The sequence below is a fragment of the Narcine bancroftii genome, chromosome 14 (genome assembly GCF_036971445.1).
Source record: "Narcine bancroftii isolate sNarBan1 chromosome 14, sNarBan1.hap1, whole genome shotgun sequence".
NCBI lineage: Eukaryota > Metazoa > Chordata > Chondrichthyes > Torpediniformes > Narcinidae > Narcine > Narcine bancroftii.
This window is the reverse complement of record NC_091482.1, coordinates 2,053,005-2,171,533: the sequence shown is the minus strand read 5'-3', so window position 1 is coordinate 2,171,533 and position 118,529 is coordinate 2,053,005. Positions and strand designations below refer to the sequence as shown.

The 118,529-nt window shown below is 50.7% G+C and overlaps 5 protein-coding genes and 1 long non-coding RNA gene across 12 annotated transcripts; 5 read left to right on the top strand and 1 right to left on the bottom strand.

Annotated features, from left to right (window-relative positions):
• The first annotated feature begins 12,733 nt into the window (after positions 1–12,733).
• LOC138749149 (Na(+)/citrate cotransporter-like) lies at positions 12,734–30,916 on the top strand. Its single transcript, XM_069910140.1, is given in 13 exon segments — positions 12,734–12,956; positions 13,640–13,768; positions 14,351–14,487; positions 15,195–15,409; positions 16,139–16,177; positions 16,503–16,713; positions 20,117–20,239; positions 21,435–21,650; positions 24,391–24,525; positions 25,717–25,834; positions 28,932–29,093; positions 29,599–29,736; positions 30,667–30,916. Coding segments are annotated over 13 exon segments (1,911 nt in total). The 5' UTR covers positions 12,734–12,797; the 3' UTR covers positions 30,796–30,916.
• A 274-nt stretch (positions 30,917–31,190) lies between these two features.
• LOC138749776 (tRNA uridine(34) hydroxylase-like) lies at positions 31,191–52,061 on the bottom strand. Of its 4 annotated transcripts, none has more exons than XM_069911620.1 (4): positions 51,745–52,061; positions 35,742–35,884; positions 32,707–32,815; positions 31,191–32,126 (listed from the first exon to the last, which is right to left on the bottom strand). In XM_069911620.1, exons 2-4 carry the CDS (start codon positions 35,850–35,852, stop codon positions 31,882–31,884), a joined length of 465 nt encoding a protein of 154 aa, XP_069767721.1. In that variant the 5' UTR covers positions 35,853–35,884; positions 51,745–52,061; the 3' UTR covers positions 31,191–31,881. The 4 variants fall into 4 exon arrangements, with proteins under 4 accessions (XP_069767721.1, XP_069767722.1, XP_069767720.1 ...); XM_069911621.1 differs by lacking the exon at positions 51,745–52,061 and adding an exon at positions 41,901–41,918; XM_069911619.1 differs by lacking the exon at positions 51,745–52,061 and adding an exon at positions 40,588–40,684.
• On the top strand, positions 39,240–48,282 carry med31 (mediator complex subunit 31). 3 transcript variants are annotated; one of them, XM_069911623.1, is made up of 4 exons: positions 39,240–39,451; positions 43,951–44,025; positions 47,082–47,178; positions 47,271–48,282. In XM_069911623.1, the coding sequence occupies exons 1-4, from the start codon at positions 39,421–39,423 to the stop codon at positions 47,461–47,463; spliced, it is 396 nt and encodes a 131-aa protein (XP_069767724.1). In that variant the 5' UTR covers positions 39,240–39,420; the 3' UTR covers positions 47,464–48,282. The 3 variants fall into 3 exon arrangements, with proteins under 3 accessions (XP_069767724.1, XP_069767725.1, XP_069767723.1); XM_069911624.1 differs by lacking the exon at positions 39,240–39,451 and adding an exon at positions 39,489–39,716; XM_069911622.1 differs by lacking the exon at positions 39,240–39,451 and adding an exon at positions 40,618–40,818.
• LOC138749778 (uncharacterized) lies at positions 49,353–51,058 on the top strand. Its single transcript, XM_069911625.1, has 3 exons — positions 49,353–49,833; positions 50,273–50,381; positions 50,647–51,058. Exons 1-3 carry the CDS (start codon positions 49,459–49,461, stop codon positions 50,913–50,915), a joined length of 753 nt encoding a protein of 250 aa, XP_069767726.1. The 5' UTR covers positions 49,353–49,458; the 3' UTR covers positions 50,916–51,058.
• Positions 52,062–57,150: 5,089 nt separating the features above from the next.
• Positions 57,151–78,498, top strand: LOC138749635 (scavenger receptor class F member 1-like). The gene is given in 13 exon segments (XM_069911297.1): positions 57,151–57,511; positions 66,193–66,254; positions 66,559–66,660; positions 67,179–67,222; positions 67,224–67,340; positions 67,342–67,703; positions 68,498–68,716; positions 68,916–69,044; positions 71,141–71,244; positions 73,911–74,013; positions 76,738–76,859; positions 77,023–77,166; positions 77,760–78,498. Coding segments are annotated over 13 exon segments (2,163 nt in total). The 5' UTR covers positions 57,151–57,506; the 3' UTR covers positions 78,410–78,498.
• Positions 78,499–104,207: 25,709 nt separating this feature from the next.
• On the top strand, positions 104,208–107,392 carry LOC138749791 (uncharacterized). 2 transcript variants are annotated; one of them, XR_011348865.1, is made up of 3 exons: positions 104,208–104,294; positions 105,308–105,556; positions 107,191–107,392. It is a non-coding gene; the product is annotated as an uncharacterized lncRNA (long non-coding RNA). The 2 variants fall into 2 exon arrangements; XR_011348867.1 differs by lacking the exon at positions 107,191–107,392 and adding an exon at positions 106,187–107,178.
• Positions 107,393–118,529: the final 11,137 nt, after the last annotated feature.

The following is a 118,529-nucleotide window of genomic DNA, read 5'->3' as shown; positions in this document are numbered from 1 at the left end:
GGAATTTTCATATTATTTGAGTAGGCACAAAACTTACTCAAGGATTGATATGTTTTTGTTGTCGGCCCATATTCTTTATTTTATTTTTCACACCATAAACCACATTAACCATGATACATACTTTTTCCTTTTCAAATATATACAGTGCCATTTTCTCCCCCACCCCCACTCCCATCCCACCCTCCCTACCTCCTCACTCCCGTCCATTTAAAGTACAAAATCTAGGATACATTAAACCAGTCAAACAATGTTGTCATTCAATAAAAATAAACAAGAAATTCCACTGAGTCAATTCTTTTCATTTCCTTCTCCTTTCATTAATTTAGGTAGTGAATGTCCCCGGTAGGTTTTCGCTATTGTGTTTCATGTAAGGCTCCCATATTTGTTCAAATATTTCAATATTATTTCTTAAACTATATGTTATTTTTTCTAATGGAATACATTTATTCATTTCTATATACCATTGTTGTATTTTCAAATTATCTTCTGATTTCCAGGTTGACATAATACATTTTTTTGCTACGGCTAGAGCTATCTTAACAAATTTTTTTTGTGCATCCTCCAAATCAATTCCAAATTCTTTGTTTTTTATGTTACTTAGGAGAAAGATCTCTGGATTCTTTGGTATATTGTTTTCTGTAATTTTATTTAATATTTGGTTTAGATCTTCCCAAAATTTTTCTACTTTCTCACATGTCCAGATTGCATGAATTGTTGTTCCCATTTCTTTTTTACATCGAAAACATCTATCAGATACTGTTGGGTTCCATTTATTTAACTTTTGAGGTGTAATGTATAGCCTGTGTATCCAGTTATATTGTATCATACGTAACCTCGAATTTATTGTATTTCTCATCGTTCCCATGTTTCCTTTTTTATCTTTATATTTATAATAATCTATTTCCTGAAAAACAATTTTCTATTCTTTTGATCCCTTTTTTCTCCCATTCTCTAAATGAAAGGTTATCTATTGTAAAAGGGAGTAACTTGTTTTGCGTCAATATTAGTTTTGGTAATTGATCATTTGTTTTATTTCTTTCTACATGAATCTTCTTCCAAATATTGAGTAGATGATGTAATACTGGAGAACTTCTATATTGTACCAATTTTTCATCCCATTTATATAATATGTGTTCAGGTATCTTTTCCCCTATTTTATCTAATTCTAATCTAGTCCAATCTGGCTTTTCCCTTGTTTGATAAAAATCTGATAGGTATCTTGATTGTGCGGCTCTATAATAATTTTTAAAGTTTGGCAGTTGTAAGCCTCCTTGTTTATACCATTCTGTTAATTTATCTAGTGCTATCCTCAGTTTCCCCCCTTTCCATAAAAAAATTCCTTTTTATTTTCTTTAACTTCTTGAAGAATTTCTCTGTCAGGTGTATTGGCAATGCCTGAAATAGGTATAATATCCTTGGAAAAATGTTCATTTTAATACAGTTTATCCTTCCTATTAGTGTTAGTGGTAAATCTTTCCAATGCTTTAAATCGTCCTGTAATTTTTTCATTAGTGGATAATAATTGAGTTTATATAATTGGCTGAGGTTTTTATTTATTTGTATACCTAGGTATCTTATTGCTTGCACTTGCCATCTGAATGGTGATTCCTTCTTAAATTTTGAGAAATCCGCATTATTCATAGGCATTGCTTCACTTTTATTTACGTTAATCTTGTAACCCGACACTTCTCCATATTCCTTCAATTTCTTATATAATTCCTTTATTGATAGTTTTGGTTCTGTTAAGTATACTATAACATCATCCGCAAATAAACTGATTTTATATTCCTTGTCTTTTATTTTTATCCCGTTTATATTATTTTCTGTTCTTATCAATTCTGCTAGTGGTTCTATAGCTAACGCGAACATTAAAGGTGATAGTGGGCATCCCTGCCGTGTTGACCTGCTTAAGTTAAATTGCTTTGATACATATCCATTTACTGTCACTTTCGCCAATGGTCCCTTATATAATGCTTTAATCCAATTAATATACTTCTCTGGTAAACTGAATTTTTGCACTACTTTGAATAAATAATTCCATTCTACTCTGTCAAAGGCCTTCTCTGCGTCTAAAGCAACTGCTACTGTTGGCGCTTTACTCCCTTCTACTGCATGAATCAAGTTAATAAATTTACAAATATTGTCTGTTGTGCGTCTTTTTTTAATAAATCCAGTTTGGTCTAGATTTACCATTTTCGGTACATACTCTGCTAATCTGTTTGCTAATAGTTTAGCTATTATCTTATAATCTGTGTTAAGTAAAGATATTGGTCTATATGACGCTGGTGCGAGTGGATCTTTCCCTTGCTTTAGTATTACTGTAATTATTGCTGTTTTACATGAATCTGGTAAGCTTTGTGTTTTATCAATCTGGTTGATTACTTCAAGGAGGGGAGGAATTAATAAATCTTTAAATGTTTCATAGAATTCTATTCGGAATCCATCCTCTCCTGGTGTCTTATTATTTGGTAATTTTTTTGTTATCTCTTGTATTTCTACTATTCCAAATGGTTCTGTTAATTTATTTTGTTCCTCTATTTGTAGTTTTGGTAGTTCAATTTTAGTTAGAAATTCATCTATTTTCCCTTCTTTCCCTTCGTTTTCAGTTTGGTATAATTGTTCATAGAATTCTCTAAAGTTTTCCTTGATCTCCTTTGGATTATATGTGATTTATTTGTCTTTTTTCCTTGATGCCAATACCATTTTCTTAGCTTGTTCTGTCTTAAGCTGCCATGCTAGAATTTTGTGCGATTTTTCCCCTAGTTCATAAAATTTGTTTTGTCTTCATTATATTCTTCTCCACCTTATATATTTGTAGTGTTTCATATTTTATTTTTTTATCTGCCAATTCTCTTCTTTTAGTTGTATCTTCCTTCATTGCTAATTCTTTTTCTATATTTACTATTTCCCTTTCCAACTGCTCTGTTTCCTGATTATAGTCCTTCTTCATCTGGTTACATAACTTATTATTTGCCTCTAATGAACGCTTTCATTGCATCTCATAGTATAAACTTATCTTTCACTGATTCCGTGTTTATTTCAAAATACATTTTAATTTGTCTTTCAATGAATTCTCTAAAATCCTGCCTTTTGAGTAACATGGAGTTTAATCTCCATCTATACATTCTTGGAGGGATGTCCTCTAACTTTATTGTCAATATTAAGGGTGAATGGTCTGATAATATTCTAGCTTTATATTCTGTTTTTCTTACTCTATCTTGCATACGAGCTGATAACAAAAATAGGTCTATTCTTGAGTATGTTTTATGTCTATGAATATTCCTTTTCCTTTGGGTGTTGTTTCCTCCATATATCCAAAAGTTGCATTTCTTCCATCGATTTAATTATAAATTTGGTTACTTTGTTCTTTCTGTTATTTTTTTTCCCAGTTTTGTCCATATTTGAATCCAAATTCAGGCTGAAATCCCCTCCTATTAATATGCTCCCTTGCGTATCTGCTATCTTCAAAAAAATATCTTGCATAAACTTTTGATCTTCTTCGTTAGGTGAATATACATTGAGTAGATTCCAAAACTCCGAATATATCTGACATTTTATTATTACATATCTCCCTGCTGGATCTATTATTTCCTCTTCTATTTTAATTGGCACATTTTTACTAATTAATATAGCTACCCCTCTTGCTTTTGAATTATACAACGCTGCTGTTACGTGTCCTACCCAATCTCTCTTTAATTTCTTGTGCTCCAATTCAGTTAAATGTGTTTCTTGCACAAATGCTATATCAATTTTTTCTTTTTTCAGTAAATTTAGCAGTTTCTTCCTTTTAATTTGGTTATGTATTCTGTTAATATTTAAAGTCATATAGTTCAGCGTAGCCATTTTATACTTTGTTTATCTTCCCTTTCCGTTTCTCCATCATTACCTTTCCTTCTTATCCATTTCTGCTTTCTTGTTTAGAACACTTTATAAGACAACATTTCTAAAACATCAAACATTTTCCCTATTCTCCTATTTAAAACTTCTTTAACCCCAATCTCCCCTCCCCCTCCTGAATTGTCCTTTATCCCTTTTTGGACAACCACATCTCCCCTCTCCATTTGGATTTGCGAATTCACTCGCAAACGTCAACTGATTTTGCAGTGACCGTAACTCCTCCCCACCCAGCCCCCCCAGAAAAGATTTCAATTTTCATATGTAACAAAGGTCACTCTTTTAATTCCCTCCTTATTCCCTCTATTCCATTTCCCTCCCTTATTAATTCTTGTCTATACTCTATATATTTTCCTCTAAATACGGATACATTCATGTATGCACACTATATATGTACACACATATACCCCTTTACACACATACATATAGATCATGGTCATTTTTACTCTTATTACATGTCTTCATCTCTCTGCTTGTTTTGTAGTTGTTCTGCAAATTTCCTTGCTTCCTCTGGATCCGAGAATAGTCTGTTTTGTTGCCCTGGAATAATTATTTTAAGTACCGCTGGGTACCTTAACATAAATTTATATCCTTTTTTCCATAAGATCGTTTTCGCTGTATTGAATTCCTTCCTCTTCTTCAGGAGTTCAAAACTTATGTCTGGATATAAAAAAATGTTTTGACCTTTATATTCCAGTGGCTTTTTGTCCTCTCTTACTTTCTTCATTGCTTTCTGCAATATATTTTCTCTTGTTGTATATCTTAAGAATTTTACTAAAATGGATCTTGGGTTTTGCTGCGGTTGTGGTTTCAGGGCTAAAGTTCTATGTGCCCTCTCTATTTCCATTTCTTCCTGTAATTCTGGTCTTCCTAGGACCCTGGGGATCCAATCTTTTATAAATTCTCTCATATTCTTGCCTTCTTCATCTTCCTTAAGGCCCACCATCTTTATATTATTTCTTCTATTATAATTTTCCATTATATCTATCTTCTGAGCTAACAGCTCATGTGCCTCTTTAACTTTTTTATTAGATTCTTCTAATTTCTCTTTTAAGTCCTCTACTTCCATTTCTACGATTATTTCTCATTCTTCCAAATTATCCACTCTTTTTCCTATCTCTGATATGACCATTTCTATTTTATTCATTTTTTCTTCTGCATTCTTAATTCTTCTTTTTATCTCATTAAATTCTTGTAATTGCCATTCTTTCACTGATTCCATATACTCTTTAAAAAAAGATACATCCATTGTCTTGCCTTTCTCCTCTTCTTCCACTTCTTTCTGTTCTTCTTCTTCCTCTGGGTTGACCATCTGTTGTTTCCTTGTTTTCTTTTTACCCTCTTCTTTCTTGTTCTCGTTATTGTCTGTGTTCTGCACCTGTTGCTGTGCTGCAGGTGTCTCTCTCAGCTGTGGAGATTGACTCTGCAGCTGTTCCCCCCTCCCGTCAGTGTGGTTTTTTTCATGCGCGGTTGCGCACTTTTACTCGGCTCTGCGAGCCATTTTTGTAGTCCCGAGCCCTGGACTTCCACTGACCTGAGGGAGCGGGCTTCTCTCTCCGCGGCGGGCCTCCTCGGACAGGTAAGGCCTTCACCTTCTTCTTCCAACGTCTTTCCTTCTTCTTTTCTTCCCGTTGTTTTTGGTTTTTCTTTCTTCGCTGCCATTGTCTTCACACTTTTACTTTCACTTTGTTTTGGTTTTTAAGTTTGTCCCTTTGTTTTTTCTCTATCTTTTTTTAACTTTTCTGGAGAGGGCTGGAGTTCCCCGACCGGCCACTACTCCATCACGTGACTCCTCCTGTCGGCCCATATTCAAGGGAGAGTTAGGAAAACTGAATATAAAGCTAGACTACTATCAGATCATTAACCCCTGTTATTAGCAATAGAACTGGAGGACATCCCACCAAGAACATATAGATGGAGGTTAAACTCCATGCTACTTAAAAGACAGGAATTTAGGGAATTAAATTAAAATTAAAACATATTTTGAAATAAACACAGGATCAGTGAAAGACAAATTTATATTATGGGACGCAATGAAAGCCTTCATTCGAGGACAGATAATAAGTTATGTGACTAAGATGAAAAAGGATTACAATCGGGAAATAGAGCAGTTGGAAAGGGAGATAGTAAGTACAGAAAAGGTATTAGTAAAAAGGGATGATATAATGAAAAGGAGAGAATTGGCAGACAAAAAAAAATGAAACATTACAAACGTACAAAGTGGAGAAGAACATAATGAAAACAAACCAAAAGTTTTACGAACTGGGAGAAAAAACACAAAATATTAGCCTGGCAACTTAAAACAGAACATGCTAAAAGAATTGTATCGGCATCAAGGAAAAAAGACAAACAAATTACATATAACCCAGCAGAGATTAATGAAAATTTTAAGGAATTTTATGAACAATTGTATCAAACTGAGAATGAGGGGAAAGATGATAAAATAGAGGAATTTTTAGCTAAAATTTAACTGTCAAAATTGCAAGAAGAGGAACAAAACAAACTAATAAAACCATTTGAAATTGAGAAAGTACAGGATATATTAAAAAAGCTGCCAAACAATAAAATACCAGGAGAGGATGGATTTCAAATAGAATTTTATAAAACATTTAAAGAGTTATTAATTCCTCCTCTCCTGGAAGTAATGAACCAGATAGAAGAAACACAAAACTTGCCAGATTCATGTAAGAGAGCAATAATTACAGTAATACCAAAGACAGGGAAGGATCCATTAACACCAGCATCATATAGACCAATATCTCTACTTAACTCAGATTATAAGATAATAGCGAAATTATTAGCAAACAGATTGGCCGATTGTATACCTAAAATAGTAAAACAAGATCCAACTGGATTTATTAAGAAAAGACTAACAGTGGACAATGTCTGCAAGCTTATTAATCTAATCCATGCAGTTCACGGAAATAAGAAACCAACAGTGACTGTTGCTCGAGATGCAGAAAAAGCCTTTGACAGAGTAGAATGGAATTACTTATTTAAAGTATTACCGAAATTCAATCTACCAGAAAAATATATAAATTGGATTAAAGCATTATATAATGGACCATTGGCGAAGGTAGCAGTAAATGGATATGTATCGAGTCACTTTAAATTAAGTAGATCAACTAGACAGGGATGTCCATTATCTCCTTCATTGTTTGCCTTAGCAATAGAACCTTTGGCAGGACTGATAAGAATAGAAAATAAAATAAAAGGGATAAAAAAGAAGGGGTATAAAATCAGCTTATTTGCAGATGACATTATAGAACATTGGAAAGAACGACCACTAACGTTGATAGGGAGGGTAAACTGCATTAAAATGAACGTGCTCCCAAGAATACAATACTTATTTCAAACGTTACCAATTCTTTTAACAGAAAAATTCTTTAAGGAACTAAAGAGAATAATAAGGAAATTCTTGTGGAAAGGGAGGAATCCAAGGGTAGCGTTAGATAAATTACCAGAGAGGTTTAATCAAGGTGGTTTGCAGTTACCAAATTTTAGAAATTATTATAGAGCTGCACAATTGAGGTACTTATCAGATTTTTACCAAAAACCAGACTGGACTAAGATAGAACTAGATAAAATAGGGGAGAAGGTACTGGAACATATACTTTATAAGTGGGATGAAAAGCTGGTGTAATATAAAAACTCACCAGTACTGTATCATTTACTTAATACATGGAAGATCCACTTAGAAAGGAAAAAAAATGAATGATCAAATACCAAAATTACTATTGATGCAAATTCCGCTAATCCCTTTTACAATAGACAACCTTTCGTTTAGAGAATGGGAAAGAAAATGAATCAAAAGAATAGAAAATTGGTTTTTTGGAAATAATTTATTAACATTTGAACAGTTGAAGTACAAATATGGAATAACTCATGGTACAATGTTTGCATATCATCAATTTATTTAAAGTATTAAATAATAAAAAAATATTTAATACTTTAAATAATAATAAATTATTATTTAAAGGATAAATTGGGAAACAGCTTGAGATTATCTGAAGGAAGCAGCTTTGAATAAGTGATTACAGACATAATGATAATTAAAAGATTTATAGCTAACATGTACATTAAGCTGCAAGATAAGGAAAATGAAATAAACTAATAACCTAAGCATAAGTGGGAAAAGGATCTAAACATAAAGATAAAAAATGAAGTATGGGAAAAGTTATGTTCTGGAACTATGAAGGATACAATAAACACAAGGTTATGCATGATACAGTATAATTGGTTACACAGGGTATATATCACTCCTCAGTAATTAAAAAAATAGGATTCAACATTATCAGAAAGATGTTTTCGCTGTAAGAAGGAAATGGGAACAACATTACATGCAACTTGGGCATGTACGAAACTGAATATGTTTTGGGAAGAACTAAATCAGATACTAAATAAAATTACAAAAAAATAACATACCAAAAAAACCAGAGATATTTCTTTTGAGTAACTTAAGAAGTGGAGAATTAGGCCTCAAATTGGATAAAGTGCAAAAAAAATTCATTATGATCGCCTTAGCGGTAGCAAAAAAAATGTATAATGTCAACTTGGAAAATGGAAGAGAGCCTGAGGGTACAGCAATGGTACATGGAAATGAATAAATGTATTCCATTGGAAAAAATAACATATAATTTAAAAAATAAAGTCACAATGTTTGAACAAATTTAGGAACCGTACATGGAACATATCAGAGAGAGTTTGCCTACGATCTCCATCCCCTAAAATGAGAACGAAAATGATAAGAAGACAAAATGACTAGATTCAGTGTGTAATAAATAGATGAGGCATTTTTCTTGTTGATTTTCCTTTGTGTGAAGATATTGTTTTATGGTTTTATTGTATTGTACATGTTGAATATTTATGGGTTTTGGAGGGGGGTGGGTAGAGGGGAGGGAGGGAAAGGGGGAGAAAAAGGGGAGAAAAGACCACTGTGTAAATTTAATGAGAAACGTTTGTAATATTTTGGTTGATATGGTTCATAGTGTGAAAAATAAAAAAATATTAAAAAAGAGAAGCCATGGGTGAAAGTTTACCAAGGTAAGTGGGAACCCAGCGCTGATGCTACAGTCAGATTGTTGGTGATCCAATGGAATGGGTGGGTGAGGGTCTGTGTGGCCCACTCCTGTTCCTGTGGCACACTGGCTGTAATTGGCCATCTCTCTATCTGATATAAATCCATCCCCCTGTCCGTGATTGGCTCATCTGGGATGAGCCTGTCTCAGCACGTGATTGGCCTCCCTCCCTGTCTGGGATTGGCCTGTCTCTCTGTTTGAACGTGGTTCATCTGTCTCTGTGATTGGCCTGCCGTTCTCCCTGTCTGCAATTGACCCATCTCCCTGACTGCGATTGGCCCATCTCCCCAGCTGTAATTTGGCCCATCTCCCTGGCTGTGATTGGCCCATCTCCCTGTCTGTGATTGGCCCATCTCCCTGTCTGTGATTGACCCATCTCCCCGGCTGTGATTGGCCCATCTCCCTGTCTGTGATTGGCCCATCTCCCCATCTGTGATTGGCCCATCTTCCTGTCTGCGATTGGCCATCTCCCTGTCTGTGATTGGCCCATCTCCCTGTCTGCGATTGGCCATCTCCCTGTCTGTGATTGGCCCATCTCCCTGTCTGTGATTGGCCCATCTCCCCATCTGTGATTGGCCCATCTTCCTGTCTGCGATTGGTCATCTCCCTGTCTGTGATTGGCTGACACACTGCCCACAGAAAGAAGCATCAAAGTTAGTGAAGGTTCTGTAACTCCAAGAGGCAGCTGATAAATCGGCACTATTTGCAGGTTTAGAAGTGAAATGTGATTTATTATTGTCAGGGCATTTTAAAGAAAAGAATTTGGTATTGGAGAGAGTGACATAATGTTAACAACATCTGAGCTGCATGTATTAGCTTTTATTTCTCTTCTGGCTGGGCAGGTGTTGTTGTTCAGATGGAGGGACATTACCCCGACTACTCCCACTCAATGGTTCTGTGACATCACGTCATGTTTAAACTTAGAGAAGATTTGATGCTCAATTTCCGATTTGAATGTAAATTTTCAAACACTGGGGACCCTTTTTGAATCACTTTTATAATCTTTGATTTGTTATGAAGGTAGAACTGTTGACTAATGAGGTAATTTATCACTATGTTAAGAATTCTGTCTTTCTTTTCCTTTTTTTGGCCAAACAACTTCTTTCTTGGTCATGGGTTTAGATTTTCCTTTTTTATTATATTCTTTCTTTGGCTTGGCTTCGCAGACGAAGATTTATGGAGGGGGTAAAAAGTCCACGTCAGCTGCAGGCTCGTTTGTGGCTGACAAGTCCGATGCGGGACAGGCAGACACGATTGCAGCGGTTGCAAGGGAAAATTGGTTGGTTGGGGTTGGGTGTTGGGTTTTTCCTCCTTTGCCTTTTGTCAGTGAGGTGGGCTCTGCGGTCTTCTTCAAAGGAGGTTGCTTCCGCCAAACTGTGAGGCGCCAAGATGCACGGTTTGAGGCGTTATCAGCCCACTGGCGGTGGTCAATGTGGCAGGCACCAAGAGATTTCTTTAGGCAGTCCTTGTACCTTTTCTTTGTGCACCTCTGTCACGGTGGCCAGTGGAGAGCTCGCCATATAACACGATCTTGGGAAGGCGATGGTCCTCCATTCTGGAGACGTGACCCATCCAGCGCAGCTGGATCTTCAGCAGCGTGGACTCGATGCTGTCGACCTCTGCCATCTCGAGTACTTCGACGTTAGGGGTGTAAGCGCTCCAATGGATGTTGAGGATGGAGCGGAGACAACGCTGGTGGAAGCGTTCTAGGAGCCGTAGGTGGTGCCGGTAGAGGACCCATGATTCGGAGCCGAACAGGAGTGTGGGTATGACAACGGCTCTGTATACACTTATCTTTGTGAGGTTTTTCAGTTGGTTGTTTTTCCAGACTCTTTTGTGTAGTCTTCCAAAGGCGCTATTTGCCTTGGCGAGTCTGTTGTCTATCTCATTGTCGATCCTTGCATCTGATGAAATGGTGCAGCCGAGATAGGTAAACTGGTTGACCGTTTTGAGTTTTGTGTGCCCGATGGAGATGTGGGGGGGCTGGTCGTCATGGTGGGGAGCTGGCTGATGGAGGACCTCAGTTTATATTATTATATTAAATAATATAATATCAACACAATATAATCTGTTTGAGTGAAATGTGGGAACCTTGGATAAAATGATCGGATTTAAGTGTAATGTGTCTTTTTGAAATTTTGGATGTGAACTTTTGGACTGATCCCATAAAATAATTAATTTTTTTAATGTAGTCGGTGAGAGAGACGTACAGAAGAAACCAAAATGTGACAGCTTCACAGGGAAGGGGGCCCATAAACTTTGAGCAAATTCCTGGAGGGTGGGGGGGGGCATAGCTACAAAAGGTTGAGAATGGCTGTTCGAGTCCATAAGATACAGAAGCAGAAGTAGGCCATTCAGCCCATCAAGTCCACCCTGCCATTCTATTGTGAGCTGATCCATTCTCCCACTCAGCCCCACTCCCCTGCCTTCTCCCCATAACCTTTGATACCCTGACTATTCAGGGAGCCAGCAGTCTCTGCCTTAAATACACTGAGGTTCTTGTAGCTGGGCGACAGAGGGAAGAAATCAGTTGGGTATCCAGTGAGGAACTGTGAGCTGCTCTCCTCCAGAAAATGCCCATTGCTGGAGCTGCAACCTTCCAGGAAGGAGGAGAGAATACCCTTGTTTCCTGTCCTGTGCCTCGTAGATAAAGGAAAGACCATGGAATCTCAGGAGGTGAGTTAAGTCGTGACCTATCATGGACACACATCATCTCCTTACTTGTCAGGAAGATGCATCAGTGACTGCACTCCCTGGAAGACTGAAACGGGCAAGGCTACTGTCCACTATCATGTCGACCTTCTACAGGAGCTCTATCGAGAGCATCCTGGTCACTACATCACAGTTGCTGCAGAGAAATGGATCAGAGGTCAATCCACAGGACCATAAGAGTGGCAGAGTGGATCTCCATCACCTCCTCACAAATGTGATCTAGCAGGATCATTATTTAAAGAGAACTTGCAAAATCATTGAGGACCCAACCCCATCCCATGAGCCTTGATTTTGCATGCCAGTCGTTTATGTGGAACCTTATCGAAGGCCTTTTGGAAATCCAGGTACACCACATCCACTGACTCCCCCCCATCTATTTTACCTGTCACCATCTCAAAGAATTCCAGTAGATTTGTCAAGCACGATTTACCTTTTGTAAATCCATGTTGACTCTGTTCGATCCCTTCTCTGCTAGTCATATGCTCCGCTATTACATCCTTAATAATGGATTCCATCATTTTGCCCACTACTGATGTAAGGCTCACCGGCCGATAATTCCCCGCTTTTTCTCTACCCCCCTTTTTAAATAGTGGGGTAACATTAGCTACCCTCCAATCCACTGATCCTGAGTCTTTCGAGTTGTGGAAAATAATTCTTAAAGCATCTGCTATCTGAATGGCCATTCCTTGAGTTCCCTAGGATGTAGATTATCAGGTCCTTGGGATTTATCGGGCTTCAATCCCATCAATTTCCCCAAGACCATGTCCTTAGAGATACTGATTTCTTTCAGCTCCTCCCTTGCATTCGTCTCTATGTTTCCCAACATCCTTGGGAGGTTATTTGGATCCTCTCTTGTGAAAACAGAACTAAAGTAAGAATTTCATTGGTCTGCCCTTTCCTTATTCCCCATTATATATTCCCCTGATTCTGACTGCATGGGACCTACTCTGGATTTCACCAATCTTTTCCTCTTGACATATCTATAAAAGCACACACCACATTCACACCCCTTGAAAGGAGCAGGTTGAGAGGGAGGGAGGAGGGATAATTGCGTCCAGCTAGGAGTAGGGGTGAGGCGGGTTGAGAGTAGACGCCCGCCCACAGCCTGTTTATATGAGAAGCTGCGAGGCTGGAGCCGAGTGTGGCAGCCGGGGGAAGGGGGCGGCCAACATGCTACCGTGTCTGAGACCGCTGCAGAGGTACCGGTTCCCGATCGCACTCGCCCTGCCCGTACTTTTGCTGCTGCCGCTGCCTCTCGCCCTCAGGAGCCAGGTTAGTGAGCGTCCGCGCCCGCGACCCCAGAGTCCGTGCCCCACGATTCAGTCGCATCAGGTGCCGCACAAGCCGTTCGGGGGAAGATTGTGAAGCTTTGCAGAAACTTTTCCCTCAACTTTTAAGGAGAAGGGGGAGGGGGTTTAATCGGGGTCCCTGCTGGGGAAGGGCCGGAGAGTCACCTCATGTAGATTTTGTCCGATGGCCCACATCTGGAGGTGATCCCTGCCCTCTCCAGCGATGTCCTTCCCTCCCTGTAGTTTGCATTGAGTGGTGGTTGCCGGGGTAGGGGGGGGTGGGAAAGGAGGGGGGGGTGGGAAAGGAGGGGGGGGTGGGAAAGGAGGGGGGGGTGGGAAAGGAGGGGGGGGGTGGGAAAGGAGGGGGGGGTGGGAAAGGAGGGGGGGGGGTGGGAAAGGAGGGGGGGGTGGGAAAGGAGGGGGGGGTGGGAAAGGAGGGGGGGGTGGGAAAGGAGGGGGGGGGTGGGAAAGGAGGGGGGGGGTGGGAAAGGAGGGGGGGGGTGGGAAAGGAGGGGGGGGGGTGGGAAAGGAGGGGGGGGGTGGAAAGGAGGGGGGGGTGGGAAAGGAGGGGGAGGAGTGAGAGACAGATGGAGGGAAGGGGACCGAGAGGTGGAGCAGGGATACCCACCGAGGCAGTGTTTGAGCCGTCACTTTCTCTTCTGACAGAAAGCCTACTGTGGGTTCACTGTACTCCTGATGGCTGTTTACTGGTGCTCGGAGGTCATTCCACTGGCCGTCACTGCCATTCTTCCTGTCTTACTCTTCCCGTTGTTTGGAATCATGACATCCAAAGAAGTAAGATCATGCAGGGTGCACAAGTGAAGCATAAATTGCAGTGTGATTAGTACAGTTCCTGGTCTTGGTGTGGGCCGTGTCTGGGATGGGGCCTTAACCTGGTCTCGGTGTGGGCCGTGTCTGGGATGGGGCCTTGCCCTGGTCTCGGTGTGGGCCGTGTCTGGGATGGGGCCTTGACCTGGTCTCGGTGTGGGCCATCTGGGATGGGGCCTTGCCTGGGCTCGGTGTGGGCCGTATCTGGGATGGGGCCTTGCCCTTGTCTCGGTGTGGGCCTTGTCTGGTATGGATATTATCTGGGTTGAGGAGAAGGAGTTATCTGGAATGTAATGATTGGAACCTGCTCTGTTCCACTGGATCTGGATGACAACCCAGTGTGGGTTTACCTGACACCGAGACCAACAACAGTGACCAACCACCAGCAACAATGTGAACACTCTTTTCCTTTTGCTGTCAGTCCCCACTGCAACATGTTTGTAGCCCACCCAGTGCCTATGGGCAGCCTTGGCATTGCAGAGAGGTTTTGTCCTCAGAAGCTGCTCACACCCAAACTGACGAGTTCTGTGGCCATGTTTTCTGATGCAGGTCTGCATGCAGTACTTGAAAGACACAAACATGTTGTTCCTCGGAGGGTTAATGGTAGCTGTGGCCATCGAGAGCTGGAACTTTCACAAACGCATCGCACTGAGAGCTCTCCTCATCGTTGGGGTCAGACCAGCTCTGTAAGACTCCATCATTGGTAGTTTCACCATGGCACTGTTAAACACAAGCAATGATTGGTTGGCGTAGGGCACCAGTCCCCACCTCTGCATGGAGAACATTCTGTTTTTGAGGGGATGAAGTTGTTTTCATTGGGGGGGATGATTAAACTTTGGGACGAGGGCCAGTGGTGGGATGTGGGCTGTTTCAGTGCCTTGCTGTCAGCTTGGAGCCCACAGCCATTTGCCTTCATCAGCGAAGTAGCCCCGAGGCTGTTGATGCAGTCACCACTCGACCACCGACACTGACCAAATAAAATCCCGGAGACACCAATTGTCTGAAATAAAATGAGAAAATGTTGGCGGGTTTAGCCAGTCAGGCAGTATCTGTTGGGGAGGGGGGGGTTTGAATTGGCTGTTGCAAATTGTCCCTAGTGGATGGCTGAGGGGTAGGGTCAGGGTAGTTGATGGGAATGGGGGTGGGGGCAGAGGGAGTGTGTCTGAGAGAGGAGGAGGGGTGAGGGAGGGGCTTTAATGAGGGAAGATGGTGTCTGATGGAAGGGAGTGTCAGAGGGTAATTCAGAGGAGATGGGGGGGGGTTTGGGAGCACGGCTGTGATGGAGGGGTTCTTGAGAGGAGATTGAGGGAGGAGGGATGATTCTGAGGGAGGGAGGTCTGAGGGCTGCTCTGTGAACTCCCCCCCCCCCTCATGTTCTGTCCTTCCTTCCCAGGTTGATGATGGGCTTCATGGGTGTCACAGCCTTCCTCTCCATGTGGATCAGTAACACAGCCACCACCACCATGATGGTGCCCATCGCCCAGGCCGTGCTCGACCAGCTCAGCACCACCAGTGTCCAATCACCAAACCTGGAGGGAGGACCTAGTCCAGACCCTCCTGGTGTGGAACTGGAGGAGAAGCACGCCAGTCCTGTTGTCCATCAGCCAGGTCTGTGGTCGCTGACCTTCCCAGGAGAGGGTTGGGGGGTTTACAATGGTCCCCAACCAGCATTTCCCAGGTCTTCCCTCAGATAATTGTCCGCTAACCCTGTGATTCTAGCCTTGCTCGGGGCTGGCCAGCTCCTCCTCATCTGCTCTCACTTCCCAGCGGCTCTCCCTTGCAATCGAGAGGGACTGGCTTCTACTCCACTCATCATCATTGAGCACATAAACAGGCCCTTCTGCCCTTCTCGACTCTGCTGACAACGTAGCCTCCCTGACCTAGTCCCATTTGGTAAAACCACAACACTGGAGAAACTCAGCAGGTCAGAGACTTTATGCAGCAAAGATAAAGGTACAGAAGTAATGATTCAGGCTTGGGCCCTTCATCAAAGGGCAAGCAAAATGTCAGCAAGAACCTGAACAAAATGGTGGGGGGAGGGGTCTGGGTGGATTCTGAGAGAGGGAGATCTGAGGGAGAGGGGTCTGGGGGGTATTCTGAGGGAGGGAGATCTGAGGGAGAGGGGTCTGGGGGGTATTCTGAGGGAGAGGAGGTCTGAAGAAGAGGGGATGGGAGTTCTGAGGGAGGGAAGATCTGAGAGCTGGAGGAAAGAAGGCAGAGAGTGGGGAAGGGAGGGAGAACGAGGAGTGAGCGAGCAGAAACTGGAGGTCAACGTTAATGCCATCTAGCTGGAGAAGTCCCAGACGCAAATTCCAGTGTGTTTCCTCTAATTTACAGGTGGTCTTGATGGGACAGTACAAGGACATGGACGGACATGTGAGTGTGAGAGTGGGGTTGGAATTGAACACTGGGAGATCCCTGTCACTAATGCGATTGCCCAGTCTGTGTTCAGTCTCTCCAATGTAGAAACAGTCTCCCTCCCTCCATCATCCACTGATTACCTCCTGCCTATGGGACCGTGTTCCTCCCACTGCCCCGCTCCATTTTGCTCTTGCTTTGATGAAGGGCTCAAGCCCGAAATGTTGGTTCTGTATCATTACCTTTGCTACTGTTTAACCTGAGTTTCTACCCCTGGCGCTTTGCTGCCTGGTCTCTGCAGCACTGGGCTGACGGGCTGTCGTGTGTGGCTTCCTTCCTGCAGGTCTGAGCTGCCAGGTTGCTGAGACCCAGGACCCCGAGTCCAGGCTGAAGCGGGGCCTGGTTGCAGGCTCCAGCCCCCAGGACGAGATTGAGCAGCAGTGCCGTTTGCGAAAGATGCTGTCCTTGTCCATCTGCTACGCAGCCAGTATTGGGGGCACAGCCACGCTGACGGGGACCGGCCCTAACCTGGTGCTGAAGGGACAGTTTGGCCAGTGAGTGCCTCTCCACCCCCTCTCCAAGCTTCTCCCCTCCCTTGGAGCTGTGCTCAGTTGCTAGGGCCAAGTCAGCCCTGTGCGGAAACTCTGTCGTCAAGGCGATACAGTAGCATTAAATCAGCCCAAAGATCTAGAGGGAAGAACCCAGGCTGACAGTGTCTGCTCAGTGAGGTGTTAACTCAAGCTGCCCATTCCTGAGGATGGAGGGAACCAGTGCTCTCTGCCCGTCTCCTGGTCAGAATCCTCATGGTCGGCCGCAGACTTGGGATTAAGCTACTCACTGCCCCGAGTCTTTGTGGAACATCGTAGCTGCTATGGTAGGAGTGGTCCACAGTAATTCATTGTGTTGTCTAAGAAAGGGCAGCACAGTTAGTGCCACACCAGCAATCCGGATCAAATCCTGCGCCGTCCGTAAGGAGCTTGTACGCTCTCCCCATGTCTGTGTGGGTTTCCTCCAGTTCCCTCCCACCTTCCAAACACGTAAGGGGATCGTAGGTCAATCAGGGTATTTGGGGGCTTGTTACCATGCTGTATGTCCAAATTAAAAGATAATTCCAACGAGATTGATTCTTACAAGTGTGGTCACAGGGGAGAGCTCTGCTCTAATTCCCTGCCCACGGGAATCAACGCACTGGTCCCTTACCCTGGCAGTCCACCTGATCTTTGGTTCCTGTGGGTTGATCCATTAGCGTCATTATGGTTTCTGCAGTAACCCGTGGTGTCACCCCACCCCCCGGCAGCAACAAAAACAACAGCGCTTGCTGATGGCGCGTGCAGACGGAACCACACGATTTGAAGCGTCATTGTCATTGGGGAATAATGTCAAACCGCATGAGTTTTTCAAGCTCTGCTGGGACCAAGGAAAACTGCCTCAGGACCTTCGTGATGCCATCATCAGCACACTGTACAAAAACAAAGGCGAGAAATCAGACTGCTCAAACTACAGGGGAATCACGCTGCTCTCCATTGCAGGCAAAATCTTCGCTAGGATTCTCCTAAATAGAATAATACCTAGTGTCGCCGAGAATGTTCTCCCAGAATCACAGTGCAGCTTTCGTGCAAACAGAGGAACTACTGACATGGTCTTTGCCCTCAGACAGCTCCAAGAAAAGTGCAGAGAACAAAACAAAGGACTCTACATCACCTTTGTTGACCTCACCAAAGCCTTCGACACCGTGAGCAGGAAAGGGCTTTGGCAAATACTAGAGCGCCTCGGATGCCCCCCAAAGTTCCTCAACATGGTTATCCAACTGCACGAAAACCAACAAGGTCGGGTCAGATACAGCAATGAGCTCTCTGAACCCTTCTCCATTAACAATGGCGTGAAGCAAGGCTGCGTTCTCGCACCAACCCTCTTCAATCTTCTTCAGCATGATGCTGAAACAAGCCATGAAAGACCTCAACAATGAAGATGCTGTTTACATCCGGTACCGCATGGATGGCAGTCTCTTCAATCTGAGGCGCCTGCAAGCTCACACCAAGACACAAGAGAAACTTGTCCGTGAACTACTCTTTGCAGACGATGCCGCTTTAGTTGCCCATTCAGAGCCAGCTCTTCAGCGCTTGACGTCCTGTTTTGCGGAAACTGCCAAAATGTTTGGCCTGGAAGTCAGCCTGAAGAAAACTGAGGTCCTCCATCAGCCAGCTCCCCACCATGACTACCAGCTCCCCCACATCTCCATTGGGCACACAAAATTCAAAACGATCAACCAGTTTAGCTATCTCGGCGGCACCATTTCATCGGATGCAAGGATCGTCAATGAGATAGACAACAGACTCGCCAAGGCAAATAGCGCCTTTGGAAGACTACACAAAAGAGTCTGGAAAAACAACCAACTGAAAAGAGCCGTTGTCATACCGAGACTCCTGTTCGGCTCTGAATTGTGGGTCCTTTACCGGCATCACCTACGGCTCCTAGTACGCTTCCACCAGCGTTGTCTCCGCTCCATCCTCAACATTCATTGGAGTGACTTCATCTCCAACATCGAAGTACTCGAGATGGCAGAGGCCAACAGCATCAAATCCACGCTGCTGAAGATCAAACTGTGCTTGGTAGGTCACGTCTCCAGAATGGAGGACCATCGTCTTCCCAAGATCGTGTTATATGGCGAGCTCTCCACTGGCCACCGAGACAGAGGTACACCAAAGAAGAGGTACAAGGACTGCCTAAAGAAAGCTCTTGGTGCCTGCCACGTTGACCACCGCCAGTGGGCTGATATCGCCTCAAACCGTGCATCTTGGCGCCTCACAGTTCAGCGGGCAGCAACCTCCTTTGAAGAAGACCGCAGAGCCCACCTCACTGTCAAAAGACAAAGGAGGAAAAACCCAACACCCAACCCCAACCCACCAATTTTCCCCTGCAACCGCTGCAACCGTGTCTGCCTGTCCAGCATCGGACTTGTCAGCCACAAACGAGCCTGCAGCTGACGTGGGCATTACCCCTCCATAAATCTTCGTCCGCGAAGCCAAGCCAAAGAGAAGAAAGATAATGACCACTCTGACCGGAGCCCAGTAGAAGGTTCAGAAAGGAAATGAGTATCAAGTTTTAGCCTCGTATTGATACATGTAAACTGGGCTGGCGAAAAATGCTTTTGTGGTTACAGGGATATTTTTATAATAAAGACTGCATTTCTGCTGAAACACTGCACAAAATTTTTATTGACTGTCCTTTTGGCGTCACCCCCTCTAATGGGGACGCCCTGTGAGGTCCGTGCACCCCCCACCCCACCCCCCCCCCCCCACGTGACGCCAGTGAGTGAATCACCTTCTCGATCAGGGAGAGTTAGTCTGGGTCTGAGTGAAATGCAGGGATTGTCCCCAGAATTGCTCTCCTGACTTACAGAGGACAGAGGACTTGCTGAGCTTCCCCTGCATCAACAGCAATGAGAACCACAGGCCTTCATTCTCACCTCTCTTTCAATAACAGAGGGATTGTTCTCTCCCCACCCTCCCTCCATTCCCTTAATGGATATCCCAGCCCAACTCGCAATACAGCCATGGTTCTCCATTCACAGGTTTCCAGGCCGCAAGGTTCTGAAACCCAGCTCCTCTTAGAGATTGTAGATAGTTCATGGGCAGCACCGACTGTGATTCTTACCCCCTCCCTCCCTCCCACTCCATGCTCTGCCCTTCCATCCACCTCTCTCCCCCCTCACACATCCTCTCCTCCTCTCCCCACTCCTGTTCATTCACTCCCCACTCTCGTTCTCACCCTCTCCTTTGCCCCTTTCCCTCCCCTTCCCTCCTCTGCCCCTTCCCCTCACTCACCCTCCCTCCCTTCCATCTGTCCTCTCCCTTCCCCCCCCTCCCCATGCCCCCTTGCTCCCCCTCCCCAGTTTTCCCAAGAGATGGTCAAGAACCAGGATGAATTCCCCCCTAACGCTGTGTTTGTGGTTTGAAGGATCTTTCCTGAGAATGGTGGAGTGATCAACTTTACCTCGTGGTTTGGCTTTGCCTTCCCGAACATGGTCATCACGCTCACCTGCTGCTGGATCTGGCTGCATGCCCTGTTTCTGGGAGTGAAGTGAGTGTCTGCTGGATTTGAACCTGCCAATGGGGGTCTCCTTGGGGATGTGGGAGGAAGGTGTGGCCCAGATCCGGGGAGGTGCAGCCTTCTGGGATCCGACAGACCAACTCCAGGAGGGTGGGTGGGCAGGGCAGAAGCTGAGGGGTTCCTTGGAGACCAGGAGAAGGAGGATACACCAAACTGCAGAGCTTCCTAGGTCCAGGTTGCTTACTCCCTGATGCTTCTAGGCTCTGGTTCCCCCCCCCACAACCCCCTGACTCTGGGCTTTCTGGGACAACCTGGTGATTGAGTGACCTGGTGCTCCAGTAAGGTGTTGCATTTTGGAAGGACAAACTAAGAAAGGACTTGCACGGAAAATGGTTGGGCACTGAGGAGTGCGGTAGAACAGGGGGATCTGGGAACACAGATACAAAGTGGCGTCACAGGTGGATAGGGTTGTAAAGAGAGTTTCTGGCATATTGGCCTTCATAAATCAATATGTTATGGTAAAGTTGTATAAGACATTGATGAGGCCAAATTTGGAGAATTGTGTTCAATTTTGGTCACCAAACTACAGGAAAGATATCAATAAGATTAAAAGAGGGCAGAGAAGATTTACTAGGATGTTGCCCAGACTCCAGGAACTGAGTTACAGGGAAAGGGTAAACAGATTAGGGCTTTATTCCCTGGAGAGTAGAAGAATGAGGGGAGATTTGATAGAGGTATTTAAAATTATGAGCGGGATAGATAGAGTTAATGTAGGTCGGCTTAATGTAGGGTGGATGAGCTACAAACCAGAGGATATGGGTTAAGGGTGAAAGGGGAAAAGTTTAGGGGAAACAGGAAGGGGAACTTCTTCACACGGAGAATGGTGGGATGTGGACGAACTGCCAGCTTACATGGTGAATGTGGTTCAATTTTAACATTTAAGAAGAATTTAGACAGGTCCATAAATGGGAGGGGTATGGACTGGGTTCAGGTCAGTGGGACAAGGCAGAATATTATTTTGGCACAGTCGAGAAGGACCAAAGGGCCTGGTTCTGTGCTGAGGTGTTGTATGGCCCCTCTTGCACTAACAAAAGCTGAGAGGGCAGGGGTCGAGCATGCCAGTGATGAGGGTAAGCTTCAGTAAGGCTTCAGGGGACCAGCACCTCTCTCGAAACCCATCAAGGTTGGGGAACGGAGGCTCTGAGCAGTTTTGTTTCACCCACAGCTTCAGGGCTCTGTGGAGATGTGGTGCAGAGTCATCGGTGAGGGAAAGCGCGGCCTACAGCGTGATCCGGGTGGAGTACCGCAAGCTGGGCCCAATGACCTTGGCCGAGAAGCTGGTCCTTGGCCTCTTCGTCCTGCTGGTGCTCCTGCTGTTCACAAGGGATCCTGGCTTTGCCCCCGGCTGGGCAACGATCTTCTTCAACAGGAAGGGCAAGGAGTAAGTCTATATGTCGAGTCTGCTGATTGTACAGCCTAGCCCAGGCCCTTCGGCCCTCGATGTCGTGCCAACCTACTCTGTATATTCTTACAAAAACTAAACCCTCCCTTCCCTATAACCCTTTATTTTTCTTCCATCCATCTGCCTGTCTAAAAGTCTCTTAAATACCCCTAACGTTCCACCTCCACCAGCATCCCTGGCAATGTGTTCCAGGCCCCCACAACTCTGTGTGTATATTTAAAAAAAAACTTACTCCTGACATCTCCCCTAAATTTCCTTCCCTTCACTATGTACAGATGTCCTCTGGTGTTTGCTGATCATGCCCTGGGAAATAAGTGCTGGCTGTCCACCCTATCTATTCCTCTCAGAATCTTGTAGAGCTCAATCACGTCTCCTCTCATCCTTCTAGGCTCCAAAGAGAAAGGTCCCAGCTCTGCTAACCTTGCCTCCTAAGACTTGTATCCCAATCCAGGCAACATCCTGGTAAATTCCTCTGCATCCTCTCCACAGTTTCCACATCCTTTCTGTAATGAGGTGACCAGAACTGAACACAATACTTTAAGTGTCAAATTTGTAGAGTTGTACTATGACCTCTCTATACCCAAACTCAATCCCCCCAACTAGTGAAGCCCAGTGACCCACAGACCTTCTTAATTATCCTATCAACCTGTGTGGTGACCTTGAGGGATGTATGGATTTGGACCCCAAGGTCCCTCTGTTCATCTACACCATTAAGTAACCGACCATTAACCCTGTACTCAGCCTTCTGGTTTGTCCTTCCAAAATGCATCACCTCACACTCCATCTACCAAAAACTCTCTTTGCAACCCTGTCCACCTGTGACACCACTTTCAGGGAATTATATACTTGCCATTCTTCCCAGGTCCCTCTGCTCTACCACACTCCTCAGTGCTCGACCATTTACCATATACGTCCTTTCTTGGTTTGTCCTTCCAAAATGCAACACCTCACACTTGTCTGCATTAAATACCATCTGCCATTTTTCAGCCCATTTATCCATCTGGACCACATCCCTCTGCAAATTTTGAAAACCTTCTTTGCCATCCACAAAAGCCTCTAATCTTAGGGTCATCTTAAGTGCAAGTAAAGAGAATAACTGTATATACTCATGTAATCAATGATCCCGTGGAATAGTTGACCCCAAATTTTTGGGTGAGTTTTTTGTATGACCCATGTAAAAGTCGACCACCACCCCCATTTTTGGGCCCAGGTGACCCTGTCTGAGCTCCTGACCCTCCCCCACCTCCACTGTGGACTTCCCATCGATCCTGTACACCTGACGCCCCCAACCGTGGATCCTCGCCCCAGCCGCGCACCCATCCGAACTCCCGACACCTTGAACAATGCAGGTACTTACTGAGATCAAAAGTTTAACCTGTGTAAAATTCCACCCCTCCCCCACATGGTGGGCCATGTGGTCCAAAAAATATTCATTGATTACCCATGCAGTTCAGCACAGACCTGTGGGCCGAACATCCTGGGCAGTGCTATTCTATGTTGTGCCTCACTGAAGCGATGCTGGTTTGTCTCGGGCCCTGGCTGCAGTCCAGTCCTGGCTGCACATTCCCAGGGTGCTGAATGCTCCAGCCTAGTTGTCATGCTGTGCTTGTGCTCTGCAGCTGAAGGGCACGAGGCCAAGCAATAGCTACAGACTTGGGTAGTGATGTGAGGGCGAGCTCAGGGCCCAGTGAGGGTAGCTGTGAAGTAGTGACAGGAGCAAGAGCCAGCTTGCTGGGGTCTGCCCTCGCCAAGGGACAGAGGCCCCTCCCATTTGCCCTGTTGCCCCTCTGTGCTGCTGCGACTGGTGGAGGAGTGGCTGCCTGCAAGGTGCCTGGACCCTGGGAGATCAGCCATAGGCAGGGGGCCAAGGTTCTGTCTGTGGTCCAGGAACTGAGAGCTGGGAGAGCATGGGAATGAGGGCAGCTCCGACAGGGTGGTCTGGAGCCAGAGTTGAAGGGCACGAGCAGTGGATGTTCTGACGTTCTCCAGGATAGTGGATTCTGGAAATGGGGCAGAGGCTTTGAGGCGAGAGGGGAGAGGCCGAAGGGGAATTTGCCCACTGAGGCAGGTGGAACAAGCTGCCGGAGGAAGGTGTAGAAACAGGGATGTCCCCCTCCCAATCCTGCCCGCATTCCCCTCCCAACCCTGCCCACGTTCCCCTCCCAATCCTGCCCGCATTCCCCTCCCAACCCTGCCCACGTTCCCCTCCCAACCCTGCCCGCGTTCCCCTCCCATCCCTGCCCGCGTTCCCCTCCCAACCCTGCCCACATTCCCCTCCAACCCTGTCTGCGTCTCCCCCTCACCCTGCCCATTCTTCACCAGCTGAGCTGCTGTGAAGACACTCACTGATGGGGTGGGGGGAAATTGGGGAATTGCAGTGATTCACTGCCCCCTGGGTGAGGACAGTTCTCTCTGCCCATGTGGTTTGAGACTGGACCCCCTGGCCTGGGGACAACATCCATGCTGTAAAGAATGTTTAGGTGAGAAGGTCTCTGAACTCCGGACAAGGCAGACCGAGTCTTTTCAAGGAATGACCCCTCCCGTACCAGGGAGTCACCTGGTGATGTTTGGCCAGGGGACACACTTCCTTTGTTGGGCTGTGTTCACCACGGACTCTCAGTCTGGATGACGGACAGTGGCCCCAAACACAGGACGGCGCCCCTACCCTGTGCCAATGAATGTCCCGGGTACTGTGGTGACCACCCTCTGCTTGTTTCAGGTTTGTCACCGATGCCACGGTGGTAATTTTCATCGCGCTCCTCCTCTTCGTTTACTCCAGTGCAGAGGTCACAGCCCCCACCCTGGGCACGAGGGTCTTGTGCTCCAGAGGAAGGCGAGGCAGGTAGGTGCTTGGGTGAAGGGCCTCCTCCCGGTGCCCTGGGTGTCGGGACAGGGACAAGTGTTGGCTGTGGGAAATTATCCCACTCCCCCTTAGAACAGCATCAAACAGTACAGGTCCTTCGGCCCACAATATTGGGCCAACCCATATAAACCAAGACAACCCTTCCGCCCCTCACACCATCACCTTCTATTTTTCTGACATCCTTGTGCGTGTCTAAGAGTTTTTTAAATGCCTCCCAATGTTCCAGCCTCCACCACTATCCTTGGCAACGCATTCCAGGCCCCCACTGCTCTCTGACTGGGCCCTGAACCTTCCTGCACTCCTCCTGAAACAGATGTCCCTTGGAAACATTTGTGTCCCCCCTGACGGTCGCCCAGTGCCTTCTGTCAGGGTGAGAGTTAGGGACATGTCTGGGTGAATCCACCCCAGCAGAGAGGAGTCCAGGGTCAGTTTAACTTCCAATGCAACGACAACCCACGCCTACACGCGCCCACAGGCGCCCATGCTCACAGGCGCCCACGCCCACACGCCTCTCTTGATCACATCTCTCAGAGTTGTACCAATTCTCTGCAAGCAGCCCCTGGTGAGGGGGGGGGGAGGTGGGGACTGTTAGATGGGTCAAGGGGAGAACCCCGATCAGGGGCAGGTTATCAACTCCAATCACAAGGGCAATTATCACACTTCATGGAATCCTCCTCCTTTACCTTGGTGATTAACGTTGCTGCTGCTCTGCTCTAACCGATCTCTCTGCTGTGTTTCCACCACCGTACTAAGTATGGGTGGACTAGCTGGACTGCTCCAGCCTTCTCACTGGAACTCGCACTAAATCTGCTCCTGAACAAGAACTTCAATGAAACAGCTCCTTGTGGGCAGGCAGGGCTTTCAAGGAGGGGTGGAAACACTCCACTCACCTCCCACCCATCCCCTACCTCCACTCCCCACCCCCTCACCCACCACCCCTACCCCCACCCATCCCCAACAATCTCCCCCACATCCCCACCCTCCCAACCACCCCCATGTCCTCACCCTCCTTTCTCCCAGCCGAGTCCCCACATCCCGACCCACCCCCACACTCCCACACACCCTTCACTCTCCTTCCCCCACCCCAGGATAACGCCCACCTCAGACCAAAGTCCTTGCTCAGAGTCCCCACGACCCGACCGATTGACTGAGCATGTTGTTCTGTCTTCACTGCACAGCCAGTGAGCTGGGGGAGAGCTCCACAGGCCGCCTCCTGGAGTGGCCCCTGGTCCAGCGGAAGCTGCCTTGGAACGTTATCCTGCTGTTGGGAGGAGGGTTTGCCTTGGCCAGGGGCTGCGAGGTAAGGCACTGAATCACCAAGACACAAAGTTTGGCTTTGTATGCTATCCAGGCACGTCAACTCGAACAGCTGGTTGTGCAATAATAACAGATAAACAACAGTGCAGGGAGTGGGTGCATCAAGTAGCTCAGGGTATAGACCAGCCATTCTCAATCTTTCCTCAGCTATGCACCTCCCCCCCCCCCCCCCAGCACTTAAGACTCTGCTCAAAATGTTATGGGCCCCCTTCCCTATGATTAAAAACACACAGAAACCCTGAGGAACTCAGCCCGTCTCCAGCCCTTGGGAGGTAAAAATGTAACCTATGCTTCAGAGGGAATCCTTCCTCAAGGTGTGAGTAAAATCAGGAAGGCGTCAGAATAAAGACTGAAGGTCAGCCTTGGGGAGGGGTCCAGACCAACAAAAGGTGCTAATTGGATGTGATGAGGAGGAGAGGTGAGAATTGAAAGGAGAAAGGAAGAGGGAGGGAGGGAGAGAGAGAGAGAACTAGAGGGAAGGAAATGGGGAAGAGAAAGAGAGAACTTGAGGGATGGGGAGAGAGAGAGAAGCAGATGGGGAAGAGAGAGAGAGAGAGAGAGGAGAGGGGGAGGAGATGGGGAAGAGAGGGAGGAGATGGGGAAGAGAGGGAGGAGATGGGGAAGAGAGGGAGGAGATGGGGAAGAGAGGGAGGAGATGGGGAAGAGAGAGAGGAGATGGGGAAGCGAGAGAGGAGATGGGGAAGCGAGAGAGGAGATGGGGGAGAGAGTGGAGATGGGGGAGAGAGTGGAGATGGGGAGAGAGAGAGGAGATGGGGAGAGAGAGAGGAGATGGGGAGAGAGAGAGGAGATGGGGAGAGAGAGAGGAGATGGGGAGAGAGAGAGGAGATGGGGAGAGAGAGAGGAGATGGGGAGAGAGAGAGGAGATGGGGAGGGAGATGAGGAGATGGGAAGAGAGAGAGGAGATGGGAAGAGAGAGAGGAGATGGGGAGAGAGAGAGGAGATGGGGGAGAGAGAGAGGAGATGGGGGAGAGAGAGGAGATGGGGGGAGAGAGAGGAGATGGGGAGGGAGATGAGGAGATGGGGAGAGAGAGGAGATGGGGAGAGAGAGTGGAGATGGGGGAGAGAGAGTGGAGATGGGGGAGAGAGAGAGGAGATGGGGAGAGAGAGAGGAGATGGGGAGAGAGAGGAGATGGGGAGAGAGAGAGGAGATGGGGAGAGAGAGAGGAGATGGGGAGAGAGAGAGGAGATGGGGAGAGAGAGAGGAGATGGGGAGAGAGAGAGGAGATGGGGAGAGAGAGAGGAGATGGGGAGAGAGAGGAGATGGGGGAGAGGGAGGAGATGGGGAGAGAAGGAGGAGATGGAGAGAGAGGAGTTGGGGAAGAGGGAGAGGAGGGAAAGAGAGAAAGAGGAGGGTAATTGAGAGAGGAGAGGGGGAGGGAGGGGAGGGAGAGAGGAGGGGAAGAGAGATAACTAGAGGGAAGGAGACAGGTGTGTGAGAGAGAGAGAGAGAGAGAGAGAGAGAGAACTAGAGAGAACAAGTGGGGGGGGGGATTGGGCAGAGCAGGGTTTAGCAGAAACTGGAGAAATTGATGTTAATACCATCCAGTTGGAGGGGCCCAGATGGAAGACGAGGTGTTGTTCCTCCGATCTGTGGGTGATCTCAGTCTGGCAGTGGGCGTGGGACCACGACAGACCTGTCAACAGGGTGAAGCAGTCCAGTTTAGTTGGTTTCTTCTGACTAGATTAAAAATATTTGTCACCTGAACAAGGTGAAAACAAGGCTTTGATGTGCTGTGACCCCCCCAGAGGGCTATAGGGGCCCTGTTGAGAATTGGCTGGTCATCGAGGACGTCTATAAAGACCGCCACCACCCAGGCCAGGCCCTCTTCATTCTGCCATCAGGGAAGAGGTACAGGAGCCTGAAGACGAGCATCCAGTGACACAAGGACAGCTTCTTCCCCACTGCCATCAGGTTCCTGAATAATTAATGAACCGATGACACTGTCTGACTTTGACATTTCGAGCTCTATTTGTATTTGTTTTGTATGGTGGTTTCTATGAACATTCGCCCTGTGACGCTGGCACAAAAGGATGAATTTCATGACTTTTTCACGACAATAAATTCTGATTCTGAACAGTCCAAAATAACAGACCAAAGTCTAGTCAACAGCCCCTGGTGTACAGCTAATCCCAGTGTGAACCGCAGTAGGCGGACCTCCTCGTCTCCACACTAACGAGATGTTCTGCTGTTGATGGCCTGTCATTAGCAGGGCACCAAGGAGAAACGATCATCATTTTCTCCCTGGGCTCAACAACACCCGTGCACTCCCAGGTCCTGCTGGTTGAGGACAGGGTGGGGACTGATTCCACCTCCAACTTATCACAGGATCACACTCCTTCAGCTTGAGGAACAGCTGTGGATCAGTTCTGTCCTCTGGGGCCTCCCAGGGTGCAGGGCAGAGCTGCAGGTGTGGCTAGAGGTGCTGGACCTCCCCAGACACAGCACACTCATCCTTTCCAGCGCTGCCCTTGTCTAATACCCACCTCACTCCCACCACCCACTTTTCATCAACTGTGAACCTTTCATCTATCGAAGGTTCAACACAAGGCACTGGGGGCTGGAGAAGGCCACTCAGCCCCTCGAGACTGTCCCACCGTTCACTATGATCATGGCCACACTGCCTCTCCCATGATTGGACCATGGACAGCACCTGGTGTCCAGGCCCACCTCATCACCCCCTGACTCTCACACGCCCAGCCTGGGCCTGTGGGTGTGGGAATGGCCTGCTGGAGAGGGCACTGATCTCCTCACTGGGCCTTGCCTGGGACAGGGCAGAGGTCAAGGGAAGACATGGAGCAGGAGAAAGGTCAGGAACAGGGCAAAGGTCAGGGGCAGGGAGGGGACAGGGCAAAGGTCATGGGCAGAGATGGGATGGGGCAAAGGCTGGAAGGAGAGGTGAGAGTGCAAAGGTCGGGGCGGTGGGGAGGGAGAACAAAGGTCATGGACAGTGGGGCGGGAGGACGAAGATCAGGGCGGCTGGAGGGGGGGGGAGGCTGGAGGCTCCACTGATGGTGGGGGTGATGGGTTGGAACACTGAGATCTGCTCTCCCTCCTGCAGGAGTCGGGCCTCTCCCAGTGGCTGGGAACACAGTTGCTTCCACTTCAAAACATGCCCCCGTGGAGTATCGCCGTCATCCTGTGCCTGCTGATCGTCACCTTCACCGAGTGCACCAGTAACGTGGCCACGGCCACCATTTTCCTTCCCATCCTGGCTTCCATGGTGGGTCTCAGCTCCTCCCCTGGGCTGTGTCCGGGAGGTGTGGGTGAGGTCAGGGGGATTGTAAGGGCTGGTGTGCGGAGGGAGAAGGGAGCTCAACGCGGGGCAGACAAGTTCACCAGGATATTCCCGGGGCTGCAGGAGCTCGGGCTGTCAGGAGGGGCTGGGAACTTCCTCCTGCGGGGGGGCGGGGGTGGGGTAGGAGGACTACACTAGGAACATGGACAAGGTGAAAGGTTGCAGACTGTTCCCCAGGGTGGGGCTGTCTCACACACATGGTGGTGGGTGAATGGAATGAGCTGCTGGGCCAGGGATGAGGACTGAACAGGCAGGTGGGAGTCGCTGGATGAGGGCTTTTTCGGCATGGAGGAGACGGGCCGAACAGCCTGCTTTCCTGCTACAGAACTCCAGGACATGGGCGAGGACAGTTTTCTCACATTCTACCTACACTGACCTCACACTAACCCCACATGGACCCCTCACGGACCCTGCTCTCTCTCCCATCCAGACCACTTTGATGCGACTGAATCCCCTGTATGTGATGATCCCGGCCACACTCAGCACCTCCTTGGCCTTCATGCTGCCGGTGGCCACTCCACCCAATGCCATCGTCTTCTCCTACGGCCACCTCCAGGTTTCTGACATGGTGAGTGTGTGGCAGGGGAGCCGGATGTAGGAGGGGGAACCCCAGTAGAGGTGTCTGTACGCAGGAGTCCTCCCCCATTACAGCAGGAGTCGGTGTAGGACGTGTGCGTTGAGTGCGAGAGGCTGCAGCTCCTTTTCGCCCACCAGAAGGGGGTTCTCCTCAGGTTCTGGCTGCACTTCAGCTCCGCGCTCCTGATCTAAGCTCCCAGGTCGATCTCCTTGTGGGGTTGCTGTTGGGCTTGGACGAGCTAGCTGTTCACAGGCTGAGGTGGTGGGCAGTTGAGGGTCTGGGGCGAGCTTGCCCGTACGTTGGCCGAGTTCCGGGAACACTGGGTCGCCAGTCGCAATTACTCCCCCTCACGCTGTGGTGACGTGTTATTGAAGGGTGGGGGGGGAGGGAGGTGGTTTAGCTCCGTGTATTTGTGTATGTGATGTCGTTACTGTAAAGGGGTGATCCACCCCCTCACTGCTCATCCCCTTCGCCATCCCACCCCCTCATCCCCCAACCCCCTCACTGCTCATCCCCTCTCCACCCTCACCTCCCCACCCCCTCACCTACACACTGCACTCCGTCCCCCACCAGCTCCAGTGCTAGGCTGTCCTCACCCAACCCAATACCCCTACAACCCACCCAACCCCACTTCATCTGCCCTCTCCCCATCTCGCTTGCCTTTACTCCACCTAACCCGGCTCCACCCTGTCCCCAGAGCTTTTGTGCTCATGGGGCAGAGGGCGAGAGATCACCACGTCGTCCATGACATCGACTACGTTGGGGCTGCCTCTTGCACCCACAATGAGCTCGTCAACTTCTACCCCGATCTCCAATTCACCCGGTCCATCCCTGGCAACCCTCTTCTTCCTTCTCCATCTCAGAGACCAACTCTCGACAGTCCGAGGCCAGGTAGGTGATAACGAGTGTTTGCCTCTGCAGGTGAAGGCCGGTCTCGTCCTCAACCTGATCGGGGTAGCGTCCATCACCCTGGCCATCAACACCTGGGGCAAGGCCATGTTCCAGCTCGACACCTTCCCCACCTGGGCCAACATCTCCAACTCCCTGTGAGGTCGCACATCTATCCAGCCGGCGGCCAAGGTCCCAGGGACCAAGGCCATCCAAGGATCACAGCAGGAAGGGCAGGAGCATCTTCCTCCGTGTTGGTGGCTAAATAAATCCAGCAATGTTAGTGCAGCCGGTGAATTTTAAATTTATTTAAAGTAAAATTATTTATTAAATGTCGATGGTAACAGGCCATTTCAGCCCACAAGTCCGTGCCGCCCTATTAACCTACACCCCCCCCCCCCCGGTACGTTTTTGAAGGGTGAGAGGAAACTGGCACCCCCAGGAAAACCCACACAGACACGGGGAGAACATGCAAACTCCTCACAGACAGCACGGGATTCGATTCTGACCGCGCTGTGATGTGAGATTTTAAAATGTAAATATCGAGACAAGGCAGGTCAGGGCAGGGAGCCACTTGTTTATTGAGGTTCCAGTGATCATTACCTCACAGTGATTGAACTTAACATTCCTGACATTTTTCTAATAAAGAAGCAAGTCTTTTGGTCAGTGAAACAATTACTTGTTAACTCCCCACAGCCCGGCCCCAGACACCCTCCACATCAACAAACTTCCCACCTTGGCCTTTCCCCCACCAGCCCATTTCATGGTCTAGAATTGTGCTCTGAATGTTCCAGCTGATCCAGGGGTTCCCGAGGCTCTAGCTGTTCCAGGCATTGCCCAGTGTCTTCAGTGATGCCCCAACTGTGGTTGATAACTGTCTCTCCCCCCGCCGGCCTCTGGCCAGGCAGGGATCCAAGGCCGTGCACAGACCGGCTTCCCACATCCACGGACTCTGCCCTCTTCCCCTGATGTTAATGACACCCTCCTGCTGCACAGCTGGTTCTCCACAAACCCAGCCCTCCGAAACCTAGCATTATCTCTGTCTGAGCTGCTCTGGGGCTGATCGATAATTGCTTCAAGGTCATTCCTAGTTTAGCAGCACCAATCTCGTCACCACCGAGTGCCACTCCGTCTCCAGCGAATGCAATGATGAGAAATCAGTAGAAATCATGCTCTCGGATCGCCCCATCCGCCCAGCTCCCAATCCCAGACTCCCTGCTGTAATCCCAGCGGCTCCCCATCCCCTACTCAGATCTGTGCCCGGAATGCTGGCTTCAGGAGGTAGGTCCAGGTGCTGCTGTAGGGGTGTACAAGTCGGGTGGGCTGCTCTCTGCTGTCCACAATGGACCTCCTCTCATTGGCCCACTTCACCAGCCCACCCTCCAGATTGTAGACCCTCAGGGACGGCAGGAAGGGTGCTAGGCGCTTTGCCAGCATGCACGAACGATAGCCCACTGTACAGTAACACACCACCTGGCTGTTTGCCGCTCTGCCTGTTGGAGAGAGGGGCGATCAGGTGCGTCTGGTTGAGGGGGCTACTGGCCCAGGGGGGGTGGGAGGTGTCTGGTCAGGGGGGCTTCTGGTTGAGGGCATCTGGTGGAGGACGGGGTGAGAACAACCTCAGCTCCCCTCACACAGACCCCCTCTCCATCCCATCTCACTGATCCTGCCCAGTAGAACACACTCAGCTCCCACCATCTCACTACCCCCTCCTCATTCTGACGTCTCACCTTTCCCATTCCTCCATCTCCTGCTCCCCTACCTCACGTCTGCCACCCCTCCCTCTCTCCATCTATCTCCCTCACCCCTCCAACCTCATCTCCCTGACATCACCCCCCTCCTCCCCTTCACCAGCCCCCTCATCCCAACCCATCCTCCTCATGCTTGGCCCCCCCATCCCCTCACCCCCCTTCTCCAAATCTCTGTACCCCCTCACCTCACCCCCTTCTTCAAATTCCCCAACTCTGCTCAACCGCACCCTGCAACCCCCCCAACCCCCACCCTGTCCATGTGGGGGGAGGAGGGAAGGGGGAGAACAGCGGATACCCAGACGGGGGAGGGGGGGATTCCTACCTGCCAGTCCCAGCTCGTTGACCAACTGCTCCATGTCACTGGTCTCTGGGTCAACATGGATGGCTCCCTCCAAGTGACTGACTTCATATTCTGCCAGACTCCGAACGTCCTGCGGCCAGAGTGAGAAGAGAGGTTCAAGGATTAGGTTTGCTGGTTGCCTCTGCCCAGGAGTGGGTGAGGGGACGGTGCAGAGGGAGGGAGTGGGTGAGGGGACAGTGCGGACAGAGAAAGTGCGGGATGGGACGGGGCAGAGGGAGGGAGGGAGTGGGTGAGGGAATGGTGAGGAGGGAGAGAGTGTGGGATGGGAGGGAGTGGGTGAGGAGATGGTGCGGACTGAGGGAGTGCAGAATGGGATGGTACGAAGGGAGGGAGGGAGTGGGTGAGGAGGGAGGGAGTGGGTGAGGGGATGTCAGCAATAGATTTTTGTCTCCTATGGACACTGAAAAGACTGGCCAAGTTTCTGCACCTTTTCTGTGTGTTTTTATTGCAACATCTGCAGACTTTCGTGTTTCACCCAGTTTTGTTCCTGCTGTTATCAGATCCCTGAATCACTCCCAAATATATTTCACTCATATTACTGTTGCTCCATAGAATGTTACAGCACAGAAATGGGCCATTCAGCACTTCTAGTCTATCCTTCCTAGTCCCAGTGGCCTGCACCTAGTCCATAGCCCTCTGTACCCTTCCCATCCTTGTACCTGTCCAAATACTTCTCAGTTAAAATTAAGCCCACATCAGCTGGCAGCTCATTCCACACCCCCACCACTCTCTGTGTGAAGAAGTTCCCCCTTAAACCTTTCCCCTTTCACCCTTAACCTGTGTCCTCTGGTTTGTATTTCACCTCCCCTCAGTGGAAAAAGCCAACCTACATTTACTCTGTCCCCCTCATAATTTTAAATACCTCGATCAAATCTCCTCTCATTCTTCTACTCTCAAGAGAATAAAGTCCTAACTTGTTTAACCTTTCCTTGTAACTCAACCATCTTTTACTTGTACTTTGTATGAGATGTTGAGGGTTTATAAGGCCCTGGTGAGACCTCAGGTGGAGAATTGTGATCAGTTTTGGGCTCCTTGTTTAAGAAAGGATGTGCTGGTGTTGGAGAGGGTTCAGAGGGGGTTCACAAGGATGATTCCAAGAATGAAAGGGTTATCATATGAAGAGTATTTGACGGCTCTTGGTCTAAACTCGTTGGAACTTAGGAGATTGAGGAGAAATCTCACTGAAACATTTTGAATGTTGAAAGGCATGGACAGAGTAAATATAGAAAGGTTGTTTCCCACGGTGGGAGAGTCCAGGACAAGAGGGCACAATTTCAGGATTGAAGGGCATCACTTAGAACAGAGACGCAGAGAAATTTATTCAGCCAGAGGGTGGTGAATCTGTGGAATTTGTTGGCACAGGCAGTTCTGGAGGCCGGGTCATTGGGTGTATTTAAGCCAGAGATTGACAGGTTCTTGATTAGCCAGGGGAATAAAGGTTATGGGGAGAAGGCTGGGCAGTGTGGAAATAGATCAGCTCGTGGTTAAGTGGTGGGGCAGACTCAATGGGCTGAATGGCCTATTTCTGCTCCTGGTCTGCTCACATGATGAAGTTTTTTCACTGCATCTTGTGCACGTGACAATATCCTTGAACTTGAGGTGTGGGATGTATCTCCCTGGCGAGATGGAGATGGACAGTGGATCGGACAGGAACAGGACCCATCTGCCAGTGAGAAGGGGAACACTGAACCGAGAAAAGTCGTCAGTCTCGGGAATACATATGGGTAACTTGGTCGGTCTCATGAAGGTGTTTGACAGGAGAGGCAGTCCGCGATTTGATTAGGAATGTGTGTCTGTCACAAGGTGTTGCGAGCAAGGGGGAGAAAATAAACACATTTGGACTGTAGACAACGTGTAGAAGAGTATATTCGTTCAAGGTGCAAAACAACGAGAACCGTAAATTGGAGCATGTCAATCCAGAGAGAAAGGGGACCTGCCCGCCGAGGGGACGTCTCACCAGGACCTTTCAACCTGCTGTGTAAAATGGGGTTAGCAGGGCAATTTTCCCTGTTAGTGCCCTAGTTACACGGCAGTTAGAAAGGGTCAGACCCAGTCAACCCCAACAGAGCACAAATGGTCCCTGACCAACCTCAGAGGTTGTCAGGGAACCCAGTTAAATTTACCTGGGTCATGTCCATGGGCGATTTAAAAAGGAAAATGGCCGACCTGCTTATTCTGGTGACCTCATCACTTGTGTGCATGTGTCACCAGCCAGCCAACACCCGAACATCAAGCAGTACTTCCGGTAAGTACGTGACTTGTCAATGCAGGGGTGCATTCCCCCTTAAATCACCAGGTTGGCAATTTCCCCTGCAATTTGAAAGGTCCTTCCAGCACCTTTGCCCCAGTCATCATAGCCGGGTCCAGGAGGGTGACCCAGGGGCTGCAGTTTAAATGAGGCTGGGGTCAGACAGAATAATCCACATCCAAGATCACAGCTTCCCCCTCTGCCCCAGCACCACAGCTCTCTTCTAGCCCACCCCATTGGTACTCACCTGTCAGCCTGTGCTCCCCTTCCTACACCTTCCTCGTCCTCGCACTTCCTCCTACCTCCCCGTCCCCCTCCCTCCCCCCACCCCACCCCTCTGTCCTCTTCCCTTTCCCAGTTGTTTGCAGCCCCTTGTTCCCTCCTGACCATTTACATTCTCACTTTTTCAAATACTTTCCACCAATATGGGGAGATGCACCTCTGCCTTGTCCTTGCCCATTCACGTCCTGTCCATATCTCGCAAAGCCTCTCCTCCCAGCCCCCAGCAAGGTGTCACTGAATGACGTCTCTGCCAGGATCTGGTCTCTCCTCCGATATCCCCCCACCCTCCCCTCTCCTTTCCCACCATCCCTGTGTCCCCTGGCAATCCCCGAACCTGTCCGCCCAACCACCCCAGTCTCTGCCGCTACCATTTTACCCCATCCCCCCAGTGCCGTGAAGCAGGCTGGAGGATGCTGTTGGAGGTGGGGGGGGGGGGGGGAGTGGAACGTGCCCTTGTGCCACTCACCAGCAACACCACTTGGTTCCGATCCTGTGCCAGGTGCTGGGACAGAAGGTCCGAACCCAAGTGTTGGACGGACTGGAATCTGTTCTGGATCCACCAGATAATGCCGTTCATCTTCACCGGAGAAGCCCTCTATGGTCCAGAGTCTATAGGAGGGGCATCAGGGAAACTGTTAACCCGAGGAATAGTCCCACAGTGGATACGAGACGGCCACACAGGAGGGGCAGAAAGCAACATTTTAATTTTATTTTATTTAAACAGTGCGGTAACAGGCCCTTACGGCCCATGAGTCCACGCCGCCCGATTTGCACCACATTTACCTACACATCTGGTACATTTCAAACAGTGGGAGAAAACCAGAGCCCCCGGAGAAAACCCACACAGATATGGGGAGAACGAACAAACTCCTCACAGACAGCGTGGGATTCGAACCCCTGTCCCGATAGCTAGCGCTGTGATGATGTTACACTAACTACTACACCAAGCGTGTTGCCCCTATATTGGGGAAACTCAGCAGGTCAGAGAGTGGACTTCATGCAGCAATGATAAAGGTACAGAACCAACAATTTGGGCTTCAGCCCTTCATCAAGGTGAGCAAATGTAGGCAGGTGCCTGATCAAAATGATGGGAGGGGAGAGAGGGATGGGGAGGAGGTAATAGGTGGATAAGGGAGGGAGGGCACAGCAGCAAACAGGGAGTGGGAAAGCTCTGTGAATGGAGAGCTGGAGGAAAGGAAATAGGGGGAGGAGAGGGAGGGAGAACGGGGAGTGGGCCAGCAGGAATTGGAGAAGTTGAAGCCCGGTTTGACAGACAGAAAATTAGATGTTGCCCTTCCATTTTAAGGGTGGTCTTGGTGGAACAATTCTCGAGGCCATGGACAAATGTGGGAGTGTGCCATGGAATTGAAGTGGTCAGACACTGGGAGATCCCTGTCACTGATACGGACAGTGAAGGTGCTCAGTGAAGTGAACTCCCCATCTGTGTCCAGTCTCCCCGATGTAGAGACGGCCACAACGGGAGCACTGGACGCAGTAAATAGGTCCCGCAGCTTCACAAGGTGCCAAGAAGGCCATCAATGGGGAGGGGACAGTATCACACACCCCGGCCACAGAGGGGGCAGCGTCACATACCCCATCCACAGCAGAGCAGCATCCTACACCCTGGCTACGGGGGGGGGGGGGCAGCATCCCACACCCGGGCACTGTGGGGGGCATCATCCCACACCCGGGCACTGGAGGGGCAGCATCCCACACCCCAGCCACTGGTGGGGGGCAGCATCCCACAACCCAGCCAGTGGGAAGAGCAGCATCCCACACCCTGACCATGGGGGGGGGCAGCATCCCACACCCGGGCACTGGGGGGGTAGCAGCCCACACCCCGGCCACAGGGGGCAGCAGTCCCACACCCCAGCCATTGGGTGGGGCAGCATCCCACACCCCGGCCACTGGGGGGGGGCAGCATCCCACACCCTGGCCACTCGGGGGGTCAGCATCCAACACCCCGGCGACTGGGGGGGCAGCATCACACACCTGCCCACTGGGGGTGCAGCAACCGACACCCAGGCACTGGGGTGGCAGCAGCTCACACCCAGGAACTGGGGGGGGGGGGGTGGCAGCATCCCACACCCCGGCCACAGGGGTGGCAGCAGTCCCACACCCCGGCCACAGGGGTGGCAGCAGTCCCACACCCCGACCACAGGGGGGCAGCACTCCCACACCCCGGCCACAGGGGGGCAGCAGTCCCACACCCCGGCCACAGGGGGGGCGGCAGCAGTCCCACACCCCGGCCACAGGGGTGGCAGCAGTCCCACACCCCGGACACAGGGGGGCAGCACTCCCACACCCCGGCCACAGGGGGGCAGCAGTCCCACACCCTGGCCAAAGGGGGGGCAGCAGCAGTCCCACACCCCGGCCACAGGGGTGGCAGCAGTCCCACAACCCGGCCACAGGGGGGCAGCACTCCCACACCCCGGCCACAGGGGGGCAGCAGTCCCAGACCCTGGCCACAGGGGTGCAGCAGTCCCACACCTCGGCCACTGGGGGGCAGCATCCCACACCCCGGCCGCTGGGGGGGGGGGTAGCATGCCACACCCGGGCCTCAGGGGGGCAGCAGCCCACACCCGGGCACGGGGGGGGGTGGGGCAGCAGCCCACACCCCAGCCACAGGGATTGGGTGGGGCAGCATCCCACACCCCGGCCACAGGGGTGGCAGCAGTCCCACACCCCGGCCACAGGGGGGCAGCACTCCCACACCCCGGCCACAGGGGGGCAGCACTCCCACACCCCGGCCACAGTGGGGCAGCAGTCCCACACCCCGGCCACAGGGGGGGCGGCAGCAGTCCCACACCCCGGCCACAGGGGTAGCGGCAGCAGTCCCACACCCCGGCCACAGGGGTGGCAGCAGTCCCACACCCCGGCCACAGGGGGGCAGCACTCCCACACCCCGGCCACAGGGGGGCAGCAGTCCCACACCCCGGCCAAAGGGGGGGCGGCAGCAGTCCCACACCCCGGCCACAGGGGTGGCAGCAGTCCCACAACCCGGCCACAGGGGGGCAGCACTCCCACACCCCGGCCACAGGGGGGCAGCAGTCCCAGACCCTGGCCACAGGGGTGCAGCAGTCCCACACCTCGGCCACTGGGGGGCAGCATCCTACACCTGGGCACTGTGGGGGGCAGCATCCCACACCCGGGCACTGGGGGGGCAGTATCCCACACCCAGCCACTGGGGGGGGCAGCAACCGACACCCAGGCACTGGGGTGGCAGCAGCTCACAGCCACGCACTGGGGGGGGGGCAGCATCCCACACCCCGGCCACTGGGGGAGGCAGCATCCCACACCCTGGCCACTCAGAGGGGGGCAGCATCCAACACCCCGGCGACTGGGGGGAGCAGCATCCCACACCCCGGCCACTTGGGGGGCAGCATCCCACACCCCGGCCGCTGGGGGGGGGCAGCATGCCACACCCGGGCCACAGAGGGGCAGCAGCCCACACCCGGGCACTGGGGGGGGGCAGCAGCCCACACCCCAGCCACTGGGGGGGCAGCAGCCCACACCCGGGCACTGGGGGGGAAGCAGCTCACACCCAGGAACTGGGGGGGGGGGGCAGCAGTCCCCCACCCCGGCCACAGGGGGGGGGGCGGCAGCAGTCCCACACCCCGGCCACAGGGGGTCAGCAGTCCTACACCCCGGCCACAGGGGGTCAGCAGTCCTACACCCCGGCAACAGGGGGGCAGCAGTCCTACACTCCGGCAACAGGGCGGCAGCAGCCCACACCCCGGCCACAGGGGGGCAGCAGTCCCACACCCCGGCCACAGGGGAGCAGCAGTCCCAGACCCTGGCCACAGGGGGGCAGCAGTCCCACACCCCGGCCACAGGGAGGCAGCAGTCCCACATCCCGGCCACAGGGGAGCAGCAGTCCCACACCCCGGCCACAGGGAGGCAGCAGCACTCCTCCACTCCACTTCAGCCTCGGGGGCAGCAGCGAGCAGCTGTCGAAACGTCACTTCCGTCCCCTCCTGGTGAAGACGGAAGCTACCGCAGGGCTAGCGGCTGTTGGTTTGTGAGCGGCGCTGGTTGCCCCGATTGAGGCGCGTGGTTCATTGTACCTGCCCTCGGCGCATTAGCTGCCGTCCCCCCAAGGTGCCGGTGTCACGCCGACTCTTCCTCTGAGGCCAAAGGGAACAATGGCGGCGGCTCCCACTGCTTTGGAGACGGGTGAGGGAAATCTGGCGGTCACGTGACTCGGTCGGTCGGGGTGCCGAGAGTGGGGCGGAAGTGGATGCGGGGCGGAAGTGGGTAGGAAATGGGCTTCTGTGTAAATAAATATAGAAATGTAAATAAACTGACTGCAATACAGAGAGAACAAAAAGAAAGTCAATAAATTGCACAAGTCAGAGTCCTTAAATGAGTCCCTGATTGAGTTTGGGTTAGGGTTAAGTCTAATGGTGGAGGGGGAGCAGCTGTTCCTGGACCTGGTGGGGTGAGTTTCGTGGCACCGATACCTCTTTGCTGATGGCAGCAGTGAGAACAGAGCATGTGCTGGGTGGTGGGGATCCTTGATGATCGCTGCTGCCCTCCGACGGCAGCGTTCCCTGTAGATGTTCTCGATGGTGGGGTGGGGGTTTTGCCTGTGATGTCCTGGGCTGTGTCCACTACCTTTTAGAGAGCTTTCTGCTCAAATATCGATGTCTCAATACCAGACCGTGATGCAGCCGGTCAGCACACTTTTCTCCACACCTCTGTAGAAATTTGCCAGGGTTTCTGGTATCCTACCAAACTCCTGAGGGAGTAGAGGTGCTAAAGTGCTTTCTTCACAATGCCATTAGTATGTTGCATCCAGGAAAGATTGTCCAAGATGGTGAGTCCCAAAACCTTAAATTTGCTCACCCTCTCCACCTCTGATCCCCCAATGATCACTGGATCGTCCACCTCTGGCTTTCCCTTCCTGAAGTCAACAATGAGCTCCTCAGATTTGGTGACATTGAGTGTGAGCTTGTTGTTGCACCATTTAGCCAGGTTTTTGATCTCCCTCCTGTCTGCTGACTCATTGCCCATTTTTATACAGCTCATTATCGAGGTATCATCGGCAAATTTGCAGATGGCGGTGTGGTCACATTGTGGAGTGTCACTCTCTCCTCATCCTGTACCTGCTGTGGTCCAAAGGGATGGGATGAGACCATTCGGGCCTGTAAACCGGGTCAATAGAGCCTCTTGTGCAGTCTCTGCTATTCAAGGTGCTTTGGCTTCGTGATGTAAAATATTTAATTGCTTGTTAAGGAATAAACTTAATTTTACAACACGGGAAGCTGTTTGCCCCTTGGACTGTACTCATTCACAGAGCCTGATCCTACCTTTCAGTTGTTGCTCCCTTATTCTTGCAGATACGCATCCAGATTCTGTTTAAATGAATTAAGTCTGCAGACGCTGTGATTGTGGCTCAGTACACCAAAGTACTGGGGAAATTCAGCTTTCTTTATGTAGCAAAGATGTGCAACAATGTTCGTCAAGGTGTGAGCAAAGAGCAAGCCGGCAGCTGAATAAAAAGATGGGGGCAGGACAAGGGGAGGAGCACCCTCCCCAAGGTAAGAGGAAAAGGATAGGAGAGTAGAAGAGAAAGATGCTGAGTAGTGATGGGGGAGGGTGTGGCTCTCTGAACGAAGGAGGCAGCGAGCTGGAGGAAAGTAGTCAGAGGGTTGGGGAAGGGAGAGAGACAGGGAAGTGCTGTAACTGACAATGGAGAAGTCTATGTTAATGACTCCATTTGGAGGGGGCCCAGAAGGAAATATGAGGTGTTGTTCCTCCAATTTGCACATTGCTTCAGTTTGGCAGTGCATGAGGCCATGGACAGACATGTCAGTGTGTGAATGGGGTGTGGAATTGAAATGGTTGGCCTCTGTGAGGGCTCCCCACTATAGCAGCAGACTCTATTTCTAGATGAAACTATCTCTCCTGCATCCAGGCCAATGTAGAGGGAGCACCAGATGCAGTAGGTTTACTTGTTCTGTTTACTTGCGTGAAGGAGGAGGTCACTTAGCCTGATCAAATCTTTTTCCTTGTAACCCATTCTCTTTCACATCCTGTTGTCGACCTGGGTTCTCCTGAAACCCATCTACATATGGATAATCTACAGTAGGCAATTAGTTCATGACCACGTCTTTGGAATGTGTGAGGCTAACTGGACTGCACGATTACAGCAGAATGTACAAACTCCACTCAGGAGGTCCAGATTGAACCTGAACTAGGCAGCAGAAGGAATTAATTGCCTTGTAATAAGTGTTTCTTCTTCCACAGCCCTTCCTGATGGTGATTTTCGACTTCAACTTTTCCTCATACTTCTTTCTACAGATGAACATTTGACCTCTCTGCTTGGGGAATTGCATCTTCCTACTCTAGCCTCTTCCTCACAGTTTTGAACATCTTGACACAATCGACATGGAACATTACAGAATACTACAGACCCTTCGGCCCATGATGTTTAGCTAACCTATAGAAACCAACTGAACAAGCAAAACCTTCCCTCTCTCACACCCGTAACCCTCTGTTTTTTCTCCATCCATCAGCCTGTCTAAGTCTTTTAAATATCCTTATTGTTCTAGCCTCCATCACCACCTCTGGCAATGGTTTCTGGGCACCCAGCACTCTGTGTATTTAAAAAGAAACTTACCCCGACGTCTCCCCCTAAACATTCCTCTCTTCACTTTGTACAGATGTCCTCTGGTGTTTGCTACTATTGCCCTGGGAAAAGAGTGATGGCCATCCACTTGACTGTCTCAGCTAGTTGGTCTTTCCTCGTGTCACAATTTTCCACCCACTTGGACTTCTCTGATAACTTTCACCGCCTCAGAACCTCGTCCAGTTGAAGGCTTTTTTAGTGTGGAAAATGTGGCAGTAATTTCCATACAAAAGGTTCTTTTTGTTACATTGGTGTGATAGTTGATGGATAAATTTTGCCATGATTATTGGATAGAAATTGGAAATAATTCTACCATGTAATTTTTCCAAATAACCTCAACAGTGCTTTAGTGGGATGGTACCCCCAGCATTGGTGATGTTGGCCTGGATTTCATGCTCTCATGGTTATTAGGGAGTGAAACACAAAGCTCTGCAGGCACTGTGATTGTAGTAAAAACACATAAATACTGGAGGGACTCGGCCGGTCTCATAGTATCCACATTAGGTAAAGATATAGTGCTGACATTTTGGACCTGAGCCCTTCTGTTGGTTATGTATCTTTGATGCTGCAAAACCAAAGGGTTATTCGTTTGCTGGCGTACTTAGCTGCCACATTTCCTTGCTTGCAACAGTAGTAATTTTCTCCTGAATTACAGACTGTGAGCCACTCCAGGACATTCTGAAATCATGAAACATTCTGTACAATACATTTGAGTCACAGAGAAGGATACCAAACCCGGCCCTTTGGCCCAGAATTCACACCAACCATCAGCTGTGTCTACGCCAATGGTCCCTAGCTCCATTTATTCACCCTACATTCCCATCAAATTTCCCACAATTCCACAACATCCGTTCCGATTTATTTATTTGTTTTTTTAAATATTTTAAAAAAAATTTCCATACATGTAATTAGTCAACGTTTAAATAAAACAATAATGATTGTTTATGAAATTACAATGGTTACAATGTCCTTACCCTCCCTCCCTATATACCCAACACAAAAACTATACAAAAAATATATGAGATATAAAGTGTAGAAAAGGAAGAAGAAAATAGTTTCCTGGATTGCTCAAAGGGTCGGTTCGCCCATTGGGATCCCACAGTGTTTGTACGGCCATTTTGGGGAAGAAGATGATCACAGGCCTCAAAAGGCCGGACTAGCGTTTTTACCCCTGAAACTTTGCATAAACGGGAACCAAATTGGCAGAAAGGTAGTGTACTTATTTCTTAAATCGTATCTAATTTCCTCCAAAGGGACACTACTTTGGATTTCTGCGTTTGATCTCTCCCTATCTAAATATGCGTCTGGTTTCCCACTCACTGCAATACACTTTCCTTGCCACCACTAATGTTATTTTAACAAATTTAGTTTGGTCCATTCATAATTTCAATTTGGGTCTTTCCTTCTAAAGTTCAGGTTTATTGTTAGGGTACATACAGGATCTTTTTTATATTCTTTATCATGTGGGCGAGGCAATATTTCTACTTGTTGGTAGTGAACAAAAACTACTCAAGAAAAGATGAGCATGCAAAAGAGAAATGTAAACAAACTGGAATTCAGAAAATAAATATTCAATCATTTAAAAATGTGCAAAGGTCAGAGTCCTCAAATGAGTCCCTGATTGAGTTTGTTGTCGAGTCTGATGGTGGAGGGGGAGCAGTGATTCCTGAACCTGGTTGTGCGAGTCTTGTGGCACCGATACTGCTTTCCTGATGGCAGCAGCGAGAACAGAGCGTGTGCTGGGTGATGTGGATCTTTGATGATTGCTGCTGCTCTCCGACGGCAGTGTCCCCCGTAGATGTTCACGGTGGGGAGGATTTTGCCTGGGCTGTGTCCATTACCTTTTGCAGGGCTTTACGCTCGGGGGTATTGGTGTCTGCACACTAGGAATGGAGCACTTGGGAAGACCCTGTGGTCACAGGGAGAACCTATAAACTCCCCACACACAGTTGGGGACTGAATGGGTGGGTTTAAACAGTGAGAAAATTAATGTGTCATTTTCACCACTCCCCCTCCCCCCCCCACCCCAATCCCCAAACAGAGGAGCAGGCGAAGATTCGATTCCAGATGGAGTTGGAATTTGTTCAGTGTCTGGCGAACCCAAACTACTTGAACTGTGAGTACCCACAGTTGAAGCCATGGCAACCAGGCTCACTGGTCAGAAGAATGCAGTGGTACATTGGCAAGACGTGGCATCATGTATCAGGCAATGTCTGACCGCCAGCTCAGTCTGAGGGGCACAGTGGGAAGGAGAAGGTGGGAAACAGGTGTGGTTATAGAGGGAAAGCTGTGATAATGTTTATTGTTATACACTAAAACCCCTGGTATCCAGCACCTCCAGAATCGGTGGATGCCGGATGTGTATTTTCCTGTTGCTTGAGACTCAAGTCTTAACAATGCCTAACTAATACACCTTCATTAAGAATAATTCATTTAAAAGACAAAAATACGATACTGAACTTAAACTGAGCAAACTTCACTTGCATGAATATATAAAGATTTAAAGGATTTTACTTTATTTTCAGTCACATTCCTTGAAAACATTTAACCGCTGCTGCATCTGCAGGTTCCTCCCCCTCCAAGGAGCCACCCGAAATACGAACAATAAGATTATAGGCAATTCCCCCATCCCACCAAGTTTACAGATAAATTCTGACCGGGGAAACTCTTACTAATCAGGGATAAGGAGACAGTTTAAGAGAGTCACCCCCCAACGGTGCATGGCATCAACCCACTCTTCATCCTGGGTGACGTCGTCGCTGTTTCACACAACTTTATTCTAACAGCTACTTCTAAAGCCCAACCAAGGGCTCCACTGGCTGGATATTTACTCCCATCTTCACCAAAGGTTGATGTGTTACCTCATAGAACATTTACTTTTACCTTTTTAAACTTTTATTTAAATTTATGTTTATTCTGGTTTATCTTGCTATTTATTTTGCCGGTTGCTTGAATTCCAGATTACATGGGTTTTACTGCATAACATTGAACATACGTTTTGAAATTCTTACTTTCTGCAGCAAAAAGGTACATGTACAAATATCATAGGAACCTTCCTTGAAATAGCAGGAATGATTTCTTAATATCGATACTAAATATTCACAAGGAGAAAGTGACGTGCAACAGTGTAGACCGTGCTTTTTGTGGGTGTTGGAGTGGTCGCTGATCACTGACACATGGGGAGGTTCAAGAGCTTGATGGCTGTAGGAACGAAACTAGTCTTGAACCTCGGGCTGCTGGTCTTCAGGCCTGTAGTTATGTGGATGTAGGGAGTAAACAAAGGTGGGAGTGGGGGGGGGTGGTGATTAAAGATGGGTCCCCCACTGAGGGGAGCGGTGAGCTGGGGGTGGGGTGGAGGGAGGTGCGGGTGGAGGGAAGTGGGTTTGAGCGGGGTGGAATGGAGGTTGGGGAAGGTGGAGGGAGGTGAGTGGGTTTGAGGGGGTGGGGGTGGAGGAGGTTGGGGAAGATGGAAGGAGGTGGGGAGTGGGTTTGAGGGGGTGGGGGTGGAGGAGGTTGGGGAAGATGGAAGGAGGTGGGGAATGGGTTTGAGGGGGTGGGGGTGGAGGAGGTTGGGGAAGATGGAAGGAGGTGGGGAGTGGGTTTGAGGGGGTGGGGGAGGTTGGGGAAGATGGAAGGAGGTGGGGAGTGGGTTTGAGGGGGTGGGGGTGGAGGAGGTTGGGGAAGATGGAAGGAGGTGGGGAATGGGTTTGAGGGGGTGGGGGTGGAGGAGGTTGGGGAAGATGGAAGGAGGTGGGGAGTGGGTTTGAGGGGGTGGGGGAGGTTGGGGAAGATGGAAGGAGGTGGGGAGTGGGTTTGAGGGGGTGGGGGTGGAGGAGGTTGGGGAAGATGGAAGGAGGTGGGGAATGGGTTTGAGGGGGTGGGGGTGGAGGAGGTTGGGGAAGATGGAAGGAGGTGGGGAATGGGTTTGAGGGGGTGGGGGTGGAGGAGGTTGGGGAAGATGGAAGGAGGTGGGGAATGGGTTTGAGGGGGTGGGGGTGGAGGAGGTTGGGGAAGATGGAAGGAGGTGGGGAATGGGTTTGAGGGGGTGGGGGTGGAGGAGGTTGGGGAAGATGGAAGGAGGTGGGAGTGGGTTTGAGGGGGTGGGGGTGGAGGAGGTTGGGGAAGATGGAAGGAGGTGGGGAGTGGGTTTGAGGGGGTGGGGGTGGAGGAGGTTGGGGAAGATGGAAGGAGGTGGGGAATGGGTTTGAGGGGGTGGGGTGGAGGAGGTTGGGGAAGATGGAAGGAGGTGGGGAGTGGGTTTGAGGGGGTGGGGGAGGTTGGGGAAGATGGAAGGAGGTGGGGAGTGGGTTTGAGGGGGTGGGGGTGGAGGAGGTTGGGGAAGATGGAAGGAGGTGGGGAATGGGTTTGAGGGGGTGGGGGTGGAGGAGGTTGGGGAAGATGGAAGGAGGTGGGGAGTGGGTTTGAGGGGGTGGGGGAGGTTGGGGAAGATGGAAGGAGGTGGGGAGTGGGTTTGAGGGGGTGGGGGTGGAGGAGGTTGGGGAAGATGGAAGGAGGTGGGGAGTGGGTTTGAGGGGGTGGGGGTGGAGGAGGTTGGGGAAGATGGAAGGAGGTGGGGAATGGGTTTGAGGGGGTGGGGGTGGAGGAGGTTGGGGAAGATGGAAGGAGGTGGGGAGTGGGTTTGAGGGGGTGGGGGAGGTTGGGGAAGATGGAAGGAGGTGGGGAGTGGGTTTGAGGGGGTGGGGGTGGAGGAGGTTGGGGAAGATGGAAGGAGGTGGGGAATGGGTTTGAGGGGGTGGGGGTGGAGGAGGTTGGGGAAGATGGAAGGAGGTGGGGAGTGGGTTTGAGGGGGTGGGGGAGGTTGGGGAAGATGGAAGGAGGTGGGGAGTGGGTTTGAGGGGGTGGGGGTGGAGGAGGTTGGGGAAGATGGAAGGAGGTGGGGAATGGGTTTGAGGGGGTGGGGGTGGAGGAGGTTGGGGAAGATGGAAGGAGGTGGGGAGTGGGTTTGAGGGGGTGGGGGAGGTTGGGGAAGATGGAAGGAGGTGGGGAGTGGGTTTGAGGGGGTGGGGGTGGAGGAGGTTGGGGAAGATGGAAGGAGGTGGGGAGTGGGTTTGAGGGGAGTGATTACAGAGGTGTGGTGGGAGTGTTCTGAGTATTAGCCTCTGGGCAGCTGTCACTGGCATCTAATGAAACAATGTTGTCCTGGTACCACAGTCTTGGCACAGCGGGGATACTTCAGAGACCGAACCTTTGTCAATTACTTCAAGTATCTGCTATACTGGAAGGAGCCGGAGTATGCCAAGTACCTGAAGTAAGTGCCCAGGCCCTGCCCTGTGACCTTTATCATTGTCCCCCTGCCTGCTCACTCTTCAGTCCTCTCACACACACTCTCTCCCCGTGAAGGTACCCTCAGTGTCTGCACCTGCTCGAGCTGCTGCAGTATGAGCACTTCCGCAAGGAGCTGGTCAACGCACAGTGCGCCAAGTTCATCGACGAGCAGCAGCTGCTGCACTGGCAACACTACTCCCGCAAGCGGGTACGACTGCAACAAGCCCTGGCCGAACAGCAACAGCAGAACAATACATCCAGCAAATGAGATGAGGGAGGAAGACATTTTGTAGCAGCACCAAGGAAGGTTTGGAAGACAAAGGAGACCTTTCTCGGGTGTCTACATTTCTGAAGCAGGTGGGACTTGTTGAGTACTGACGGGAGAATGGCATGCTTCACCCTACTGAGAATCTACATAGCCTGTCTCTCTCCTGCAGCTGTTGGACTTGTCTGTTATCAGAACCAGAAATGTTGGTCTTTTGTAGAAGGAATTACTGATAGATGCAACATTGTTATTATATGTTAGTGTGTGGTGCAAGTCTGTAGCCAACAAAACTTTACACTGCATGTCCAATCCAGCACAATGACCATGAGGTATGTGGAGTTGTGTAATGTGGGTACAGTACTGGTGGGGACAGGTCCATCACTATGTAACACTGGGGTACAGTACTGGTGGGGACGGGTTTGTTACTGTGTAACACCGAGGTACAGTACTGATGGGGACGGGTCTGTCACTGTAACACCAGGGTACAGTACTGGTGGGGACGGGTCTGTCACTGTGTAACACTGGGGTACAGTACTGGTGGGGACAGGTCTGTCCCTGTGTAACATCAAGGTACAGTATTGATGGGGAGGGGTCTGTCACTGTGTAACACTGGGGTACAGTACTGGAGGGGACAGGTCTGTCGCTGTGATACAGTTAGTGCTGGAAGGACCAGTGTTATGGACTTTTGAACAGATATTTTCCTTGAATTGATTTGGAGGAAGATAATCTATATTTTCATAGCAGGGACAAATGTCAGTTGTGGTCGTTTTGTGTATTTTGTAACATATTGTAGATCTGTTGGTAAAATGTTTATGATTGACACCTTGGACTTGCTTGCAATATAAATATAGGGGCTGAACTCGACCAGTACAGATCCTGCCAAGTGTGGGGAGGAGGAGGGATGGGGCTGGGGAGAGGTGGTGAGACAAGATCTACCTGGGGCGTCCATCACCATGGCCACCTGTTGCCCGCCTGCTTGGTCGTCCCTGCTTCCATCCCTGCTTGGCTGCTGAATGCAGGCACCTGGTGTGGCCTGCTCCTGGCTTCCCCGCTCGCTGACTTTCTTTTAAATTTAGACAAATGAACACCTACAGCATGGTAGCAGACCCCGAAGTAAAACAGGAACGTCTGCAGACTCCGTGGTTGAAGTAAAAACACAATGCTGGAGAACCTCAGCAGGTCAGAGAGTGGACTTCATTCAGCCACGATAAAGGTACAGAATTAACGTTTCGGGCTTGAGCCCTTCATCAAGGTCTGAGCAAACTGTAGGCAGCCGCCTGTATAAAATCGTGAGCTATGAACACAGGCCCACAGACACAAGAATGTGGATAAGGATTAATATCTTCCTGTCTTCTTTCCTCCAGCTCTCCACCCCCTTCCCTCTCCATTCACAGAACCATTCACCCCCCCCCCACCCCCCGTGCCCTCCCTCCTTTATCCACCTATTACCTCCTGTCTGTAGGACCACACTCTCTCCCCCCCCCCCCCCACCCCATGCTGTTTGAGCATATGCCTACATTTTGCTCATCCCTTGATGAAGGGCTCAAACCCTAAACTATGGTTCTGTATCTATCTTTGCAGCACAAAAGACCCTGCTTGACCTGCTGAGTTTCTCTGGCATTGTGCTTTACCAGGACGAGGTACCATGTGGAATGGCCAGAGGCACTGTTAGGAAGTGGATGGACCCTGGAGTAGTTAGGTGGCAGTGAGGGAGTGTGCAGGCTGCCCCGGCAGCAGTCAGGCCAAGTGCCACCGCTGCACCATGCTTGGTCTGGCAGACACCCCGTCTCCACACCGGCCGGCGCTCTCTCGACCCGACGGGGGAATGTGTGGTGAACGTCCCACTATGGAGGGAGAAACGGTGGTTCCGGTTGGCGTCGCTGAAACCGGGCAAGGCTCAACCCACAGGCGGCCCGGGGCTGCCGGAGGTCCACCTGGAGGCTGATCACAGAGGATCGTGGCCACGGCTGGGGTCTCCCTTCTGGAGGGGTGGCTGAGATGGTGCAGGACAGCGCAGAGGGAGGTTGCAGGTTCTTGGGGGCAGTGACACCACCCCCAATTCTATCACTCCCCCCCCCCCCCCATTGCCTCACTCACCTGATTCCCTTCCCCTACGGTTCTGGGATCTTGCCGTGCAGGGCTGGTGGGGCAAGTACGGAGGCGGAGCCTCGGGGGAAGGGCGGGGCGTGGCTTAAACGCGGTCCAGGGGGCGGGGCCAGACCCAGGGGCGGTCCCAAAGGGCAGGTCCAAGGCCAGGGAGACATGGAGCCGGTGAGCGAGTGGATCCGCCACCGTTTCCCGGCGGTGGAGAACCTCGGCTCGGACGCGGTGGATCAGCTGCTGCGGGAGGAGCGGGAGCGGCTGCGGTTGCTGGTGAGGGGGTGGGTGGGGGTCCCGGATTCGGACCTGTCTCTCCCCAGCCCCCGGGTTCCTCGTCTCTTTCCCCTTTCTTCCGCCCGCCCCCTCCCCCTTTCCGTCTCTCTTCTCTCACGCCCCCCCCCCACCTCCGTCCCTGTGTTCCCGCCTTCCCATCACTGGCCAAGGTGGGGGGGGGAGAGAAACAGGGATTCTTCCCCAGACACAAACACGGCCCACTGATTCTCTGCTGGCTCAGTGACCCTGTTGGCCCACGGGACTCCCTGTTACCATTCACCCTCACACATGCACCCACTGACCCACAGCTCTCTGAGGAGGGGATGAGGAAGAGAAACCCGGAGCCCCTGGGGAGGGCGGGGACTGAGACGGTCCCAGGGAGAACGTGCAAACTCCATACAGAGGGTGCAGGGTGACACCCATCTCACTCTGGCTGCAGGACGTCCGGAGTCCAGCTGAATATGAAGTCAGTCACTTGGAGGGAGCCATCCGCGTTGACCCGGAGACCAGTGACATGGAGCAGTTGGTCAACGAGCTGGGACTGGCAGGTAGGGACCACTGAACCCACCCACCCCCTGGGGTTAGTCCGTCAGCTCACCCCTCCCCGTCTGGGTATCCCAGGGGCACCCAACCCCACCCTGGGCCAGGTCTGGGACGTCTCCAGCTCCTGAGGTATCATCAAGTCTGATCCTCAATGGGGGGACGGGTCCCACACGCTTCCTTGTCGCTGAGGTCGGTGTTCTGACTGACTGCGGGCTGCGTCCGTCTGGCCTTGCGCTTCCCGTCGTTGAACCCATTCCTGTCCACCTGCAGGCACCACTGACATCGCCGTGGTCTGTTATTGTTCTGTTGGATTCCACGCCTCCAAACTGGCACAGAAACTCGGAGAGTTTTTAGCTGGGGATCTGCGGCGGGGAGTCCCGGGCACAGTGAAGGTTTACAACCTGGACGGGGGCTTCCGGAGGTGGAGCAAGGAGAACAGGTCGAAGGTGGACAGCAGGAATCGGCCGACCAGCCGCGATCATGCCTTCACTCGGCTCTGGGACGATCTGGTGGGAGCCGACTTCAAACCCCCCGCGTGAGTGGGGGAGGGAGCCTCTCCCCCACCAATTCCCCACCAGCCCCCCCCCCACCCCCCCCGCAGGCTCCCCTCCCTCCCGACTCCCACCGGACGGTCTTCGTCCTCCGTTTTAAAATTGCTAATAAAAGTCTGGTTTGAAAGTTGGGAGTTGATTGACTGTCCAGTGAGTTCTTGCCGCGGCCACAGTCCTGGAAACGACCACGATGGCCAGGGCGGGACAAGAGTTCAGAAATAGCAGCGTAGATACAGTTTTCGTGTAATCGGCACATTTTGGGGACCAGTTTTTTGGGGTGTCGACTTTTACACGGGTCAAACTTTTCACCGCGGTGAGTCCCGACGTCCTTCAAGGCGACGGGACCGGGTGTCGAGTCCGCGTTCAGGCGACCGGGCCAAAAAACAAGGGGGGGGGAGGGGAGGAACGGGATGGACGATTAAACGAGTATGTGAGGTTCGTACCGCAAAAATACGTGAATTTTAAAACCTGTTGGTGGTCCCGAATTCGCTTAGGGTTTGGGTGGTACCTGTTGGGGGCGGAATTGTTCCTGAACCTAGAGATTAGGTCCTTTCTGATGCTGTTGCCGGTGTCCTCTCTCTATCCATCAGCCTTGTCTCTCTGGGTCAATGGGGGGAGATGGGATGTGGGGGTGGGGAGGTAAACTGGAACAGGGAGGATGTTGGGACAGTGGAGGAGAGAGCTGTGGGGGATGGAGAGGGGGAGGTGGCCTGATGATTGGGGTGGAGAGGAGAACAGTGCTCAACCCAGGACCAGTTGCAAATGTCATTGGAGTAGTTCAGTGGAAGAGTGACTGCACAATACCCAGTGATCCTACCTGTGCACTGGGTCCATTGGCTCTCCTGGTTAGCGGCCAGAGTTCTGCAGTGTGGAAACAGGTTCTTCATCCCAACATGTTCGTGCGGTCCACCTGAACTACCATGTGCGCCTACATTTAACCCATCCTTCTGCATACACATCGAGATTATTCTCAACACCACTTCCTCCAGCTGCTATCCCTGTAACGGCACAGGTTCCACCAGATGCCCTGGACTGATGACTCCTTGCTGGTAAGTTGACTTGACAACTGTAAATTATTTTCAACATTGATACGCAGAATCAAGGAGTTGATGGGGATCTAAGAGAAACAGAGAGAGAGAAAGAGAGGGGTAGGGAGAGTCAGTCAGAGGGATTCAGAGAAAGGAAGACCAGATTTGGGGGGGGGGGGGTGGGGAGAGAGAAATGTGCCTAGGGAAAATGAGGAGGAAGGGGAGGGGAGAGGATGTTTTGCTGGGAACTAGGCATGACTCAGTAGGTGCACGGCCAACTTTCGTCATGAGAAACTCGTATTTACTCAAAGTGCAGCTAATGATATCTGCCAACCTCCTGGATCACCAAGAGCTGAACATGTAACAGCGTGGTCTGAGAGCAGGGAGTCAGGGGAGGGATACTTGCATGCACACTGATTATGGTTATCAAAGTTTGTCAGAAGGTCAGGGTGGAAGCCAAAAACTGGCTCCAAATCAGCTAAAGGTTTGAGCAAGAGGTGCCCCACCAACTATTATCTCCCAGCTAACAGAGGTGAGGCAAATAATCATTATTCAGCTGTTTGATTCCACATGAAAATGCTGGAATTTCCTCTTCATTACAAGAGGAACAACAGCTCAAAGATACATTGATGCAAACTTCCTCCACCAATGGAATCCATTCTACTGCAGGCAGGATTTCCTCCTCTCCCTCCTTAGTCAACTGCTGTGGACACAGCACCTCATGGGCCCCGTCCCCCCTAGTGGTGGTCAGTGTGCGTAGGCCCCGTCCCCCCTGTGAGGGTCAGTGTGCGTGGGCCCCGTCCCCCCTGTGAGGGTCAGTGTGCGTGGGCCCCGCCCCCCCAGTGAGGGTCAGTGTGCGTGGGTCCCGTTCCCCCCCAGTGAGGGTCAGTGTGCTTGGGGCACGTCCCTCCCCAGTGAGGGACAGTGTGCTTGGGGCACGTCCCCCCCAGTGAGGGTCAGTGTGCGTGGGCCCCATCCCCCCAGTGAGGGTCAGTGTGCATGGGCCCCGTCCCCCCTAGTGGTGGTCAGTGTGCGTAGGCCCCGTCCCCCCAATGAGGGTCAGTGTGCGTGGGCCCCGTCCCCCCCAGTGAGGGTCAGTGTGCGTGGGCCCCGTCCCCCCCCAGTGAGGGTCAGTGTGCGTGGGCCCTTCCCCCGCAGTGAGGGTCAGTTTGTGTGGGCCCCGTCCCCCCCAGTGAGGGTCAGTTTGCGTGGGCCCCGTCCCCCCCAGTGAGGGTCACTGTGCGTGGGACCCATTCCCCCCCCCAGTGAGGGTCAGTGCGTGTGTGGGCCCGTCCCCCCCTAGTGAGGGTCAGTGAGCAGAGGATCCATCCCCCCAGTGAGGGTCAGTGTGCAGGGGGGTGGTGGGGGGGGGAGGGGTAGGTGTCAGTGCCTTCGAAAGGGAGCAAGGCTATAGCTTTGAACTTGGACAGTATGTGCAGTATAGACAGGTGTTTAATTTGTTCATTTCTTCACAACAATTTTTTGGTAAGTTTTACGAATTATCCGGACTGAGAGTCGATCGATACACAGAAATCCAAACACTTCACTCTATTTAATTCTGACCCCCAGGATTTCACCAGGCAGGGGGAAGAGAGACTCCCTCCAGGATCAGAGCGGGGCTCTGAACTCGGGTTCCAGCAGCTGAGCCCACACATCGTTGTAGGGATGAACGAGGTTGGTGGCACAGTTCTTGGCATCGACCAAGGGCTTCTTCTCATTGCCCCATTTCAGCAGGCCCCCCTCCAGGTTGTAAACCTTCTGCGTCCCCTGTTCGGAATCTGATGTCAAGGCCTTGCCGAGTTTCTGAGCCATTTCTGAGCCATGATAACCAGCGGTACAATAACACACGACCTTTTTGTCCTTCAAACCATCTGCAACGTTCCACAGACAAGACATCGGTTAACAGAGTCACAAGAGGCCTGACACCTCAAGATGCAAACCCTTGCCAAAGAGCTCGTTCTGTGTCTGGAAGTAAAACACAAAAGTCTGCAGACCCTGTGGCTGAAGTAAAAACACGACGCTGGAGAAGCTCAGTAGGACAAACAGCGTCCTTTATAGAGCAACGATAACAGTACAGAACCAACGTTTCAGGCTTGAGTCCTTCATCAAGGGCTGAGCAAAATGTAGGCAGGTGCCTGAACAAAATGGTGGGGAGGAGGGGTAAGGGAAGGAGCACAGCCCCACAGGCAGAATGTAATGGGTGGATAAGGGAGGGAGGGTGGGCTTCTCCACATTGGAGAGACTGGGCACAGACTGGGAGATCACTTCACTGATCACCTGCTCTAGCTGCATCAATAGACATATTTAAGCTGCAGCACCCGGGAAGCCGTTCTGGGACCTGGGTGCGATTATGGGGGAAAAGGTGCTTCCAATACCTTTTAAGCTGCAAGGGGATCGACCCATTAAATTGCCAACCTGGGAATTTAAGGAGGATCTCGCCCCCGCGATGACATGGTAAGTGACGTGTCACGCACTCAGGAACTATTGGTTCATGTCCCCACTGGCCGTGAGGCCCCCCCCCCCCCCCCACCGGACCCCTCTCCTCTCCCCATTTCAGGAGCGACCCATTTCCTGCTGATCATGGCACACCCCCTCCCCCGCAACATCGACCTCTTCCCCCATTTGGCAGCAAGCTCACTCCCCCACAATTGTGGACCCCTCTCTCCCCCTTGCGGCAACAACCTTCCCCTCCCTGAGCCCTGCGTCAGAGACCCCCTGATCGCAGCAGGCACTTCACCCAGGGGCATCCCTGTAACCAGGTCAGCCATTTTCTGTTCAAGCCGCAGGAGGATGTGTCCTGGGTCAGTTTAACTGGGTTCCCTGACTACCTCCGAAGTAGGGCAGGGACCTGGTTGGATTTGCGCCACACTGACCCAGTCAGACCCTTTCTAGCTGCTGCGTGAGTGGGGCATTGGTTAACCCCATTTTACACAGCCTTGTTACAGGGATCTCCCAGAGTCCAACCTCTTCAATTCTGTACCCCACCCCACCCACGTGTCTGTTCATGGCCTCGTGTACTGTCCCACCAAGGCCACCCGAAAATTGGAGGAGTAACACTTGATTTTCCATCTGGGCCCTCTCCCACTGGGCGGCATTAACCGACTTCTCCCATTTCTGCTGGCCCACTCCCTGTTCTCCCTCCCTTCCCCGTCCCTCTGTCTCCTTCCCTCCAATTTTCCACCCCCTTCTCTCTCCATTCACAGAGCCATCCCCCTCCCCCCGTTTGCTGCTGTGCCCTCCCTCCCTTAGCCACCTAGTACCTCCTTTCTGTGCGACCGTGCTCCTCACCTTGCCCCTGCCCTCTTCCCCCCCCACCACACCATTATGTTTCAGCACCTTCCGATGTTTTGCTCATAACTTGATGATGGGCTCAAGCCTGAATCGTTGGTCGTATACAATGTTTGTCCTGCTGAGTTTCTCCAGCATCGTATTTTTAGTTCTGTGTTCAACTCATAAACCACAAAATCTACATGTCCATTGATCCCTCTGGCAGCCCCTACCTCACATCCACCATCCTCTGTGTGAAGAAGGTGCCCCTCCGATCCCTTCCCTGAGCCCTCTAGATTTAGACACTTCTATTCTGGGTGGGGGGGGGGTGGGGAAATAATACCTAAAACACTACAGCACAGAACAGGCCCTTCAGCCCTGAATGTTGTGCTGACCAATCTATTCCTACCAATAAAACACAACCCTCCCTACCTCATACTCCTCTATTTTCCTTTCATGCATGCATCTGTCTAAGAATCTCTTAAATGGCCCCAATGTTTCACTCTCCTGACGTCTCTCCTAAACTTCCCTCCCTTCACTTTATTCACACGTCCTCTGGTGTTTCCTGATCCTGCCCTGGGAAACAGGTGCTGGCTGCCCACCCTATCTATGCCTCTCAGAACCTTATAGGCCTCTATTAAGTCACCTCTCACCCTTCTTCGCTCCAAAGAGAAAAGTCCCAGCTCTGCTAACCTTGCCTCATAAGACTGGTTTCCCAATCCAGGCAAAATCCTGGTAAATCTCCTCTGCACCCTCTCAACAGCTTCCACATCCTTCCTGTAATGAGGTGACCAGAACTGTACACAATACTCCAAGTGTGAACCAGATGTTTGTAGAGTTGCAACATGACCTCTTGACTCCTGAATTCAATCACCTTATTAATGAGGCCCAGCATCCCATAGGCCTTCTTAACTATCCTATCAACCTGCACCACATCCTTGAGAGATTCATGGATTTGGACCCCAAGGTCCCTCTGTTCCTCCACACTGTTAAGTAACCGACCATTAATCCTGTATTCACCCTTCTGGTCTATTTACCTTATCAATGTCCCCTTGTTATTTTATAAACCTACAAGTTCTCCCTTTGAGCTCTTGCACTCCAGGGAGATAAACTCCAGTCTCCCCACATAACCTGAGCTGCTGGTGAACCTCCTCTGCACCTTTTCCATCCTACTGGAGCCTGCTGTCTGCTGGACTTCTGGTCAGGAGCCGGAGATGCCCAGATCTGGCCTGGTGCCATCATTGGGGTTGGGTGACCCTGGGATACCCAGACAGGGAGGGGTGAGCTGACGGACTAACCCCAGGGGGTGGGTGGGTTCAGTGGTCCCTACCTGCCAGTCCCAGCTCGTTGACCAACTGCTCCATGTCACTGGTCTCCGGGTCAACGCGGATGGCTCCCTCCAAGTGACTGACTTCATATTCAGCTGGACTCCGGACGTCCTGCAGCCAGAGTGAGATGGGTGTTACCCTGCACCCTCTGTATGGAGTTTGCCACGTTCTCCCTGGGACCGTCTCAGTCCCCGCCCTCCCCAGGGGCTCGGTTTTCTCTTTCTCCCCCCCCTCAGAGAGTAGTGGGTGGGGGAATGGTGTGAGGGTGAATGGTAACAGGGAGTCCGTGGGCCAATGAGGCAACAGGGTCACTGAGCCAGCAGAGTCGATGGGCCCGAATGGACTCCTGAGTCAGATGATGAACAAGGTTCATAGAATTTCTTCCTGACCCCCAGATCAATGTTTGTGTCTGGGGAAGAATCCCTGTTTCTCCCTCCCCCCCCCCCCCCCCCCCCTCCCTCCGACCTCGGCCAGTGGATGGGCGAGGCGGGAACACAGGCACGAGGGGGGGGGATGGGAGAAGAGGGACGGGATGGGGGGGTGAAGAGACAGGTCCGGATGCCCCAGGGAAGCCCCCTCCCCGGACCCCACCCCCTCACCCCCTCACCAACAGCCGCAGCTGCTCCCGCTCCTCCCGCAGCAGCTGCTCCACCGCGTCCGAGCGAGGTTCTTCACCGCCGGGAAACGGTGGCGGATCCACTCGCCCACCGCCTCCATGTCTCCCTGACCTTGGCCCCGCCCCCTGGGCCTGGCCCCGCCCCCGATCGGCCCGGGACTTTTCCCCCGGAGCAACCAGCTGTGAGGCTCCAGCCCTGACCCCTGGGTCACCCCCCAGGACCCCGCCCCTTCGTGTCACAGTGGCAGCACCTAGGCACAGCAAGATCCCAGAGCAGGCCAGACTGCTGGGACGGGGACCACGACCCCTCCCCCACCCACCTCCCCAGTGTCGCTGGCTGATGAGGTGGGTGTTCGTGGAGCCACCGAGGAGGCAATGGGGGGGCTGGGCAGTCGGGACAGGAGAACTGGACCAGTCACCCTACTCGGAACCGACAGGGCCCGCCAGAAGTCTGGGACAAAGACAACCTTTTCTTTATTTGCCCCTGTGCCCCACAGTTTTAATTCACCTGTGATTCAGGTCCACATTCCAGATTTTATTCACAGATATTTTGGTTTGACCGTGTAGAAATTACAGCACTTTTTATACAGAGTCCCCTCATTTCAGGGCACCATAATGTTTGGGACATTTGGCTCCACAGGTGTTTGTGAGACTCGGGTATGTTTAATTGCTTCACTGATGCAGATGCAAGAGACCTGGACTTGACAACAGAATTTCATCATTGTATCTCATGATCAACCTCAGCAAAAGTCATCCTCTCAGATGCACATTCCCCAGATCCTCCATCTCTCACTCCTCTGTTCGGACCTCCCTCGAACCCATGCCCTTTGATCACTTCCCTGAGTGATGTGAACCTGCGGAAATAATTAACAGCCACGGTATCAATAATCCTGAGCCAGCAAGCCCACAGCGGCTCTGATGTTGTTGTGAACATTTTACCCAGTGTGACTTTGCCCTTTACACCGAAACCTTTGGTTCCTCCGCCAGGAGCTGAGGCAGCGAAATAAGGCATCCTTGTACTGCGCTGCTCCCTCCATATTCCCCACCCACCTACACAGCATTCCCCCTCACCACCCAGGCAGTACTCCTTCATCCCCAGGGGAGTTCTACCCCTGTGCAGTTCTCCCTCACCCTCCCGGGCAGTTCCTCCTCACCCCCAGGGCTGTTCTACCCCCCGTGCAGTTCTCCCTCACCCCGCCCCCACCCAACCCCACTGTGTGCCGTTCCTCAGAGTGTTTACCTGGGACAATAAGCCATTCGATAAAACCTTTGACAATCCAGATGCTAAATGCTTTCTACAATTCAGATTTCATTACCCACCAAATCCATTGAATTTGTTTTGGAAATGTCTGATGGATAGGCAGGTGTGTATTTGCAGGGTAGACTTACCCCAGGTAGGGGTGCAGGTGGTGTCAATGAGCGGAGTCGGTGGGTGGAGAGTCTGTATCTCGATGATGCTGCTTACAGCATTCACTCTTTCCTCTGTGCTCTCCCCGTCTCCTTCTGTTTCATCTCCCCCTCCCCTTCCCTCCCACTCTCTTTCTGCATTTTCCCTTTGTTTCCCTCTCCTTCCCCTCCCCGTTACCCTCCCCATTACCCTCCCCTTATTTCCCTCCCCCGTTTCCCTCCCCCCATTTCCCTCCTACTGTTTCCCCCCCGTTTCCCTCCCCCCACTTCCCTCCCCCCATTACCCTCTCTATTACAGCATATCAGCCCCTGCTGTTTTAAGTTCCATGGTGGCATCTTTCTGTCAGAGAGTGTGATACAGCTGGGTGTCTCTCTGCCACTTCCCCTGAGTGTGGATTGATGACATTATAGGCTTTGGCCTTCGTCCTGTTCCTCCACTGGCCCCCGCCCCTGCAACCTCACCTCGGCTTGCAGTGCCAAAAGGATTCAGCATTCCTGCTTCAGTTTCCTAGTTGTGGTGGGAGTGCCCGGACTCAGTGAAGAGATCTGTCCTCCCCACCCAATGATTACCCTGCAGGGGCATGAGAGAGGTCGGGCAAGCCAGTCTGAGGAAGTCTTCATCGGCTCATAACAAAGCGGTCTCACACTTGTGCCAACACATCAGTATTAGACATAAAGTCAATGGAGAAGGAGAGCAGGCATAGATCAGGAGACTGGAGTCAGCATTGTAACACAGTGACAGCAAGGAACGTTGTGTTTTGGGGTAGAGTGTCGCTGTATAACACCAGGGTACAGTACTGGTGGGGACGGGTCTGTCATTGTGTAACACCGGGGTACAGTACTGGTGGGGACGGGTCTGTCCCTGTGTAACACCAGGGTACAATATGGGTGGGATGTGTCTGTCATTGTGCAGGGTGTATCTGATTGGGAATCAGTGGTGAGTGGGGTGCCACAGAGGTTGGAGCTGGGCCCAGAACTGTTCACAATATACATCACCGATGTGGAGGAGGGGACAGAGGGTCGTGTATCTTATGTTTGCTGATGACACGAAATTGAGGGGAAAAGCAAATTGTGCAGAGGATACAGGTGAGGAGAAGGGTGAACCCACACAAGGTGGTGGGACCAGACAACACACCAGGTTGGGCACGGAAGAACTGTGCAGACCAATTGATGGAGGTCTTCATGGGCATCTTCAACACCTCACTGCAGCAGTCCATCATTCCACAGGGTTCAAGGCAGCCACCGTCATCCCAGTACCCAAAAGGGTGACAATAACAGGCCCCAAATGTTACCGCCTTGTGGCACTGACCTCCACCATTATGAAATGCTTCGAGCATCTTGGCGCACCTACCAGAGACACTGGACCCATTTCAATTCGCCTACAGAAGAACATGTTCCACCAACGATGTTGTAGCCTTGTCACTTCACTCCATCCTGGCCTTGTACGTCAGGCTGTTGTTCATTGATTTCAGTTTCGCGTTTAATACAATCGTTCCCCAGAGCCTGGTGGAGAAGCTGTCCTTGCTGGGACTCAACACCCTTCATCGAGGACCCCTTCCACCCATCTTTCAGCTGCTCCCATCAGGGAAGAGATACAGGAGGATCTGAGCCAGTCCTACCAGGCTGAGGAACAGCTTCTTCCCACGGGCAGTGAGAATACTGAACGACCAAAAGAACTGCTCACAATGACCACCCGAGACTTTCGTAAGTACGAAATGATATTTATTTGTTTGTGAAGATATAATACTTGTCCTGTATATGTATTGTTTGTCTGTGTGTGTGTTATGTCTGGTTATGCGTCTGCATGTTTTTGCACTGAGGACTGGAGAACGCTGTTTCATCAGGTTGTACTTGTATAGATGATAATAAGCTTGTCTTGACCTGACTTCTTGGCAAAATGTTGGTTTGCGGTGCAACAGGGCATCAAGAAGGCAATTGGAATGTTGGCTGTCATTGCTAGAAGGATCGAATTTAGGAGCAGGGAGGTCCTGCTGCAACTGTACCAAGTCCTGGTGAGGCCCAGTTTAGAGATCTGTGTGCAGTTCTGGTCTCCTTACTGGAGGAAGGATGGACTGGCTTTGGAGGTGGTGCAGAGGAGGTTCACCCAGATGAAGGGGGTTGGCCTATGAGGAGAGATTGAGTCGTCTGGGACTGTACTCACTGGAATTTAGAAGAATGAGAGGGGATCATATAGAAATGTATCAAATTATGAAAGGCATAGATAAGATGGAGGTCGGTAAGTTGTTCCCATTGGTGGGGGTGACCAGAACTAGGGGGCATGACCTCAAGATTCAGGAGAATAGTTTAGGACAGAGATGAGGAGGAACTGCTTTTCCCAGAGGGTGGGGAATCTGTGGAATTCGCTGCCCATTGAAGCAGTGGAGGCCACCTCAGTAAATAGATTTAAGACAAGGCTGGATAGAATTTTCACATAGTTGGGGAATTAAGGGATCAGGGGAGAAGGCAGGTGGGTAGAGATGAGCCCATCATCAGATCAGCCGTGATCACATTGAATGGGGCAGCAGGCTCGATGGGCCGGATGGCTGCCTCCTGTTCCTGATGTCCTTGTGTTCTGTGCATCAGGCCGTCACTGTGGGAGTAAGGCTCCCTCCAAGACAAACATACCCGCTGGCTCTTTGTTCCTCTGTAGCTGAATGTCAGGAAGTGCAGCCCTCCTCCACTTCCCCAGGAAAAAGCCACACTTCCCGGCAGGGACGCACAGCTCTGGTCTCCAGAGCCGCCAGCAGGGACAGCACAGACAGAGCCCGCACACAGAGCCCTGCTCACAGAGGCCGCTCACAGAGCCGGGGACGGGAGAAGGCCATGGGCACTCTGTTCCTCCTGGTCAGTCTCTGCTCGCTCACCTCGTCTATGGACCTGCAGCCACTTGACCCTGAAGGTCCCAACGTGTGCCGCTCTGGAAGGTAATGCTTGCACCCAGTTGTGTTGTGTGGTTTGGTGATTCCTGCTGCCTCTGTGTTGCTCTGCGCTCAATCTCTGCTGACCCCTCTGTGCCCACCACTGTTCTTCCTCTATGTCCCCCACACAGTTCCTGGTCTGCTGCCCACAGCCTTCTTTGATGCCTGGGGATTTTTGCTCCGCATTGGGGGGGTGGGAGGGGGGGGGAGAGTGGGGTTGGATTCACAACCCCAGTATCAGCTCGTCTCTGTAATGAGAAAGCAGCAAAATGACAGCTTAGTTGTTCTCATCAGTTCGTTCAGTTGTTCGGCGTGGAGACAGACCCATGATGACCAAAATGCGGACATCCATCTCATTCTCCTGTATTCCACCCCAAATAACCCCCCCCACCCCCCATCACTTCTCAGCTTGTGGCAAACCCCAGAGGATATCTGTTTAAGGTGAGGGGAGGCAAGTTCAGGGGAGACGTCAGGGGTACTGGGGGCCTGGAATGTGTTGTCAGGGATGGTGGTGGAGGCTGGAACATTAGGGGCATTTAAAAAGGCAGGCACATGGATGGAGGGTTACAGGTATGAGAGAAGGAAGGTTCAGTTTAACTAGGATAGTACAGTACCGTGGGCTGAAGGGCCTGAATCTGCAGCAATGTTCTAGTTTTGTGGTCAAATCTCACGATGAGATAAATATCCACAAACATTTTGATTACTGCTTGATCAAGTTTGATCCTCACAGTAATACATTGTAGAGTAAATAGTCAAGTGTTCCAGGTGTGAGAGAGGGAAGGGTTAGTTTGTTGTGAGTAAGTATAAAAGTATTGGTTAGCACAATATTTGGGCCGTAGAGCCTGTATTCTGCTGTAATATTCGATGTTCTCTTCTAACCTCCCACTTCTGTCCACCTGTACTCCTCCCTGTCCCCTCCCACCTCTGTCCACCTGTCTGCCTGTATTCCTCCCCCATCCTCTTCTAACCTACCTCCTCTGTCCACCTGTCCGCCTGTACTCCTCCCTGTCCCCTCCCACCTCTGTCCACCTGTCTGCCTGTATTCCCCCCATCCCCTCCTCCCTCTTCTAACCTACCTCCTCTGTCCGCCTGTACTCCTCCCTGTCCCCTCCCACCTCTGTCCACCTGTCTGCCTGTATTCCTCCCCATCCCCTCCTCCCTCTTCTAACCTACCTCCTCTGTCCACCTGTCCGCCTGTACTCCTCCCGTCCCCCTCTTCTAACCTCCCATCCCTGTCCGCCTGTACTCCTCCTCCTCCCTCTTCTAACCTCCCATCTCTGTCCGCCTGTACTCCTCCCCCTTTCTCTACTCATCCCACAACTTCTTGTTCAGACGACACTTGCCTGTTTTGCTTCTCCCTGATGAAGGGCCCAGGCCTGAAACTTCCTGTGGATGGTGCATAACCTGCTGAGTTCCTTCAGCCCGAACCTTTTCCTGTCCGTGTAAATTGTCCGCACCTCCATCCCTTCCCTGGCAGTTCATTCCATACACCCACCACCCTCTATGTGAAGAAGGTGCCCCTCAGGTGCCTCTTAAATCTTACCCCCCCCCCCACTTAATATTTGTGCTCTGGTTTTTAATTCCCCTACCCTGGGGAAAGAGATGGACTTTTACCTAATCCATGCCTCTTGTGACTTTAGAAACTTCAGTCTATCATCTCTCAGCCCTCCTTCACTCTGGGGAGAAGGGTCCCAGCCGATCCAGTCTCTCCTCTCCTTGCATCAGCTCCAATTTTAGTAACATTGCTCATTTCTACAGTAGGACAAATCTAGCTCCACACGGCCTGGGGTCCAGCTCCACACGGCCTGGGTCCAGCTCCACACGGCCTGGGTCCAGCTCCACACGGCCTGGGTCCAGCTCCACACGGCCTGGGTCCAGCTCCACACGGCCTGGGTCCAGCTCCACACGGCCTGGGTCCAGCTCCACACGGCCTGGGTCCAGCTCCACACGGCCTGGCTCCCAATCCACAACTGCACTGTGATGCCTGGACTCCTGTACAACATCTTGACCAATGAAGGCAGGTGTCCCAGACACCCCTTCTTCACTGCTAGCAGGGTGGGCACCACAACAAGTCTTAGCAGGGGGGCATTAAGGTAACCGCAGAGGGGTGGGGAGGAGGGGCAGGGGTACAATCTGACATTTGAAAACTCACTCAGTGGGGAGGGGGGTTAAGCCTACCTGCCTACTATAAACCTCCTCTGTGCATGGTCACCTTTCCCCCTCCCTCTGATGTAACAGACAAACGTGCTGCTTATATTATGTGGAGACTAGAGATGTTAGTGAAGTTAGGGGTGTGGGGGGGGGGGTCACAATACTTCATGGGGGTTGGGGGAGAAATGCCTACCTGTGTCGGCACTTTCAGGCAACCTGTATCCCCAGGTCTCTCTGTTCCACAACACTCCTGCCAATCAGTAACTCAAACTGCACCATTTCACGTGTCCAGGTTATCGAAGGCAACACAGTTAGTGTCATTTTAAATTTTACATGTAGACATACAGCCCAGTAACAGGACATTTCGGCCCACAAGCCCCTGCTGCCCAATTAACCTACAACCCCCATATGTTTTGAAGGGTGGGAGGAAACCGGAGCTCTCAGGGGAAAACCCATTCAGACACGGAGAGAACATATAAACTCCTACAGACAGTGCAGGATTCGAACCCTGGACCTGACCGCTGGCACTGTGACAGTGTTGCACTGACCCAACCGTGCCACCTTTCGCTATCACAGACCCAACAACTGGCATTTGAATCTGGCACTGTCTGTAAGGAGTTTGCATGTTCTCCCCACGTCTGCATGGGTTTCCACCGCAAATTCCGGTTTCCTCCCACCATTCAAAATGTACTAGGATTGGAGGTTCATTGGGGTATAAATTGAGCAGCACGGTTTAAATGGCCAGAATCAGCTTCTACTGTGTTGGTAAATTTTAAAATAATTAAAAACTGTTCCTGGGCTCACTTTCCCATGGAGTGAAACACGAAAGTCGACAGACACTGTGACCATAGTAAAACACACAGAGAAATGCTGGAGGAGCCCAACCGGTCTCGTAGTGTCCGTAGGAGGGAAGGAAATATTACCGACGTATCGGGCCTGAACCCTTGGTCAAGCGATAAGCAGAGAAACACTCTGGGTCAGTATTAAAAGGCTGGGGAGAAGGAGGGGTGGGGGAGGGGGGAGAGAGAGTAAAGACCAATGGGCAAAAGGTGTTCATTGAAATGGGTGAGACCAGGAGAGATTGATTAAGAGGGGGGGGGGGTGGGGGGCATGAATGATTTTTACACAGACTTCCTGGATTGTACTGTTAAGAAGAGTCTCCGACATCCCGGCCCTGGTTGTTCACACAGGAACGACCAAAACTGCAAATTTCAATTTCTCTCCACGATTTTCCATGAACAAGAGGGGCAGGTTATGGTAACACAACACCGTCTTCGTCCAATGACACGTATAACAGACCCTATTGGACAGCATGTTTCACCCACTTGTTCTTCCTCAAATATGGCTCAAAAATATTTGAGATGAGGGTGGTGATGGTGAGTCACGCCAACAGTAACACTGTCGGTCCCCGCACTGGTCATTGTCCTGTTGAGAAAATGTCTGGCTTGTGAGAGAGGAGTCTGGACACAAAGGGTTTGCAATCAAATGCCACTTTTATTAAAACAGAACAATTCATGGAAGAGCGTGGGACAATTGTCTGCATCATGGGTGATCTTGGGGTTAGGGTTTAGGTTGTCAATATGCGGGCAGTGGGATAATCATCCCCCTTGTGTTCACCAGTTTCCCCTCTCTGGGGTTCTGTGTCACTCTGAACTGCCACCTTGGGTTGGCCATGTTTTCATTACACTGTGTCCAGACTCGTCTCTCATGAGCCATCACTAGAAATCGCCTGTGCCCCTTTCAGAATGAAAAGAAAGTTCCCCCCCCCCCACCCCCGCAGAGTCACCGAGTGCCCGTGGATTTGCCTCCAGACTCCTGCAGCTGCCGTCCCAGCCTGGACAGACCACTGGCAAGGGGAGTGGGGAAGCCTTTCCCAGCCCTAGGGCCCACATGTGGAGGACATGAGGAGGTGGGGTTGGGATGGGTGGGGGAGAGCTGATTCTCCACGTCTGGGGTCAGGAGAATGGTGCAGTTTGCGGAGGTTTGAAATGACACCAGGGTACCTGGCAAATTTCTACAGTGTGCTGACTGGCTGCATCACAGTCTGGATGGAGACACCAATACCTCTGAGTGTAAAGCCCTCCAAAAGGTAGTGGACACAGTCCAGGACGTCACAGACAAACCCCTCCCCACCATCGAGAACATCAACAGGGAACGCTGCTGTCCGACAGCAGCAGTGATCATCAAGGATTCACACCACCCAGCACATGCTCTGTTCTCACTGCTGCCATCAGGAAAGAGATCTCGAGACTCACACCACCAGGTTCAGGAACAGCCGCTACTCCTCAACATCAGACTCCTCAACAACAAACTCAATCAAGGACTCATTTAAGGACTCTGACTTGTGCAATTTATTTACTTTGTTTTCTCTGTATTGTACAGTCAGTTTGTTTACATTTCTTTAATTGTTTACATGTGTACATTGTGTACAGTTTTTTGCCCCACAGCGGTAATTCAGCCGTGCCCACAGGATAAGGAATCTCAGGGCTGTATGTGATGTCATTTACATTCTCTGGCAATGAGCCTGATGGTGCTTTGTTTCTCTCCTAGAGTCTTGTCGTCATTTAGCTGTTGTCCGGGTTGGAGACAGGAAGGGAACCACTGCAGTGTTGGTCAGTATCCGGTCCAACTCCACATTGAGGGGTAGCCACTGATGGCATGTGTGGAGGGAGCACTGAACTGAGGGAGGGGTCAATGAGGGATCTCTGCACTGTGGGAAGGGCGGCGAGGCAGTTCTGCACTGTGGGAGGGGCAGTGAGGGAACTCCACACTTTGGGACGGGCGCTGAGGGAGACTGCAGACACTGGGCTGAGGCAGAGCGAGTTGGCGAACATGTGAGAGGGGAGAGAATCGGTGTAGTGGGCTGGGGTCCCTGCTCCCTATCTTGGAGTAACTGCGACCCCTCTCCCCCTCCAGCGCTGTGCGACGGGGATGCATCCTGCCGTCCTGGGGAGCAGTGTGTCCGGCCTGGAGAGTGTCGCTGTCCACACGGATACTTCGGAGCCAACTGTGTGACCCGTGAGTGCCCAGTCCCACTGCTACTGCTGACCCCTCTCCCACCCACTCCCCTCTCCCACCCACTCCCCTCTCCCACCCACTCCCCTCTCCCACCCACTCCCCTCTCCCACCCACTCCCCTCTCCCACCCACTCCCCTCTCCCACCCACTCCCCTCTCCCACCCACTCCCCTCTCCCTCACCCACTCCCCTCTCCCACGTTCTCTCCTCTCTCCCATCCCATTCCATCTCCCCATCCCCTCTCTCCTCCCCATCCCATCCTCCCACCCCTGTCCTCCCTTCCCATCACACTTGACCTCCCAACCTGTCACCCCCCTCCTGTCACCCCCACGCTGTCATCCCCACTCCTCCCATCATCCCCATCCCTCCCATCCCCCCCCCATCCCTCCCATCCCCCCCCAACCCCCCCATCATCCTCCTGGTCCCCTCCGCACCCCGCCCCCCCATGTCCCCGTTGCCTAGCCTGCTGTGGCGGTGATAGGCTCTCCACCAATGTAGGCCGCTGTTGTTGTGCCCACAGGGTGCCCGGACCAGTTTTGGGGCCATGACTGCCGAGAGGCCTGCCCGTTGCCATCCCAATGGCCAGTGCGACGCTGTGTCGGGGAGGTGCGCCTGCTACCCGGACCGCTGGGGCTGGAGGTGCAGCCAGAGGTGCCACTGTCTCCACGGAGTGTGTGAGGCTGGGGACAGGGCATTGCCAGTGTGAGCCAGGCTGGTGGGGGACCCACTGCTCCAAGCTGTGCCAGTGCCAGCTGGCCCATTCGCAGTGCGATCAGCTGACGGGGAGGTGCAACTGTTCCTCTGGCTTCTGGGGCAGGAGGTGCAACATCCCCTGCTACTGCGGCCAGTCTCCCTGCACCCAGCGTACGGGGCAGTGCCAGTGTCGGCAGGGTTGGTGGGGCACCCTCTGCGACCAGCGTTGTGTCTGCGGGCATGGCACCTGTGACCCCCACAGCGGTCTCTGTACCTGCCATCCTGGCTACCAGGGCACGAGCTGCAGTGAAGCATGCGTGGCTGGCTTCTACGGACAAGGCTGCAAGAACAGGTAGGGTTGACACTGCATGGTGAGGGGGTGCAGAGTGGGGGCCTGTGTTAACATGTGGCGCATTGTCATGTCCAAGGGAGGGGTGTGGTACCCGTCAGAGGGACAAGGCTGACTAACAGTTCAGCACACACAAGAAGGGCTGAAGGGCCTATTTCTCTGCTGGAGTGTTCTATGTAGACACATGAACACACACTCTCTCTCGTTCCCTCTCGCGCTCGCGCTCCCACTCCCACTCCCCCTCACAATACTTTCACACACTCTCTCTCAAACCTGCTCTCTGTATGATAACCCTTTCATTCCTGGAATCATTCCCTTCATTCCTGGAATCATCCTTGTGAACCCTCTCTGAACCTTCTCCAATGTCAGCACGTCCTTTCTTAAACGAGGAGCCCAAAACTGCTCACAATTCTCCACCTGAGGTCTCCCCAGGGCCTGATGCAGCCTCAACATCACTTCCCTGCTCCTATGTTCTATTCCTCATGAAATGAACGTCAGCATCGCATTCGCCATCTTCACTCCCGACTCATCCTGCAAGTTCACCTTCAGGATTCTGCATGAGGTCCCCCAGGTCCCTTTGCATTTGGGCATTTTCAACTTTCTCCCCATTTGGAAAGAGTGCTGGCCTTCACTGGGAAGAGAATGGAGTAGAAGTGTTGGATGTCATGAGACTTCTGTACATCCAGGATCACATGGTGAGCAGTTCTGGTCTCCCCGTTACAGTCAGTTGGGAGGGGAACTGAGTCTCTCTCTGGACCCAGTGGGACACAGCTGATGTGTGTGCTCTCCCTCCCCAGGTGTGGCCACTGCAAGGGAGGCCAGCTGTGCTCCCCCGTCAATGGGTCATGCCCCCTGTGCCAGGCCGGGTGGCAAGGGAGCCTCTGTGACCAGCTCTGTCCCCCCGGTTTCCACGGAGATGGCTGCGAGGAGGGGTGCCCCAAGTGTCGAGATGGAGAGTCCTGCAACGCTCAGACAGGGCTGTGTGGGTCCTGTAACCCAGGCTGGACTGGCCCAAGGTAAGTGTTCCCAGGACACCAGTCTGCACTCTCCCCTCCCCCACCCACCCCATCACCACCCTCACCGCCCCTCCCATGGCGCAGAGCCCCTCGCCGCCCCTCCCACAGCGCGGAGCCCCCTCGCTGCCCCTCGCACAGCACAGACCCCCTCACCACACTTCCTATCTCACGGTGATCCATTGTACTGTTACTGAGCCAGGTGTGATGCCCCCTGTGTGTCTGGAACCTATGGCGTCGGCTGCCGGTCATCTTGCCCACAGTGCTACCACGGAACGTGTCATCACGTGAAAGGGGACTGTACCTGCGATGTGGGATACACGGGAGACAGGTGAGTGGTCTGGCACAGACCCCCCCCCACACACACAGAGCTGGGGACACTCCCCACACAATGGGACGGTGAGTACACACCGAGGGTGCCCACTCCACACCCACTCATTCTATTTCTGCATCATTTCCCAGACCTGTACATCTCACCACTTTCATTTCCCCCAAAATAAACTTTATTCACAGAAATATTGTGAACCGAGGTTCTCAGAGCAAAGTCTTTCCACGCTCCTCACTCTTAGTTACATCTTGTTATTGTACTTTGAGATCAGAATCAGGTTTATTTTCATGAACACGTGTCACAAAATTCATTATTTGGCAGCAGCAGTTTGTGCATCCATGTTTTTAGGTTTGAGACACACAGCGCGGCCCACGAGCCCATGCTGCCCAATTACACCCCATTGACCTACAACCCCCCCCCGGTATGGTTTGAAAGGTGGGAGGAAATCAGAGCCCCTGGGGAAAACCCATGGGGTCATGGGGAGACCGTACAAACTCCTCACAGACAGCGTGGGATTTGAACCTGGGTCCTGGTCGCTAGTGCTGTATCAGGGTTACAGCGCGGGATTCAATCCCCGGTCGCTAGTGTTGTAAAGGTGTTTAGACCTGTCACCCATGTACAAAAATTGCTACAAGTTACATTTCCATAAATACTCTATTTAAAAATAAATAAATTAGTGTAAAAGAAGAGAAAAAGTGAGGCCGTGTCTGCGGTTCGTTGTCCATTCAGGAATCTGATGGCGGAGGGGAAGAAGCTGTCCTTGTGCCGCTGGGTGCTCGTCTTAAGGCTTCTGTACCTCCTTCCTGTGGTCGCAGAGTGAAGAAGCCTAGGTGGTCATGTCCTTGAGGAGAGAGGCTGCTTTTTTAAGACCCCGCCTCATGTAGATGTCCTCAATGGAATGAAGTCTGGTGCCCATGAGGGTGCAGAGTGAGTTAACAACCCTCTGTAGTCTTTTCCTGTCCTGTGTATTGGCATTTCTGTATGGAGAAATTTGAAGAGTCTTTGCTGACGTATCAAACCTTCATGAAGTACAGCCGCTGGTGAGCCTTCTTCCTGATTGCATCGACGTGGAGGCCCCAACGGCTACATTTCATTAGATGTTTGAGGAGATTTGGTACATCAACAAACACTCTTGCAAATTTCTACAAGTGCACCGGCCAAGTCCTGGAACTTGTTTGTGAGCTCTAAGTGACGAGTTATTCCACAGATGACCTGAAGAGTCAGCTCAGGAAATGTCCCCACTGGGTCCATCGAGTCCTCGTCTCTGTGCAGGGCATTCCAAGCTGACTACCGTTTGATGGACCTGTGGTACGGGTGAGCAGACTGTCGAGGGGTGAGGGAGATGGCCAGAGTGGGGCTCTTTGACACATGTATCCAGGTGCAGAGAGCAGGTCTGTGAGCAGTCTTGCTTGCAATCCCATACATAGTACAGCAAGTAACATACGGGACAGAGTTACAGCGAGACCATTGGAACAGAGGGAAGGCAGTGTAGTTTTACAGGGGTGGAGTTCATTCAGGAGTCTGATAAAAGCAGGTGCCCTTAAATTTGAAGGTGGGAGGGAAAAACTGAAAACTGGCCACTCTCCAGCCCCATTTTAGATTCAAAATTCCAAGGTGCAGGGTAAAGGAGATGAGAGAACTGGCATGTGAGGACAGACACACTGGGGTCCAGCCTTTGAACACAATCCCATTCACTCCAAGCCCTTTCCAGCCATTCCAGAAGCCTGGTCCTCAGTGGGAGGCTGGGGATCTGGCACGATCCGTCTCTCCGTGCTGAGAGAGCGACGTTGACCGTCACTGTGAGAGTGGTGTTGACCTCTCTGGTGAGAGTGGTGTTAACCATCCTAGTGTGAGCTACGTTACTGTCTCATTGAGAGCGGTGTTAAACTCCCTGGTTCTGGAGCCACCTGTCCCCCAATGTATGGGTGCAAGTGATGTACCTGGGGCCAGCATCAGATCAGTCCTGATCTTGGTGAGTAGTACAGCAGCTCTCGTGGACCCGAATGTCATCCCACCCTCCATTCTTTGTGCTATGCTGCCCATTGGTTGGCCCTCTGACGAGTCTGCTCAGCATTCCTGGAGTTGTTGTTGTTTTCCAGATGTAACACCAGCTGCCAGGCAGGGACATACGGGATGAACTGTTCGAAGGCCTGCGGGTGTCTGGGAGCCTCCTGTGACCGGGTGACCGGAAATTGCCGACTCAGTGAGTGATCATACACCCCACTGCAGGAAGGGTATTGGTCACACTCCCGTGTCCCTGCTAGCCCACCATCACAATCCTGAACCTGCTGAATGAGGCAGAGGGTCCTGAGTCCAAGAGAGGGACCTCCTTACCAAAGCAGGGCTCTGTAGGTGGGATAATCTGAGAGGACATTTTCTCCAGAAAACCTACCTGACCAAAGAGAATTGGGAGGTTGTGATAGTTGGAGATTTTAACTTTCCACATATTGACTGGGATTCCCATACTGTAAAAGGGCTGGGTGACTTGGAGTTTGCCAAATGTGTTCAGGAAAGTTCCCTAAATAAACATATAGGGGTCCTAATTAGAGTGCAACACTGGATCTCCTATTGGGGAACAAGACAGAACAGCTGACAGAAGTATTTTGAGGAAATTAGAAAAAATCTAGAATGCGTGGATTGGGATAAGTTGTTTTCAGGCAAGGACGTGCAAGGTAAGTGGAGGACCTTCAAAGGTGACATTTTGAGAGTTTGGAGACTGTATAATCCTGTCAGGATTAAAGGCAAAGTTAACAGACATAACGTACCTTGGTTTTGAAGGACATTGGGATCAGGTTCAGAAGAAGTAAGAGATGTACAATAGGTATAGGCAACTCTGAGCAAATGTGGTACTCAAGGAGTATTAAAAAATGCAAGAAAACCTCAAGAAAGAAATCAGGAAGGCTAAAAGAAGATGAGGTTGCTTCGGCAGACAATGTGAAGGAAAATCCTAAGGGTTTCTACAGGTATATTAAGAGTAAAAGGGTGAGAAGGGACAAAATTGGTCTCCTTGAAGATTAGAGTGGTTGGCTATGCATGGAGCCAGAGAAATGGAGGGGATCTTGAATATTTTATTCATTAGTATTTACTCAGGAAACAGGGACCGGGTTGTAGGAAGTACCGAAACAAGCAGTGAGGTCATGGAGCCTTCACAGATTAAAGAGGAGGAAGTGCTGCTGTTTTAAGGCATACAAGGGTGGATAAATCCCCATGGCCTGACAAGATAGTCCTTCGGACATTAAGAAGGGAGTCTAGTGTAGAAATATGCAAAATATCCTTAGCCACGGGTGAGGTGCCAGAGGATTGGAGGGTAGCTCATGTTGTCCTGTTGGTAAAAAAAGGCTCCGGAAATTATAGGCTGATGAGCCTGATGTCAGTAGTTGGTAAATTATTGGAAGGAGTTCTAAGAGATCAGATATACAATTATTTGGATAGCCAGAAACTGATTCAGGAGTCAACAAGGCTTTGTGCATGTTAGGCCGTGTTTAACCAATGTTTTTCAAAGAGCTTACCAGGAAAGTAGATAAAGGAAAGGCTGTGGATGTTATTTACATGGATAAGGACTTTGACAAGGTCCCATGGAAGGATAGTCAGGAAGGTTCAGACGCTTGGTATTCATGGTGAGTTAGTAAAGTGGATACGACAATGGCTGGATGGGAGAAGCCAGAGAGAAGTGGTGGATGATGCTTCTCAGATTGGAGCCTGTGATTAGTGGTGCCTCAGGAATCGGTGCTGGGACCATTGTTGTTTATCATCTATATCAATGATCGGGTTAATGTGGTAAATTGAATCAGGAAGTTTACAGATGACTCTAAGATTGGAGGCGTCGTGGACAGTGAGGAAGGTTTTCAAAGCTTGGAGAGGGATCTGGACCAGATGGAAAAATGGGCTGGAAAATGGCAGATGGAATTTAATGCAGACAAGTATGAGGTGTTGCATTTTAGAAGGACAAACCAAGAAAGGACGTACACGGTAAATGGTCGGGCACTGAGGAGAGGGGTAGAACAGAGGGACCTGGGAATACAGATACATAATTCCCTGAAAGTGGTGTCACATGTGGACAGGGTTGTAAAGAGAGCTTCTGGTATATTGGCCTTCATAAATCAAAGTATCGAGTACAGGAGTTGGGATGTTGTGGTAAAGTTGTATAAGACACTGGTGAGGCCAAATTTGGAGAATTGTGTACAGTTTTGGTCACCTAATGACAGGAAAGATATCAATAAGATAGAAAGAGGGCAGAGAAGATTTACTAGGATGTTGCCCAGACTTCAGGAACTGAGTTACAGGGAAAGGTTAAACAGGTTAGGACTTTATTCCCTGGAGAGTAGAAGAATGAGGGGAGATTTGATCGAGGTGTTTAAAATCATGAGGGGAACAGACAGAGTAAATGTAGGTCAGCTTTTTCCACTGAGGGTGGGTGAGATACAAAGAAAAGTTTAGGGGGAACATGAGGAGGGGCTTCTTCACACAGAGTGGTGGGGTGTGGATGAGCTGCCAGTTTAAGTGATGAATGTGGGGCCAATTTTAACATTTAAGAAGAATTTGGACAGATATATGGATGGGAGGGGTACAGAGGACTATAGGCTGGGTGCATGTCAGTGGGGCTAGGCATAAAAATGTTTCATCACAGTTTAGAGGGGCCGAAGGGGCCTGTTTCTGTGCTGTAATGTTATATGGTTCCCCATGACCTGCAGTGACTACTGTCTTAACCTTCCCTGAGGCCCCCCTTCCTCAGCGACCCCTCTAATCCTGCCCTGGGTTTAATGCCCCATCGCTTGGGGACTTGCCTCATCACTCCTGAGCTCTGAAGCGTTCTCTCCACCCCTCTGTCTCCCTGGTTAACGGTGCCGTGTCTCCCCCCTCTGCCTCCAGGTAAGGTCGGAGTGGCAGTGGCTGCTGTCCTGCTCTCACTCCTCCTCCTCTGCATTCCCTGCTGCTGGCGCTGCAGGAGTAATCTGGACAGTCCCACAAGCAGGTAGGGAAGCACTGGGATCTGGAAACTTCTGGGCTCGAGGGAGGGGATGGGGAAGCACTGGGGCCCAGAAACCTCTGGGCTCGAGGGACGGGGTGAGGAGATGGAGAGAGGATGGGGAAGTATCTGGTGTTACAGGGGATCTGGCTTCAGGCTGTGACTCACCTTGTGGGAGGTCACTTGCTGATTACACAAGAAATGGAGGAGATTCAGGAGAATGACAGTGCCAGGAGTCCATTTGTCCCACTTCAACAGTGCTGGCCCCTTTGAAATCTCTCCAACAGGCTCACCCATCCCTGCAGTTTTCCCCTCCAACTTCTATCCAGTCCCCTGTGGAACCTCCTCTTGAATTTCAGACACAGGCTCCTGCTATGGGAAGCATTCCCCCTCGGATCTTCTACCAGCTGTCCGTGTGGGGTGGTCACTTTTACACACCAGGTTCAATCCCACTTGGTTATATTGGGAGCAGCAGACTCCCACAGGGCTGGTAGCTCTCTCCAGCTGTGCTGCACCCCCTCTCCCTCCTGTTGGTTCCATGAGCCAGAGAACATCAGGATTGGGACCAGTCAGGCATGTGATGAACGGATTGTTTCTGTTTTGATGGAATGGCGGGATATTTGTCAGGAACCGTTTATTATTTAAACATTAGTTGCTGCCCATTGTTCCATGCACCCATTTGATGTGGGTTCCTGATCTGCCATAGATATCTCACAACTCGGAGCTTCACAACTTGCCTTGTCTGGTTCCAAGGCCTTCATTTTGGATTGAACTAAGCTGAAGTTTCATTTTTAGCATTAATGTAAATTTGAATTATATATTTGGATCACTGAAGAATCCAATCACGTGATCATTAATTTACTATTTACTATTATATTGTTATGTAATAAAACAGAAAAAGTTTATTACATGAAATTTGCTTTTGCCCACTGTAAGGCAGACAGATTTGCCATCAGCAAAAATTGCCCGGTGCCCCTTACACAGAGAGAGAGAAGCAAAAGAGAGTTCCCCAGAGTCACCAAGTGTCCGTGCATTCGCCTCCAGCCCTCCCACAGGTGCACTGAGTCCAGTCCAAACCATCGGCAGCCCGAGCTCCAGATCCGAACCTCCAACATGGTCAGGAGGCCTCCTGTTCCCTTGGCCCCCCTCTCACATCCCGGTTCCAATTCTTGGTACTCCTACAGCCAGACTATTATTCTGTCTAGCCCCACTGACCTGAACCCAGACCATCCACGTCACTTAAAACCCCTGCCATATGTAATTCGAGCAACTGGCAAAAAATTGAGGAAAATACATAAGAATAAAATAACAGGTAAAAAATGTAAGTTTTAAAAATGGTACGTTCTGTGAAGTAACACATCAACCTTTGGTGAACATGGGAGCAAGTATCCAGCCAGTGGATTGCTTGCAGCAGCCATTGGAATAAAGTGGTGTGAAACAGTGTCATTCAAGATGAAGAGCTGGTTGATGCTGGGGGTGGGGGGGGAAGGGGAAGAGAGACTCTCTTAAAGTGTCTCCTTATCCCTGCTTAGTAAGAGTTTCCCTGGTCAGAGGGTTTATTAGTAAACCTTGAGGTGTTAATTATCTGTAATGTTACTGTTTATTTTTCGGGCAGCTCCAGGGAGGGGGAGGAACCTGCAGATGCTGCGACGGTTAAATGTTTTCAAAGACCCTGACCTGCTGGGGCAGACCTTCCTACAATCCCTCTATCCACTGTCTGTGTTCTCTCTCTCTCTCCAATTTCCCCCATTCACCCACTGACCAGGTCATCTTGTATCCAACTGATTCCGACAGTCACCCTGGGTTTACCCTCTGAGATTCCACCCTGCTCTCTCTCCCACTCACCCTGCCATAGAATATTACAGCCAAAGAAAACAGGCCCATTCGGCTTTTCTAGTCTGTGCCAAACTATTATTCTGCCTAGTCCCACTAATCTGTGCCCAGTCCATATCCCTTCATACCCCACCCATCCATGTACCTCTCCAACTTCTTCAGCTGGTACCTCGTTCCGCACTCTCACCACTCTTTGTGTGGAAATGGTCCCCCCTAATGTTCCCCCCCTAATCCATGTCCTCTGATTCTTGTCTCACACAATGTCGTGGGAAAAGCCATCTTGCATTTACTCTGTCCAGACCAGTGGTTCCCAACCTTTTTTCCCCCACGCACATACCACTTTCAGTAATCCAGAACTAACCACAGAGCAAGTCTGCCATAAGAACTCTGTGGATGGTAAGGGATTACTAAAGGTGATGTAAGAGTGGGAAAAATGGCTGGGAACCACTGGTACCATCATCATTTTGTACATGCCTATCAACTTTCATCGAGCCAAGAGGCTTTCCTTCCCCCTGCCTCCATTCCAGACCCTCTTCCCTCCCCCTGTCCCCATCCCAGACCCCCTTCCTTCTCCCTGCCTCCATCTCAGACCCCCTTCCCTCCCCCTGCCTCCATTCCAGACCCCCTTCCCTCCCCCTGCCTCCATCCCAGACCCCCTTCCCTCCCCCTGCCTCCATCCCAGACATCCTTCCCACCCCCTGCCTTCATCCCAGACCACTTTCCCTCCCCCTGCCTCCATCCCAGACCCCCTTCCCTCCCCCTGCCTCCATCCCAGACCCCCTTCCCTCCCCCTGTCTCCATCCCAGACCCCCTTCCCTCCCCCTGCCTTCATCCCAGACCCCCTTCCTTGATTGGTTTCCTGGAAGATTAAGTAGCCCTCCTGTTGGATGTGCCCAGGGCAGTGGATGACACCGCTCCGATGGTGAAGATGAAGCACCGCGTGCAGGGAGTTCTGGCAAGTCTGGGCTCTGCTCTTCCCTGTTTGTCCTTCGGGGACCAAAAGATGCCAAAGATCACAGGTGAGAGCAAAACCTGGGCCACTGATTGGACGGACAGGGCAGCAGTGAAATATCTGGGGAGGGGTGTTGTGAGAGAAGAGGCGGGGTGAGGGCTGTGTGGAGCGGGGTGGGGAAGGGCCAGAGTGTGCCAGGGTGGACACTTAACCCCCATGTCTGCCCCCAGTTCTCCACCATGATGCCGAGCTGAGCTTTAACTGCAGCTTCATTGACTCCCCGTCGGCTGGAGGGGACTCTGTTTCCTGTTCCTCGGATGGCGAGAGCCCCCTCGACAGCACCCTCCCCCTGGGTGGCACCCTCCCCCAGCAAGGTGAGCCTCAGAGTGTCCCCACCACCTCCTGACACCCTCTCTCCCTGGTTCAGGGAGTGGAGGGGAGGGGAGGAAGTTCATGGTGAGAGGGGGGTGGCAGAAGGGAGGGGGTATTTGGGGTATGGACGGAGAGAGGGGTTTGGTGTGAATGGGGGAGGCAGTTGTGGCATGAGTTGTAGGGGGTTCTGGGTGCGTGAGGGAGAGTTAAGGGGATTGGGGTGAGAGTGCAGGGGAGGGGGAGAGTGGGAATGAGTGCTGGGAGTGAGGGGGCGGTGGGAAAGGGGGCTCTGGTATGTGGGAAGGGGGATTAATGGAGGAAGATTCAGGATGAGAGGGTGAGGTGGAGGTAATGGTTGGGTCGGGGTTGGAGGGGGATTCAGGATGGAGGGGGTTTGGTGAGAGAGGAAGGTGGAGGGTTGGGATTGGAGGGGGGTTTAGGATGGAGGAGGGTTTAGGATGCAGTGGGTTTGGGGAGAGGGTCTGGGTGAAGGGGTGTGGGGATAAGGTGGGGAGGGTGGGTCTGGAATTGGGGGAAACCATGACCGACATTGACCCTCTCTCTTTCTCCCCCCCCCCCCCCCCCCCTTCCCCAGTCCCTGCAGAGCCCTGGGAGGCGGCGAGCGAGGAGCGCCTGCAGCCGGCTGACATCCCCCGCACCTCCAGCATGGCCAAGGCCAAGCGGCCGTCCGTCTCCTTCGCCGAGGGCACCCGGTTCGGGCCGCAGCCCCGCCGATCCCCGGGCTCCGAGCCCCGACCACCCCCACTCGCCCTGCCCCACTGGAAGAGGAAACCGCTGCCCCCGTCGCCCGAGCTGCCGGCCTCGGCCTCCCCGCTGGTCCCCGGGAAGTCGCTAGCGGGCCGGGCGCAGCCGGCCGGGGGGCGAGGGATGGGCAGGTGGTCCAGGATGCGGGACGTGCCGGTGGAAGGGGTCCAGGCCGTGCTCAGGCGGTTCGGCAGCTTCCAGAGGCAGAGGGGGAGCGGGGAGCGGAGCCCCGGTGCGCCAGCCAGGAAAGGCCAGAGCCCCGGACCGGTCCCCGGCGGGGAGCCGCCAGGCTCCGGCACGTTAGGCAGAAAGCCCCTCATCCCCGCCACGCCCGTCCTGCGCCAGTTGGTGGCCGGCGTCGCCGCGCAGAGCGGGGCCGGACTGGCTGTGGTGCCCGCCGGAGGCTCTCTCCCCCCGGACACTCCCCCAGACTCGCGCGGCTGTCCCGGGGACCCAGGCCACGACCCCGGCCCGGGGTAGGACTCCATCCCCCACTCCCAGACAGCGAGGAGGGGGCAGGACCCTACGGGCTCGCCCACCGCGGCCCAGCACTGGCTCCGCAGGACGGGCTAGCACCGCCAGGAGGAATCGAAGGGCCGGCTGCAGTGGGGAGGGGAATTTAAATTAGTGACAGGCTGGGGCTCTGTGAACTCCCTCACCGCCCCTCCCACGGCGCGGGGCTCCCTCACCGCCCCTCCCACGGCGCGGGGCTCCCTCACCGCCCCTCCCACGGCGCGGGGCTCCCTCACCGCCCCTCCCACGGCGCGGGGCTCCCTCACCGCCCCTCCCACGGCGCGGGGCTCCCTCACCGCCCCTCCCACGGCGCGGGGCTCCCTCACCGCCCCTCCCACGGCGCGGGGCTCCCTCACCGCCCCTCCCACGGCGCGGGGCTCCCTCACCGCCCCTCCCACGGCGCGGGGCTCCCTCACCGCCCCTCCCACGGCGCGGGGCTCCCTCACCGCCCCTCCCACGGCGCGGGGCTCCCTCACCGCCCCTCCCACGGCGCGGGGCTCCCTCACCGCCCCTCCCACGGCGCGGGGCTCCCTCACCGCGTGCAGCAGTTCAGGGGAAAGGCTTTGGATCATCGCCTGGACTTCTCCATTGGAGTGTTGGGCGAGGACGTGAAGACCTGACACAGCCAAGAGCTGAAGGTTCTGCCCCGCAGTTCATCCCCTGGGGAATCGTGTGTGCGCGCCCTCCCCTGCGGCACCGAGAGCCCGGCCATTCTGCCGTGATCTCCTCTCCCGGGACCGGCAAACCGCTGGGAGATGAAACGGTCACTTCCTTCATTTCCATCCCACGTTTTGTGCTGTAACCCTGGGTGCGACGTGATGATGTTCATCAGCGATTAATTTGTCTTTCAATAAACTTTTACTGACCTTGCAAATTTCAGAGAGCGGGACTTTCCTGCAGTCTAACTTTGTCCTGTACCGGGAAAACAGTCACCTCCCCTCCCTCCACGGCTACCATCTCCCTCACGGGCCTCTGTACTGGGGGTCTCCTCAATAAACCAAGAGCAGAAGAAAGGAACGCGGCTTCCACACACACACTGACACAGTTTCACTCTATTTCCCTTCCATCCATGTGTCTGTCTAAGAGTCTCTTAAATGCCCCTAATGTTCCAGCTTCCACCACCATCCCTGGCAACACATTCCAGATCCCCACAAAAACACTTACCCCTGACGTCTCCCCTAAACCTCCCTCCTTTCACTTTGTACACATGTCCCCTGGTGTTTGTTTGGCCGTCCACCCTATCCATGCCTCTCATAATCTTGTAGACCTCTATTAAGTCTCCTCTCATCCTTCTTCACTCCAAAGAGAAAAGTCCCAGCTCCGCTAACCTTGCCTCATAACATTTATTTTCTAATCAAGGGAATATTGTAGTAATTCTCCTCTGCACCCTCTCCATGGCCTCCACATCCTTCCTGTATTGAGGTGACCAGAACTGAACACAATATAAGTGTGGTCTGACCAGAGATTTGTAGGGTTGCACAGAGTTGATGCAGAAAGGTTGTTTCCCACTATGGGAGAATTGAGGACAAGAGGGCACAACTTCAGGATTGAAGGGTGTCCACTTAGAACACCCTCTGGGTGTTGATGCTCCAAAGGCTCCTTTGGGACAAGGAGACTGAGAAATGGTCAGGGCGGGGACCCTCCATCCAGACTGGGGAAGGCTGGATGGTGTAAACGGGTCCGAGGGTGGCGAATCGGTGAAGGGTGGGAATAAAAGAGGCACAGACCCATCCACACCCCTGGCCCTGAGGGTCCCGGCCGATGGGAATGACCCAGCCCCTTGATCCCGATGGGCTCCTTCCTGCGGGATGGCTACCTCCTCTCTGACACCCCTGCACTGTCGGGGGTGGCCGCGGGCAGCAGGCGTGGGCTGGATTGCTCTCCCCAGAGCCAGAACTTATCCCGCCAAGCCAGTCTCCCACTGAGGGTCGCACCTTGCTGCCAACGGTGCTTTTATAGGGGGCCCATCTTACCCACCCACACACATCTGAAACCCCCACTCAGCAGAGAACAATGGATCTGAAAATGAAATAAATACCCAGCTTTTAATTCTGAGATTTCAGGGTATTTTCAAACAATGTGCAAATGAAACTGCATGCAACCAGCCTTAAGATCCTTCCAGATAGACGAGATAGATATTCATCGATAAATAATTTTCATTTGAGCTGAAACGAAACGCGCCTCTCCATGTTTGATCCCGTGGCCCATGACCCCTCTTTGCCTGGAACGGGCTTCTTCGCACACCGTCAATGCTCTCCCCAGCGGGCGCATCCACATCTGGATCATTAAGACCCCCTGCAGCTGGACGAAGTCATATCGGGTCTACTGTCTCCTGGCTCTGGCTGCCACCTTCACATAGTTGGTCACGTAGAATATTGAACATTACAGCACAGGACAGGCCCTTCAGCCCTCGATGTTGTGCTTACTTGAATATTCCTAGCATATATATTTTCCTGGTAACCCTAGATTTTTCTTCCATCCATGTGTCTGTCTAAGACTCTCTTAAATCCCCTAATGTTCCAGCCTCCACCACCACCCCTGGCAAGGCATTCCAGACCCCCAAACTTCTCCGTGTGAAAATACTTACCCCTGATGTCTCCCCTAAACTTCCCTCCCTCCACTTTGTACAGACGTCCTCTGGTGTTTTCTGATCCTGCCCTGGGAAACAGTTTCTGGTCGTCCACCCGATATACACCTCTCACAATCTTGTTGACCTCTATCATCTCTTCTTATCCTTCTTTACTCCTTGCCTCACAAGACTGGTTTCCCAATCCAGGCAACATCCTGGTAAATCTTCTCTGCACCCTCTCCACAGCTTCCACATCCTTCCTGTAATGAGGTGACCAGAATTGAACACAATACTCAGTGTGGTCTCCAGAGATTTGTAGAGTTGCAACATGATCTCTTGACTCCTGAACTCAATCCCCCTATTAATGAATCCCACATCCTATAGACCTTCTTAACTATCCCATCAACCTGCTGCTCACATCAACTCCAGCCTCAACTACTCCATCCACCTTCAGCCACAACAGGTTCTATTAGCAAAACAAGGCAAGAGGACAACTACCTATGCCATGGACTACAGCTCCTCTTTCAATAGGATAGTCCCAAACTGAGTAATCTCCAAGCCATGGCCTTGGCCTCCCTCTGCAGCAGATCCCCAGGACTTTCTGTCCCACAGATCACAATTGGTGTGGACTTTTGACAGCACCTCCTCCTTGATCACCTTCCACAATGGGCCCCACAGGCTGTGTACTCTGCTCCCTGTACGCCAACCACTGTATGGCCAATCGCCACTCCACCTCCATCCACAGGTTTGGGGATGACCCCAACATCGTGGGCAGGAGCTCCAATAGGATGGAGCGAGGGAGGCTGGTTGAGGAGTCATGGAACAGGCTGCCAGAGGAGGGGGTTGAGGTAGGTGCAATGGTAATGTTTAAGTAATATTCAGATGGATACACAGATAGGATGGGTTTAGAGGGATATGAACCAAATACAGATAAAACACAAACTATACACAGAACTATATCAAATAAACGACTTAAACTTTTAGTGAAAAATGCAATCAGCAGTAATTCAAAACCACCCCCAATTCATGCAATTTACATTTTAAAATTAAAATGCCATTACTCTTATTTACAATGTCTATGATCCCTTGGGGCACCTGCCATTCCCGGAACTCAGCCACCACATGCTCCTGCTCCTACACAGCACTGACCCAGACATAATCCCGAAAGAGGGGCAAGCAATCAGCTCTCCCCACCCCCTTGACCACTTGCTGCCTCAACTCATGACTGGCCAGAAAGTAATTGGAATGTTAGCCTTCATTGCTGGAGGGATCGAATTCAGGAGTGGGAAGGTTCCTCTGCAACTGACCAAGGTCCTGGTGAGGCCGCATTCTGGAGAACTGCGTGCAGTTCTGGTCCCCTTACTTGAGGAAGGTGTACTGGCTTTGGAGGCCGTGCAGATGAAGATGAAGGCATTGGTCTATGAGGAGCGATTGAGTCGTCTCAGGCTGTACTCACTGGAATTTAGAAGAATGAGAGGGGAACTTATAGAAACATATAAAATTATGAGAGGCATAGATAAAATAGAGGTTGGTAAGTTGTTCCCATTGGTGGGGGAGACCAGAACTAGGGCACATCACCTCAAGATTCAAGGGAGTAGATTTAGGACGGAGATGAGGAGGAACTGCTTTTCCCAGAGGGTGGGGAATCTGTGGAGGTGACCTCAGTAAATATATTTACGACAAGGTTGGATAGAATTTTCACATAGTTGGGAAATTAATGGATCTGGAAAAAGGCAGATCCGTGGAGATGAACCCATCATCAGATCAGCCGTGAATCGGGCCGGACGTCTGACACCTGCTCTATTTCTAATGTTCTTGTGAAAACATCCCATCAGGGTATGTCACTGCGTGGGATGGGAACTGCTCCACCCGTCAACTGCAGAGAGTGATGAACATGGGTCAGTTCATCACACCACCCTCTCCCCCCCTCCACTCTGTCTACATATCTCACTGCCTTGGAAAATCTGCCAACATATTGAAAGGCTCATCCCACACCAACCACACTATCTTCACCCCCCCCCCCCCCAACAGGATGCAGGGATAAATTAGATACCATAATATTTTCAGTCTCTCTCCTGCTAATATCAGACTCCTGTATGAACCCCATATGTGTAATAGAATGTTGCCCTTCCATTTTGTAGACAGTCCCCATTGATTGCTAATGGTGGGAGGAGTCCTCAGGGAATTGGTTGGGGTCCCAATCATTTGGGCACCCCTTCCTTGATAGTGTTGAACTCCTTCAGGCATGGGGTGGGGGTTCCTGACCTGCACTGCAGATGGGAGAAGGCCCTTTTGGTGTGTCAGGTAGTGGGGCATCCACCACAGGATCCCCACCTTCTTCCATAGCCATGGTGTTCCTGGCCCCAATCTCACCATCTTGACTGTCCAGGAGGTCAAGGGCAGCAGGTGCAGGGAAACACCAGCTGAAGATTCAGATGATTGAGTTTATTCTCACGTTCTCAAGTTCGATGTTCTTGTTGTAAAAGCCTCGGCTTCACCTCACATTACAAATATTTTTCATGCATTTGGTCGAAGTGTGGAAAAAGTCAACTGAAGGATGACATGGTTGGTGTGGCAGTTAGCGCAACACTGTTCAGCCCCAGCAACTGGCGTTCATGCTGTCTGTAAGGAGTTTGTATGTTCTCCCAGTGTCTGCGTGGGTTTTCCCCGGGGGCCCTGGTTTCCTCCCACCCTTCAAAATGTATCGGGGCTTGTAGGATAACTGGGTGTAAACTGGATGGCACAGGCTTGTGGGCCAAAAGTGGTATTACTGTGCTGAACGTCTAAATTAAAAATGTAAATTTAAACTTGACTACTTCACAGAAAGGGGGCCATCATAAGGGAGCCATCATAAGGGAGGGTCATAGCTGATAAAAGGTTGAGAATAGCGGTATTAAATCACCACAGTATCCAAGACAGGAAAAGTGTATAAAATGATCGCTAACTAAATGTTAGTGTGAGAAGAACAAGTGGTGTTTCAGTATCACCAACAGATCTTTTGGAGATCCTGGAGTGGTTTATGTTTAGGGTAGTACAGGAAGGTTCAAGACCCTGATCACTGTTGGAAAAACACTGAGGGGCTGGTCTTCAGGCCTCTGTACCTTCTGCCCAAAGGGAGCAGTGAGAAGAGGTTGTGACCAGGGTGATGGGGGTCCTTCGTGATGCTGGCTGCCTTCTGGATGTGGGCCCTCGCATAGATGTCTGCAACGGATGGGAGATTGGAGCCTGTGATGGACCTGGATGTGTTTGCTGTCTTCTGCAGCCACTGGACACTCCAGTGACTGATGCAGCCAGCCAGTATACTTTCCACCATGCTCCAGTAGAAAAAGGATACATAATTTAATTAAAAGAGAGAATAAATATGAACGGTGGATAGGTAAATGATCACAGTTACAGTTAATGCAATAGTGGAGACAGGAATTGTAGTGGTCCCTCAATGATTCAAGGGGAGGTTCGAGATCCTGTCAGCCATTGGAAAGAAACTGCTCTTGAACCTTGAGGTGTTGTGTGATGATACACCACTGTACACTGTTACTTGGTTCCTGGCACTGTGTGGTCTACATGCACGTCTGGCCTGTCTTACCTTGGTGACTCCACACTAATAAAGACAATGAGCTAAATCTCTCCCTCAGTACAATTGGGCCAAAACAGGAACATGGTCCAAGTCATCTTGTACCAGTCTTGGTATTATTGATAGTGTCTAATGTTGGCTTTCAGGCTTCTGCAGCTTCTGGCCGATGGGAGCAGTGAGAAGAGGTTGTGACCAGGGTGATGGGGGTCATTTGTGATGTTGGTTGCCTTCTGCAGTCAGATGCTTTTGATGGAAGGGAGGTCAGAGACCATGGTGGACGTGGCTAGGTTTGCCACTTTCTGCATTCCTGGGCACTCGAATTCCCAAACCAGGCTGTAGTGCAACCAGTCAGTGGGACTTCTCACAGAGCACCTGCAGAGGTTCGACCATGCCAAATATCTTCAGACTTGTTAGAAAGAAGAGGTGTTGGTGTGTGGCCTCAAGGTCTGTTTCCAGGAGACATTGTCCATTATGTCGACTCCCAGGAAGTTGAAGCCACTAACCCTCTCCACTGCCCTCTCAATGATGCAGACAGACGTGTGGTCCCACCAAGTAGAGAACACCATGAAATGGACAGTTGGTGCTAACTATGGGAAGAGGTTCCTTTGTTGTGATCATGTGATAGGAAACCTGTGGCTTGATGAAAAGAAAACGAAATGTTGGTCCCACAACGGGTTGGCTGGGTTTTTCTGAGATTGATGAGAGTTTCAGATAAAAGGGAAGTGCGGTGGTTCTGTTGTCAGACTGCAACCCCCAGGGACCAATTGTGTCTGATGAGTGGAAAGTGGGGAAGCCCTGAGGCCAGGGATATCCACTGAAGGCCATGAAGTAAGACGGAGGGACCCCCTTGTCACTGACGTGTCATGAAATTTATCTCTGATTGTCACCGTTCAAGATTTTACTTTAAACCAGTTAAGTTCTGAGAATGACTGAGCTCTGGGATATCTGGGACTTTTCAAATTGTTGGGTGGTCCTGACTGCAACAGGGGCTTGAAAGGGGAATTACAAGGAAAGAACAAGCTGTGGCTTTGAGGATCAGTTGGAGACGTGAGGGACACTAGCATTTGGGCCCATTCATTGGGCACTGCCTGTTATACCGAGGCAGGTGACTGATTCTGATTGGCTCAGGAGGTTGTAGGAGAGGTTGTAGGGTCCCCTCCCTCCCCACCTTCCTCTCCCTCCCCTCACTCACTCCTCCCTCTCCTCATTCCTCTCCCCTCATTCCTCTCCCTCCACTCACTCCCATCACTCCCCTACTTCTGCTCCCTCTCCTCATTCCTCCACCCTTCCCTCCCTTCACCCCTTTCTCTCCTCTCTTCCCTCCCTCCATTCTCCTCTCCCCTCACTGCACTTCCTTCCCTCCTGGACTGCATTTCTCCCAGCAATCCTCCTGCACTCTCTCTTTCCCTCTCTCCTCCTCCTCTCTTACTGAGCACAAATGAGTGGGGGGGGGGTGCATCATACAGAGGGGGTTCAATATTTCAGCACCCCACAGCCCCAAAAGCAACCCCTGCAGACACACAACTACAGCAAGGGAGGGTGACACTGGGGGAGGGGCAGTAATGAGGGAGCGTCATACTGTAGGAGGGGTGGTGCAGGTCACTATGCGGGAAGAAGGGGAAAGATAAATGATTTAAATGGCAGAAATAGGATTTAGATTGAAAAGAGGTTTTGTGTGTGAATACTCGGGCAGACTTCTTGTTCAGAAGAAATCTGCTTGTGAGTAAAACTGCTGATTCCAACTTCATCGTTCCAACAATTAGCCGGCAGTTTGCCAGGGTGGATTTACTCCACCGTGGAACTACTAGCTTTCATCTAATTTGCTTGTTAAAAGCTTAACTTCGGTGACTCCATCGCCAGCTCATCACTGATTAGGTCAGTTGGGAATGACTTTTCGACAGTGTCTCGAAGGTCTGGGAGCCTCGGCCTCACCTTCGAGGAGTTCAGGAGGCTTCGGCGGATCACCAGGGAGCCAGTTTGTGAAGCATCCGGGGATCTCTGTTCATCACTCTGCTATCTAATCGTCCAGTTAAAGGACTCACATCTCAGACTCTCAGTTCAACATGGGCAATGCAGAATGGTGTGTTCTGTGGAGGACTGAGTTAGCACGACGTCTACCAACATGAGACGTGTTCTCTCCTGTTGTGGACGATTGTTTTACACAGTGGTCTAGTTTGTTTTTTTGTTCATGTGCCAGACCATCTTTCGAAAGACCTGGCCCTACAGGAGTCGTGCTGGCTCAGCAACTTCAATGGGCCCTGTGGCGAAGAATTCTTTTGCGTCACTGGAAGACAAGAATGTGGTCATGAGATGTCTCAAACTATCACAGCTGGAGAATGCACAGAGGGCAATGGTGGTGGAGCGATGGCACCCCGACCGTAACAGTGAGTGTGAAAATGGAGGCCAATCCGTGATTTGCCAACAAAATGTGAAGTTGGTGGGTCTCGTCATTAGCTGAGTCGACTCACGGACTCACCAGCCACATGTCACTTCAGCAGCTTGGTTGAGACAGTGTTTTACGGGGACATGGAGTGTGTGAGGGTGCAGCTCCTGCTTGTGGGTTTGAAGGGATTGTTCCTCAAATTCTGGCTGCATTCCCCCCTCATGCTCCTGATCGTTGGGCTCCCTGTACGGAGGAGGGAGGGCCGGTCGTCGGTCTGGTACTGGGCCTGGCCAAGATGGTCATTCAGGAGTCCAGACAGTGGGCAGTTGAGGATTCATCTTGGGCTGACTGCCTGACCCTCTCCTGAGGATACCTATCGCCCATGAATCCTTGGAGAAGGAGCACTCAGTGCTCATGGGCAGTTTGGAGGGTCTCCAGAAACAGTGGATACCAAGGGTTCGATGGTATCCACAAAGATAATTACGTTTGAATTGAACTCTTGTGTGGATAGGTCTGAAAATGTCATATTTGAAACCTTTAGGGGATGAATAATAAAGGGATGGTGTGGATTTACTAAAAACACACCAAAAAGCTGCAGAAACCTGGCCGGTCTTTTCAGCGCCTATAGGAGACAAAGATCTATCGCCAACGTTTCGGGTCTGAGCCCTTCCTCAAGGAATAAGCAGAATGAACGATAAGCAGGAAATGTCAGAATAGAGACAGGGCCAGGGGAGGAATCCTGATAAGGGGAGAGGAGAGAGTTGATTATGTCTGTGTGAAAGGAGAGAGGGAAAAGGGAGAGAATGAGCTTGGGGGAGGCAACAGGGGTAGATATGAAGTGGGGGGGGGGCAGGTTTGAATGAAACCAGAGATTTTAATGATATCTCCAGTTGGAGGGAGCCCAGTCAGAAGGTGAGGTGTGGCTGCTCCAATTTGCGGGTGGTCTCAGCCTGGCCGTGCAAGAGAGTGGGATGGGGATTTGAAATGGGTGGCCCCTGGGAGATCCAGACTATTGCAGCGGACAGAGCCGAGTTGCTCCTAGACTGTGCCCAGTCTCTCCGACAGAGAGGAGACCACAACAGGAGCACCGGTATTGATTTACTACCTAAAAGGCAAAAATAAAAGAGGGCAGTGGTCTTGTAGGGGGTATTGTATCCCACTGTTGGAAGATGAATAAGGTGGGAACCCCTGACTCACTGGATGAGGGAGAGTGGGACCAAATGCTTCCTTTGGTCGCAGACTGGGTTCCTTGGTCTGAGACAGAGAACAGGGTCCCACGTGCTTCTCCTTATAAATGAAGCATGTCCCCCGACCACCGGCCTGTGGTGGGATTGGCACACCCTGGGGTGCTGACAGGACAGGCTGGGGTTTGGAAGCTCCTCTAGTTATTGCAGTCATCTTGGGGACGGGTCTCTAGTCCCTGCGTGTGACTCGATCCCAGTATCTGTTCCTTAAACAAGCACAAAGCCTGTGGTTAATGGGATCCTTGGGGCGGCACGGTTGGCTTAGCGGTCAGCACAAGACCTTTACAGCGCCAGGGGTTCAAATCCCATGCTGTCTGTAAGGAGTTTGTACGTTCTCCCCGTGTCTGCATGGGTTTCTTCCAGAGACTCAAATTTTCTCCCACCGTTCAAAATGTGTGAGGGGTTGTACGTTCATTGGGTGTAATTGGGCAGCTTAGGCTCATGGGCCTGTTACCAAAATGGCCTGTATGTCTACATTTTAAAAATTGAAAATTTTAAATTCAAACAATTGCTGGAAGGTCAATGCCTTAGAGAGGGCACAGAGGAGATTCACCGGGATCTTGCCTGGATTGGAGCACGTGTTATGGGAAGCACGGTTTACAGACCTGGGGGTTTTCTCTTCAGAGTTACGGATGGGAGGTGACTTAATAGAAGTGTGTCAAATTATGAGGGGCTTAGATAGGGTACATTGACCACCGCCAGTGGGTTGATATCGCCTCAAACCGCGCATCTTGGCGCTTCACAGTTCGGCAGGCAGCAACCTCCTTTGAAGAAGACCACAGAGCCCACCTCACTGACAAAAGACGAAGGAGGAAAAACCCAACACCCAACCCCAACCCATCAATTTTCCCTTGCAACCGCTGCAACCGTGTCTGCCTGTCCCGCATCGGACTTGCCAGCCACAAACAAGCCTGCAGCTGACGTGGACATTATCCCTCCATTAATCTTCATCCGCGAAGCCAAGCCAAAGAAAGAAGAAGATAGGGTGGACCTCCTCCTGGGGCCACAGTAGAAATGCCAGAGGGCATCTGTTTGAGGTGAGTCTGGGAAAGTTTAGGGGAGATCAGAAGTAGGTGTTCTTCACTTACAGAGTTGTGGGGGCCTGGAATATGTTGCTGGGGGTGGTGGTGGACTCTTAGACAGGCACAAAGAAAAACTAGAGGGTTCTGGGTGTGAGGGAGGGAAGGGTTAGATTGTTGTGGAGTAGGGTAACATAGGTGTAGAAATTATCTGTCAGCGCTTTGGGGCGGGACCCGAATCTAAGACCCAAAACATTGTCAGACCATTTCGACCCACAGATCCATGGACTCCCCCTCCCCCCACCTCCATCAACATGATCTACTGGGATCTTTGTCAGAAGAGGGCGCGCAAAATCATCGAGAACCTCTTCCACCCCGCACACAGCATCTCCTGTCGGGGAAGAGATCCAGGAGGAGCAGAACCAGCACCACCAGGCTGAGGAACAGCTTCTTCCCACGAGCAGCGAGAATGGTGAACGACCACAGGACCTGCTCACGCTGACTACCCGAAACTCTTATATTCATGAAACAACATTTATCTACCTATGTATATGAAGACTTGACTTGCATATATATTGTTTGCCTGTATGTGTGGTTGTGTGTCTACGTGTTTGCACCGAGGACTGGAGAACATTGTTTTGTTGGGTTGTACTCACTGAAATGGTGGAACTCAGCCGGTCTTTCCAGCATCCATAAAAAGCAAAGAAAAGTCTCAGAATTCAGACAATGCTGGGCTGGGGGTGGAATCCAGACCAACAAAAGGTGTCTGGTCTGCTACCTGGAGCCCCTAGCTCTGCTGGAGTTGGGGAGGTGGGGTTCTCTCTGTCCTCTTTAAACAGGCTACTGATCTGTAGCTGGGCTTGTGACAAGTGGTTAGAAGATAGCATGAGTTCATCAGGGAGTGGGGAGAGGGAAAGGCAGAGGAATGGAGTGGGGATGAGGGGAGGGTCAATGAGGGCCAGGAGGTGTGGGCAAACTGGCCCTCTGGCCACTGGGCAGTGCAGTGGATGCCTGCTGATCAAATTGCGGGCAGTCTATGTGGTCAATGAAGGAGACGGGAAAGACTGGGCTTCCCACTGAACGTGAGGAAGGGAAAGTGGACTCGCTCTCTGCCACAGGCAGTTGCTGCTCTCACAACTTTCAGATCCACTCTTGGGGTTTCCTTAAATCCGATTTGCTCCACCAGAGGCAGGCGAGAATGAAACTTTGGATGTTGCAAAATTCAGAAATTTTGCATATTTTTTCATGGGGTGTGGGTGGATTCTAATACTACATAAAGCAGTGGGTCTGTGCACAGACCTCCAGAAGAGTGCCGATATTCCTGTAGAGACAGCCCAGCTTCAGCACTGCGGACCAGCACCATCACAGATCCACCAGCACCTGGCCCCAGCAGAGAAATCTGGTGAGTGAGCAGCTTTTCGTGGTCCCCTCCCTCGGGTGGACTGACTTTGTGGACTAATGGCCTGCCCTTGTTGAAACTTCCAGGGAGAGGGATGTGGGCTTGCAGGGGTAAAGGCATTGGCATCACAAGGGGGGTACAGACCACCAGAGGGTTGACACCAAAGACATTGTCTATAAAATTTTTGTACAGTGTTTCAGCAGGTTTATTATTTTTGTATAAAAACATCCCTGCAGTTTGTTATAACAACAAAAGCATTTTTCGCCAGCCCAGTTTACACCTATCAATACGAGGCTAAAACTCGACGCTCATTTCCCTTTTGAACCTTCTCCTGGGCTCCGGTCAGAGCGGTCATTATTCCCCAATGGCAACGACGCTTCGAATCGCGTGGTTCTGTCTGTTCACGGTGTTGCTGGGGCATGATATTTAATTTAAAGGTGTCATTTTAATTTTGCTCACCTTTTATCTCACGGCTACCGCCGTTATGTTCAGTGATACACTGGGATCACCAGTAATATTGGTACAAAAAAATATTATTATGGATTCTGTCTGGTCTGGTTCAGGAGGAGGTCCATGGGTAGGGGGATGGTGACACCATGAGTTACTGCACTGGGTGACACTGGGTGCGTGGCTGGGACCTTGTGGTGTGGCCTCAGCTAGAGGGGCTCTTGGGGGTCATTCAGGGCTGTGGATCAGACAGTTTGTGGCTGCTCTTGTTTTCCCAAAATTCTTCCAATATGGAATGATTCTGTTGCCCGGGATCCCACAAGGATGTGGGTTAACCTGTCTGTCCCACTACGTAGGATGGGATGGGTCTTCCGGTTAGATGAAGGCAAGGTGTCCCTACTCTCTTCCAGAGGAAGGCGAGACATTCCCACCTTTATCCAGATGGTGCCGAGATGTTCCCACCTCTCCCTCAATAGTCATGGTCCCCTCCTCTCCCGACCACCCCTCCAATACAGTCCTCACCCACGGTCACTCTGGCTCTGTCTGACCTCTCCAACTGGCCCCACCTCTGCATCTCCCCTGGCCCCGCCTCTCCAAAGCATCATTGTCTCTTGGCCAATGATTGACAGCTGCTCCACCACAAGCCCCATCACCACACCCCTCAGCTCATCCCACTCCATTCCAGTTCCCTGCAAGGCCTCATTCCCCTCCATTCTCTCCCTCTCCCTGGTCACTTCCCCAGCTCCCTTCCATTCTCTCACTCTCCCCATTCCCCTCCCTCCACTCCTTCATACCCCTCTCCCCTCACTTCACTCCTTTCCCTCCTGGGCTGTGTTCCTCCCTGCAATTCTCCTGTGCTCTCCCTTTCTCTCTCTCTCTCCCTACCACCATCCTCCCCTCTCTCCCTCCCTCATTGCCCTCCCCTCTGCTCTTTATCAACCCATGTTCCACATACCCTCCATGGCACACTCCTCCTCTCTTGCTCTATGACCCCTCCTTACCCACCCCGAACTCAGCCACCTGATCTCTGCATCATTCACCACTTCAGCTGGCAGCTTGTCCTGTAAGGCCATTCCTCTGATGGTGTGGGGGGTGGGTTAGGGCAGCCCTGGCTTTGTCTAGTGCCATCCTCTGGGTACCTCAGTGTTTGGAGAAGGGGATGACCCTGGCAGTGACCTTCCTCTCTCCACAGGACACATGATGGATGGTGCCATGATGCTGCTCTCGCTCGTAGCCTTTGCCAGCTCTGCTCCAGCACATCCCAGCAGCCTGCTGGAGTCCTTCCAGAAGAGTGCCAGCCTCTCCAGGAAGATCCTGCAGGAAGTGCAGGCCCTCATCTGCCAATACGTAGGCACAGGCTCCCCATCTGGGTCTGGGGGAAGAACGTTCAGCCCAGTCATGGGCTGATCACACCTGCGCGCGCGCGCACACACACACACACACACACACACACACACACACACACACACACACACACACACACACACACACACACACACACACACACACACACACACACAAAACACACACACACAAAACACACACACACACACACACACACACACACACACACACACACACTCTGTAGGGGCACTTGTTCCTTGAGAGGGCAGTGGGACTTGGATTTCCCAGCAGGGGCTGCGATGTGCTGATGAGAGTGTGTGAGGGGAAAGAGATGGGTTCCTCACTCCACATCTCCTCAGATTCACCCTGAGCATCCTTCCCACCCCCTGCATCCCCAACATAGGGTAATGCCAAGGTGAGGCAGTGGTTAACCAGGTTAAACACCTCTCAGTATGTGCCACAGGCATGCGGGATCTCGCTAGGGAGGGGTGATGGTAAGTCTGGGCCTCATGTCCATGGGCAGGATGAGGTGAAGGAGTGATGAGGAGTGGAGATCCCAGCTCCAGGTGAAAGGGCTGGAGAGCTGTAGCTGCAGTGTGGCGAGCGAGTGCAGGGAAGAGTCACTGGGGAGGGGCTGGGTTGGCGAGCTCAGGCCCAGGGAGAATGGAGGGAGTGAGCTGGTTTTCCTAGGAGTGGAGGCCCATGGCAGAGACATCTTTCTATTGCGAGGCATTTCAAAAACAGGACCTCTGATGAGAGGGGAAGGAAATATAAAGGGGATCTGGGAGGAAATGATTTCAACATTAGGGTGCTGGACAACGGGAGCTCACTGCCTGAGGAGGTGGTGAAATCAGATAGAACCCAGAGGGCAAGGGTTAAGGGGGAAAAGTTTAGAAAGTGCAGGGGATGTGGAACGAGCTGCCAGCTGAAGTGGTTAATGCAGGCTTAATTTTAACATTGAAGAAGAATTTGGACGGGTCCATGGATGGGAGGGGTACGGAAGGATATGGACTGAGTGAAGGTCAGTGGCACCAGGCAGAAAAATAGTTCAACATAGAAGGGCTGAAGGGATTTGTCTGTTTTCTGTGCTGTCATGTTCTATGGTTCAATGGTCCTGTCCAGTTGGTAGACCCTCAGGCAGACACTGAAACAGGCAAGACAGACTGTGGTCAAATGGGATTCCTGTAGATGGACAAAAAAGGTCAACAGAGACATGGAGGGCCAAGGGGTCTGTTTCTGTGACTCCAGCTCCACCTGATTAGCTATATTCGAGTTAAGCAAGAAATTCTGCAGGAGCTGGGGTCAAATGCGACACACAGACATGATGGAGAAACTCAGCAGGTCATGCAGCATCCACAGGAAGTCAATGGTAACCAGCATTTCGGGCCTGGGGTCTTCATCGGGTAGAAGCAAAGTCAGGAAGATGACTGAAATAAAAGGTGGGAAGAGAAGGAGGGAGGAGAGGAGGGCGGAAGGGCCAAGGGGAGGAACACAGATTAACAGGTGGATACAGGAGGGAGGGTATAAGCGAACAATGCTGAGAAGTGATTGGGGGTGGAAGGCTTTGAGAATGGAGAGGGAAGGGGGTGGGGAGCTGGAGGAGAAGAGACAGAGGGACGGGGAGAGAGCGAGAGAGAGCAAGAGAGAGAGAGAGAGAGAGAGAGAGAGAGAGAGAGTGAGAGAGAGAGAGAGACCTAGGGGAAGGGGAAATCTGGTTGGAGGGTTCCAAGACAGATTTTAAGGTGTTGTTCCTCCAATTTGATTTGGTAGCGCGTGTCCGTGTAGGAATGGGGGGTGGAATCGAAATGGCCGGCCACTGGAAAGTGTTTGCTGTAGCAGTGGACAGAGCAGAGGTCCCCATCAAACTGAATTCCTTTCTCCCTTTCAGAAAGAAGTAAGGATCGGCCTGCAATCGTTCGATGACCACACACTGTTCCTGAATAGCCTCCCAAGCAGCCGGATGACGTACATGCACTGGGTGGAAATGCAGGTATTTCTGCTCCCAACTAAGGTGTCAACCTGTTTCCCATAGACCTCTCTCCATGCTCTCTACCCACCTCTTATAGAAACATATAAAATTCTGAAAGGGATGGATAAGATAGAGGTCGGTAAGTTGTTCCCATTGGTGGCGGAGACCAGAACTAGGGGACATGGCCTCAAGATTCAGGGGAGTAGATTTAGGAGGGTGATGAGGAGGAATGGCTTTTCTAGAGGGAGGTGAATCTGTGGGATTCGCTGCCGTTGAAGCAGTGGAGGTCATGGGGAAAAGGCAGATCAATGGAGTTGAGCCTCTTTTCGGATCAGCTGTGATCACATTGAATGGGGGAGCAGGATCGATGTGCTGGATGGCCGACTCCTGCACCTATTTCTTATGTTCTGATGTTCCCCTCCTCCCACCCCCACTCTGACTTTCAACGTTGTTAACGGGGCTCTCACAAATCCTCTTTCAGGTCTTCTTTTGTTCTCTTCTCAGCCTCTCTCGGTAACCCAGCACCCTGTACTATTTATGGGTTGGCTGCTCGCACAGCATGTGGAAATGGGCTTGATCTCCTTCCCTGTCCCTGGGCTTTCTAACCTCCCTGCTCCCCTCCAGGATGAAGAGCGATTGAGGCTGGACTATAAGGACCTCCAGGCATTCTGGATTCACGTCGACACCAAACATCTCCATGAGCTGAGCCAACCATCTGTGTCTCTGCTCAGCCATTCTATTGAAGCCGTTTCACTGGACCTCCGAGACCTGATCTCCCAGCTCAAGAGACAGGTGAGAATTGGGAGCCAAGCTCCAATTCTAGTTGCCATCATTTCAATCCCCCTCCTCCCTATTCCCACATGGACATATCTGTCAATCACGTGGGTCAACCTAGGCTTGAGCTTGATGATCAACTCACCATGTTCCTCCTGGGCAACCTGAAACCCAACAATAATGTTCCCAGTGTTCAATAGCCCCCACCTCGATTCTCCCTTTCCACCTACTCCTGGTCTGTCTCACCACCCCCCACCACACAGGCCTCTCCACCTCCCATCCAAATCACTATCACAGGAGATCATATAGAAAATTCTGAAAGGCATGGATAAGATAAAGTTAGATTGGTGGAGGAGATGAAAACGAGGGGATGTGACCTCAAGATCCAGGGGAGTAGATTTAGGAGGGAGATGAGGAGGAACTGCTTTTAACAGAGGGTGGGGAATCTGTGGGAATCGCTGCCCGTTGAAGCAGTGGAGGCGACTTCTGTAAATATATTTAAGGTTGGATAGATTTCTACACAGTCAGGGAATTAAGGAATATGGGGAAAAGGCAGGTGGGTGGAGATGAGCCTCTTTTCGTTTCAGCTGTGATCACATTGAATAGCGGGGCAGGATCGATGGGCCAGATGACCGACTCCTGCTCCTATTGCTTCCCCTTCCCTTCCTCCCTCCTCCTTGATGTATGATATCTCCCCTTCTGCCCCTAGTCTCGATAAAGGGTCCCGACCCAATTGTTGCCTGTCCATTCCTCCCCATGGATGCTGCCTGGCCTGCTGCATCCTTCCTGCACCTCAGCTTTCCAGGAGGGATGGGCAGACTGGACGTGGAGAGGATGTTTCCTGTGGCGGGTTTGTTTGGGACCAGAGGGTAGAGCCTCAGAATACAAACATATCCCTTTGGAACTGAGACGTGGAGGAATTTCTTTTCTTGGGGAATTCGTTGCCATGGTCGGCCGTGGAGACCAGGTCACTGGGGATATTTAAGATGGAGGTAGATAAGTTCTCGATCAGGAAGGGAATCAAGGGATATGGGGAGGCAGGAGGATGGGGCTGAAAAGGGTAGTAAATTTGCCACGATGGAATGGTGGGGTAAACTCAATGGGCTGAACGGTCTAATTCTGCTCCAAAACCTTTCTTTTGGATTGCTTTTCGGCCTCCTTGTGCACCTTGCCCATCGAACCGCCCTCCAGATCAGCTCTCAGCTCTCCAGATGTAGCTTTGGAGTCGAGTTCATGGTCCACATCGCTCCACTGCTCCATGATAGTGCCTGAATTCCCCCTCCCACCATCTTGAGTCTATGCTCCCCCATAACACCACCACCACCCCACCGTGATGATGAGGCTGGTGAGCAGTTATTTTCTCCCCCTCTGCCAGCCCCACCTCCTTCTCCACTCAGCCATTTCCCCCCTCTCTCTCTTCAGATCCTGGCCTTGAATTCCACCGAGCTGGATCCCTCCAACATCCACCACTCCCTCAGGGTCCCAAGCAGTGACAGCGACTGGCTCAGCAACCTGCAGGGGTACATCATCTTCCGGGACCTGGAGATCTACCTGAACAAGATCATCCGAGACTTCACCCTCCTGCAGAACAAGTACCGATGACCATCCTACCTGCCTTGCACCGGCCTCCCCAGCATGTACGCAGCTGGGAAAATATCAAATACTAATATATTTTTGGCATACTTGACCTATATTTATATATTTGTGATTATTTATTTTATTTAAATAAACAACATTGAATCTGATTCTGTGTGGTTATAAATGAAATGATATTAGGCCCATTGAGATCAAATTTGCCTAAACTGGGTTATAGTGGGAACAATCTCAGCTACGAGGAGTTGAAGTTCCACACCGCTTCAGAGGGTGGGGAATCTGTGGAATTCGCTGCCCATTGAACCAGTGGAGGCGACCTCAGTAAATATATTGAAGACAAGGTTTGATAGATTTCTACATTGTAGGGAAATTAAGGAATATGGGGAAAAGGCAGGTCGGTGATCTCATTGAATGGCGGGGCAGGCTCGACGGATGGACTGGATTCAGGCTCTACGGGCTGAATGGCAGTGCAGGCTCGATGGGTCGGATGGCTGATGCCTGCTCCTATTTCTTATGAAATAACAAGTGATTTATTAAAACTGATGTGCATTGGGAGACCAGTTAAAGCTGATCTCCTGAGTGTGCTTTTGATAATGGTTTTAATGGACACAATTACAGAAACTTGATAAACTTTTCACTGTTTTGATCGAAGAATTGGGAGATAGAAAGATCTAATTACTGCAAGATAAAGACTGATGATGGAATAGGATGCTTATTTATCTATGTTTAATTTAGTAAACAATAGGTTTCTGTTTACAATCGGTGCATGGAATGATTGTAACTTACTTAATGATAAATCCATTTTCCCATTAACAGCAAAGGGTGCACATTATAACAGAATTAATAGTTTTCCTGAAACTTGGGTGCCATCACTGCTCTACTCTTGGGCCTGCCTTCGGTTCCATGTTAGCACGACCCACAGCCCTCTTGACTAAATCTCTCAAAATTCTTTCCCCTACAACAGTGATCTAACAGGAGGTAGATGAGGAAAACTTGGTTGATGTGATGTTCAGGGGTTTCTGAAATGCTGATTGATATGGTGCCACACAATGGATGTCACCAAGGATGAAACCATGACAAGGTAGGGAGAGAGAGAGAGAGAGAGAGAAGTGGGTGACGAAACAGGAAGTGGCAGGGACAAGGAGTGTGGTGGAGTGGAGGGGCTACACTGCGGAGTTCCCCAGGGGCTTGATACCTTACTCCAAACACCTGTGCCCATGCTCTGTCTGCCTTGGATAGGAGTGACCAGAGCAAGGTCTCCAGATGCGCACTCAAGGAGGGGAATCACAGACTCTGAGGACACTTAGGTGTCTGGGGGGGTGGGCAGAGTGGACACAGTCAGGGGAGGGGACCTGTCCACAGACGTGCAGGAGAGGCAAAGATCCTTTTGGTCTGACTATGTTGACAAAAGCTCGAGAAGTGGATTTTCCATCGGAACCAGAACTGTATGGTTCTTGGCTCAAAACCTCAAGGGCAGAGAATTTGGGGGAGGGGGGTGCGTGTATGCACTTCACATTTATCCCAGGTGGGGTAACAGGGTTCGGGGATTATCCCTGTGGGGTACTAGTCCCCTCCTGTGAGGACCTGTCGATACAGATGTACCTTTTAGTTCAGCTGCCTCCCTGATCTTTTTTTTTTCAATTTTTTATTTTTCACACCATAAATCACATTAACCATGATACACACTTTTTCCTTTTCACACATATACAGTGCCATTTTCTCCCCCCCACTCCCTCCTCCCATCCCACCCTCCCTACCTCCCCCCTCCCGTCCATTTAAAGTACAAAATCTAGGATACATTAAACCAGTCAAACAATGTTGTCATTCAATAAAAATACACAAGAAATTCCACTGAGTCCATTCTTTTCATTTCCTTTTCCTTCCGTTAACTTAGGTAGTGATTGTCCCCGGTAGGTTTTCGCTATTGTGTTTCATGTAAGGCTCCCATATTTGTTCGAATATTTGAATATTATTTCTTAAACTATATGTTATTTTTTTCTAATGGAATACATTTATTCATTTCTATATACCATTGTTGTATTTTCAAATTATCTTCCAATTTCCAGGTTGACATAATACATTTTTTTTGCTACGGCTAGAGCTATCTTAACAAATCTTTTTTGTGCATCCTCCAAATCAATTCCAAATTCTTTGTTTTTTTATGTTACTTAGGAGGAAGATCTCTGGATTCTTTGGTATATTGTTTTCTGTTATTTTATTTAATATCTGATTTAGATCTTCCCAAAATTTTTCTACTTTCTCACATGTCCAGATTGCATGAATTGTTGTTCCCATTTCTTTTTTACATCGAAAACATCTATCAGATACAGTTGGGTCCCATTTATTTAACTTTTGAGGTGTAATGTATAGCCTGTGTATCCAGTTATATTGTATCATACGTAACCTCGTATTTATTATATTTCTCATCGTTCCAGAACATAACCTCCCATGTTTCCTTTTTTTATCTTTATATTTAAATCTTGTTCCCATTTTTGTTTAGTTTTACCATTTGTTTCCTCATTCTCCTTTTCTTGCAGTTTAATATACATATTTGTTATAAATCTTTTGATTATCATTGTATCTGTAATCACATATTCAAAGTTACTTCCCTCTGGCAAACTCAAACTGCTTCCTAATTTATCCTTCAAGTAGGATCTCAATTGGTAATATGCCAGTGCTGTATCTTGAGTTATATTGTATTTATCTTTCATTTGTTCAAAGGATAATAATCTATTTCCTGAAAAACAATTTTCTATTCTTTTAATCCCTTTATTCTCCCATTCTCTAAAGGAAAGGTTATCTATTGTAAAAGGGAGTAACTTGTTTTGCGTCAATATTAGTTTTGGTAATTGATAATTTGTTTTATTTCTTTCTACATGAATCTTCTTCCAAATATTGAGTAGATGATGTAATACTGGAAAACTTCTATGTTGTACCAATTTTTCATCCCATTTATATAATATGTGTTCAGGTATCTTTTCCCCTATTTTATCTAATTCTAATCTGGTCCAATCTGGCTTTTCCCTTGTTTGATCAAAATCTGATAGGTATCTTAATTGTGAGGCTCTATAATAATTTTTAAAGTTTGGAAGTTGTAAGCCTCCTTGTTTATACCATTCTGTTAATTTATCTAGTGCTATCCTCGGTTTCCCCCCTTTCCATAAAAATTACCTTATTATTTTCTTTAACTCCTTGAAGAATTTCTCTGTCAGTTGTATTGGCAATGCCTGAAATAGGTATAATATCCTTGGAAAAATGTTCATTTTAATACAGTTTATCCTTCCTATTAGTGTTAGTGGTAAATCTTTCCAATGCTCTAAATCGTCCTGTAATTTTTTCATTAGTGGATAATAATTGAGTTTATATAGTTGGCCGAGATTTTTATTTATTTGTACACCTAGGTATCTTATTGCTTGCATTTGCCATCTAAATGGTGATTCCTTCTTAAATTTTGAGAAATCCGCATTATTCATAGGCATTGCTTCACTTTTATTTACGTTGATCTTATAACCCAACACTTCTCCATATTCCTTCAATTTCTTATATAATTCTTTTATTGATAGTTCTGGTTCTGTTAAGTATACTATAACATCATCCGCAAATAAACTGATTTTATATTCCTTGTCTTTTATTTTTATCCCTTTTATATTATTTTCTGTTCTTATCAATTCTGCTAGTGGTTCTATAGCTAACGCGAACAATAAAGGTGATAGTGGGCATCCCTGCCGTGTTGACCTGCTTAAGTTAAATTGCTTTGATACATGTGTATTTACTGTCACTTTCGCTAATGGTCCCTTATATAATGCTTTAATCCAATTAATATACTTCTCCGGTAAACTAAATTTTTGCAATACTTTGAACAAATAATTCCATTCTACTGTCAAAGGCCTTCTCTGCGTCTAAAGCAACTGCTACTGTTGGCGCTTTATTCCCTTCTCCTGCATGAATTAAGTTAATAAATTTACAAATATTGTCTGTTGTGCGTCTTTTTTTGATAAATCCAGTTTGGTCTAGATTTACCATTTTCGGTACATACTCTGCTAATCTGTTTGCTAATAGTTTAGCTATTATCTTATAATCTATGTTAAGTAAAGATATTGGTCTACATGACGCTGGTGCGAGTGGATCTTTCCCTTGCTTTCGTATTACTGTAATTATTGCTGTTTTACATGAATCTGGTAAGCTTTGTGTTTTATCAATCTGGTTGATTACTTCCAGGAGGGGCGGAATTAATAAGTCTTTAAATGTTTTATAGAATTCTATTGGGAATCCATCCTCTCCTGGTGTCTTATTATTTGGTAATTTTTTTATTATCTCTTGTATTTCTACTATTCCAAATGGCTCTGTTAATTTATTTTGTTCCTCTATTTGTAGTTTTGGTAGTTCAATTTTAGTTAGAAATTCATCTACTTTCCTTTCTTTCCCTTCGTTTTCAGTTCGGTATAATTGTTCATAGAATTCTCTGAAGTTTTCCTTAATTTCTTTTGGATTATATGTAATTTATTTGTCTTTTTTCCTTGATGCCAATACCATTTTCTTAGCTTGTTCTATCTTAAGCTGCCATGCTAGGATTTTGTGTGTTTTTTCACCTAGTTCATAATATTTCTGTTTTGTCTTCATTATATTCTTCTCCACCTTATATGTTTGTAGTGTTTCATATTTTATTTTTTTATCTGCCAATTCTCTTCTTTTAGTTGTATCTTCCTTCATTGCTAATTCTTTTTCTATATTTACTATTTCCCTTTCCAACTGCTCTGTTTCCTGATTATAGTCCTTTTTCATCTTGGTTACATAACTTATTATTTGCCCTCTAATGAACGCTTTCATTGCATCCCATAGTATAAACTTATCTTTCACTGATTTCGTATTTATTTCAAAATACATTTTAATTTGTCTTTCAATAAATTCTCTAAAATCCTGCCTTTTAAGTAACATGGGGTTTAATCTCCATCTATACATTCTTGGAGGGATGTCCTCTAACTTTATTGTCAATATTAAGGGTGAATGGTCCGATAGTATTCTAGCTTTATATTCTGTTTTTCTTACTCTATCTTGCATACGAGCTGATAACAAAAATAGGTCTATTCTTGAGTATGTTTTATGTCTAGCTGAGTAATATGAATATTCCTTTTCCTTTGGGTGTTGTTTTTTCCATATATCCAAAAGTTGCATTTCTTCCATCGATTTAATTATAAATTTGGTTACTTTGTTCTTTCTGTTAATTTTTTTCCCAGTTTTGTCCATATTTGAATCCAAATTCAGGTTGAAATCCCCTCCTATTAATTTGTTCCCTTGCGTATCTGCTATCTTCAAAAAAATATCTTGCATAAACTTTTGATCTTCTTCGTTAGGTGAATATACATTGAGTAGATTCCAAAACTCCGAATATATCTGACATTTTATCATTACATATCTCCCTGCTGGATCTATTATTTCCTCTTCTATTTTAATTGGTACATTTTTACTAATTAATATAGCTACTCCTCTTGCTTTTGAATTATACGATGCTGCTGTTACGTGTCCTACCCAATCTCTCTTTAATTTCTTGTGCTCCAATTCAGTTAAATGTGTTTCTTGCACAAATGCTATATCAATTTATTCTTTTTTCAGTAAATTTAGCAGTTTCTTCCTTTTAATTTGGTTATGTATTCCATTAATATTTAAAGTCATATAGTTCAACGTAGCCATTTTATACTTTGTTTATCTTCCCTTTCCGTTTCTCCATCATTACCTTTCCTTCTTATCCATTTCTGTTTTCTTGTTTTGAACCCTTTATAAGACAACATTCCTAAAACATCAAACATTTTCCTTATTCTCCTATTTAAAACTTCTTTAGCCCCAATCTCCCCTTCCCCTCCTGAGTTGTCCTTTATCCATTGTCGGACAACCACATCTCCCCTCTCCATTTGGATTTGCGAATTCACTCGCAAGCGTCAGCTGATTTTGCAGTGACCGTAACTCCTCCCCACCCAGCCCCCCCCAGAAAAGATTTCACTTTTCACATGTAACAAAGGTCACTCTTTTACTTCCCTCCTTATTCCCTCTATTCCATTTCCTTCCCTTATTAATTCTTGTCTATACTCTCTATATTTTCCTCTAAATACGGATACATTCATGTATGCACACTATACATATACACACATATACCTCTTTACCCACATACATAAAAATCGTGGACTTTTACCTCCTCCATAAATCTTCGTCCGCGAAGCCAAGCCAAAGAAAAGGAACATGTCTTCATCTCTCTGCTTGTTTTGTAGTTGTTCTGCAAATTTCCTTGCTTCCTCTGGATCCGAGAATAGTTTTTTTCCATAAGATCGTTTTCGCTGTATTGAACTCCTTCCTCTTCTTCAGGAGTTCAAAACTTATGTGTCTTTTTAGTTCGCAGTCTTTTGTACTCTCGTTACACGTCTTCATCTCTCAGTCTATTTTGTAATTGTTCTGCAAATTTTCGTGCTTCCTCTGGATCCGAGAATAGTCTGTTTTGCTGTCCTGGAATAAATATTTTCAATACCGCTGGATGCTTTAGTATAAATTTATACCCTTTCTTCCATAAAATCGCCTTTGCTGTATTGAACTCCTTTCTCTTCTTCAGGAGTTCAAAACTTATATCTGGATAAATGAAGATTTTTCGCCCTTTGTACTCCAGTGGCTTGTTGTCCTCTCTTTTTCTCCAGTACATTTTCTCTTGTAGTATATCTTTGGAATTTTACTAAAATAGATCTTGGCTTTTGTTGTGGTTGTGGTTTAAAGGCCAATGCTCTATGTGCCCTTTCTATTTCCATTTCTTGCTGTAGTTCTGGACATCCTAGGATCCTGGGGATCCAATCTTTTATAAACTCCCTCATATTCTTGCCTTCTTCATCTTCCTTAAGGCCCACTATCTTTATGTTATTTCTTCTGTTATAATTTTCCATTATATCTATCTTCTGAGCTAACAGCTCTTGTGTCTCTTTAACTTTTTTATTAGATTCCTCTAATTTCTTTTTTAAGTCCTCTACCTCCATTTCTACTGCTGCTTCTCGTTCTTCCACCTTGTCCATTCTTTTTCCTATTTCTGATATGGTCATATCTATTTTATTCACTTTCTCTTCTGTACTGTTTATTCTTCTTGTTAAATCACTCAATATTTGTGCTGCCATTCTTTAAATGAATCCATGTATTCTTTAATAAGAGAAAGTATATCCATTGTCTTGCCTTTCCCTTCTTCTTCCATTTCACTGTACTCTTCCTCTTCTTCTTCCTCTGGGTTGGCCATCTGTTGTTTCTTTGTTGTCCTTTTCTTCTCTTCTTTCTTGTTTTTGTTGTCTTCTATGCTCTCCTCTTGCTGCTGCTGTTCTGTAGCTGTCGTTGCCGGCTGTGGAGATCGACTCCCCAGCTGGTCGCCCCTCCCGTCGGTGTGTTTTTTGCATGCGCATTGCGCATGAGCAAGGAGTCGCATTGCACACTTTTACTCGGCTCAGAGAGCCATTTTTGTAGTCCACTTTCTACCGACCTGAGGGAGCGGGCTTCTCTCTCCACCGCGGGCCTCTTCGAACAGGTAAGGCCTTCTCCTTCTTCCGTTGTCTTCTCTTCCTCTCTTCTTACCGTTGGTTTCGATTTTTCTTTTTTCGTCGCCATCTTCTTTCCTTTATACTCACTTTACTTTAATTTTTATTTTTGTGCCTTTGTGTTTTCCTTGGTTTCTTCCGACTTTTCTGGAGAGGGCTGGAGTTCACCGTGCGGCCACTACTCCGTCACGTGACTCCTCCCCAGCTGCCTCCCTGATCTTCACTCAATTCTTGAGGAAGGGCGGAGACCCGGAAAGTCGGCCGCACATCTTCACCTCCCACGGACGCTGCGGGTCGGCTGGGTCGCGTGTGTCGGCTACAGTCTGCTCTGGGACCGGCAATGCCAGCGCTTTTACCCCGATACTAGGGGATGCTCAACGCGCTTAAACCACCCCCACTCACCCCATCTGGGTTAAACAGCTCACATTCCCGGCGTTAAACTTTCTCCCCTCACACCCCACCTGGGGATAAACTCCCCCTGGGGGTAACACCTCACCCCCCCACTCGTGGGTCTGTTAGCCCATGGGGCACGGGTTCCTTGGGCCGGGCAGCGTGAGGTGAGGGAGCTCCGCGCTGAGGGAGGGGTGGTGAAGGAGCTCCGCGCTGAGGGAGGGCCGGTGAGAGAGACCCGCTCTGAGGGAGCCCTACGCTGTGGGAGGGCGGTGAGGGAGCCCCGCACCATGGGAGGAGCGTTGCCTGCAGTGGGCTGCCCCTGCTGACATCCACAGCGGCAAAAGTCGTGAACTGGATCGGGAAACAAATAGGAAGTTATTAGTCCGAATTTCCCGCACGAGTTACTACGACAAACACCTGATGGGCTGCAGAGCAGCTGAAGGCGAGAGAGGCGCCTTCCAAATGCACGTTAGATCTGGCTGGTGCAGGTGATTGAGAGCCTGGAGATCTGTGCATCTGAATCAGCTTTTCTCCGAACAATAGGCGGGGGAATGAGGGCAGGTGAATGAGAATCCCTTTCAGAGGACAGGCCCTCTCTGTGTTGATGCAGGAAGCCGGCCAAGTGGCAGAGTGGAGACACGCAGGCAGTTTCCAGTCCGCAAGACACTTGAGATTTCAGTGGAGTGGAAGGAGAAGTTGTTTACACGGACCCTCCCCAACGAGGATCAGGGTGGCACAGAACATGCTGTGACCAGCAGGTCATAAACACAGCGGGACTGGCAACGCTGAACACCTCCCCCAGCACGGTCTCAAACAGGTCCGCCAACGACTCGGGAGCTCCCTCACCGTCCCTGCCACGGTACGATCCCTCAACGCCCCTCCCTCACCCCCGCTCCAAGCCTTTCCCACGGTTTCACATTTCTGTTTTGAACAGGCAGGTTTTGTGCAGGGACGTTGCGGTGGGGGGGGGTCAGGAGGGTGCAGGCCAGCCGGGGGTGGGGGGGGGGTGGGGTAGTTACTGCTGATGTAAACGGGTGATCTGCTGGGGTTGTTGGATGCAGATTGTGGCGTGATGAGAACAGAAAGATATCACTGCCCAGTTCCCTCACCACTTACACACCCTCCCTGGACAGCCGCAATGAAGGCCCTCTGCACTGTGGTCGTCATTACAACATGCATGGCAAGATCCCATGGAGGAAACCCCACAGGCAGTGAATCCAGCTCGAACATCAGTAAACTTTCCCCCCCTCCCCTCCGTGGACTCCACAAACACTTCCCGCGACCCGGGAAAGGCAGTCGACGTCCTGCAGGACCCATCACACCCCAGACCGAATCTCTTCTCTCTCCTCCCCTCCGGGAGGAGGCTGAGGGTGTGAAATCACCCATCAACATGATTAAAGACAGAGTCTTCCCCGTAGCCATCAGGCTGAACCCCACCACAGTGCCCTCACACCGCCCTTACACTCTGTAAATTGTGCTCTTTACACAGCTGTGTGAGTGTTAGAGATGACCTGTCAGACTGCTCGCAGAAGGACTCGAATCACTGTACTGGGCAGAAGGGGGCAAATAAAGGGCTGACTGCATGATACCGTGCCCAAAATATTGGTTCTGTGTCTTGATCTTTGCTGCATAAAGGACACGGTTCGATGTTCGATGGTTCACGACTGTAAGATGCACTCCTCGCAGCTTCAGACCGCGAAGGTGCTGGTCTCGATTTACAGGATAGTTGGGGGATCGACCTCCAACCCAGCTTCCTGCAGTCTGTGGGATTTCCTGCGATCGACCCAGCCCTGAGCAATGCGAGGAACCCCCCCCACTCCCCAAAGGCAGCCCCTCCCAGTGAGGATGGGAGGGGGGTGCTGCGGGGAGGGGGGGGGGGGAATTGGGTGAAGATTGGACTGTGGTGTTTGAAGGAGAGACTTCTCTGGTCAGTAGAGATGGTTGTGGGACAACACGCCTGGGCAGTCTGCAGTTGATGGTGTGAACGAGGAATTTTCCAATTCGAGGCAGCGACCTCATCTCTTCTGCCACGTTCGGGCCCCTGCTGACATTTGGCTCATACCTGATGATCGTCGGTTCTGAGATCTTGATCTTTGCTCTATAAAGGATGCTGTTTGACCTGCTGAGTTTCTCCAGCATTGGGGGGGGGGGGTGTTATATTTTAATTCCCATTCTCACACCCCACCTTTGGTTCCCCACTGGATTCTCCCCCTCCCTTCGGTTCTATTTGTTTTCCCTTTATTTCCCCCCCCCCCACCCCGACTCATCTTCCCCCTCCTCATCCCTTGCCTCTCCGTCTGGCGGTCTGGCATCCGCCACTCACCTGCCCCTGTCCGTCAGATTCCGCCTCTGTCCGGTTGACCGATCTGTTGAGGGGCCCCTGTCTCACCCCTCTCCCTACCCCCGTCCTCTCCACTACTCCTGAACTAACTTCCCCCCAGTCCTGGCGAAAGGTTCCAGCCTGAAACGTCCATTGTCCTTTTTCCCCCACAGACCCGTTGGGTTCCCTGATACCTGCACCCGCAGTCTCCTGTGCTGAAGGCTCGCTTGGCGTACAGCGCAGGGCGGTAGCTTTAGGTTAAAGCTACAGAGTGAGGATTTGGAGGGTATATTGGTTTGTAAGCTGAGAGAGGGTAGATAGACAGGGGAGAGACAAATAGACAGACCGAGAAAGGCAGGGGTGGGGGGGGGGGGGGGTAGTTGGTAGCAGAGAAAGGGGAAGAGAGACAGACAGACAGGAGTTAGAGCGGTGGGAATGGAACAGATACACAGAGGGAGGGAGGGAGCAGAAACTGACAGTGCAATGTGGACCCAGAGACCCCGATTTGATCCCCACCTGCTGTGGAGTTTGCACGTTCTCCCTGAGACCACCTGTGTCCCAAGGAGTGCTGGTCAGTGGGTCCATTGGCTGCTACAGTTTGTACCGGGTGTGGGTGAGGGGTAGATCTGAGATAAGGGGGAGAGAAAAAGTGAAATCAGTTTAAATGGGTGTTTATGGTCAGCAGAAACTCCGTGGGCCGAAGGGTCTGCAGCATTTCTTCGTGAATCAATGCTTCTCCCCTTTCTCTCCTTCCACCATTTCCCATCTCTTTCCATCCATCCCCCTCTCAGTTCTCTCTCTCTCTCTCTCTCTCCTTTCTTCCATTCCCTCTATCGTTCGATGGAGAGAGGCGGAGGAAGGGAGAGAAATGCAATTCCCTCTCTCCGTTGCCTTTCCTTCCACATTCCCTCTTTCTGACCACGCCTATTTCAGGTTGTTTATCGGGGTCTCGCCGCTAATTGGTTGGTGTTTGTCGCTAGCGTCCCTGCCATTGGCTGGGGGGGGAGGGTGCGATGGCAGCAAATGGGAGCGGGGTGGGTGGTGAGGAAGCTGCGCTGGGGAAGAAATAAATAGCAGAGGGAAAAAAGGGAAGAAAGGAAGGAGAGAGGAGAAAGGAGGACGGGACGCGACGCACTCGGTCCAGACCGGCTCCAGTCGCAGGTGAGTGCGGATCAGCCCCTCCCGGCTCTCACTGCGGGTAGATTGGGTGAAGGGTCGGGGGTGGGAGGGATCCAGGATGGGTGAAGGGTCCCGGGGTGGGTGAAGGGTCCAGGATGCGTGAGGGGTCCAGGGTGGATGAGGGCCCCAGGGATGGGTGGGGGAACGAGGGTAGGTGGGGGGTCCAGTGTGGATGAATGGTGGGGGTGTGGGAGGGATGATAGTGAGTGAGGGGTCTGGAGGCAGATGTGGAGAGGGATATGAAGGGAGGGTTGGGAGAGGGGGATAGAGGAATGAGGGGAGAGGAGGGGATGAGAAAGGAGGGGTGTCATGGTTTGGCAGCTGGGAGGGGGTAATGGGGTTTGGGGATCTGGCTGATGTTGGGGTATTTGATGGACTGAGAGTGACATGGTGAACCACCCCTCACTTTCCAACCCACCTCTGTCTCGTACCCCACTGGACAGCTGTGGTGAGGACACTTCTGAGCGCCTGTGGGAAGAAGAGGAGGCTTCCGTCCACATAAGGTGGTGACCTACTGATCAGACTGGAAACCAATTCTCTGGGGTGGGGGCAGTGATTAAGGTGAGACAGGATTGGGGAGGAAAGTCAGGATAGGTGACAGGAGCTGAGGGCATCAGTCCAGGGACACCCCTGCTACTGTGCTACCTGAAACCCCCCCCCCCACCAACCCTCTGCACAATGTGGGTCATTCCGTCCCCTCCCAGGGTGTAGGGTTTTCATGGAGGGAGGGTGAGAGGGGTGGAGGGGTGTGGGTTCCTGTGGTGCAGACACACACAGAGGTTGAAGGGGGTGAGAGATGGGACCTCTGTGACCCAAACACAACCTCTGCTTGGTGACAAGGGGGTGCAAGGCCCTGGTGCCTGATCTCGATGATCACAACCAATCTGACAGTAAGGCCATGTCCCCCTCTGCCATGTCCCCACCCACCCACCATACCCTCTGCCCAACCACCTTTTCCCAAACACATTCCTCCCCCCTACCCTCATACCTTTCCCCTCCCCCCAACCCACCCACCTTCTCAGAACTTCGGAAGACTGAAGACAATGAGACATAGGACCATTCAGCTCATCGATCCATTCCATCATGAGCTGATCCATTCTCCCACTCGCTCCCACTGCCTGGCCTTCTCCCCATAACCTTTGATGCCCTGGCTCATCAAGAGCCTGTCAATCTCTGCCTTAAATACACCCAGTGACCTGGCCTCCACAACTACCTGTGGCAACAAATTCCACAGATTCACCAGTCAGTGTTACATCCTCACTATGTTGCTAGACCCTCCAGACAGCACATCCTCACTCGAAGCCTTCAGTCCTGCCCTGCAATGTTGACCATTCCTGCTGCCTCTACAGGGGCTGTCTGACCTGCTGAGTTCTTCCAGCAGGTTGCTGTGGGTCCCAGCATCTGCCATCTTTTGTCTCTCTCAAATTGAGTCCATGGAATCTGAATATCGGCCAGTGGGGCAGTTGACCTCTCACACAGTCCACGCCAGTGCAGACCACCATTGTGCTCATTGAAAGATGAACGATGCCAGGAATGGGATTGGGTCACGAAGGTAGAGCACCTTCAGGGGTTAGAAACATAGAAGATAGGAGCAGGAGTAGGTCATTTGACCAAGGGAGTAAAAGCAGGGAAGCTGGAATAAAGTGGGAGGGAGAGATTGTGCATTGCTGATGTTTGAAGGGACTTGGTGACCCAGTGCTCAGTTGACACAAGAGGTGGCAGAGTTGTGGGTCATGGGGAAGGTTGACAAAGGACTCAGCAGGATATGGATGGGTTGGAAATCTCGACGGAGGAATGACAGATGGAACTTCACCTGGTCAAGTGTGAGGTGTTCAACACAAAAGTTTGCAGACATTGAGATTGTAGTAAAAACCCACGGTAAATGCTGGAGAATCTCAGCCAGTCTCGCAGTGTCACAGGAGATAAAGATGTCTTACCGACGTTTTGGGCCTGAGCCCTTCCTCAAGATAGAAGCAAGAATCAGGCAGACATCTTAATTAAAGACTAGAGAGAAAGGGGGGAAGAATGGGGAGGGGGAAAGAGTCCAGATCAACAGACTAAGGGACGTGTTGATTGGGTATAATGAGAGGTGAGGATTGATCTGTGAAAGGAGACCATGGGAAAAGGGAAGGGAGCGAAAGAAGTGGAGGCAAGGAATAGGGAGGGGGGCCTCTTTATAGAAACTGATGTTAATGCCAACTGGCTGGAGGGTGCTGGGACGGAAGGAGAGGGTAGTAGGTGCCTGGAATGGGCTGCCAGGGTAAGCGATGGAAGCAGATACAATCGCTATGTCCAGGAGGCATTTCACAAATGCACGAGAGATGTGGAATGGAGGGGTGTGGACTGTGTGCAGGCAAATGAGCAGTTTACATTGGGATCAAGATTGGCACAGACAGGATGGGTTGAAGGGCCTGTACCTGTGCTGCACTGTCCTCTGTTATATGAAGCCAACAAGCAGAGGAAACAAGTAACGGGAGGCAAGTGGCCATAAGACGGGCAGAATGAGACCATTCAGCTCATTGGGTCTGCTCCCCCGCTCGAATCACGAGTGGTGTATTTTTCCTCTCAACCCCCATCTTCCTGCCTTCTCCCCGTAATCTTTGATGCCCTTTACTAATGAAGAACCCATCTCCATCTGCTTTAAATCTACCCAACAACATGGCCTCCACAACCGCCTGTGGCAGTGAATTCCAGATTCATCTCCCTCTGGCTGAAGAAATTCCTCCACATCTCAGATCTAAAGCAGCCATTCTCAACGGGGGCTAAAGCACATTTAAGGGGAGGGCACGGTCTGAAATCATAAAATATATTTTACAGTTGGCGGGAGAGAAGTTCAGAAGAAACCAACTAAATGCGGTGGCTGCACAGGGAAGGGGGCCCAGAAACTTTGAGTGTAGTCCTAAGTGGGGGGGGGGGGGGCAGAGACAAAAAAGGCTGAGATACCTTGATGAGGGGCTCAAGCCCAAAACACTGGTTCCGTATCGTTATCTTTGCTTACATAAAGGACACTGTTTGACCTGTTGAGTTTTTACTTCAGTCGCACTGTCTGCAGACGTTCATGCTCTACAACAAAAAGGATGGGAATGGCTAGTCCACAGGGACATCTATTATTCTGAGGCTGTGCCCACTAGTCCCAGTCTACCTTACTACTGGAAACCTCTCCCCTTCCAATCTACCCAGCCCCTTCAATATTCAGAAGGTAATGATGTAGAACATAAAACACGACAGCACAGGTCAGGCCCTTTGGCCTTCGATGTTTTGCCAACCCATATATTCCTTAAAAAAAGCACTAACTCCTCCCTACCTCATAACCCTCTATTTTCTACCATCCATGTGTCTCTCAAAGAGTTTCTTAGTTCCAGCCTCCACCACCATCCCTGGCAAGGCATTCCAGGCCCCCACAACTTTGTGTATATATAAAAAAAACACTTACCCCTGATGTCTCCCCTAAACCTCCCTCCCCTCACTTTGTACAGACGTCCACTGGAGTTTATTGATCCCACCTTGAGAAACCGGTGGTGCTGACTGTCCACCCTATCTCTGCCTCTCACAATCTTGTCGACCCCTATGAAGTCTCCCCTCATTCTTCTATGCTCCAAAGAGAAAAGTCTCAGCTTGCCTCATAAGATGTTTCCCAATTCAGGCAACCTAGTAAATCTCTGCACCTTCTCCACAGCTTCCACATCCTTCCCGTAATAAGGTGACCAGAACTGAACACAATTCTCTAACTGTGGTCTCACCAGAGATTTGTAGAGTTGTAACATGACGTTTCTACTCCTGAACTCAATCCCCCCAACTAGTGAAGCCCAGCATCCCTTAGGCCTTGTTAACTACCCTATCAACCTGTGCGGCGACCTTGAGGGATATATGGATTTAAGGTCCCCTGTTCATCCACACTCTTAAGTAGCTGACCATTAATCTTGTACTCAACCTTTTGATTTGTCCTTCCAAAATGCATCACCTTGCACTTATCCAGATTGAACTCCATCTGCCACTTTTCCACCCAACTCTTGTCCATATTCTCTTGTAACCTTTAACAACCTTCAGCTCCATTCACAACTCCTCCATCCTTTATGTCATCCGCTATGTCAGACTTCTTCTCAGAAACCTCTCAGGCTTTGCACAGTTGGTGTGTTGGAGGCTTTGCCCCCGTGACAATCATCCCCAACTTCTCAGGCTGCCTCAGCACCCCCTGAGTTCCATGTCGAGCCTGATTCAGGGTGAGAAATGGAGACTTGGTTAAACTTTCAATGAATGGATTCAAGATTGGGTCAAAGGTCAATGAGAAAATGTGCCTTTGAAGAATTTGAGGAAAACAGAATGATCATAACATTTGCTTTGGGCTGTTGTGAGGGACTTCTCCAGCAGAGGTCCGCTATCAGTTCTCCCAGATATGAGAAGAGGAATAAACAGTCCCTGAGCAAACACCACACCAAACATTCTGTCAACTTGTTGACAAAAACAGTCTTCGCTTTAGAAAACGTGTGTCCTTCAATTGGTCATTGGATTCAAGAAGGCCGTTTGTCAAGATTAGATGCACAGAAGGTATCCCATAAAGATTTAGTCGATTGGAAAAGAACACTTATAATGTCATCAGATCAGGGAGTGAAGTCCGCAGGTTGGGTGCTCTGAGGGAGGAGGGGCTTCACACTGGCTGCCCACAGCTAAAACAGGGTTCAGCAAGAACGTGCAAAGTTAATGAGATTATTTGTGCAATCTGGGCTGAGTTAAGCATTGACAGCTCAGTCACATGGTGTCAAATTGCTCATCATTCTGAGAGTTCCGACACAATATAAGGAGAAGGTGAAAGAAACCTCTTCCTCATTCAGGCATTCATCGGGCACCAGGCTGTCTGTGTGTCTGCACCAGGTAGGATAGGGAATGGGATGAAAGGGGTTCCCCAGAGTGTTTGGTGGGATTAATCCTCAGTGAGGGTTTGTGTGTGAGAGCTCACGAGAGAGAGAGAAAACTAGTCCCCCAGTGAGGGTTGTGTGTGTGGGACCTGTTCCCCCGCCCAGTGAGGGTCAGTATGTGTGTGGGACCTGTCCACCCCAGTGAGGGTCAGTGCATGAGGGACCCATTCACCCCAGTAGGGTGCTGAGTGGTTGCATGGGTGGGTGGTTGCATAGGTGGGGAAGTTATGTAAGTGGGGAGGGGGGGGGTTGGGAATGTTGCCATGATAGATTGTGTTTGGTTGAGTCTCTGACGCAATGTCCTCCCTCTCTCCCCATGTCTGCTGCTCCCAGCACTGACCCCCAACCCCACTGAGAATCAGCATGGCTCCAACACTGGCTACTGCCCATCGGCGCCGCTGGTGGATGGCGTGCACTGCGGTCCTGGAGAACCTGCTCTTCTCGGCTGTGCTCCTGGGCTGGGGCTCCCTGCTCCTCATGCTCAAGTCTGAGGGCTTCTACTCCTATCTGTGCCCGGAACCAGGTAAGACTGCCCCTGCACTGCAACCTTTCCCAATTTGCAATGCCTTCATGTCCAGGAATCCTGACCCCAGGACCTGGATGTCAGTGGGATTGTTTCCCCATTCGTGTCCGGCTGAGGGGGCAGGCACTTCAGAAGGTAGGGGGGAGCCAGAACACAGCCCCAGTGCTGAGGGTCGCCCCCCTCAAAGCCTCCACAATGGGAATTGTGCACGTTACGATACTGGGGGAATTTCCCAGGGACAGTCCGACTTGTGTAGGACCATTTCCTGGGAGGCATGGTCTGCTTCCAATGTGCCCCCATCAATATTCCCTCTAATGTTTAGCAGTCAGTGTGCACCAAAATCTGATGTGCAAAATTTTTCTCCTGTGACAAAGTTTGTGGGCACTGAATGTTTGTGCAAATGTTAACTTGAAATTGTTTCCAGATCATTTTGGTGCACCCTCTCTCTCTCTCACGGCCAATAAAACGTGTTTTAATATAATCCACTTATGAATAACTATTTGTTGTTTAACCAACTAACAATTTAACAGAAACAGTTAGCTAAGAGATTATTTTCAATGTGTAATTATTAATCATGACATTATTTTTGGTCACCAATCTTTTGTACGTGCATTCAGTTCCTTTGAGCACACACACACACACACACACACACACACACACACACACACACACACACACACACACACACACACACACACACACACACACACACACACACACACACACAGCTTAGAGGGAACAGTGGTCCCTGGCCATTGTTCAAAGTCACACAGTGTAGAAACAGGCCCTTCAGCCCAACTGTCCCATGCTGACCCACACTGTCCCACTCTCATGTCCCACCTGCCTGCGCTTGGCCCATATCCCTCCAAACCCCACACTATCCACTATCCATCCAAATGTTTCTTAATCTTTGCAATTTCTGCCTTGACCATCTTTGCAAACTCTGTAGTTTTATTGCTGTAATTAGCGGTTTTGAGGAATGCTCTCCCTGAGACTTGCTCGTCACCTCCCTGAGCTGATAAGGCCAGGCCCACAAAAGTTGTTTGTCAGAGATTTTCCTCAGCTGTTAATTGATTCAAAAACTGATGTCTTTTGAGAAGAGCTTAGCTCAGCTATAAACCATCAACCTTTGGCCCATTGGAGTGCAATCTAGAGACTGCTTCATGTTTGGACACAGCCACTGTTGAGATGAGCTGACTCAGCCCTTTCTGTTTTGTTCTTTCCTGCTTTGACTCAGCTGTTGAAGGAAAGAACACACTCAGCTGGGGAGTTGCACCACGCAAGCTCTGGGCACCACAAACACATTCCTCAGGAACCTGTTCTTCGCATCATATGAATGCCCACCCTACACACGCTAACTGGTGCTTTGTCCTGGGATTAGCTGAGGGTTAAACATTGTGCACTTCCCCAGGGACCTCCCTCACTCTCCTTCCCAATGGTGTCAGGCAGGTTGATATCTGAGAGTTGTCCCTTCCATGATGTAGTACTCCCATTGTTAATATCAGATCAGATACTTTTTATTGTGTGATAAAACTGAAATGTCACATTGCACAAAATTGGCTTTAGTCCATAGCCATTAGTATTGCCCGTGCCCCTTACAGTCAGAGAGAGAGGAGCAAAGGAGAGTGTCCTCAGAGTCACCGTGCCCGTGGATTCCTCCAGTCCTCCCGCAGCCCCTGCAGCTGCACGGACTCCAGTTTAGTTTAAACCATTGGCCACCCTGAGCTCCAGGTACAAATTTTCAATGCCCGTGGCCCTCCGAGAGCCCTCCTTGCTCTCAGCCCCCTCTCACATCTCGGTTCTGATACCTGGTTCCCACGAGCCAGTCTCCAGCAGCCAGTGTGGGTTCCTCAGTTGCAAGTTGCCAACCACCTGCAGGCTGGGTGAGCCCGTCAGCCGCTGAGCCCCTCACTGGTCTGCTGCCGTGTAGAGCTGTCTCCTCTGCTTCTCCTTCTCAAGTGGGGTGGGGGGGGGGGATGTTCTCCCCGTTTTTGGCACCCTGCACCCTTATCAATGTCAATGAGAATTTATGATCATGTACATGTGTAATTTACACATGCACTAAAATTCCTGCTTGGGTGGTTGGTGGGCGGGGGGGAGGGGGAGTTTGCGTGATTTTCTGAGCCTTCCACAAATTCTCCTGATCATGTGCAATGATGCGTGCCTAAGTCACAGTGTGTGTGTGACTTGGAGGGGAAGTGGTGGTGATCCTCTGTGGGCAGGCGAGGTCTCAGGTTGAGGAAGTACTGTCAGGGTAGCTGGACGAGTATTGGAGTGCACGCTGCAGACACTGGTGGTGAAGGAGCCAGGGGTGGGGGGATGGATGGGCTACACGGTTTGGCATCAAGCTTCACTCTCCTGGGCCCCTGGAGAGGATTCCCTCTCCCACCTACTTTTGTTTTGTGGGTACTGGAAAGAGTTTGGGGTGTTCAGCACACCATGGGGTCCCCTGACTCTGAACTGAACTTGGAGCTCTGCTACCTGCAAATTAAATACCATGTCGGAAAGTAGACAGTGTGCACTTTAGCAGAAGAAATAAACGGGCAGACTATTTTCTCAATGGGAAGGGACCTGGGGGACCTCGTGCAAGAGCCTGAAGGGAAACTTGCAGGTTGAGATGCTGAGGAAGAAGGCGAATGCGACGCTGCCATTTATTTTCCCATCCCCTCGCTCACCCGCCTTCCTCACCCCCTGCTCCCTCGCCCCCTTGCCATCCCCTCCCCTACGCATTCCTCCAGCCCCACCTCCCTATTTCTGCTTCTCCTCATTTCCCCTCCCCCCACTGCTTTCCTGATTCTGTTCTGTGTTTTCCGTCCGTGACCTTTCCCCCACTTTCAGCAGCGACTGGGATGTGGAGGAGACGGAGGAGCTGATTTTCTGCTCTAATGGGGGTAGGGAGTTCATAGTGAGATGGGGCAACACTTTAGGAGAAATATTAGAGGTGGCTTTTTCATTCAGCGAGTGGTGGCAGAAAGGAATGAACTTCCGAATTAAATAGTTACGGCAGGGTCCCTTCTGTCATTTAAAAGAACGTTGGATGTGTGCATGGAGGTGAGGGGGTTGGAGGGTTATTGGCAGTGAGCGAGAGGTTTGAGTTAGTCGAGTTGTTCTAGTGAACCGGTGCGGACTCGAAAGGCCGACATGGCCTGTTTCCGCTCCGTATATGGTTATATGGGATGGAGATTCCAGCTTGTGTCGGCAGTGGGGTGACCAGCTCAGTGTCCTGGTGTGGTCGTTACGTACACTCATGTCAGTAACACAGAGGCAAATGGAGATGGAACACGAGCAGGACCCTGGCCTCTCAGAGTGAGGGGTGTTGAATGTGTGCACATACTAGTCCAGCGGCTGCGTGCTGAGGTCAAAGTGAACACACACATGCTGACTGGTCCCTGGGTTGTGAGCTGTTGCGTGGGCTGACCCTGTCCTGTTCCCATGTCCTGACCACTGACCATTGGTCACCACACTGTCCCCAGCAAATGGAGAATGGCTGGGCTGGGACAGGGGAGGGATTCAGAGTTGATTCTGTGGTTCAAGGGTCAAAGGGCAGTGGGACAGGTCAGGAATCAAGGTGACCAGTTGGAAGGATCAGGATTAGGGAGGATGGAAGGTCAGGAGTTGAACTGATCAATCATGGGAAGGTCAATGAACAAAAATCTTTCAGAAAAACATATCCATGTTGCTAAGCAGATGTGGCAATCCTGGAGGCAATAGGGGGCTATTTATAGTAGCCTGGCATGATTAGCACTTACAGACGAACTTGTTTTCCACCACGAGCCGTCAATTTCAAATGTGTTTGGTGTAAAAGGGTGGATTGCTTCATCAGCCTTGATGTTTATCCATACGGCGTTCAGGAAAGCTACAGTCATCAGGCAATGGGTCACGGACAGATTGATCATCTGGGGATGGTGGCGTGTTAGGGGCCAAGGGGAGAATGGGGAGGGGAGAGAGGAGGAAGGGGAGAGAGAGGAGGGAGGTGGGAGAGAGAGGAGGGAAGTGGGGGAGAGAGGAGGGAGGTGGGGGAGAGAGGAGGGAGGTGGGGGAGAGAGGAGGGAGGTGGGGGAGAGAGGAGGGAGGTGGGGGAGAGAGGAGGGAGGTGGGGGAGAGAGGAGGGAGGTGGGGGAGAGAGGAGGGAGGTGGGGGAGAGAGGAGGGAGGTGGGGGAGAGAGGAGGGAGGTGGGGGAGAGAGGAGGGAGGTGGGGGAGAGAGGAGGGAGGTGGGGAGAGAGGAGGGAGGTGGGGGAGAGAGGAGGGAGGTGGGGGAGAGAGGAGGGAGGTGGGGGAGAGAGGAGGGAGGTGGGGGAGAGAGGAGGGAGGTGGGGAGAGAGGAGGGAGGTGGGGGAGAGAGGAGGGAGGTGGGGGAGAGAGGAGGGAGGTGGGGGAGAGAGGAGGGAGGTGGGAGAGAGAGAGGAGGGAGGTGGGAGAGAGAGAGGAGGGAGGTGGGAGAGAGAGAGGAGGGAGGTGGGAGAGAGAGAGGAGGGAGGTGGGAGAGAGAGAGGAGGGAGGTGGGAGAGAGAGAGGAGGGAGGTGGGAGAGAGAGAGGAGGGAGGTGGGAGAGAGAGAGGAGGGAGGTGGGAGAGAGAGAGGAGGGAGGTGGGAGAGAGAGAGGAGGGAGGTGGGAGAGAGAGAGGAGGGAGGTGGGAGAGAGAGAGGAGGGAGGTGGGAGAGAGAGAGGAGGGAGGTGGGAGAGAGAGAGGAGGGAGGTGGGAGAGAGAGAGGAGGGAGGTGGGAGAGAGAGAGGAGGGAGGTGGGAGAGAGAGAGGAGGGAGGTGGGAGAGAGAGAGGAGGGAGGTGGGAGAGAGAGAGGAGGGAGGTGGGAGAGAGAGAGGAGGGAGGTGGGAGAGAGAGAGGAGGGAGGTGGGAGAGAGAGAGGAGGGAGGTGGGAGAGAGAGAGGAGGGAG

Coding starts and splice junctions, on each gene's coding strand:
- LOC138749776 (XM_069911620.1), bottom strand. CDS start 35,852: ATGAACGGCATTATCTGGTGGATCCAGAACAGATTCCAGTCCGTCCAA. Junction 32,816..35,741: donor GGAACCAAGTGGTGTTGCTG/GTGAGTGGCACA, acceptor CTCTGGCCGCAG/GACGTTCGGAGTCTGGCAGA. Junction 32,127..32,706: donor CAACGAGCTGGGACTGGCAG/GTAGGAATCCCC, acceptor TCTCTCCAACAG/GCAGAGCGGCAAACAGCCAG.
- med31 (XM_069911622.1), top strand. CDS start 40,782: ATGGGGGCAGGACAAGGGGAGGAGCACCCTCCCCAAG. Junction 40,819..43,950: donor GGAGGAGCACCCTCCCCAAG/GTAAGAGGAAAA, acceptor ATCCCCAAACAG/AGGAGCAGGCGAAGATTCGA. Junction 44,026..47,081: donor GAACCCAAACTACTTGAACT/GTGAGTACCCAC, acceptor CTGGTACCACAG/TCTTGGCACAGCGGGGATAC.
- LOC138749778 (XM_069911625.1), top strand. CDS start 49,459: ATGGTGCAGGACAGCGCAGAGGGAGGTTGCAGGTTCTTGGGGGCAGTG. Junction 49,834..50,272: donor GGGAGCGGCTGCGGTTGCTG/GTGAGGGGGTGG, acceptor CTCTGGCTGCAG/GACGTCCGGAGTCCAGCTGA. Junction 50,382..50,646: donor CAACGAGCTGGGACTGGCAG/GTAGGGACCACT, acceptor GTCCACCTGCAG/GCACCACTGACATCGCCGTG.